This window comes from Coptis chinensis, chromosome 2, assembly GCF_015680905.1.
Source record: "Coptis chinensis isolate HL-2020 chromosome 2, ASM1568090v1, whole genome shotgun sequence".
NCBI classification, from domain to species: Eukaryota; Viridiplantae; Streptophyta; class Magnoliopsida; order Ranunculales; family Ranunculaceae; genus Coptis; species Coptis chinensis.
Genome location: NC_141457.1, coordinates 7,288,957 through 7,407,597, shown reverse-complemented (window position 1 = coordinate 7,407,597; position 118,641 = coordinate 7,288,957). Strand labels below are relative to the sequence as shown.

Below are 118,641 nucleotides of genomic sequence, written 5' to 3'. Positions count from 1 at the left end.
TCTATTTGTGTAAAAAAACGAAAAAAACAAAAACAAAAAACGTGCCGCTTGAAGTGTTGCGCCCCATCAGCAATCTGCAAACGAAACGCCAAATTTATGAATACAGATTGATTTGTAACTGGATCACCATCTGGATAACGTCATAATCTGGATCACCATCAGTTAAACACAAGTACCTCTAGAGCAAACCTCACTACATAATCAACAAAGAGAGCATCACCAAAATCATGAGCAATTCTATTGTTTATAAAATATAAAATTTCAACTCCCAATAAAAGTTCATCAACTCCAATAATAAAATGAACCTACAACTTTCAATAGGCTTGACCAAAAGTCTTAATTTGTCAAAAAATTGTAGACTATGTGTTAATGTATAAAACTCACCTATAAACAGATCGGGTTTGATAGAGAAATGACTGCACTCTCCTTTTAGAGAAGAGCTGTCTATGTATCGAGTATTTCTACCATACCCGAATCAAGCCAATCGTAGTTCCAAGATGACCCCCCCCCCCCCTTAAGCATAGAATTATCCCCTTCTTTGTGACCTTGTCATTTCCTTTTCTGTGTGAAGTCGTTACAAAGTAATGACTTGTTGAGGTCCTGCTCTCCCTTCCATTAATGACGTGTTAATTAACTTGGCTCTTGGATAGATGTCTGTTACAATATGCTTGAGCCCTTGTGTTGTTAATGAATGTTTTAATTGTGCTGAGATCGTATGTATGTCTTGGTGTGTCAAGTCATGTGTTTAACCTATCGCTTTTGGAGTGGACTTCGGTTATAGATCGTATATTAGATCTATGATCAAACTCTAGACATTGGACACGTGGACCTTAGTGATTGGTTAAGAGCGTAGTAGGGTACTAACACAACCTATTTTCTTTAGATCACTGTTTTTGGAACAGTGGTGTAAAGAAAGATAATAAATTAGACCATGTGGAGAACTAGTGTCAGGTCTTTAGACTTACTTAGTTTGTAGTAGAGATTGTTACGAACTATCCCATTTTGTAAGTTGGATGTTGTTTGTTGTTTGGAGCTTTGTTGCGAGCTAATATATTAGTTTGTGCTCCTAGATCGTAGTGCGTAGATTGGATTTGACTGATAATTAGCATTTGAGTGGTAATTACAGTTGAATTGAACTTAGCCCTTGTATAGGTGCTAAGTTGACTTGTGGTCATTTTGGGGGATTTTTTATTGGATTTGACTAATAATTAGCCTTTAATTAAGTGGTAATTACAGTTGAATCGAACTTAATTACCCTGGCATAGGCGTTAAGTTGATTTGTCGTCCTTTTGGGAGACCTTTGATTGGATTTGACTGATAATTAGTATTTGAGTGGTAATTACAGCTGAATCGAACTTAACTCTTGCATAGGCGTTAAGTTGATTTGTACGCCTTTTGGGGGCGTTATTGTTGATAGCTCGCCTTGTGCTTTAATTGTGCTGAGATCGTATGTATGTCTTGGTGTGTCAGGTCATGTGCTTGACCTATCGCTCTTGGAGTAAACTTGGGTTATAGATCGTATGTTAGATCCATAATCAAACTATGGACGTTGGGCACGTGGACCTTAGTGATTGGTTGAGAGCGTAGGGTACTAACATAGCCCCCTTTATTTAGATCACCATTTTTAGAACAGTGGTGTAAAGAAAGATAATAAATGAGACCATGTGGAAAACTAGTGTCATGTCTTTAGACTTACTTGGTTTGTAGTAGAGATTGTTACAAGCTATCCCGTTTTGTAAGTTGGATGTTGTTTGTTGCTTGGAGCTTTGTTGCGAGCTAATATGTTAGCTTGTGCTCCTATATCGTAGTGCGTAGATTGGATTTGACTAACAATTAGCCTTTGAGTGGTAATTACAGTTGAATCGAATTTAGCCCTTGTATAGGTGCTAAGTTGATTTGTGGTCCTTTTGGGGGACCTTTGATTGGATTTTACTGATAATTAGCCTTTGAGTGATAATTACAGTTGAATCAAACTTAACTCTTGCATAGGCATTAAGTCGATTTGTACGCTTTTTAGGGGCGTTATTGTTGATAGCCCGCCTTTTGGAGGCGTCACTATGGTTGATTTGTGTTGTTGAGCTTCCTTGATTGCGAGCTGACATTGTAGTTCGTAGATCGAACTTGATCCTTAACAAGGGATCAAGCTGATTGGTTGATATTAAGCCTTGGATGTGCATCAACATGGTTATTAATTGATTTTGAGCTTTGTGAGTGCATCAATATGATTGACATATATGGAAAACTTGGAGATCGTCTTCACCATTTTGTATGATATGGTGAACTACTATGCTTAAGTAGTACCGAATTTGTAGACACCTTCGTGGCCCTCAGTCGGAGTGTTGTTGATCTACACTAACTCGCATCTACCAACAAAGAATTAGTACAAATCAAATGTAATAATTTTGGAGGTGTATAAAGTATATATTGAGCCCAAATTATAACTTGACTAGATATGAAAAGACGACTTTAATTAACCCCAGCTCAGAGATGTTATAGCTAACTCCAGTTTGGAGTGTAATCGACTTACAGTAAGTCGAGCTTAGTATAAGAGTTGGTTATCCCTCCTGAAATTAACTTGGAGTAACAATGTCCGTTCAAGCTCTAGTGAACTGATCACCTATTAAAAATTGACCTACAACTTAGAAGGAATTAGCATAAAACAATTTTAGTATTTGAGACATTATGCTCAAATCATAGCTGACAATTGTTGTAGCCCCCAGCTTGGATTGTAATTTGAGTAACCTATACAGGCACTTGATGGCCACAATTTTCGATCAATCAAGTTTGACTACTGTAATAAATTATGCAGGCCGATCACTCGGAATTGTGAAAGCGACCTACAATGGGTAGAGAACTAAACGACCTGTGAAAGATTTAGATGTAAACTTAGTGGCCACATGAATTGATTAGCTGGTACAGCGATAGCAGTCACGAACTTGCATGCTCATTCCTGCACAAAAAATCGTAGACTCCCAACTGGTGTGAGTCATTTGTTGATGTCATACAAGATTGGTAATTGGTAATGGTATACATGTGGATATCTAAAAGGAATACCAGATGTAAATAAGAGAAAATAAGCTTTAGTTTGCCATGGTCGCCAATATGTCTAGACCAGTTACAAATTGGTCCGCCTTGATTCTCAGTTAATATGCTTCAATTCGCCATGGTTTTAGGCATGCAATTGAAAAAGGTTGTAGGTTGATCCATATCCCGATAGATCTGCAAATTAACTTTAAAATTTTAACAGCGTTAACGACATGAGGCAATGAACGTATGTAGCCAAAGCCTCAAGTCGGAATTTGAACGACAATTTTGGTGATCAATCCTTGAAAAGATCATTAGTAAAAAGGCTATATAGCACCACTAACACAATAGTACTGGTTCAATATGAATTGAATGAATCAAGGAAGTCTATCGAAATTATTAGAATGGAAGTTTTATAACATGGACAGCAAGTACGTTCGTAACGCATATGCACTTGCGAGTCATATGTAATGGAACCCAAAAATTAAATATAAAGAGATTGAAACTTGATGGCTACTAACGTATAGTTTCAATCAAGCTTAAGTATGTGAGAGATCACAAATACAACATTGTAACAGCTAATGTTTATGCTAGATGGATTCATCATTGGTACTAGCTATCAAGTCGTTGAGTGGTAATAAAATAAGAGTATGTATGTGCACATGCTCATCTACGACCTGGAAAATTTGAGATAGCAAGAGCTCTACTAACAAGGGCAACTAGCTATAATCAGGTCGGTCCCCATGTGATAGCAATATGAAATCAATAACACTTCAAAAGTCATGAAAAATTTGTGAGTGTTTCCTTCAAACCAAGACAATAACATGTGAAGGTCGTACTTTTATTGATCTTAGAAAAACACAAGTGATGTTCTAAGCAATTGGGCCTTTGTACGTCAGTTGTGAAATTTATAGCAAAAATAAACAAGCTTGATTTGCGCATCGATTGTTTTCAATTTAGATAACTTGGTGAATTATATAGTGTTTGATAAACAAACCACAAACAATTTATGCAAATGCAATCTTGTAAACTGCCGACTTAGAAGTAATAAATCTTCTAGAGTTAAACTTTATGGAAAATTAATAAATGAGTGGAATCAAATTTGTCTTGATATAGTAACGTGTGACCTTAACCTTCTAAAGTCGTAAGCCTAAAGAAAGACAATATACGCAAGTATGAGAAGAACTTGAGTGAAAAACTTATCTTATGACAAAGCTGATCAAGCGACTTTTCGTTAGTGTCTTCTCGTACTCCTAATTTTGTTTGAACCATGTTCAGTTCAGTCATCGCCTAAATCCACGCTTCGAGGGATTGGAAATCAAATGTTTTCTTGAATGATATTGTTGGAAAAATAAAAATGTGGATTTCCAAAAAAAAAAAAATTTTGATCCCCACAGACGGCGCCAATGTTAAGGTGTAAAACTCTCACCTATAACCAAATCGGGTTTGATAGAGAAATGGCTGCACTCTCCCTTTGGAGAATAGTTGCCCACATATCTAGTCTTTCTACCAGACCCGAATCAAGCCAATCGTAGCTCTATAGGATTGAAGACTAAGAATATCACATGGAGAAGCTGGAGCCCTCACCCCTTTGAAGCATATAATTCTCCCCTTCTTATAAGTGTGACATTGTCCTTTCCTTTTCTGCGTGAAGTCGTTACAAAGTAATGACTTGTTGAGCTCCTGCTCTCCCCTCCATTAATGATGTGTTAATTAACTTAGCTCTTGGATAGATGTCTGTTACAATATGCTCGACTCCTTGTGTTGTTAATGAATGCTTAATTTAATTGTGCTGAGATCGTATGTATATGTCTTGGTGTGTCAAGTCATTTGCTTGACCTATCACTCTTGGAGTAAACTTGGGTTATAGATCGTATGTTAGATCCATGATCAAACTTTGGACGCTGGACACGTGAGCCTTAGTGATTGGTTGAGAGCGTAGGGTACTAACACTATGCGTACTGACTCAAGCAACAAAATAGCAGCCAAAATAGAACACCTCGACCACCGAATTGGCCCCAAACACAAATGCATCATTTGTGACATTCATTTGAGAGATGTCAATACAATCACATGCATGGTTGCTCAATGATGATTCTTATATTCGTTGCACTCTCGCAAGACCTTACATACGACATCAAACTAAACAAAATATCATTCATACGCTCTTTAACATCCGCGACAAAAAACTCAACAAAACCACTTCCAACAGCCACTACCACACTTCTATACTCTTCAGTTTCAATAGAAAACCCTCCAATCAACTTTAACACTTCAACATTCATCAAAAGACTACCAACGACTTCTGCAATTCCCATACCAGTTGCCTCAAGCTCACTGACAACTTTGGATAATCAAAATTATTTTTAACATCTTTGACATCAACAACATCAATATTTGTCACTTCGGACCACATCGCCACAAGACGGTCTTTATTGTTTTCCACAATGCACATGAACAATTCGAACTGAAGCTCATTGAACTTACAATCTACCAATTATTAAGTATTGATGGATCATAAGTTCAATGATCCAATTAGTACAAAAACATATATGGATACAAACTTTGAAATACTCTTCAACTGTTGAAGTGTTATAAGATGATGGGCATATATCTCCTTTATCAATCCCATACAATAAAATTACAAAATAAAAATATAAATCCAAAACTATCCAAAATATGAATTTTCCACGCAAACCAGGAAAAGTTATTAGTCTTGTCATTTGTTCATAACAAACCTATGTTCATATATAAAACAACCAAACAAAACGTGAAAAAAAAATATGAAATAGGATATAAAAATGATTTGTAGTCGCAATTGATGGGTTTCATTATAATAGTGAAAAGAAACCCTAGTTAGTCAATCGTCAGTAGTCTCATTTAAATGAGGAGTCATCTCACTGTGGTTGACAAAACTCGCCTTCTCGAGGATCGACTAATGAGGAGTCATCTCACTGTGGTTGACAAAACTCACCTTCTCGAGGATCGACTAACACTACACCATAACAGAAGATTTGTAACGGATATATATCCGTTACTAAAAATATTAGTAACGGTTATCTTGCGTTGACACAAAAGCATGACAAATATCAGTAACGAATATTAATAACGGTTATATCCATTACAAAATTTACTAACGGTTATTAAGTGTTACTGAAATTAATTTCAGTAACGGATATCAAACGTTATAATATATTAGTAACACTTACTAATTTGTTTGCAACTAAATTATCAATTTCTAATGGATGCATATCCGTTACTAATATTTTGTTGTATTAAAAAAAATAATTGGATTTTGTGGGCTTTTGTTTTGGTCGGGCCACCCACAATGCAACTGTACCTATTCACTCCATTACATATTTACCAAATTATTCTATTCATCCATTCTAACAAAAATCTGCCACCACACCACTTCAACGTAACACAATCCACACTCAGAACTATACACAACTAAAAAAATAATAATTTTATTAATCTTATAATTATAGAAGAACACAAAGTACAAAGTTTTTTTCAGGTATACATATACTCTAAACTTGAAATTTTCCACCCAAATTACATCATAAATTACCCAAGAATTAAGTAAGAAAGAGCCAATGCTTCAAAGGTCGGTTCAGCTTTATCAACACGCTCTATCAAAAGTTCAAAATATCTGCAAATATCAATAAAGAAATATATTTTCATCTTCACAGAGTACAAGACCAGTATATCACCCATACAAAAATATACTAATTATTAACATACCATTAGTAATGTCTTCATTTCGCATCCATTACTTTGTTTGCCTTCAATGAATTAGTTAACTTGTTTTAACCACTTGGCTTCCACTTCCCATTGATCATACTAGAGCATTTTGAATTAAAATTCAGACAACAAAAACAAAGGCAAGATCGGAAGACGTACTCCCATAAGTGTCAAATTTAAGATTTCCACTACAATATAACTTTCTACCACTTTGATAATAGAAACATATTCTACAAACAATTCTAATCAAAATAGAAATATAAAACTCGTAATTCAAATAAACCCAAAAATATAAATAGCCTAAACACTCTAAAATGCTAATTAAACTCAATTCCTAAAAATCCCAAAAAAACAATAAAAATAATAGAAACTAATTTGGGGATGATTAACTCTAGGAAGCATCAAGATAGAATTTTGAAGTACAATTTCATTTAACACTTGTTTGGTAGCACATATCTTGGAGATTGATCGCGGCAGAAGTAAACTTTGTAGCAAAAATAGGCTCCATATGACGCTATAGTTATCCAAAAACGATATGCCACACAACACTCCAGCTGTCATGGCATCTGGATAAAATACCAGGGTATGACCTCGACTCCTTGAGACATGGTTTGACAGTACAACATGGGTAAACCATTTAACTCATATGTTTAGCGATGATACAAAAATCTCTGCATTGTCTATAAATAAGACGCATAAATGTAATAAAAATGATTCAACATAACATCCTCATTTCTCTTGGTTCTTATGCACACACCTAACACACAATAATAAAGCATTTTTCCAGAAGTTTGAGTCAGCTAGATGAAAATTGCTCATCCTATATTAAATGAGTACATGTTTAATCCCGATTGGGCCCGTCTAGAAGAAAACAATTTGGAAATGCAAATAAGAGAATTGGATCCTTACACGAAAGTAAGTATGCAAGGCCGAACTAAAAGAGAAGGGCCGGTTATCAGTATTTGTTACTATCAGCACTGTTGAAAGGCTGCTAGTATTCAGTATAACCTAAAAAGAGTATAAAGAAGTGAGAACGCAGTTTGGTCAAGTGTGAATATAAGTTTAAAAGCCACATTGGATAATAAATTGAAGTAGTAGAAAGGTATTGACCTTGTATAAAGCTTTGAAGTCAAGTCCCACATAGAACGAACGTCAGGGATCATACTTCACTTCGAGAGTTATAATAGGATTTCCTTCTACACTTTTAGAATCTGCAATGGACGGTTCATATTTCTTGCAAATCCATGTTTTGGCGAAAAGAAATATGCATCTCTAAGGAATCGATAAAAAAATGGGAATGAAATTGAAATAGACTTACATTTGTTAATATTGCTTATGCACATACACAACACATACTAATGCCAACAGAGCTTTTATACAAATGAAACTTTTGTAAGCCTCATTAGAATAAGGACTGGGGACCTAGGGGGGGCTAACCAGGGCTATAGGCCTCCCCCGACTTTCTATAATAATAAAAATATCAGTATACACTACTACAGTTAACAAATATACATAATACTATTTTATGCTATTTTTGCTATGTGAGATTGATTTCTTCCTTCCAGAAACATTTCCTAAAGTAGCAGCCTCCCCTCACCCAAATCCTGGTTCCGCCCCTGAGGTCAACTGATGTAGAGACCCTTATCCATCTAACCCTATATTAGTTATTGGAAATTCTTTCTTAATCCAGAAATAAATCTTTCAAGACCCTTACTTCGTTTTGTAACCAGTGGGTGACACATTAAAAGAAGATATGGAAACGGGTAAAACAAGAAAATAAACTGTACCTGTTTTATTGCGCCAGGTCCAAACTGTGGGAAACAATGTATTATCATTCAAATATAGTTAGTATGATAAGTGGAGCTTATAGAAAATTTTGACAAGAAGATCATCTGATTAAAACATAAAAAGATATATAATAAACATATAGCCAAGATTCAAAACAATCATGATACTTAAGTAGGATGAGGAAAATATCTACACCGTCCAATATTAACAAATTTTCAAAGTCATTTAGTTTCACAAGTGACAAGTGAGACAAATAAAAAATAAATGAAAAGGCTACTGAGGTTAGATTTAACATCATACGACTACAAGTGTCCCCTAAACAAAACAATGTAAATAAAACAAACTTCGAAAAAGACAGGACAAGGAGAAGAACAGTGTGAACTAATGGAAGTGGTTAACCCGATGGTTTCTTCCCCACAAATATTGCATCCGGATCTAACAAAAAGCGTGTCCTTTCCATTTGCAACTTTCCATGATGTAACACGATGCCAAACAGATAGATCTCGCCTCAATTTGAATTTGAACCATTTTGATCTTTAAAGATGATAGATTTCAAGTTCTAAGCTATATCTACATTTGCATAGTTCATTTTAGATGTCCCCGATCAAGTCAACATAAAAAGGAAAATAATGTGAGTAAGTTTTTAGATGTCAACTCAGAGCACTCACCGTATTTGCTAAGCAAACAGTGGTAATGAGTACTAGATATTTATTGAAAAGGTGTGGCTTGATACAAACCCTCACCACCTTAGGTGAGATTCATTTCACTGCATTGTGACACAAAAACATTGACCCCATCCCTCACCCAAGACATTAGTTGGGTTAATTGCATTTCTTCAGTTTGGGATTTAATGGATCGATAAGTATAGTGCAAAACACTTAATTCAATGCAATATAAAGACAAATGTCAAAACTCAACACCAAAGATCTTTTTTTTTTTTTTTTTTTTTTTAATAAATAAAAAAATACCCATATATAATCAGCCTCCCCACATATATAAGCATTAAAATACCCAAAGATCAATAAGTTAATAATTACCTTCCATCAACAAAGCTCAAAACCACCTTGGGCAATTTCCCATTCCCTTCCGTGACTTTAACGCCTAAGCTAGTTTCTGAACTTAAGCTTGCAAATGCCATACCACTAAATATGTACAACAAAATAATAATAATAAATATAATTTGATTGGTGCCCAAGAAGAGAAATGGAATTCCTCCAAAACTATATTGGCTGCAACACTCATGTTTAAATTTAAATAGGGTCTAAAGTGTCCAAGCTTAGATTTACCTCATACTTACCTGACCATGGAAAACAAAAGTGGCAAGATACTTGAATGAAGTTGGGGCTGATTCCTACTAAGCACACCCCCCCCCCCCTCTCCCTTTCCTCATTATTGTTATTTTTTCTACTAATACCCCAAAACAAATTTATCAACTAACCGCGTGTAGTGGGGTGTAAGCTATTGTTCATTATTCCGAACTTACCAAAATATTTGAACAGGTGACCTTAGTCCAAGGACACCTAGCATCTTCATTATCTAATAAACATGAATGGAAGAATAAACCACAAGTCACCTCATGGAAAACTAATCCTACCATTAAAACCAGAAAATCAAACATTGAAAAGCACAATAACAATTATCAATTTCTCTATTAAATTTTTTTATACATTATCATGTATCAAAAACATTGGATAAAGCCCACTTTTATTTTGTAATTTGTTTGTTCTTGTTTAAGCCCGGGTTAGTAATTTATAATTACTTGTTGCGTGTTACTTATTAGCTATGATGAGTTGATGACCATATAATATGGAAACTAAGACACGTAAAACAATGATAACACAATATCGAGATTGCATTCTAGTTTAGGTCACTGTGTTTTTGTTGATAATTTTTTCAATTCTAAAATCGCAAAAACTGCATGACCCCGAGCTAAATTCAGTGAAATTAACCTCAAAATTAAACTAATTTCTCTCCCAAAAGCATCAAATTCACAAAAAAACATCAAAGATCATAGTATAAACTAACTAAGCTTCAATCTTTCAATAAGTAATCAAACAAACTAATCAATATAGGTAACAAGTAAGTAAAAAAAGTAACAAAATTTCGAGGTTAACAATGTCACAGTTTATAATAAATAACCGAAATTTAAGTTAAACAACCACAACAAATAACTAATGAAAATGAACAGATAACACACTTTTACGATTAGTGAAAACCCAATTTTCAAAAAATTGAAAACCCAAATTACTTGTTACCTTACTTAAAGTAAGCTTTCTTCTCTAGATCGGGAGATTTTGCGTTGGAATAATGAAGAAAGGTTTGTCCTTTGGGTACCAAAGCAACTAACTTGAAAACCCTTAGAAGATCGACCAATAAACAAATTATCATCAGTAATGAATTAAAATTGAGAAAGATAGAGACGAAAAGGAAGAAGAAATACCTTATCTGGCTCTTGGTAGAGGCGGCAGCAAGAACCAGCAGCGCCAACACTTCACCCCTTCTCCCCCTTTTGCTCACTCTTTTCATACTCTGACTCATGGCTATGTTGACCACTTCACCTGATAAGCGCGAGGTGAAATAATCCCCGCTTAAACTTTAGCCTTTTTCTTTTGTTTTTTTTTTTGGTTAATTGGTCTCACTTTCTCTATTTCATTTTAGCATTGGTCACAGTTGACTATCCGTTAGTTAATATCTGGATAAACGTCACAAAATAATCCCGGTAATTCAGTAACGGTTAAATAACTTTGTAACGGAATACTAACCGTTATTAATTTACTAACGGATGTATATGTGTTACAAACGTGAAATTGCAATTGTTAGAAAATCCTTGTTATGGTGTAGTGTAATGAGGAGTCATCTCACTGTGGTATCGAGGATCGACTGCCTATTGCTATTCTTTTATGTGTTAATATGCTTTTAGTTGACTTAGCTAGAATTGTCGTGTCTTAATAACCTGATATTTTTGGAAGGAGCACTTTGGATGTTATTCTAAAAGTAGCAACTAAACTAGTTAGGAATTCCAAGTTTGGGCGAAGTCGCATCTCGTTTAGGGATGTAAATGGGGCGGGTTTCCCATCCCCATCCCCGACTTCAATTTCATTCTCCATACCTGCCTTATCCCCACTTGAATGGCAGTCGAGGGGTAGGGTTGTCAATGGGTCGGGTAAGAATTGATACCTGATCCAATCCGAACCAATCAAAACGGGTCTGGGATAGGTATAGTTACCATTTTGGACCGGTTTTAGGTCCTCAAAATAGAACCGGACTCTTATTGGATTGGTTATGGATTAAGTGTACGTGTATCGAACCGTTATGGTCCCGATCCGGTTGAAATTTTGGACCTTATTGTTCCAAAATCCTAATTTTCCTCCTCCATATAAAGATTCAGCAAATGAATAAGAGATGCATGCTTCCCAGTAACAATTTTTTTTTTGTTCGTAATAAGCTTTTTTAATAGGTTTTTGTGATGTGCACCGTTAGAAAAAATAATAAACAAGAGTTGATATAACTCAAGGTTGTAAGCTCTTGTAATGACTTATCTTTTTTAAATAATGTGTATGTATTTTGGATTAATGTATATTATTTATATTTTGCAAAAATAAAATTATATATATTTAATGTTTGTATAACGAAAATTAAGATCCAATTACAAAAAGACCCAGTCCACCCGGTCAAAATTAAGGTTGTTGGTTCGGAATGGATCAGATCTAGAATCAAGAAAAAGTTTTCGGTTCGGATCTGGTTCTCTAACTCAAGAATCTAATCGGGTCTAGTCCGGTTCTGGATTTGTATTGTTGAGAAATATAATGGTTTTAGATTCTCTTATATCCTGACCGATCCAATCCATTGTCAGCTCTAGCCGGGGGGATTCCCCACACCCGCCCACTAGGGTACCGGGTTCCCCATATCCTCCCCACCCCCATTAACCAACCAAATAATAAAATTTATTATATTTGTTCTCATCTAACTAAACTATTTTTCATCAATATATTAAAGAATTTATTGAATTTTGCATCATCCTAGTAGAAAGATTAATATGGTTTCAAGAACAAGGCATTGAGATTAATTTATACTCTTACAACATTTTTATAAATATACATAATATATATACTAAATACTTAATCGGGGAGGGTAGGGGACCTCAGGCCAATCCCCGTCCCTGCCCATATACGATTGGGAGTAGGGGTGATAAAAGGGTCGGGCCAGACTAGCATGGCTCTCAAACCATAAAAGCTCTCATGATTGAGGGACATGTTAGCTCACCCCTATTTTGTATTGAGGGCTAGGTCTAGTAGGGTCAAACATGAAAACTCAAGCCCTTAACTCGCCCCTCGACCCTCATTTTTTAGGGCCAAATGAGGGCCAGGTCGGGACCGATCTAATTATACTTTACTAGTTTACATTTTTTTTTTTGTGATTTTTTTATTTATTTTTATCATACTTTGATTATGTATATCAATTTTAACTAAGTATATAAAACTAATTCCTATGTCGTTAAAAATATATATATATAGATGGTGGAAGAGATGATATTCTTAAAACATCTACATTTTTGGATTTGCTTTTATGTATGACTTATATACCTATCATTCAATCAATTGCAAAAACTATATATGTTATGTTATGTTCTAATCTATCCTATATTGAAAACTAATTTAGTGATTTTTTTTTTATACAACTTAGATTATTAGAGTATAATACATAAGTATAATGTAAAATAATAAGAAAACGTATGAGGGTCAAGTGAGGGCTTAATGAGGGCCGGCCCTCAAATTTGTGAAGGCTAACTTTTGAGGGATTGAACATGCAATTTTGAGGGACGGGTCGGGTCGGGGCAGGTTGAGGCCCTGAGGGCCAAATACCCCTACCCAAAACTGTAATACTAAACCCCGTAGAGACAAAGCGTTTTGGTAAATTATGTGTTTAATAATCATGAAATAATTATATTTTTGTACTTTTGCAGATTTTCGCAATTAACATGAATATGATGATAAAACCTGCATCAAAGTACGGGAATACTGTGCATACTTGAAGTCTTCCCACTCAGCCCCAGTGAAGCCCAACAACTGCCTGACTAGAGCCGAAGATTCCAAAGGGACAAAACCAGTGCAGAACGGGTCCACATGTAAAGAAGTAGCAAACTTCTGAAGCTCACATCTTTCAAACCTAGACGCCGATTTCGACAAGTGAACTGCCAAAATAACCAGGGCGACGAGCTCTACGCAAAATTATAAAAACACCAAAATTCGAATCACCACTAGACACAACACGTGGACCCACAAGAAATGATGAGTCATCATGCATAGAGAAGTGGCAAGTGATTGACACTTGTGTGACACCTTGCAAATAAGAAAAGACAAACTTTGTTAATAAAAAGTTTGGATTTTTGCAAATAAGGAAAAGACAAAACTTATAAATGTTAAGCCTTCACGTGAGATTCCAAAAGGGGATATATATTTTGGATGAAAGAAGGGGGGAAGCTGGACTTCTTGCATTTTCCAGTTTTGTATTTACATTTCATACGTAGTATTTTCCTTTCTTTGAAGTTTGTATTAGGTTGTACAGGAAGTCTTGAACTTCAAATAAAATATATTTTCTTCAAGTTAAATTCCAGTTATTCATTTACTTATTTTTACTTTTCATTTCATACATGCAAGACAATCAATCCATCCAAGGACCATGAGCTAAAACCCTCCTAATGGGAGGGTTAATGATGCTTATGTGAGGATCAGGTTACATTTTAGTGTTCCAGAATCACTACTTAGGAAATAAGTTTAGATTATACATCCGGTCCCAAAATGAGGGAGTCTGACCAAGTTTGGAGTGTTGACACTCCAAAACAGTCTCATGCGAGACCTAGTTTACACTAGGTCTAGTCTTGTGCGAGACCCTATGGTGGCTGTTAGCCCTTTGGTTTGTCCAGCTGGTGTAAAATCAAACCAGGAGCTGAAGTGATATTCCAGAGATGGAATGTTAATTCAACTCCTCATGCTAGTGAGATAAACTCATAGATGAGTGCATCTCACTAGGGATCGTTACTTGATGTCGTTTTAGATTTGTCTATGAACTTGAGACAGATTATAGCAGTAGTAATAAGGTACTATAACTTTTGTAACTGACCTTGCATGATTATGATTAACCCTGTTCTTGTATCTCTCTCTCTATTTAGTTTACTTAGAAAGCAATCGTTGTAATTTACGTTAACTTGCATTCCAAGTTTTAATTGAGCAACATAAGAAATAACCTAAAATCCTACTCACTAATTCTCTTGAAGCTATAATTTCAGTTGCGAACCTTGCCTAGTCCAAAGGTTTGGACGATCTCTTACTCGATCTATGCTACCAACCCACGTGAGTAAGGTAACTTGACTAATCGGACGTTTACGGACTTTGGACTCAAAAGAACAAAGCCCTAAAGCATTGTTTATCAAATGGCGCCGCTGTAGGTCTAAAGACTCCGGACATTAAACATAACAACTGGAATACATCTTTGGACAACCCCCCTCTCCTACCCCCTTATCTTTTCGATTTTCATTTATTTTTGTGATACTAACGTTTCTTTTACCTGCTTGTACCAACTTTTATTTTTCTACTTACAGGTATCTGTGAACTAGATCGGGATTATCATCCTTAGCACATTCTAAGAATACTGTAAGAAGTTGAAGTCTCAAGATCGATCAACCAATCTCCCAAAAACTTTCCGGGGTAGCGCGCGAGACTTTCCTGGAGTATCAGCACTCTATTTTTCAGGCCCAATCCAGTTCTATTCTCAGTATTGTTTTGGAATCTCTGGACCTGGTCAACTAACTTCCAATTAATTCATGAGCTCAAGAGTTAATTTGGTCATTTAATTCTAATAGGTGAAGTTGCGGGATGCCAGGTTTCGCATTCTTAAATGTACATAACAGTAACTTTCTGGGACCCACGATTAGACAACTTAATTTTTATATTCTGTGAGAATCTAACCAAAAAGCCTCAAAATGTGTAATATATGAGTAATGACACAGATGAGTAGTTTTTCCGAATATAGAAGTTCACGCGTCTACTTACTTGATCACTACCTGAATCCTAGGTGAGAATTTAAGACTTATTTGGATCGATATAGCCAAAAATTCATACATGTACAATTTTTACCGCTAGTCACCCCACTGAACCTTTCATTAACCCTTCCATTTTCACCAAAAAAATATTTACCCATCTATTAACCACAAATAAATAAGCCCACTGAGATGATGAGTATGAGAAATTGGATGAAGTGTGGGAAAATAAAGAGAAAAACTTGTCACAAATCAAAATCAGTTACCTACTTCAGAAGAAAAGAAAAAGAAAAATAGAAATATGTTTTCAAAAATCAAAAGAAAAGTCAAGGTTAGAATTTCCCCAAAATCAAATCAAAAGGGAATACAAAAGTCTAAAAAAGCTAAGTATGGAAACTCATGTTAGAAGTAGGAAAGAAAATAAGGATTTCTCTAGTGAAAATATCTCGAATACCTTATTCTCTCATACTTATTATTTTTAAATTTTCCATTCCATTTTGTTCTACACTACCACCTAAGTCCCATAATACTCTAGCTCAATTAGGAGTAGGATGGTGTGATAATAAGTAGTAGATGTGAATTCTCGACCTCAGCTCCTCTTATTGTCAGTGAGTATGTGAGGAAACGTGTTCCTACTGCACATTGGAGTTAGCAAAACTTGAGTGAAAAAAAAATATGAGAGAATTTGTGTTTCGACACATACCTGTGAGAACTTACTTAAGGACGTTATCCGAAGGATCCAAAAACGGCCCTGCTCGTATATTTCATTGTAAAGATCACTGCATGCATGTTCATATGTAGATGTTTTGATTATTGTATGTATATTAACTTGAATTTCAAAAGAATTAATCCTTGTTTCCCTCGCTAGTGAGATGTATAGATATATGAGAGTAATTACGGGAACAAGCCTTTGTTACTGAGTCGTTGTAGTATAGATGAAGTTTGTGAGTATCTTCTCGGGAAAACTCTCATAAGGCTATAACTCGTCCACTAGGGAATTTCTAGTGGTTTAAGGTCTTGTTGCATACGATCAATGCAACTGCACTCTGCGAAATGAAACTTAGTTTAGGACAACACATTTTTGGGCACTTATCGTTTTTATGTCTCTTATTTGCTTGAGGACAAGCAAAGTGTTGTTTGGGGGTAGTGTGATAAACACCCAAAACTGTAATACTAAACCCGTAGAGATATAGCGTTTTGGTAAATTATGTGTTTAATAATCATGAAATAATTATATTTTCGTATTTTTGCAGATTTTCACAATTAACGTGAATATAATGATAAAACCTGTATCAAAGAACGGGAATATTGTGCATACTTGAAGTCTTCCCACTCAGCCTCAGTGAAGCCCAACAGCTGCCTGACTAGAGCCAAAGATTCCAAATGGACAAAACCAGTGCAGAACAGGTCAACGTGTAAAGAAGTAGCAAACTTTCGAAGCTCACATCTTTCAAACCTAGACGCTGATTTCGGCAAGTGAACTTTCAAAACAACCAGGGTGACGAGCTCTACGCAAAGACAGAAAGTTGTAAAAATGCCAAAATTTGGGCTGCCACTAGACACAGTACGTCCCACTTTGCGGGTCTACAAAAAATGATGAGTCATCATGCATAAACAAGTGGCAAGTAATGGACACTTGTGTGACACCTTGCAAATAAGAAAAGACAAAACCATAAATACATGACTAGACTGGTGAAAAAAGAAAAAGACAAACTTTGTTAATAAAAAGTTTGGATTTTTGCAATTAAGGAAAAGACAAAACTTATAAATGTTAAGTCTTCACGTGAGATTCTAAGAGGGGATATATATTTTGGATGAAAGAAGCGGGGAAGCTGGACTTCTTGCATTTTCCAGTTTTGTATTTACATTTCATACGTAGTATTTTCCTTTCTTTGAAGCTTGTATTAGGTTGGTACAGGAGATCTTGAACTTCAAATAAAATCTATTTTCTTCAAGTTAAATTCCAGATCTTCATTTACTTCTTTTTACTTTTCATTTCATACATGCAAGACAATCAATCCATCCAAGGACCATGAGCTAAAACCCTCCCCTGGGAGGTTAATGATGCTCATGTGAGGATCATGTTATATTTTAGTGTTCCAGAATTACTACTTAGGAAATAGGTTTAGATTATTCATTCGGTCCCAAAATGACAGAGTTTGACCAAGTTTGGAGTGCTGACTAGCTAGAGGTGCGCACATGTCGGTTCGGGTCGGGTTTGACCAGAAACCGACCACCGAACCGACCTGGTCGGTTCCACAGTCAAGCAAACCGAATCCGAACCGAGAAGAATTGAAACCGATCCAAAACCGATTCGAAATTTCGGTTCGGATCGGCCGGTTTCTCAAATCCATGTCAATTTCAAATAGAAACATCAAAACAAAAAAAGAAATTCAAAAAACAAATGATGTTTATTGCCCATCTTCTTTCTTCTTTGATTTTAACACTTCAATGTTTATGGTTCCAATTTAGAAAGAGAGAGAGATTTGAATGGAGAAATTATTAGGTGATAACAAACGAGTAGAAACCAATTAGGGGAAGCAGTTTTTTTTTTTTTTTTTTTTTTGATTTTGGTAGAGTAGTTAGGAGGGAGGAGAGTTAGGACGGTTGAGAATGAGATTTGAAAAGGTAAGGATTCCAATTATATTTTATTCCAAGATCTAACGGTTAAAGGGTATTCTTAACATCTAATATAATGGTCGAAAACCGTAAGTATTTATAAACCCTAACTAAAGCAGTTCGGATCGGATATTGCGGGTTTAAATTATTGAAAACCGAAATCTGAACCGACCCAATCAGTTACTAAACTTTTCAAACCGAACCAAACTGGTTTTATGAAAAACTAAACCAAAACCGCTCGGTTTGGTTCAGGTCGGTCGGTTCAGTCGGTTTTGGCGGTTTTATGCACACCCCTAGTGTTAACACTCCATAACAGTCTCGTGTGAAACCCATTTTACACTAGGTCTAGTCTCGTGCGAGACCCTATGGTGGTTGTTAACTCTCTGGTTTGTCCAGCTGGTGTAAAATTAAACCAGGAGTTGAAGTGATATTCCAGATATGGAATGTTAATTCAACTCCTCATGCTAGTGAGATAAACTCAGAGATGAGTGCATCTCACTAGGGATTGTTACTCGATGTTGCTTTGGGTTTGTCTATGAACTTGAGATGGATTAGAGCTGTAGCGATAAGGTACTCTAACTTTTGTAACTGACCTTATATGATTACGATTAACCCTCTTTCTGTATCTCTCTCTCTATTTAGTTTACTTAGAAAGCAGTCGTTATAATTTTACATTAACTTGCATTCCAAGTTTTAATTGAGCAACATAAGAAATAAGCTAAAATCCTACTCACTAATTCCCTTGAAGTTGTAATTTCAGTTGTGAACCTTGCCTAGTCCTAAGGTTTGGACGATCCCTTACTCGATCTATGCTGCCAACCCATGTGAGTAAGGTAACTTGACTAATCGGACGTTTACGGACTTTGGACTCAAAATAACAAAACCTTAAAGGATTGTTTATCAACTACTATATTTTGAAATACTTTGTTACAAACCAAGTTGTTTACGTGTAAAGAGACTGGTAATTGGTGTGAGACTTTTTTATTTGATATGGATTTGTTGTACAATTTGGTTTTTTCTAGTGTTCTTATCTTATATCTCTACTACTTATAAGTGGCGTGACCTAGCTAGCCATATGAGTATGTTATGTTATGTATGTTCTAACACATCCTATTTCTGCGACACGTGTTCTCTTTGCTACATCTGTGCGTTAGCCGTATCTGTTCTAACATTTTGTTTTTTTGTCCAATCTAAAATTTTGTTTTCATTCGGGGCCACAAGCCATAAAAGCGTGTCTGTCCAATAATCAAAAACTTATAATTTGTAAGGTCCCATGCATGTATAAATTCATGCGTAGCACGTGCACCATTCTAGTATGTTTGATGATTCTGTTTGTATATATTAAAAATTAATTAAAAAAAAATGTAAGAGCATCTCTAGGAGGTAGTATCACCTCCAAATTTCTCCAAATTTGCTTCCAAGTCTCGGAATTTTGCGGAAAACCAACTCTAGGTGAAAGCAAATTCGGTTGTATCACCTGTCTAGCCGCATCCGTGGAAGCAAATTTGGGATTTCGGATGCGGATGTAGCGTGACAGTGGTAATGTCACGTGCCACTACTAATGTCGCCCCAAAATTTTTGTTGACTTTGACCAGCACACCGCGTCATTACTAATGTCGCGCGACATTCCTACTACCGTACGACACTATCACTGTCGCGTGCTCCAACAGGAAAAAAAGAGGCAAAAAAATGTTGGAATTCTACATCCATATATCTACACTCATTTCCTTATTTATTTTACGTACACTCAACCCAAACATTCTAATCAAACAACTTAACCATTTCACATCAATCATCAACAAACAATACACACACAATGCTAAAAAATGGATCACGAAGTGTATGAGATTTTCTTCTTCAGTCTTTATCTTTGTCTTCTTCTTCATCTTCTCCGGTGGAAGACTCGGTAGATAGTCTTGATGAGAAATTTGTTAATTTCATTCCCCTTATGAAGCACAATTTGGATATACTTGCACAAACACAAGTATATTATCCGAAGACACCATATGGTGGTTCAAATAAGGGTCGAAAAGTGAAACATATAAACTATGCTTTGACTTTAGAAATCTAAGGCCAACTACTTCGTCGATTGTCCTATTTTTCCGAAAGAGGATTTCAAACGGCGCTTTCGTATGAAAACATCTTTATTCCTTCCCATCTTCAACGATATTCAGACTCATTTTAAGTATTTTCAGCCTAAATTTAACAATGCTGGTAAACCTGTAATAGATCATTTGATCAAGGTGGCTGCATATTTGTGTATTCTTGGTTATGGTACAGTGGTTGATCAAATTTACGATCAATTATACATTTATGAGAAATCTAGAAACTAGGCGTTGAGGCATTTTCTGTGATGCAATTATCAAATTGTACGATTCAATCTACTTGCGAAAGCCAAATATTGCAGATACATAACGCTTGCTTGCACATTCTGCCAAACGTGGATGGGCGAGTATATTGGGAAGCATTGATTGCATGCATTGGAAATGACATAATTGTCCAACTGGATGGCAAGGTGCTTACAGTGGTCGTTATGGAAAACCATATGTTATTCTCGAAGCTGTTGCAACCGAAGACATGTGGATATGACATTCTTTCTTTGGGATGTCAGGGTCACACAATGACATCAACGTGTTGGACAACTCGCCAATATTTGAGCACGTGATCAATGGTACTTCCCCACCTGTTTATTTTGATGTAAATCATCATAACTTCAATATGAGTTATTATTTAGCTGATGGTATCTATCATGACTATGTGACATTTATACAAACAATTTCAAAACCTAATGTTCTAAAGACAAAATGGTTGGCAACGATGCATGAAGTTGTAAGAAAATATATTGAAAAAGTTTTTGGGGTTTTGCAATCTAAATTTGGGATTTTGGTAAAAAATTGCAAATTATGATATGTGGAGACAATTGGTACTGTACGTTATCAGAGCATGTATCATATTGTACAATATGATAATTGGAGCTGAGAATAAAAATTATGAAATGAGGAGGTACATTTCTTATCTATAAGGGCAACCACATATCCCACCTACTCGAGAACACTACATTGAGGAGACTTTACGAGTTCAATCAGAGACTATGCATGATAGACTTAAAAACAACTTTGTTGAGCATCTATGGAGCATTAGAGGTGACTGACGTTGATTGTTGTAATTTAATTTAATTTCGTAGATGCATGTTTCTTCTTAATCATCAATAAACAATATTCTTAATCATCAATAAACAATATAGTAGATGCATGTTTCTTCTTAATCATCAATAAACAATATTCTTAATCATCAATAAACAATATATATATATATATATATATATATATATATATATATATATATATATATATATATATATATATATATATATATAAAATTCATTAATATTGTTTATTGATGATTAAGAATATCTAAATTTAAACTAACATATATTTATAGAAAATAAGAGTTCATTCATATTAAAAATATATATTTCGTTACATAGTCATAGAAAATAAAATGATTAACCACTCTTAATCTTTTCCATTACAACACCCAACCACTCACATTTTCCACGCATTAAGCATTTCAATAGATCAAGATATTTTCCTTTAAGGTTTGCGCACTTTTTCAGTTCTCTAACACCATCATAACCATTTGGGCATGATATATGTGCATAGGGGCAATACCTATGCCAATGATCATCCTTGTCACAACACGTGTATATCAACAAACTGTCTCCATATATATACTCTATACTAGGGCATATATCATACATGCATTTCAAAATTTTGACTTCTTTACCATATTCGTTACAGCTTCTATATATGAGCATATAACCTTGACAATGTGATGCTTTAGGACACCTTACATTCAAATACTTGCATGATAAAGCAAAGTGTTTCCTTGAGGTGCAAATTTGGCACCTCTCTTGATCGAGTGTATCAAAATAACATGATTATTAAGTTGATTGCCAACGTTGGTATGTTGGCTAGTTTTTTGCAATAATGATGAAGAAGAAGTAATGGTAAAATGAAATGGTTGTAGAGATAGTTTTGGAGTGTGGGGTGAAAATGAAGCAATTTGTGAAATTTGCGTCTTTTTTCTCGATAGCACGCGACATTGGTAATGGCGCACGACGGTACCAATGGCGCGCGACAGTGGTACTGATGCACGACATTACCAATGACGCGCATGGTATACCCTACTATCAAATTTGTGTCCAATATTTGCGACCACCTAGAGTTGGTAAAAAAAATTTGAGGATACTTTATTCAAATTTGCAGGTGATATTACCACCACCTAGTAGGGGTGGGCAATGGGCCAGGTCGGGATAGCCCGACCCTAAATATTTAAAGCCCTTCAAATATTAAGGTCGGGTCGGCCCGGCCCTAAAGTCAGCATTGGGTTGGGTCGGGCCGGGTTATAAGTTTAAATCTCAAGTCTTGACCCTACCCTAAGCCCTCTTTAAAGACTTTAGGGCCGCGCCTATATATTTTATTTTTTTTACTATATCAGTTTAGCCTAGTGCTCATTGTTCTTCATGGTTGCTAGGTTGACAAGTTTTTGTTATATATGACAAGTTATTGGAAGTATTTTTGGGTGTAAGTGATAAATTATAAATGACAATGCTATTTTAATTGAAAATATTTAGTAAAGAGTTGGACAATTATGGTATGTGTTTTTATAGTGAAAGTGTGAAACTATAACTAGGACTTAGTTAGGGTCGGGCTAATGAGGGTTGAATTAGGGTCGGGCCTATGTTTTAGAACCTTAGCCCTAATCTTGCCCTATAAGGCATTAGGGCCGGGCCAGTCCTACCCTAAACTCTGTGAGGGCTTTAGTTGTAAAGGCTTTATAGGACTTAGGATCGAGTCGGTCAGGGTCGGGTTAGGGTTGTTAGGGCAAATTCCACCCCTACCACCTATAGATGCTCTAATGCCCCTAAAATTGCCACCATAAATACAAAATTATACTATTCATATTTAAGTGGCTGAAGAACAATCAATCTGGCTTGAAAGAGGGGGGATATCTTGCACAAAAACTAAGTTGGTTGATTTCTGTATGTCTGTCCTCACCTATCCCTCTCTTTCTAGCTCCCTCTCCCTCCTTCCTCCCCTCTCCTTGTCCACTAAACCCTAACTCTCTCTCTCTCCACCCACAAACCCATCTCTTTTTCTTTCTTCTCCACCCTCCGTTCACGCCTCTACTGGTTAGCAGTTATCTAGTCCAATGAAAATGTCAATAGATCATAGATCTTGCTATAGTACCCTTCACTACTAACAATGATACAATGGCACGCGTTTAGAGATTGGAGGTCCCAATTAAAATTCTGCAAGTGTTTAGAGCGATGCAAAGCAAGTATGTTTTGTTAGCCTTTAGGTGGAACATTTTAATCTTGGCTTAGGTTGGGCCAAAAAACATAGACATTGATCGTTCTTGTTATGTGGTGGTCAAAATACATGACGAAAGTTTCCTGGCAGAATTCTGAATTGGTGCCACGTAAGAATATATCAAAACAAATTAGGCAAGCCATGGTGGGGTAGACTTTAAAGAGTTGCATAGGTACAACATTATTAATTTTTATTAACTTATATATGAACCCTTTCCCAAGCGCCAATCTTCTTTCTCCCTTCCTTCCCCTCGAACTTATTATTATTTGCCAGAAAAACAAACGCCTTCTTCACAAAAAATAATAAATAGGGTTTTCCTGTTTTCTCTCATTTTTTTTTATTTGCAATGGCTGACGGAAACAATGCTGCTGCTGATTCTCATCCTAACAATTCTCCTCTCTCTGTTGAAACTCCTTTTCATCATCAGGTTATTCCCAAGGGTAAGTTTAATATTTCATTTTCATTTAAAAAGCTATCAATTTTATTGTATTTTGATTCGACCAATTATTGAATAACTCGAATTTTATGTTTTTTATTTTTATTCAAGACCTAGATTGTTGATTTCGGGGTTTTTATTCATTTTTTGGTTTAAAGGTTGTTCCTTTATTGGGTTTGGAGGTAATACTAGTGTGTGTTTATTCAATATGCGATATTAAGCTGGGTGGTGTTGAATTTCTGTGTTCCTGTTAATGTTGTAGTCATCATTTGACCTATAGGGTTTTGTCTGGTGTAAGAAAAATTAATCCCCTCTCATTTTTGAGAAATTGCCTGTGTTGTAAATTTTTTTATGTTATAAATATCAGCCATTACAATTAAATTTAATTGGAATGGCATCATTTTTAACAGATTTTTCAGCATTGGGAGTGTGGGGCCACCTGCCTTGGTCATTTAGTTTCCATTTTTGAGCTATAAAGTATTTACCTAGCCTAAGCTACTTGATTGCAGGGCAAACCTGGACTTGCATTTTTTTTTTATTGAAAAAGGGTTTTGAGGGGTTTCTGGTGTTGTCATCTCATGTTATAAATCTCACTGGAAAATAATTCACAGGGTTACTGATACCAAAGTCAGTCAAAACATTACTTCCATTTCAACATTATAAATAAGTTTGCATCATTTTTACCATTGTTTTTTTGGTAGTGGAGTGGGAGCATTTGCGATTACCAAGATAACGAAGCCCAAAAACTCCTTATGTAACAAATTTATGCTAAACTTGCTGGCATACCAAGCACATCAATTTTGACCAATATATATTTTTGCTAAATTTTCTGTTCTTTCATCTCACACTTGTGTATATAAGTACACTGGTCTTTTATTTGCTGTTTAAAATATATATTAGGATATTTGGAGGGGAGCTCAAATTGACCAATCTAGATTGTGGTAAGCTGACTCATGGGAATATTCCCTTTTTGTGTCCATTGTCAATGACGAAAATTGTGTTTACTTTTTCAAGGCGAGATGGATCAGTATCTGTTTGTTCTCAAGTCTTGAGAAATCTATGAAACATTTAAGTTTTTGCATTTACCAAATCATTACTAGAGTTTAGAACCTTTTTTTTACAAGTTGGAATTTATAGAATGATGAGCCATAGTAACAATCAGTAACTTGGTCATGCTACTGTTTACTTCGTATTATCGAGTCACAAACTGAAGAAGTTGTCTTAGTTTCTTCACCTCAGTCTGCATCTTGTGTGTGGTAGTCTCTATGTATCATGTAACTTCAACACTTCATAGTCTTAAAAGATCCGTGATGGACACACAGATACTTGCGTCGAATACACAGACAAACACTGAATCAGTAGGTAACATTTTTGTCGTCGTAAAAGGAGAAGTAAATGAAAATGAAGTAGAAAGAAGTGAGAAACAAGGAGAGAGGAGAGGAAAATCTAATTCGTTTAGCTAGTGACGATGGTAAAGAGAAGAAGGAAGTTGAAGGGTTGGAAAATCTTTCTATCCGTCCAAATCATGGGTTTACCAATGGATATGAGCACAGTTTGGTTTAGTGTAAAGGTAGTCTTTGATTGGCTGGTCTTGAGAACAAATCAAGTCACTTGTTTAAAACTTTTAAATTGCAGAATATGAGTTGAGGTCAGCTGTACGAGCACAGAGTATTAGCCAATTCTGAGTCCAAGGGCATTCAAGATGCCATGTCGGACACGCGTAGGCACTACACACTTTCATGTGTCTGTGTCATTTAGTAGCATTCATCTTAGTTCTCTTAAATGGGAAGCAAGTTTAGACAATGTTCTGTTAAACTGAGGACCGTTCTGTGAACTGTATGTTTGTGCATTCTTGGTTTGAATGGGTCCTAACTCCTAACTGTCCTAGTCTGGAATCTGGTTGAACGAGGTGATTTTGGTTTGATGTCTGAATGAGTTCAGATTTTCGTAGTGATTTATAATTGAAATAATCCACATCTGATTAGGCTCTATTCACTATGTAAACTTTATATCTCGTGGTGTGTAATTATTAAATCTGTTGTAATTCATCTCCTGTGTCAGTACTTTAGACTGTCCTGGCCCTGGCATTTCTACACAATGTAATTTGGAAGGAACAATAAAAGTTTCTTGCTGTGTTGCATGGGTACGGCCAAAATGTCAGTGTGTCGTGTCGACACAGACACTGGTACGACACAGATTCGGCATCAGAGTGAGTAAACCAAAAAAAAAAAAAGATTTTCAGAGAAAGAGAGCCAAAGAATCATCTGATTTCAGTAGTTTAAACTCGAAGTTGGTTCAATTTTTGAAGAGAGAGAGCGGGGGCATGAACCAGATCTATGGTTTCAAGGAAGAAGACAGTCGGGAATAGAAGAGAGAGAGACCGGGGGGGGGGGGCATGGACCTATTGGGTGTTTATAATCAATGTTTGTTTGGGCTGGAAGGTCCAAGGCCCTTTGCATTTACTTTCTATTATTTTTAGTTTCAATGGGCTTACTGATCAAAGCCAAACATGTTATAAGAAGCTTTCTAAGTCCTACCAGGCCTTTAAAAACCCAAAAAACCATAGATTCTTAGAATGTAAAACAAACTTAAGATAAATAAATAGCAGCCGTGTCCCCGTGTCTAGATTTTCAGACTTGCCGTGTCCAAATTGCCGTACCCGTGTCCAAATCTGGCACTTGTACCCGAACCCATGCAACACAGGTTTCTTGGTAACCCCTCCAGTATTTCTTGGTCTTCCTAATTTACCAAATGGCAACAAATGTCCTAAGCATCAAGCAACTTGACCTAGGGTTATCCTCTTGTATCTTAGTCACAGGTATCCACATGTTAATTTTATGAGGGATTTGTCTCAGGATGACTAGTAGGCATGCAATGTGATTGAGAATCACTGTTTTGTGATAAATTCATTTTTTATCATTTGTCGTGTCTAATCCAAGAACCTGCCTTTTTATAAATCCTTGAGACAAGTTAGGCTCCTTGATACACTTTTTTTTTTTTTAAAACGAGAAGGAAGCTATGGTTTCATGAGCTTTGGAGTAATGCTCTTGCATGTGAAGCTAGTCTAGACGTTTCTCATAGTGTCGCTATAATCTTTTTAGTTATTTCTTCCTTGGTGGCATCTAATTTATGCTGTTTTCTGTGAATTCCGCAGACATGCAAGGATCCGATATTTCAATTCCTCTTTCACCGCAGTGGCTTCTGCCAAAGCCAGGGGAGAATAAGCATGGCATGGTAGCAGAATTGAATTATTATATATTGTTCCTTAATCATTTGCTGCCTTTCTAAGCATCGCGTTCATCATTGCTTATCCATTAATAATTCACTAATGATGAATTTGTCAGGACACTGGGTTGCATATATATTGTTTTCTTAGGTCCGATGCTTGTTCTTGTATGTCTTCTTGGGCTTTAATTAACATTTTGAGATTTTGCTTTTTATATCCTTGTGCTTTTCAGGAATCCCATCTTAGCCCATATCCTGGTTCTGCAAGCCGCTCAGGTATCTTGAAGCCATCAAGAAGCAGTGAGGATGCCCATGATACTGAAAAGAAAAAAGATGTTTTCAGGCCATCTTTGCATGATTTTGAGTCTGGTCGACGTGACCGATGGCGCGACGAAGAAAGAGATACCAATTCTGCTATTCGCCGAGATCGCCGAAAGGATGGTGAGAAGGAGCTTGTGGACACTCGTAAGATGGACCGGTGGGTGGAAACCCCAAGTAAACACTCTGGAGAGCCACGCCGTGCTCCATCTGACAGGTGGAATGATATAAGCAACAGAGATGGCAATTATGATCAGCGTCGTGATAGCAAATGGAGTTCCCGCTGGGGGCCAGATGACAAGGAGTCGGATGGTTGGCGTGAGAAGTTGCAAGATTCTGGCAGAGACAGTGAGGTGCCCCGGGATAAGCTTCTGTCTCATGCCACTAATCATGGAAAGGAGGATAAGGAGGGGGATCACTATCGACCATGGCGATCTAACTCTTCCCAAAGTCGAGGTAGAGGGGAGCCTCCTCATCACCAAACCCTAGCACAGAACAGACAAGCCCCGGCGTTTAACTATGGCAGGGGACGAGGTGAAAATAACTCTCCTAACTTTTCTGTTGGGCGTGGAAGAGTCAGTTCTGGCAGTGCTTTAAACAGCTCTTCTACTTATACTCAATCCTTAGGTGCTGTACCGGACAAGGGTGAAAATTTCCATAATGACCAGTCTCCTTTAAAGTATAGTAGGATCAAATTGCTTGACATATACAGAATGGCTGGTGTGGAATCTTATGAAAGGCCTTTAGATGGGTTTTTAGAAATACCACCTTCCCTAACGCAGGATGAACCATTGGAGCCTCTAGCACTCTCTGCACCATCCCCTGAAGAATTGGTAATTTAGTGCTTTGTTACTTTAATAGTGATGTCCTGTGATCTGCATTTGAACTAACAGTATTACCTTTTGAGTAGGTTGTTCTGAAGGGTATTGAGAAGGGTGATATAGTAAGTAGTGGCATGCCTCAGGGTCCTAAAGAAGGTTCCGTTGGAAGGAACTCTTCAGATGTAGTACAATCGGGGCGGGCCAAGATTGGTACATTACCTTTCACCTATATATTTATTGGATGCACATACTATTAAAGTGGGCAAGGTTTGGCATGAAAAAATGTTAGGTCTATTACTAATGTTAACCGTACATTTGTTTGGGCAGGTAGTAAAGAGGATTTACCGTCTGCTAGTGATGACTATAAGGAAGAAAGTGCTGATAATTTAAGTAATGACCGTCTTAATTATTCTGATAGTCAATTTGGAAAGTATCGGCACTCATATGGTACCGATATGAAGACTGAAGCAGTTCATAACCATCAGACACACCATGATGGCAAGTTCAGCGTGGAAGGTACCGCACAATTATTTCAGTTTCTTGTGTTGAACACCAGTATTATATAGATTTTGTGCATGCATTACAAAGGTGTTACCAATTGGGACAAATGAAATAGTTGCATAAACAGATATCTGAATTGCATCACATTGTTTTTTTTTTTTTTTTTAAGAGTAATAAGTTTTTGACCAAAATATTATTAATTGTACGGTTATGTTCATCTTGGTACAGTGTTAAATGGTGCATGTATACACTAGGAAAACTGAGACTTTCTTGTTGTGTTATTACTATATGCTGTGTCTTCCTGTCTAATTCTTTAACATGTTGATAATGTCAAGCAAATAAGCATTTTCATGTTAGTGTTCTTTTAAATGTCACTATTAGCATTTTTTCTGGCCCAGTCAGTCACTCCACTTGTTCTTTGTGCAGCTTTGAGGTCAAGTCCAGCTTCCCATAATAGGAGTAGTGAGGTGACAGTCAGCACTGATGCGAGCGTTCGGGGTAGTCCTGCTCATCCGAGCGGTCCCTGGAGATCTGAGTCATTTGGTGACCAATCACATGTTTCCTCCCATGATTGGAGAGATCTACCCTCTCCACAGAGGTCAAGGACCTCCGATATGGGATGGTCCCATTTACAAAAGGACCAAGATACAGTGGTAGATTATGGCCGAGAATCCACTACTATTCAAAGGCAACTGTCAGAGGTATTGGACATGGAACAAGAAGCCAGAAAAGTTTCACAGCAGACTTCTCCAGAGGACTTGTCTCTTTATTACAAAGATCCACAAGGTGAAATTCAAGGCCCTTTCTCAGGAAGTGATCTTATTGGATGGTTTGAGGCGGGATATTTTGGCATAGATTTGAAAGTTCGAGTGGTAGGTGCTTCACCCAACAGTCCTTTCTCATCACTTGGGGATGTCATGCCACACTTACGAGCTAAAGCAAAAGCACCCCCTGGATTTGGCACACCAAAGAGCGAAGTTGCTGAGTCCTTAAACAGACCAAGCTTCAGTAATCTTGGAAAGCTTCATGCAAATTCAAGTGAGATTAATATTATAAAGACTGAGCCTAGGAATAGAAACGAGACAATGACTGAAGCTGAGAACAGGTTCTTGGAGTCATTGATGTCTGGTAGTATGAGCAGTTCCTCTTTAGAAAAATTTGCTGCTTCTGAAGGTTGGTTGCTTCCTGGTTAAGTTCTGATTTGGCTAATACTTTAGCTTGCATACTCTACTTTCATTTTAGTCTCTCGTTTGTGTAAGAGTTAGCAAGTAATCGTAACTCATAATATCCGCAACTTACTTTGTCTCTTTTTCACTCTTCAGGTTTTCAAGGATATATGACGAATAATCCTCTAGGTATGCCTTCCATGGGTTTAGAGAGTGGGAAGGACTTAAATTATTTGTTGGCTCAGAGAATGTCATTGGAAAGGCAAAGATCCATTCCAAATCCTCATTCATATTGGCCTGGACGAGATATGGGACCTGCAAAGGCAGAATTTGTACCCGAGTCTCCTATACCACATTCAAATCTTCTTCCATCAATGGTAGACAGTTCTCGTCAGGTTCCTTATACTCCGAGTGGGGACTTGGTATCTTTACTACAAGGTGTAGCTGACAAATCTGGTTCCTCTGCTATCAATAACGGAGCTTCTAGTTGGACAAATTTTCCTGTTCAAGGTGGCTTGGACATGCGTCAGGATAAGATGGACATCCATCATAATCAGTTTTTCCCTCATGCTTCGTATGGGGTTCAACACCAGAGGTTGCAACCGCAGAATCAACAACCACTATCAAATATTCTGGCCCAAACTGTAGATAACTCCTCTGGCACTGTAGCACCAGATAAGCTACTCTCTTCTGGTATCTCTCAAGATCCGCAGATGTTGAGTTTACTGCAGCAGCAATATATGTTGTCCCAACTTCAGTTGCAGTCCCAGACACCTGCTCCCTCGCAGTTGTCCGTGTTTGATAAGTTGTTGTTGCTTAAGCAGCAACAGAAACAGGAGCAGCAGCAACAGATGTTACTTCAACACCACCTACTTTCTCAGGTTCTCTCTGAACAACATGCTCAACAGCGTATCAATGAGCCATATGGACATCTACAGGGTGCTGCAGTGCCAGCAGGAAATGGGCCTGTTGATCATCTTGGGCTTAGGGCCCCATATGAAGCATTTCAGAGCAATTCACAGGCCCCACTTTCTAATTTGCAGGGTGGGCTTCCGGCTGCCGTATCAGCGTTTCCTTCACAAGTTTCACAGGATGTTGGTCCCCGTGCTAATTCTGAGGCTTCTTCACTACATTTGCCACATCAGTTTTTTCGTAACACTTCTCATAATGTTATGGATGTTACTAGAAAGGAACAAATTGACGAAATTCAGCGAGTTGAATCATTTCCAGTGCCAGGAATGGCAGGTGACACACCATTACCAGAAGCGACGAATAAGTCTTTGAATAACAATTCTGTGCTGCAAATACATGGCACTGCAAACAGCAGCTGTGCGGTAGCTGAAGAACAGACAAATCAAAATATTATAATCAGTGATGCCTCTGAAACTATTACTAGTTTTATGCCTTTAAAGCATGCTTCTATTCCTATATCAAGGACTGCTATCAAAGAAATATCTACTGCTGAAGATATCAATGATGTGGGTTCCTTGAATATTTGTGAAGAGATACAAGCTGAGGAACAAGTTCACTTCGACCCACCCTTGGTGAAAGAAACCGAAAGTGTTGAAGTTCGTGAAGGAAAGAAAAGTGCAGAGAAGAAGTCAAGAAAGCAAAAGAATTCCAAAGCACAATCCTCTTCAGACAAGGCGAAAGGACTATCATTAGAAAAGAAATCGGAAATCGAGGGGACAGTTTCTAAAGACTCAAAATATATTGTGAGTACAGATGCAGAGAAAACACCCTATGGGACATCTTCAGTCAATACAGATTCTAGGATATATAGTGCAGAAGCTTTAAGTTCTCAACAAGTCCAAAGCTTGCCAATCAGAAGCACGTCAGTTAGTATCCTAGAAACTGTTGAAGGAAAGGATTATTCAAAAGAAAGTGATTTTACTGCACTGCAAAACACACAGACTCAGTCAGGTCATCGAGCCTGGAAACCTGCTCCTGGTGTTAAACCAAAATCATTGTTGGAAATTCAACAGGAAGAAGAATGGGTGGCACACAAGGAAATTTCTTTTTCTGATAATGCAACATCTATTAACCCGGTGAATTCCTCAATGGCTTGGACTGGGGTTGTTGCTAATGCAGAACCCAAAGCTATAAGAGATAGTCATCAAGAAGCATCACAGTTAAATTCAGTAAAATCTGATAATATATCCACTCCAAAGAGCAAGAAGAGTCAGTTGCATGATTTATTGGCAGAAGAAGTTCTGGCAAAGTGTGATGATAGAGTTTTTGAGGGTCCTGACAATGTTTCTAGTCTTCCGTCTGCATCAGTTTTGCCTAAGCAAACAGGTTTCATTGTTGACGACGACGACTTTATTCAGGCTAAAGACTCAAAAAGGAATCGCAAAAAGTCTGGAAAGGTTAAGGGTGTGGGTGTTAAAGCTTCTACTCCTGTTATTTCAGCTGATGCAACCGTTGCATCAAGTCCTATTGAGAAAGGAAAAAGCCATCGCCAGATACAGCAGGAAAAAGAAGTATTACCTGCTCTACCATCAGGTCCTTCTTTAGGAGATTTTGTTCTTTGGAAGGGGGAATCTACAAACTCCTCTCCTGGTCCAGCATGGTCTACTGAGTCGGGAAAGCTGTCTAAGCCCGCATCATTAAGGGATATCCAGAAGGAACAGGGAAAGAAAGCTCCTTCTGTTCCACATCCAGCTCCTACTCCAGCACCTCAGAAGTCCCAGCCTACACGTGGTGCTCGTGGAAGTGGTCCTTCATGGACGCCATCTGGATCGTCTCCCACTAAGGCCCCATCTCCTATCCAGATCAATTCTCTTACTTCTACTCAGACAAAATCTAAAGCAGAAGATGATTTGTTCTGGGGACCACTGGACCAGTCAAAGCCAGAACCAAAGCAGTATGTTCAGTATACTGATATAGTTTTCTTTTCTTTTCTTTCTTTTGCTATCTTCAAAATTCCATGGAATCCTCATTAGAACATCATTAGTCTATACCTCCTTACGTCTCCCCCAAAAGCAAAATGCCACCGTGTTATTTATATAGTTTATGAAGGTGTCCAATGGCCCACTGGTCAAGCAAGCCTTGGGCCCGATTCTCTCCTTCGCCAGAAAAGGGAATTTAAGTGGTTACCGAATAAAGTTGTAACTATGAAAAAAAGATGCTTAGACCATTGTTTATAATAATCATACATATAACTCACATAAGTATACAAGAGAGAGTGTAAACCAGCTGTCTCCTTTTAGGATTAGATACGAGATCGCTCAAACCCCTTGACCCCTTTATGTCTTCTAAATGTTCTAAAAATATGTAAGAATATGATAAAATTAATGATAAATATCGTTGTGGGCACTGATATGGCTTGTGCGGGTTGCAGTAGTGTGCTACTTCTTGCGGGTTGGAGGCCTGCGTACCCACTAAATATTCGAAAAATGTGTATGAAAATAGGATTCACTTTAAAAGAAATGGTGCAAGTAGTGAAATCGAGAGAAGCAAAAGAGTATTCATTTAACTGTTGACTTTTGTGTTCAGTTCTGTGGCTAATAATTTTTGAGCTTTTGTTGTTGCTAAAATGAAAAGAGGATAGCTCAGCTAGCATATACGCACTAAAATACGTAGCAAACCGAAAAATGTTTACCACGGCTGTAAGAATAGGTTTATATGAAGAAAAATGCCTAATTTGCTTTCTGTATACTCAAAAAAGACCTGAAAATGTAATTATATTATATGTGATTTTAAAGAGTGTTTTATTGTCATTGTCACCGTGCAAGAAGGAACAGTAGAAAACTTCTTGGCGACTAAAGTGGTTGAGCGATCTTGGAAAATCCACTTCAGAGGAAACCCGAATGACATGTAGCAAATTATGTATAAGAATGTACTCTGCCGGAACAAGTTATTCTCTTTCAATTATTACATGTGACGGCCTATGTTCTTAGTGATAGTTATTACATTGTAGTAGGATCCTCTGCCAACCAAGTTATTCTCTCACATTGTAGTAAGATCTGATGTCTTTGGTGTTTTGGTTGAAAAAAATACTGGGCTAAACAAGCTATCTCATCTTGTACATGGTCAATTAGCATTAGATATTAAGATCAACTCATTGGGGTTTGCACTGTCAAGGCTGCTTTAACTTGCTAACTGTAGAATTGCTTGAGATGAACCCATTAATGTTTGGTTCCTCCAATTCAAGTATGTGCATTATTTGTGGTCTACTGGATTGCTGTTTGATTGTGCTTGAATGTTATGTACACTGTACATATGTAAGGAGATATAAAGATAAGGTATTTTGATTTGAATCCGTCTTCTGCATGTTATTGTGTCTCGGTTATGTTATTGTGTCTAATAGGTAATATAACTGCATGCACACTATTTTCTCAAGTTTAGTTCTTTCAAGCAGGTCAGGTTTTCCATCCCTTGCAAACCCTAGCAGTTTGGGATACAAAAGCACCCCTGCAAAGGCAACTCTTGGAGGATCATCTGGCCGGCAGAAGCTAACAGGCAGCAAACCTGTTGACTATTCTCTTTCTTCTTCACCTGCAGCTGGGCAGTCATCTTCCAAAGGGAGAAGAGATGCAATAACAAGACATTCAGGTAATCTTATTGTAATAAAATGAGTCCTTTCCGTGGAGTTTTTGTTAATGTCTTGGATTTTCTTCATTTCAACAGAGGCCATGGATTTCAGAGATTGGTGCGAGAGTGAAACAGTCAGGCTGACCGGGTCAAAGGGTATGTAATTACTTTTCTCTATTTTGGTCCGTATTTCATGGTTTCACTTTAGTTTATGATAGATAAAAAATTTCTTTGGTATGAAGAAAACAAGTAGTACCTACAGCATAGCTCCAACAAGGGGGTATATAGGCATCCATAATGAAATTGAGATATGCCAAGGGGTATGCCAAGGGTGGTACCTTGACAAGAATACCTAGAGCAAGAGAGATGTTTAATGTAGGTGCAAGAAGTGGTTATATCCTACTTATAACACTTGAAAGTTGCCCGAACAATTTATCTAAATCCTCATCTATACACATGAAAGCACAAGGTTTAAGTTTCTGAACGTTGCATCTCCTTGACCCTTATCACGAACGAAGTGAGTCTTGGGCCAGGGATGCTTGAACGCATTGTCCGGCTGTCCGCTTCATCACAAACATTTTTTTTTTTCTCTCCACTGAACACTAAAACACCCCTCCAAACACCACCACAAATTCTGTTTTCTCTTTCGTCGTCTGGCTCCCACCGTTTAACTGTATACTAGTTTTATGTTACTACATGCATCCTTCTTGGAGTTGGTTTGCACTGAAGAGCCACTGTAACTTTAGGCACCAGTTTTCGAATCTGATTGGGTGCAATACATACTCACTATTCCGATGGAGCAACATTACATTGCATTAAAGATATTAAACGTGAGACCCATTTATAGAAATTTATAGAAAATATTCTGTCCAACTCTATGGAGATTGGGAACGTAAGGGTGCAAAGCAAAGCTTTTCAGTAATCCATACATTGAGTCATTAATCAACCAAAAGAGATCAGAATCATAATTCAGAAGCCTTTTGTATCAAGAGAAAAAAGAACAACTACAACAAGAACGACACGTACGGTTTCAACTTTTCTTGTCTTCTTTTATGATTTGGTTTATGTTTTGATGAAGACCAACTGCTCTCTATTCGTAGTGACAAGGACTTCTAGCCAACTTTTCCCGTGTTAATGATATTTCACCTAACCCAGCAAAAGGTAAAGAAAAACAAGTTCATGATCCACGTTCCATGTTGAAGTTAGGTGCTCTTTTGGAATACACCCTACACATCAGACAAAAAAAGCTGGTAGGGGTGGATTACTAAATAGAAGATCTAATTTGTGGCAGATAATGTGTTTTGACTGATCCTAGATCATCTAATCCTTGTTTGTGATTTGAATACATATTTATAAATAGTAGGAAATCCAGAAAGCAATAGGGTTTATCTGTGACCCCAGCCACTGAATCTGCTCACATTTATTACGAATTAATTTACGTTATATTTGAAATAAGTACGCAACATTTATTTTTTATGCTGGGGAGCTATTATTCTCAATTATTTTACTGTTTTATATACTGAAAATAATAACTTAATTAGTCACTACCCTAGAGAAACGTATTTTCAGGTAGAATACAATAAGAAGAAACTTCCTAACAAAAGAGTGAAAGTAACTGTCACGCCCTGATTTTTCGTAGGATCTGAATCAGCAATAAATAGAATTTACTCTATATCCATGTATCCTGATCCTACAATTCTCGAGGCGTGAGACGAGATCGTACCTTTTGAAAGTCAAGCATTTAATTACAAATAAGCTACAGAAATTTAATTTAATAAGCTACAGAATAATCTTCTTCAGAAAAATAAACGTTTTTTCGGACCATTTCGAGGTCCATATTTTCAAGAAAAAGAGTTTTAGTTTATTTGTTAAATCTGAAAATAGGTTTATTTTTCTGGTTTTCTACATCAAAAAGAGAAGGAAAAAAAGGAAGAAGCAGAGAAGAAAAAAAGAAGTCAACTGTTTTAACACTAGCCCTTTATCGTTACAATTGCTTTGATAACATCAAAATAGCGAGTTAGAGTTTATTTATAGCCGATTTGGATCCTAGGAAAAATCGGGGCGTGACAGTGACCACTGTTTTGTCACCTATTGAGTCATTTAGGCATGCGACTTGGATGTTTTAAAACAAATTAATGTAAATCTTACTGGCGGAAGCTTCAGTTTAATTGAATCTACACTTTAATTGAAACACAATTAAAAAACGACCTAAAATCACTCTTTTATTGAATCTCTCAATCACAAATAACACACATAAACACAACTCCCCAAACCCTAACTACAAGCCCGTTATTTAAAGTAAACCTAGAAAGCATAAACCAATAGGAACACGACATGTGTCCAACTAACTAATGGACTTGAACCATGGGCTTGGACTCAACTAATGTTCTACATCACAAATGTTCCTGTTTTTTGAGTTATTGTTCCAATGGATCCTGTAAATGACTAAATGTAAGGGATAAATGTTGGTACGGTTATGGCGAGACTACCATAAAACTGTTATTTTGCCTATTCCAAAACTGAACCTGCTTTTGAAATTCTAGGTGCCTTCTACCCCGCATCCTGACACACTTTTTTACATTCTATTTGATTATTTTGCTAGTTTAATAGCCTACATTAAGCTTTCGGCTTTTACCAACTGCACCATATTTAAAAAAATTAAATAAAAATCAATAATTGCAGTACACGAACAATGCCTTTAAGAACAGAAGTGTTGCAATATGAACCTCCATAATGGAGGGATTGGAGGATGGTAGTATTTCCCTGTTAAACGAACAGGATGGGTTCATACTACCCATTGTTAGAGATCAACATTCGACCCAGTTTTATGTAGCTGATCTTTTGGCTAACTTATCCAAAATGTACGCATCGACATTTCCAGCAACTGGTATTACTTAAAGTTAAGTGCTACTGAAATCTAGGTTGTGGTTGAAGAGGGCTGTCTAGTTCTTGGGGATAGAGTTTATACTCTGGTTAGTTTCTACTTGTTTCCACTGTGAATTGTTGAACATTGTGACTTTTATGTGAGGATATGATGCTTTGTTTTTCCTCTCGGTTTGATGTTGTTAATTGTAACAGAGGAGATGAACTTACAAGTTATTTTAGGACTAATGCAGGTAGAGGTCTGTCTAACCCTTAACTTTATTTAAGATAAAAAAGAAATAGCAATGCTCGAGGACGAAAAAAACTTGCTACAAGTGGATGGGGATGTACACAATTGAAATAAAAAAATACTAGATTTGGTGAACTTACTGCATGACTTCTGTATTTGCTGTTGTGTTAATTTATAATCTATTTATTTTTTCTTTGCTGGAGTCACTGTTGCATCCCTTACATGTGCGCACCATTTGTGGGATTATTCTGCAGTACTTATTTATGGTCCACCTATTGGTTCCTCGAATGTTCTTCTGGCAACCTGAATAGAGTTTTTATGCATTAAGTTACTTGTTTGTTGTCATTTACGGGTTTATTTTCTTTTTTCCAGATACAAGTTTTCTGGAATTTTGTTTAAAGCAGTCAACTTCAGAGGCCGAGACTCTTCTCATAGAGAATCTTGGGTTGTTTGACCCGAATCACAAGTTTATTGACGAGTTTCTGAACTATAAAGAGCTATTGTCTGCTGATGTACTTGAGATTGCCTTTCAAGCTCGAAATGACCGTAAGGCAGCTGGATTTGGTGTTACAGCTGGAAATCCTGGCAATAGGCACATTCCAGAACTTGATCCAGATATCTCAGTGGGCTCTAGTGAGTCCACGAAAGGAGGGAAGAAGAAGGGAAAGAAAGGGAAGAAGGTCAGTCCGTCAGTTTTGGGATTTAATGTTGTCAGCAACCGCATCATGATGGGTGAGATTCAGACAGTTGAGGAGTAGGAGTGGCTCCGAGGCAATTGTATATATGTTGTCTGAAGAACCATCTGTAAATGTTATTTAGAACATTTGATTTTGTTTTTTTTCTTTCTATAGAGCAGTATCAGAGAACTGAATTTTCAGTTCAAGCGGTTTTGAGGATTATATTTAAACAGCGAAGGCCATGTGATTGGTCATCCATGAAAAAGAAACAATTGGTTAATCTTGAAGAAAGGTAAAACCTTGCCGTTATACCCGCATGTTGTTTTCATACTTGGCCTTCCCTTGTTTCCATACCTCAAAGCATTAATATGTGCTCGTCGGAGATGTGCTACTCTATTTGTAGTTTCCATTATGATTCGGATCAGCGAAGCCTGTTGATCAGGACGGTCCTCCAATGCAAAAAATGTGTTAAAAGGTTTGTGTACAATTGAGCCAATTGGTGTTCGAAACTATTAGGCATTGCATTCGCAAATCTAATGAAAAACTTGCAAGTGTTTGCTTTGGTTACTGCAATACAGTAGTCTGTACTCTGTATTGTTCTACAGCCATTAGGAAGCTCCACTCTAATCCCAGAAAGAAACTGTAGAGGTGATTAGTTCGTACGGAATCATTCACCAGTTGGTCTGTGATTACTGCATTGAAACCCCGATCAAAGGATTGCTGCATAGAAACTGTTCGGCTAATGCTCCCTGTTTCTTGCATTGCAGTTGATGCCACTTTGCTATTGTAAAGTTCCCTCAGTTTTGAAACTATCTTCTGCCTCCCTGAGCCGCAGGGTAGTGAAAAAACTCCATTTCATTAATCAGACTGTAAGAGCTTCCTATTTTCTCTTGGTTAGGGGTCTGGTTCTGTTTCTTCGCTTTAACTTTCTTTCTTGATCCATTGCTTTTATCATCTATACTTGACTTTGCTGTTGTCTCTCCTTCCATCACCACCGCCTTTTGATATCATCGCAATTTCTGGATGGTTGCTTCTAAAGTGATTCTGCACAAACTCATATCTCCAGAAATTTCTGGTACGTACACGACCACATTTGTATGTCCACCCCGGCCCTTACGACATTTTTCATATTTCTGGCTGGTCTTGATCTTTACCTTTCTTTCTTTTTGAGCTTTGACTTGGTTAAGAGCTTGTTTATCATACCAAGCGTAGTTACACCTCCGATCATCTGATGCCTTGGAATCATTTTCTTGAATGTTGTTGGTGTATATGGTGCCCTCATTCTTGCTGCTTTTCTCTTCTTAAATCTGTTCTCGTACTTAATTTGTTGACGTAGCGAACCAGGAGTAAACTTTTCCACTTCATTCCTAATTTCGACTGTATGTACAATGTACTTGCGGGTTGTGGGACTTGTGTAGTTTTCTGCTCCCTCCTTCTTAGGAGCATCGCTGGTCTCAGACTCTCAGATCTTGCATTCTGGTTTGTCATCTCTGTCTCCACATTTCTTTCATTTCCAGAAGAAGCATATGCTTGTTTTGTTTCTTTTCCTGCCTTGCTAGATTCTGTGGGTCCCGTTGAGAAACAATGCAGAAACTAGACAGAGAGAGGCAGCTAGGGGTTTGTAATTGTACATACCCCTCAAGGCCCTCACCCTTTTTAATCAAATCTATAATAGATGGCTTCAGGAGACTCCCATCTGGTAATCTAGTTGGGTCTTCATTCCCTCGTACAAAACTTGTAATTTGCTTCCTAGTACGACAACATGATTTGCATCCATATCAGCGGCAAAATTTGCTTCACCATATACTCGTGATAGGCACAATAACTCAATCGTCTTCGACAACTCTTCCATGTTCCATCTTTGTTGCATGTCCCATGGAAGTTGGAAGTTTCCAGATGGCCTCGACCAATAACTTTGTCTATCCTTTGCTCAAAGCCTTCTCAATGCCCTCTAAAATGCCCAACAGTTCAGCTAATACGCTTGTGTTAACTGTTAAGTGTTAACTACAAACTTTCAGAGACGATCTCTCAAGTGTTAACTACAAACTCCCAAATAGTAGAAAAATAAACATGTAGGAAAGGTTAGTTGTTGGAAATGAGGATGTGGATGACGATCTCTCAGAGAGTAAATCTGAGTTGTTTGGGGATACGTATATAGGGGCTCCAACGCTTGTATTGCCTAAGAGCACATCAAAGTATGCAGCGTCTTTTGAGAATCAATGGACTACTGTGAAGCAAAAAAAAAGCAAAAGGATCCAAGAGCGTTCTTCAGGAGAAATAGAGCCTACACTTGCAATGATGAAGAAGGTTAAATCATTAACCAAGAACAAAAAGATGAGACATCTTGAGAACTACACAAAAGAGTTTTGGGATGACACTTTGGGACTCACTTATCTGTGTTGTCCTTGCGAAGATTTCTTTTGTAACTATGAGAAAGCGCAGACTCATCTTAGGAAAGATCATCTTAAGATTGTAAAGGAAATCATGACTAGGAAGTAGGATTCCTAACTCTACTTTCTTACGGAACGATTGTAGCATGTCTAGTGATCTCAGGTATGTTAGGCTTATAGTTTGTCGATTTGCGTCTTTGTGTGTCTCCTTTTAATGATCTAACTCTTCAGGAGGCTTGTAAGGTTTACCCTTTTGCAATATAAATCGGTGGGGGTCTGCCTTAACCCCATAACTTTTTCAAAAAAAAAAAACTACAAACTTTCTGCACAAAACTTGAAGGAACTCACCATCTGCATTTCTGAATGCAGATCTGTTTATTACTCTTGTTTCTATATACAGTACTTGTTTCCCTACTTGTATCTACCCTTCTCCATCCCCTGAGTTCTCAGTTTAATGCACCCAAATCTGTTTGGTTATCTTACACTTGTCGTTCTTCTTCTCACTTCTGAGACTGGCCAAACATAGAATATTACATCAGGTGGATAGTCACAGAGATCCAGGGACCCATACAGTGTCCGTTGACTGTTGCAAACTCATATATACCAATAATGTAAGTTAATGGATTGGATGTGTACATTCTTCAATTCAATTGTTCCGGAATGGTATAGACGCATATACATGTTCCCTAATCCAAGTATTCTAAGATTATGATCATATATTTGTTTGTAAAATTGCGAGGAAAGTGAAACTGCAAATCTCGATCCTTTATTTAACATTCAACGCATAATGGATAAAGTAAAATAACGCTGTACGCCGTTTATTACAACTGGGAGTTTTAAGCGGTTCCATTTCCACTAGTTATTGTAAACAGATACATTGGGCCTAGGCTCAAAGTCCTTAACAAAGGACTTCTCTTCTTTCAGTTCAGTGCCATCATGGTAAACAGACACATTTGGTCTTGGCTCAAAATCCTTGACAAAGGATTTATCTTCTTTGTTTCCGGCATCCTTATAATACCCAGTGATACTAGGTCTTGGCTCGAAATCCTTAACAAATGATTTCACTTCTTTGTTTTCGGCATCGTTATAATACCCAGTGGCACTGGGTCTTGGCTCGAAATCCTTAACAAAGGATTTCACTTCTTTGTTTTCGGCATCATTATAATACCCTGTGGCACTGGGTCTTGGCTCGAAATCCTTAACAAAGGATTTCACTTCTTTGTTTTCGGCATCGTTATAATACCCAGTGGCACTGGGTCTTGTCTCGAAATCCTTAACAAAGGCTTTCACTTCTTTGTTTTCGGCATCATTGTCGTATACAGATGTTTTGTCTTCCTTTTTCTTGGCATCACCATGACAATTTGCTTTAGTTTCATGTTTGGAAAGAGCCTCCTGGTTGGAGTTCACAAGACCTCCAATAGCATCTGGCATGGGCTGGTCCTTCATCACTTCTTTCCAATATTCTTCTGGAGCTTTTCTTGCATTGATAGTGCTAGCAAACTGCATCAGTATGAGATAAACTTCACATAAACAAACTAACAGAATTACTACACAACAGTTGGTCGATTTTATGTAACTATTTCAGGCGAAAAGCCTAGTTCATTTAAAATGTAGCTTAATATCAGTTTTTCCTACAAAAACAAGCTGATGATTCTATGGCTGCATCACTGTTAGATGTATGTACGTCCGCAAGAAAAGTGCTTCTTTGAAGCTGGTTTCCTGCTTCAAAAAATTTGCAGCCCTTTTCACTACTCACCAGGCCAGCATGACTTCGAGGCACACTTAGAAATAGTTGTGCGCTGAGATGGCTGATGGCTCAACGGGGCGTTTTTTTTCAAATTTTTTTTTCCGGCATTAGACTGTAATCAGACTTCAGAGTGTACGTACTCCTAGCCAATTTGAATAAATCACATATAAAAAGCAAGGCATCCTCATTGATTAAATTTGAATTTTCTGTAGATACAATGTGAGTATTTGTCGATATTTAGAAGAGTTGTTCTGTAACGCCACTCAGATTCCCAACATATGTGAGTATTAGCTTTGATAAAGTACATAAAAAAAGTCTAGCTACTTCACAGTTCTGCTCTTTCAGCATGAAACATATCCGCCAATAGAAGACTTTAGGTGCATTTGTTGATGGCACCAAATCAAGAGGACGCATGTTTCTTTGCTGAAAGACCAAGCAAGATTCAAATTGTATTTTACCAAATATCTAAGATGTCGATTACATATAGGCGGTCTTTGCTCTTAGCAAAACAGTCTAACGATCATAAACAACAGCTAAACCATATAATAAATGAAAATGTGGGCAAATAATTTATGATGCATGCAAACTACATAGGGGGGAGGGATCGACATTGCTACTTCAGGTTCCATTACCAGAATAAGCAAGAAGAGAGTGAAGAAAGAATTGAGAGAGTCCATTGTCTTCGCCATTTCAAAAGATGATTGTGTACTCAGATCACTGAAAGGCTTTAGTCCTTCACTCTTATTTATAGCTCGATCAACAATTATGAATGCAAGTGGCTTACACACGAGATTCGCAGGAATTGCACGTTGTTGTCATTTCATGTTTTGTTTTTTTCGATAAATAGTCTTTTCGTGTTTAGTTTACAAGAATATAATCCTTTCGGATAAGCAATAATGTCAGGGACCGGGCTTCTGAGCCCCATTGTCGGTTCCTTATTACAATATAATTGCTCCTGCAGGGTTCAATTATTTGATTGATATTTTCTAGTAGGACATTCAACTAATCTTATTTCCAGAACAAAAAAAATCTATTTAGACTTTCTTAATAATTCCGGAGACTACATATCTTACATGGTTATCCAAATTATATTGTTCTTTTCAATAATAAAAATAAAATAAAAATAGAAACACAAAAATAACTAATAACTTATCCAATTAAATAATTAACACTCGAAATAATAACAAATAAATAACAAAAATCTTATCTATATTTTTTAACAAATAAATTAAACAAAAAAAAAATTAAAAGAAGATTAAAAAAAAAGTAAAAAGTAAAAAATAAAATCCAACGTCCTAAAAAAAGTTGGGCGCCCAAAAAATTCACCTTTGTTATTCTCAATCTCCTCACTCTCTTTCTTGTTACAAAATTTCATTTTTTTTTTATCATTTTAGTTTATATTAATTTTGAATGGAGAAAAAAAAAAATACATGTGATTATCTATCTATTGACTTAAACAAATGTTTGGATGATTATGTCAAAAAAAAAAAAAATTGAGTCAAGGTTTATTTTTATTTGTTTTCTTTCTTTCTTTGGTTGAATTGTTTGCAGAAATATAAGCAAGTTTTTTATTTATTTGTTATTTTGATTTTAGTCATTTAATTAGGTATGTTATTTGGTATTAATTTATTTCTATGTTTGCTTTTTGAATTTTGGAAAGATAATAGAGTTTTGATGCCACGTAGGAAATGGAGTCCCAAGGGAGTTATTAAGGGAGCCTGAGTAAAACTACTCTTTCCCGAATAGGGTGGCCCGTTAATTTCTTTTTTGGCTAAGAGATGTATCTTACTACTTTAAAGAGAATAATTCGGTGAATAGTGATGTTTTCCAATTATACCCCTATATGGTTTTAATTATTACGATCACGGTCAAAAAGGCATTATGTAATAACATATATAGTTGATGGAGGGGTAAAACCGTCCATTTGTACAATGAAAATCAGACGTTTCTCTCCTGATTTATCACAATACTCTCTATTTTACAAACAATTGCGAGATTGCCACTGACCGAAAGTTGGATTTTTGTGCTGCCCCGCCCAAACTAACTGATCGCACACGTGGCATAGACTGGTGCCAATTTAACTAGTTATATACAATCTTAATTTGATAATGTTCTCTTAGAACAAATGAACAATAGATAAATAGTTAAATACCACTCTTAGGTTTTAGTAAAGCGATAGGCGCACCAAACCTTTTTAAACATACATAAAAGAAAACCATTAATACACAATTTTTTATTGTGTTGTTAGAAAGGTAATCTTACATACACCAATCTCGTATTTGCATATACATGACATATTCCATATCATGAAAACATTCAAATTTAATTTGTGTTGTTTGGACTTTGGACCAGCATGTTCTTCTCATGGATTGATCCTGCATGCTAAATCATAATCGTGGTCACGCAAGGCTTGCGAAAGGCACTGGCAGTACAAGATAAAATTGGAAGAAGAAGAAGAAGAAGTCAACGCCGTAAAAAAAAACAACAACAACACATATATGAATATTGTCCTTAAGAGAAGATTCTGCCCCCTTGACCTATATATGCAAAAGGCTTCTTAGATGTCTTCTCTCACATGATTGAATGATAATAGTAGTCTAAAGTGCACTCAAATAGCCTATTCGATCTCTAGAACAACAAGTATAATTCTCGATCTCTGGCGGCTAAGGCTGCCTGAAGAAGAAAATATAGGTTTAGGTATTGGAAAAAGGTGCATTGGATTTGGACGAATATCACAAAATACAAACTTTTTGGTTTCTAAAAAAAAATTGGAAACTTCAACAAGCAAAGAATTTCCAAAAGCAAATATGAAACTCCAAAAAAATGTGTTCAGCAAGCAAAATTCGGTTAAAGGAATTTGGCTAAGTACCACTAATTTACAAAACAATGTAGCCCAAGCTCAAGCTAAGCTCCACCCAAACCTGACATGACGCGACGCGGCGCAATCGGTTCAGTGCGGTGATGGCTGGCACGAGCGTGTTTGCATGTGGACTTTGAGTGGGTTCTCTCTTCAAGCCCAAAAACATTTGTACCCTAAGGGCACACCCATTGACTACGAATAGTGTAGAACTGTAGATAGTGTTTGGTAGCCAATGTGGGACCCACACAAAACAAAAGGAGAGAAATGACACCCATGTTCATCTTCTCAACCAAGCTTTCTTAAGTAGTTTGAAATGCTACAAAGAGAATTACAATAATTCACTACTATTTCAAAATACTTATAGTCCACCACTATTTTGGAATAATATATTACAAAAGGTTAACGAAATGCTAGAAAGAATCGAAATTGTAATGCATAAGATACTGGTGTTTTATAAGTTTGAATCAATTGCATCGTAGGGCAACAAATCTTATCTAACGTGAAAGTGGTAGAATAAATTCTTTGAACCAACATTTTCTTTTAGCGAAATAGTGGATGTGCACCCGCATTGCTCTTTCATTATTTTCGTAAAATAGAAGATATGTGTTATTTCTTTAGTGGTGACAAGTAATTGCATATGCATTATCATTTTGAAAATTGCTTCAGAAAAAACCTAAATAGTTACCTAAAAACAATGGACATTTTTTTAGTTAATATCAAAAGATTCGATGAGGTTGTACAACATGAGGCTCATCAATTGAGGGTACAAGGCTTTTAAGCGAGTATGCGGACCTTTGAACACAAGGGTGACTTAACTTTTTGATACATGGCATGCGAGGCTTCAAAACTAACACGGGGATCAACTGAGCAAATAAGGCTTTAACATTACGGAGATGTGAAACTTTGAACACACACGTTAATTTTTCGGTATAAAGCATGCGAGATGAGGCTTCAAAACACTGGGATAATATAATTACAACAAAGTTAATAGGTTTAAAACAAATGGTACTTTTAATCTCTCAATTGATAGCATATATATATACAGTGCTTTAAAAATGGGGAAGAGTTAACATTTACTACACAGTTAATTTGTTAAAAGATGGGGATAATGATCTACAAACACTAGGATTGCAATTTTCCAGTCAACAATATGCAAGACGTAAAAATACAACAGAAATACATAGTTAACATAATAACATTAACACTTAATAGGCAAAATGTACAACATACCATACATTTTTTTGCATATTAGGTATTATACTTTTTTTTTTGCACTGCAGTATATTATATAATTAGGTTTATTGCACTTTGAGACTATGACTCAATTCTAGTTAGTGCAGATGTGGCCACTGGAATACACAACGTACTGTGTACATCCGTTCATTTCATTAGGTGGCACAAATAGTGCACGTGAGAAGCACGTGATGTTGGTTTTTATTTCTTTCTTTTTTCTAAAAAATAAAAATTAAATACCAAAATTCAAATCTAGCACTCAAAACCAAAAATCCCAACTTCTTCTCTACAAAACCAAAAACCAATTCAACAATTTCTCAGGTGATAAAAAAACACCAACTTTATGGAATGAGACTTGGTTAGCAAATTGGTGGGTGTCGAAATGGGGTTGGAATTATTATTTAAAAGTTCTTTATACAATTTCTTGATTTATGAAAGCTTCTGAAGATGAGAAACTGCGGCGCAATTAGCAGATTTGATGTTTTGAGGAATGAATGGAGAATGGGAAGTTTGTAATTGAAGATAAGAAGATTCGAAAGAGGAAATTAGGTTTGGGTAATTGGGATTTGTTTGGTTTGGTGAGTGGGATTGGGTTTAAGTACTGCAACTCGTTAGTTGTTAGTGATAATTTCTTCTTCTGAAAGAGAAAGTGTTTGGAACTTGTTGTTTTCAAGTGATGACTCTTCTTCATCAGCAAAGAATTTAATTGTTTCGGCTTTGAATACTATGCCAAAAGTTTGAGATATTTATGAAATTTGGGAAAAATGGGGTCACGTGCCTCATGCGTTATTTTTAGTTGTTGTGGCATACCAAACAGTGACGTGACGCCACATTAGCAAGCAAAAATGACATGTCAACATTTTTTTACCAGAATATGGCCCATGGTCGTTACCTGAAAGAAAATTCATTATACAATGTACTGCAGTGTAAAAAAAATAAAAATTGGGTATCTAAATTGCAAAATAATATATAATATGTTGTACATTTTGTAACATTAAATGTTGTCATTATGTATTTTTCTTACCAAGCAAAACATGATGAAGTCACAGGTAATTGCTAGTGTCTATCACATAAAAGTCCACTTCTTGCTTTTAACTTCTTTAACTAAAACAACTTGTATGCCACTAAAAGACAATGTCATATAATGGTATCATACCCATAACACAAGTTAATTAGATAGCTTACTCCCCCTATTTAAGCTATGATAATCAAAATACTAAAATTAAGTGGATTCTAATTTCGTACAACCAATATGTTAGAATTACTCACTAAATAAGTTTGTGAACTCCAGTAACGATTACATAAAATCAAGTATTGAACATTTAATAAATCCAAACGATGAAGCAAAAACATTGTAACGCCCGTATTTAAAATACGTATTTATTAATTAATTAATTAATTTATTTATTTAAAATTTGATTGGATTATATTTGGGATATGTGGGCCTGATTTCTGGGCCTGAGTCTGTGTTGGGCTTGGGTTTCAAACCCAGGTATATATTCATATTTTTCTAGAGAATAGGATTGTGATATAAAAAAAAATAATAAAAATGGAGACGGAGATAAAAGCTCGCTTGCTAGAAGGTTGGAGTGCGACGATTCGGACTATGAGGGATTTGTGGAGTTTATAATACAGGTGAGTAGTTAGTTTTTCTACTTCACCGTTATACGTAAAACAGCTTTCTTTCTTGTCAATGTTTTCACTCAATTTTTCTTGCTTCATTATTCGGCCCCGTCCCATCGCGTGTTGTTAAAACTCTATTGAAATCTGTTGTGTTGTTAAAACTTGAAACTCTGAAATTTGAGATTGGAACTGTCGAACCTGGTTTGGGCCCGTTAATGGCGTCTCGAGCCCAAGATAAAGAAAACAACCTGCCGTTTGGTTGACCTCATCTTTTGTTGTGGTTTTGAATGGGTTGTTTGATGTCGGGGGTTATATGTTTGATGTTGGTTATTGGTGTTTAGGTGGGTGCTGTTGCAGGTGGAAGAAGGTGTTAATGGCGCCAATGGAGAATTTTGGGAAAACTTGGTTGGGCTGTTTTTGGTTTAATTTGAGTTGTGGGGCTTGCATCTAGACTAAAATCGATGGGTTTATGGTTGATTGTAGTGTGTGGGTGAGTACTTATGTATGGGGATATGGAAGTTTGGAGGAGACGCGATCTAGTTTGAAGGAGGCGTGATCCAGTTTGAAGGAGGGGATGTGAGGTGAGGTATCGAGTTGGAGCTTTCATTAAAGTTATAGGGTTTTTGATTTGGAGCAAAATCGCTGGAAGGAGGAGATGAGGGGTGGTGGCCGGCGCGAGCTGGTGCGGTGGAGGAAGAAGCCTGATGGAGAAGATGACATGTTGGTCGGTTGGGCTTGGGATTTGGGATTTGGGCTTTGGGCCAAAGCCTTTAGATTTAGTTGTTAGGCCAGTTTATTTTGTTTTGTTTGGGCCCGGTTTAGTTTAAGTTGTTTGGGCCAACAATTCATTTGTTTTGGTTGGGCCGGTTTTGATTTCCGTTTTGGGCCTAAACACTAGTTAGTTGTTGGGCCGGATTAATCTTAAGTTTTGGACCAGTTTTAGTTTAAGTTTGGGCCGGTTTCAGTTTAAATTCTTTGGGCCGAACCCATATGTGTTTTGAGCCAGTTTCTAATTTGGTTTTAGGTTGGTCCATATAAATTAAAATAGATCCAATGGGGTCTTTAAATATTTAGATTTTTGGGCTTTGATTATGGACTGTTTAATTGTGCTACGTTTTATGTTGTAAATTGTACAGACAAATCAAATGTTAAAATGGTGCGGAAGCCTGCATGATTGGTTAGTCATTATCTAAGAAATATTTGACGTTGAGGTTGTATATTTTTGACACGTGACGAGATAGAAACTTTAGGAGATATAATATTCCTAAAACGCTATAAAAATATTATGCGATATGTTTGAAGCAATTGTGATATTATATAATATGTTGGGATATATATATATTAAATACAATAGTTTTGGAGAAATATGTATAAACGCTCAATTATTTTATCTGTGAGATGCTACTAGGAGGTAGTAGAGTATTTGTGGATATTTCCCACGGGATTGTGGCGTAATGCAATAATATATTGACACGTGAAAGAATGAAAGTGGTTAGGAGATATATTGAGATATTTCTAAATATTGTGGCTTAGTGCAATAAGGTATTTGACCTGCACGTGATATAGTGGAATGATTATGAGATATAAGTGTATAACACATGAATAAATTATGTAACGAAAATCCTAGAACCTAGCTACCACAACTCATGTGATTTGCCTTTGAGATGGGCGTATGTGATATGATTGGCCCTTCAGGCATTTCAGTGAATCTGAATGGCCCTTCTGGCGTAAGTAATGTGATTGGCCCTTCTGGCGTAGCCGAATGGTGGCTTGATTATTCCGTTCGCAAAATTAGAACGAGATGTGCGATATTTTATGCCGTATAATGGCAGTACTTACATAATGGCTTTCGTGTGAGGGTTACCTGGTGTACGACATCCCGCTCAGGGTAGTTACGCACGGAGTGGTTCATTATGTGAGGGGAGGCATGTGGATGTACATGTTCGGCGTTGGGAAGTGATTGTGGTAGCCAGGAAAACTAGGTAAGACATAGATACGACGTGATTTTAGGGACACGCAAAGAAAGCCTTAATTAATATAATTATGGTAATATATTGGTTAATGATATATCTTTAGATAGATGATGGTATATGGTTTTGCAGAAGGTTGGGTCAACCTAATTATTTGTGCAGAGACGACCCACTCTGTAATTGAGCATGAAATGCGGTAAGTATAGAATATGCTTGGTGGTTATTAGTTTAGTTAGAACCTAAGGCGCCTCGTGGAGGAACTAAATGCCTTTTTATTATGCGTATGGTTTGTTGTGTGGTTAGTGGGAAGTTAAGGCGCCTTAGTGGAAGAACTACCTGCCTTACTTATTGTAGTTAAGAATGTTGTATTAGTTGTTGGAAGTTAAGGCGCCTCGGTGGAGGAACTAACTGTCTTATGGATTGTGTATGTATATATATAAATATATGTTGTATTTTAGAGCTACTCACACCAGCATTTTTATAATGCTGGCCCGATTTGCATATTTGCTTATCGGGTGTGTTCACTAAATAAACATAATTGATAAGTCTTGACAGATTTAGTGTTGAAGAAGGTTGGTTGCTGCTTGTGGTTTGCGTTAGCGTTGCATTTCAAGATAGGTTTTGTTTTCCCTTGAGGTGATATAGATTTTCAGTTGAGACAATGTTATTTGTATTTTCATTTGTAATTTTAAATAAAGAGTTATTGAAAAGAGATTTGTAACCTAATCTTATTTGTGAATTTTTGTAATGAAGAAGACTTTTGTTTAATTGAAATTTTTATTGGTTTTTAATTATCCACATATTTAAACTGTTTATGGGTTTTTGGAAGTTGAGAGTGCATCACACCTCGAAAATCGAAGAGTCAGGAACAAATATTGTTTTTCTGAATTTTGTCGAAATTCGGGGTGTGACAAACATAGTATAATGCCATGTCAAAATTTACAAAATTGAAAAGTATCATACTTAAATATTGAGATTAATACCTATAATCCCATATAAAGTTACCAACATACCCTTAAATAAACTATCTCTACCAATGATACAACTAGCCCTAATTTTGGAAATTTGTTTAATTTGGGTGGGTGTTCGATTGAATTATTAGAGCAATGATTCTTAGTATGGCCTTATCTATTTTATAAGCAGGTGTGTGAGTCAGTTTCATGACCACTAACATCACATATAGAAGAGTTCTAAGAGTATAACACCCAGAGAAAATAAAGGCACAAGAATATAACCCAAAAAGGAGTAAGAGAGAGACAAGTGGACCTTGTATGGTATTGGGCCAAAGAGATGGGCCCAATATCATAGAGGTCCAAAGACTTTGACCTAAAAAAGAGAAAGGAAAGAGGAAAAAGGAGGAGAGAGAAGGAGGCGCCAGTGAAGGAGGAGAGAGGAGAACTATGAGACAGCTTGATTTTCCGAGAAGTCTCGGGGGTATGTAAGCAGCCCCAAAGGGGTTCAGCTGAGAGGTTCAAAGGGGAGGATGTCTCATCTTCGCGAAGGGACCGAGGAGAGAGGAGATGTGAGGTTAATGGGTATGAATAGGCTTGATTGAGGGAAGAGATGTGAGATTAAAGGGTATGAATTGGGTTCACACATAAGGGTTGGTTAAAAAAAGTCAATAAGGAAACTATATTGTGTTAGTGTTTTTGGAGTAAAGAGACTGCACCAGTGAATTATAATTTTGAGATTATTACACGCTAGTCGCACAATTTAGTTTAGTACATCGAAGACCAAACATTATTTTATTTTATTTTTAAAGTAAAAACTTGATATATTATACTACAATGTGATACCAACACAAAACCCATCATTTATTCTCTCTTCAAATCTTGTATCTCTTACCCTAGCCTTGGTGCTTTAGAGTGGTTAATGCACAAATGTAAATTCATATATATATATGAAAACATTTTTTTTTATAGTATGAAAAGACATAATAACCTAAAAATACAACGTATTTTGCAAATTTTTACATTAAATACACTGTATTGTTTTTCTTGCCTAAAAATACAAGATACTTTCAATTTTTTGCAATTGGTACCATCCGTTAAGTTTGAATCGATAGAAAATGATTTGGCCGTTTAAAATAGTCACGTGATTTGCACGCACCACTTTTTTTCAATTGTTTGCAATGAGCACCTGTTGAGAAATGAGTTAAAATGACATAGTGGAAATATGTCATGATGATACACACAAAGTATCATCCTGTTGGGCATCGTGTTATGTCTTGGTTTGCACCATTGTTACTGGAATTTATGGTCAAGATGATACATGCATACAATATAATATCGTGTATGTTAGGATGATACATATAATATATCATCGACCCGTAAGTCAGTTTTGTAACCCACTATATAAGTGATTATGAGAGAGAGTGAAATAGTTTTTTCTTTGTGAGAGAGTGAGATAACTTTTTTCTAGGATTTCTAAAGAGTGACAAAAAACTAAAGACATCAAGACTAAATAAAGAGTAGTTCAACTATTTAAATTTCCCATTCAAAACAATGTAATTCAATACATGCATTCATATTAAAAAAAAAAAAAACCAAAATTGTACTGACATGGTTAAAAGCAAAATAGTACTGGCTATATATTTGAGACATCCACTATAAATGGGGTTGTAGGGTCGGTGATGATTTTTGGTAAATTGGGATTTGACTAGAAAAAGGATGCTTATGGACGTGTAGTTCATCTCACTTCAATTAATACAAATTAATTCAATATTAGTGCAAACACTTTCATCTCATCTCATCACATCTCTTATCTCTATCTTGTTTTAGACCATTAATATAAGAGCAATGCTCTCATACCATAAAGAAAATAAAAATAAGATAGTAATCTTATTATTGCAGCATAGATGATTACGTCAATCCCTTAAGTAGGTCTAAATAGATAAATCAAGGGTTTGGCCCTTTTGGTCCAAAAACGAATCAAAACCGAACTGAAATTGTCTTGAAATTACTTAATGGTGAAATTGCTCTTAGTTTTAGGGGTAAAAAAGTAAATTATATGTTTTTCTCCTCCAATTTGATCTCAACCCACTACTTTTGAAACAAATTAATGATAAACCCCAACTAATATAACAAACTCAATATTTACAATGCCACTATATAATTGGGTGTTTTCTCTTTCTTTGCAAATCACTTTAATTTCTTAATGATCTATTTGTAAAAACTCCAAAACATCATATTTCTTCAAATGGGTTCTTCAAATTCTCTTCAAATCTTCAAATTTTAATATATTTTGAATCGGTTAACATTAACAATATAGTAGAAGGCGATGAAAAATATCAATACTTCAAGAAAATGAAAGAACCCATGACATGTCTTTATTCCTCATATGGTTACAAATTACCACCCCATTAATAAATTTGAACTTTCTTTGAGGGTATGTATGAGTTTGACACATTTTTTAATTAAATTCGACCCTTTATAACTTTATGTCTTGAAAGATGTTTATTTGTTAGTATAATGATTGGAAAAATGTTGATATGTTAATATGTACGTTAGTTTGAAATTTACAAAGAAGTTATGAAAACCTAATTAAGCCAAAATAGTAAGGGGCAAAACCTAAAAACTAATTAATAAATTGAACGGCAATTTTGCTATTAAGTAAAATTTAAACCTAACCCCGGTTTGGTTCTTGGTTTCTTTTGAACTGGAAAGGCCAAATCCTAATAAATGAAAAAAAAAAGAAAAAAAAAAACCTACTGGTTAGCAGTAATCTAGTAGAAGTAGTATGGCTGCCGCTCTCGATCTCTTGCAATAGTGAGAGTAGAGAAACCCTCTCTTGCGGGGAAAAGCAGTATCTTGCCTTATCAAATCTCCTTCTCCTCTCACCCTCCCTGGTAGCTTATCTCTCTTCCCACCCCAGCCGCCATGAAGAAAAAGAAGAAAAAAAAAATCACTCCTTTAAGTGTTCTTGCAACACATAGGATGATCGACATCACAGGTCGTACATGTCTTTGGATCTGGCTATGGGGGTTTTGGTTCTCTCCTTTGGAGAAGCCTTCTTTCCCAATTTTGCAGATTGTTTCTACTTTGAAGACCTTAAATAAGTTAGATCTAGGTCTCAGGTTATATTTTTCAGGAGTTTACTGCTTCAAGCTGGTTCCTTTGGATCTTATAGCTCACTATCAGTGGCAAAGCCATGGGTTCAACCCTCTCTGTCAATGTCTGTTTCGCTGGTTTGGCTCTATATCTTACTTGGCTGAGACCAAGGCTCTCTCCCTTTATCTATTCCCTCTCTGGATTGCTGGTTTGGGTAGTGATTTGGTCAGGCCACCGCCCCTCTGTAGGGCTATTGGTGGGGCATTCTTTTATGAGATTGCTAATCTGCCGCTTGTGTCGTGGAGTGTAATACTGTGCGATTTGAAGGCTCTTGAGTCTTTGCTTTGGGAGATCCAACATGGTTTTTGGTTGAGTATGGTTGTAGCTGATTTGGAGAAAGTGGTAATGGGGTTTCCAATGTGGAGTTGCTGCCGGTGTTGGGCGTTCGATTTAGGTGGAGTTCGGTTCAAGATTTAAAACAAATTTCAGTACTTATTGTGGTTTTCTTGTATTGTTTTCATCTATTTTTTCTTGTGTTGTTGTATGTAATCCATCTTTTGATTAATATAATCAGTCTGTTCATCGAAAAAAAAAAAAAAAAAAGTAGAAGTAGTATGCACCTCAGTCCTCAAAGGCCTGGTCCGTAAATTAGTCAATGGGCATTTTTTTTTGCTTGTATGTGGTCGGTTCAAAGTGGACACTTAAGTTGGGCTGGATTGGGATAATGGGCTTTTGTTTTTAGTGATTCTCCGTCTGTATAATTTCATTATTAAATGTAAAAATAGGCTTCGCCTGGATTTTGATATTTGAAACTGAAAAATGGCAGCAGTGTTAATTTCCACTTCTCTCTCCTCAAAGACCACTATTCATCATCATCATCATAGGTATTATTTCTCTCTCTCTCTCTCTCTTATTACTCTCATTTCGTAATGTCATTCTAATATATCTTTTTCTGTTTCAGTAGTTCAGGTAGATTACATGTTTCTGGCACGCAAAATCCACGTGGTAAGTTTAAAAATCAATTTCAACGTGTTTTGTTTAAACACAAGTAGTGAAATGTTGTTTGGTTTTCAGGACTATCATTTGTAAGTAATAATGTTAATAACAATACTGGATTACCCTTCAAATTCGACGACCAAATTCATCATCGTCCAATTCATACCAGGTACTGAATCTTTGTTATGTACTCATTCTATCCATGCTATTAGTAAGCATTGCATGATATACGTCAGTTTTTGCCATGTAATATCCTAAAATTTCTGATTGTTTTCCTTTTATACAGTTATGGTCCAATTGAAGCGAAGAAAGGGAATCCACCGGTGATGCCAGCTGTAATGACTCCAGGAGGACCTCTAGATCTTTCATCTGTCTTGTTCAGGAATCGTATTATCTTCATTGGCCAGCCAATCAACTCACAAGTGGCTCAACGAGTTATATCACAGCTTGTGACTCTAGCGACTATTGATGAGGATGCAGATATTCTGGTATGCTACTACCATCATACTCAGTCATAGAGCTCCACCCTTATGGATGTATGTTCTTCCTTGTCAGATCTACCTTAATTGCCCTGGTGGAAGCACCTACTCGGTCTTGGCAATTTATGACTGTATGTCTTGGGTAAGATCAATTGTTAACCACGATGATTTCTTTTGCGTATGTTATCCTTACATTAGTTTAATACGTCAATCTAAACCCACATGGTTATACTGCATTTATGTCCTAGTTATCTTCTTATTTTAGTAAGCAAGGAATCTTTCTTCCAAGATTGCCTCTTTCCGCATTTCTCTGTTCTTTCTTAAGCTTATGATAGTACATCTTCATGTACTTTAAGTTCTAAAGTAATACTTTTCGAATTGAAACAAGCCATTGTGCTTACTTTAGTAGTTAGTTTTGAAAATGGAAGTACAAAGCGGACAAAGTGTCATGTGGAAATTTTGCATTGTGTGTGCTATTATTTGAAACTTGCTAGAATTCATGCCTCAAAGCGAGTTAAATTTAGTACTGTGCTTATTATTCTATCAATTGAGACGATTAGTTGAGTTAGATATTGTCAAGACTGTCTGTTAAGGGATTTGCTGAGGATTTTCCCTCTAATATTTAGAGCAACAAGGAAGTAATAGTGATTACCTTAATATTTAGATTGAGAAGTAAACATGTGCATTATATATGTATTTTGAAATTGAAAGTAAACATGTGGCTAATTTGAATCCATAAGCTTTGATTATTTCAGTGGGAATGGTCATATAGGTTTTCTGTAACTGCTATGGTCTGTTGAGTGTGCCTTTCATGGACAAATTTTTTATTTATCTACGTATTTTTCTTGGTTGAAGGAATATATAACTTCTCTCTTGATTTATGGATTTTGGGGGGATGAGTTAAGAGGTTAGTAATTGGGTGGATGAGGCTGATTTTGAACCCAGTCCATGGTAGCAGTACTCACTTATTTTACGAATTGAGCAGCTGGACACCTTCGTGCTATCCTCTACATCTAGTTTTGAGCCTAAGCATAGAATTACTATAGTTACAATCTTGTTTTACCTTTTGATAGGAAAGACCAAAGGATTCTATTACATTAATAAAAGGCTCAAAACAGAGGGAGACTCTAAATGGGTAGGGTACTAGGGTAGACCCATCTTTGAATCAAAAGCATATTGTGAGAAAAGACCCGTCTTAAAAAGAACATGAACCACTAGACAGAGGTTATTTTGCTCATATTTTCCAAACTCAAGGATGTCCATTGTGCCACGCACAAAGTCTTGTGGAAATAAACTCTTATGGAAATAATTTCTTCCAACTATATGGCAAGTGAAAAATAAAATTAATATTTGTTCCTCACCAATGATTTTCCATCTGGCAGTCTATGTTATGTGCCATGTCATACTACGTGGAGAATCAATTCCTAAGATGAGTGTCTCAGAAAAAGTCATGTCAAACTCTCGTAATTCATTTACCTTTTTAAAATTAAATTAATATTGAGAAAACAATGTTGCTCATGATGAAAGTGTTGACTTGGTGATTTGACCTCTGTGGGTACTAAGTAGTAATAACTCGCACCTACATTCAACCCTATGTCCCTATGTCAAGTGGTTGGCAAACCCAACTAGAGAAATTCATTGGTTTTACTCGTACGGTTGTACCCTATGTCACGTTGACTTTTGTGAGAATAGAAATTTAAACTATTAGAGGTAAGAGACTTACCAAAGAAATGTTGCTTGAATGAAAGACACCTTTAGCACGATGGGCCTCTCATGAGTCAGGTCTTGCCCCTTGATTTTCTTTTTGCTTTTGATGTGCTTTTCTATGCTCTTACTTATGTTAATTGTCGAAGAAAAAAAAATCGATAACAATACTCTAAAAAATGTATGTAGTTCTTTAAAGAGAATCGTGAAGATTTCAAGCGGTGTAACACCCCACCACTTACCATATGTTGATATTGTCTCCACTTACGCCACCCAAAAGCACAGGTCCAAAGCCTGCCCATCTATGTGTGTGGGGTGGTTTTAATTCAAAAGGCCTCAACATTAGTAAGTGAGAAACAATTCACTATATCTAGGATCCAAAACGGCTTCCTATCAGAATGGGGGACTAAACCAACTGAAGGTATTACAATCCCACCACTTTAGGAGAGAGCCGTCCTTGGCTCTAATACAACTTGTAATGACCCTACTACCACATGTCGATATTGTCCCCCACTCACGTCAACGAAGGGCTCAGGTCCAAAGTTTGCCCATTCATGGGTGTGAGGTTTTAACCCAAAAGGCCTTGACATTAGTAAGTCGTAGTCAATCCAATATAACCAATATCCAAGATGATTTCCTAACTGATGTGGGACTAAACCCAATCTAGGATATCACAAGCAGACTTATTTTTGTATTGCAAGTAGATAAGGGTTCATGGAAGTATGCACTGCTCAGTTACTGAAGGTGCAGTTCCCATTCTTAGTAGCTTAGGCTTTATACATCTTGGCTTGTGATGTGTGAGAAACTCTCATTGACAATATCATTTATATGATTAGGATAGTTATAATGGAAATTGTAACCCTTAGTTGCTTTAATTTTTACGTTAATGTTTGTTCTTGAACTTTGAGTTTGTGTAGAGTACGTATAGTATACCTACATTAATGTTGGGAGTTATCCATAATCTTGCTAACCTATTAACACATATGATGGGTTGGTGACTTGGTGGTTGTAGCCTTGTACTTAAGTACGTCTTCTCATGCTAGTGCCTAAAGTCTGTGGTAAACTGGTAATTACCAATGAACCTTGGTAGTGCATTCATATTCTTTGAACCTATCCCTTACTTTCTGTACTCGATTTTGTTCTTCATGAAACTATATTAGTTGGAATCTGAGGTCGGGGGGATTGTGAAGCACCTACTGGCTTTACAGTGATATCTGTACATTTGTCAAACATACACTACAAAATTGTCTGTTATATGGAGAGAAGAGTATGCATTTGTTTATAATGTGGAAGTAGCAATCTTTTATGCCACAAAAATGGTTGGCGTTGAGCTTCAAATTGATGCTTCTTTTTATATTGTATCTTGAATTAGTTTTCATCATTTGGCTCATTGGCTCTTTGAATGTTCAGATAAAGCCTAAAGTTGGCACAGTCTGTTTTGGAGTAGCTGCAAGCCAAGGAGCACTCCTCCTTGCAGGAGGAGAAAAGGGAATGCGCTATGCTATGCCGAATGCACGCATTATGATACATCAACCTCAGAGTGGCTGTGGGGTATGCATTGACTTTTTATGTGCAATTTGATGTGTAAGAGTGTGTTTCTTGCTTAGTGTTGTACGTAGAATCTTAGGTATTAAGAATACCTTGTTTGCGGGAGGATGGGAACAACTTTATTGCCTTCTGGAAGGTATTTGGAAAGTATCGTTGTTGCATTTTAACAAGTGAGCCTAAACCTTTTATCTCATTATTTTAAATGGTTAAACAAAGTAAAGCCCTACAAGGCCACAAGTAGTCTAAGACTCAGATATATATTCCTTCTGTTCTGATGAGTTTGTCCCATCGAATCTTTCTTGTGAGATCCCTTTCTGTATTTGCTAAATATACTGAAAAAGGAGGGAGGAAGTCGCCTACTTTCTTCCTTGTGGCTTTACTTCGTAGAAAGTGCAACTAGAATTATAATGAAAAGCTACTGTCAGTTAATGCTGCATGCTCAGTTGCAGCCACCATACGAACTTCTTCTACTAAGGACACAGATTTGAATTTAGAGGGGGTTACACTTCTGCACGTTTTTGTACAACTAAGTAAACAGGATGGAAATTAGTTTGTATACACGAAATCCAAATGGAGAAACATAGGAATACTCCTGGTTCTGCTCTTTTTTTTTTTTTTTATGATAATGTCTTGTCCCTAGTACAAAATATGGTGCTTATTTTCATTCGCGTGTTATTGACACAGGAATGTTCTTTTGACAGAGTCAATTTGATGTATTAAAAGAAAATATATATTTTGGTATTATATGAGTTTGATTGTTCCTACAGCAAATTTGTGTTAGAAACCTGCCATCACTAGCTCAGTATTACTCTATCACTAACATGCTTATGTGCTTAAAAAAGTTGGCCACCGTGTGCATGGTAAAGATTGGACATATTTGTGTCTCAGAAAAGAGACCAAATTTTTATTTTTGGAACTGGCTCATCTTTGGTAGCTTTTTTTGATACGTGGTTATATGTGGACATGCATCTCCATATATACTTTATTCTTGTTGAAGCCATAGGTAAGTTGAAAATTGGTGTGCGTGTGGGCAAGCGCGCAGGGCTGAGGTTAAAACATAAAATAAACGGAGTTGTGTCTGAAAGTCTTGGTATATATACTAAAGAATTATTAATGGTGATGTGGAATGTCATTTGAACTGGTTGGACTCCATGTAAGGATTTAAATGTAATATGTACTATGCTTAGATCTGTTTTAGTGAAAAATCCTGGAAGATGGTCATTTGGAATGTCATTATAAATTTATTACTTGCTGGCCTCCATGTAAGGATCTTAATGCACTTTGTAGGGTCACGTGGAGGATGTGAGGCGCCAAGTCAATGAAGCTGTTCAGGCTCGTCATGTAAGATTTCTTCCTTCTGAAATATAGCCACAGGTCTGGAAAGTCGTTAATATTGGCTATTGTTGTCCTACCTAGACTAGATTTTACCTAATATTGATTTTCACTCGTCGATTAGCTTGAACCACCTTCAAAATCAGTTACAGATGTCTTATTGATTGAACTGAGAGTGAAACTGGAAACAAGAGCACTATTACAGTGGACCAAGGTTTTCACTTTGTGCTGCAGCACAAAAAGCTTTGTGGCATGATTTATCAAAAAAGAGAACAAGAAAAGAAAGAAAGAAAGTTTTTCTGCACATATCGGATGTCCACTTTTTGAGTGTCTAAGCTGTGTATTCTCAAATTTTCTTTGCTATTGAATGCAGAAAATCGACAAAATGTATGCTGCATTTACTGGTCAACCTTTTGAGGAAATACAGAACTACACTGAAAGGGACCGCTTCTTCTCTACTTCTGAGGTAATACTGTTCATTATTCCTTAAAGAAAAATTTTAGATATTTTTTCGTATACAAGCCTGGCAGTGTATTGTATTAACAGCACAAGATTTTCTTGTTGGTGGGGTTCCTTGCTCAGCCATGCATGATTGCATCCCTTTGATTTAGTTTTCTCTAATAGTCGTAGTTTTTTTTTCTAGTATCGATATTGTATATGTCTTTCCCTTTGTTGTATCTGAGTGGGATATCTCATCCTACAAAGTTTGACTTTATGATTATATATATATATACACACACACATCGCATTTTACCGATAAAAAAAGAAGATTTTCTTGTTGGTGCACACTTGAGCTGGGACTTGCCACTTGGGAGAGGTCATAGTGAAAACAAAGTTTCTCCCAGATGATTAAGTATAGAGATTTCCCAATGATCTCCCACCAAATACGGTTGGCAGTTTGTGCAAATCATTACGAGGTTAGGAGAGTAAATATAAAAGATCCTCATAATTTACACAGTTTATTCAATGTAAGCTAGGTTGGCGTTTAGTAAAGGATGTTTGCAGCAAAGGGAAACAGAGAACATCAAATTCAAGAATCCTAGTTTTTGACCATTTAATCACACACACAGACAACATTAAGTCGCTGTTGTCTCTCATAACCTGGAAGGTGGTCTTAACATTATCTAACTTTGAGAGTGCCGTATAACTTACAACCTTTTTCTAGTATGTTGTATGATTTCCACTAGATTGATCTGCCACTATATCAGGCATTGGAGTTCGGTCTAATTGATGGTGTATTGGAAACGGAATACTGAGTCCAGAGGCTTCCTGAGATGGCTGTGTAGTTTCGATACTGTGATGCGACAAGATTGCAGCTGGTGTTGTACAGATTATGCTCGGCATCCCCACCTTAAAATGTTGAAACAAAGCCGCAATCGATGTTTACTAACTGTGTACTGCACTGTACCTATATTCAATTAAATTACATGGCTGGATTGGGTTCATATTGGTGTGTTATGCCAATTGTTTGTGAAACAAGTGTGGATATCTGGAGATATATGCAGTACTTGGATTCAGGCGCCCATTTGTGAGAGCTTTAGAACTGTATTGTTAGGCAAAGCCACCCATTGTTGACTGATGTTTTAGAATTTGTAAGGTTCCCAATGTTCTGTTAGTTCCCCATTGATGTGTGTTAAATTTTACTGCTTTCCAGCAAAAATTAAAATAAAATTTACTGCTCTTTTAGCTGCACCTGCGTACAGATTATTCTAAGCTCTGATCCTCTTGTTGAATATCTTATTTGCTTGTATGTTATGATAAACTGCTTTTTGGGCACAAAAGAGAAAGTTCCTCGCTTTTCTCACTTATGCCAGTTCTACTCCAATAACTATAGGCCTCATCTTTGCCAAAAAAAAATGAGGAAAACTATAGGCTACATCAATAATCTGGTTTTGTTAAGAAGCTTGATCTATTGGTGGGTTATGTGAGATTGGTGATGTCTGAAACCGCTAGATGCAAAATTGCTAACGGAACCAAAATGGTGTTTGCAACAGCAAGAGTTTATGGGCTACATGAGGTAGACTTTAATCATATCTACTAGCACATCTAATACGGAAGTCTGCCAGACAAAGTGCTTACAATCCCTGATACGACAACTAGAGAAATGTCGATATCCATTTCCAACTGCCGCTTTGCGACCGAACCCGCCAATCAGTTGCTTGGTTTTCTACAAAATGCATGGATTATAACAAATCAACAATTTCAAATGCTCGCGCCAGCAATATCATCGAAGGTTATACTTGAATTACTACAGGAAAAAAAAACTTAGATCATAAGACTCCCTTAATTTCTACAGTGACTGAGTGACACACATCAAAAGAAGAAAAAAGCGGCCAATACCTTCTCAGAGTTGTGATGAGGATTCAAAAAGTAACAGCCAAAAGAAATCAAAACTGCACTTTAATTGCTGAAATAAAAAATACAGATGCGAAAGTTGCTTTCATTGAGAGTTGAACTCAAGACCTCCCGCTTACTAAACGGGTGCTCTAACCAACTGAGCTATGAAAGCCGGTGTTTGGCAAAACACGATTATTTATTTACTTTAATAATTAAACATAACTGAGCCAAATTGCTTTTCATCTCTCAATTTGTTCGGGACATTATTTACTAACTTGTAGATTGTTTTATAACTATTTGTATGCATGAAAGGGATTTTTCCAGTACAAATTCGTGATTGTTTATGCATGTTCACAATGTATATGGCAGATTTTGAAAAGTGAGATTAATTGAACCAGCATACATGCCAAGGAGCAGAGTGAGTGAAGTGACTGAATGAGTAATGTTCTACGAGCAGCTACTGAACTAAACGTTCCAAGTACATCCAGAGAATTCAAATCTCTACATATTAGCCACAGTTGAGTTGGGCGCTGGCCTTTTAGATAGAGAACTAAAATGTTTAGAATCCCATTGATTACCACGTATAAATTGGCAGGTCATGAAATTGCCCAAAGAAATAACTGAAACTTCTGAATGAATTATGTAGAGAGTGAACCCAGGGTGTTATAAAAATCTCTAAGTTAACTGCTAGAGAACTATCAGAATTATCGAATCAAATGGAACTTTAAGCGAAGAGAATTATCAAGTGGACTGCTAGAATAGGTGAGTTTGGCATTTGTACGTGAATATAACCCTAACCTGTACCCTTACAAAAATAGCAGTATCATCCCCAGTAAACACTTCCATTGAGTCAACATTAAAATGTAGCAAAAAGTAACAACACTTCACAATTTGAAACAACTTTGGTGATCCATACACAGGATTGATACTTGCACAGTAAACACTTCCACTGAGTCAACATTAAAATGTAGCAAAAAGTAACAACACTTCACAATTTGAAACAACTTTGGTGATCCATACACAGGATTGATACTTGTTCGTATCCCACCAGTTGTATATACTCTCAAAAACTATATCAAGGCTCACGTTGAAAGGATCTGAGTTTCAGTAAATAGAGTGATGTGTCACTTCTCTGGGTTACCCTCTATTTGAGCTCTGGAGCATGCCTGTACAAGATATCAAATCTTAGGTCAATTAACTCGTCTCCAGTACCACTATTCAGAATTTCGAAGTCAAAAGGTGACCACGACACTGAAATAGAGACTAAGCTCTGAGCAGCCATTTAGGCATGCAATAATAGTCATATAACCAATTAACGAATTGAAATAACACACAGCTAAATCTAGAGAGACATACTTACGGCATGATGTGCATCACCCGCCCACCTAGGCAATTACAGAAACTGAAAAGGAAGATCTAAGAAGTCAGCAGATTACGAACGATGCAAGGAAGTATAGTTTTTTACTTCCAAGGTAACATAGCTAGACTACAAAAGCAAGATGGACAATCCATGACCTGATTGTAAAGGTTTCAAGTCACAATAAAAGAGGACAATGTCTTGGTTGATTCAAGATAAGTTTGGTTTGCTTTATTCAAGGCTTGGGTACTCAAGAAAAATTACAGTTCACTTTTAGGGCACAGGGAAAATGAATTATCAAGGCTGTCATATAACCAAAGAATTTCACGTTTGAAGCACTTGATCACAATTTCTTTGGTTTTGCTCTTGCTCATTCTGGAAGATCATGGGTGTTTCTGGGTACCAAATGTGGTTCTTGATAGGTACTATTGCAGTATAGAGATGAGGACATTCGTCGTGCTGGGAATTATGAAATACCTGTAATGCTCAGATCGGTATAACAACGAGGCCTGTAAGGCATATATGAAGCTAGAGTGGATCAGGTTTGATTGTCGATCTGTACTTACAAGGAGCTCAGGGAGGTGACATATGTGGAAAATAATGTAGCAACTTGGGAGTAGTTGTATATGATCCTTTTATCGTCGTTTTCTGATTTATTTACTTTTGTAGGAAAATAATTTTTTACATGAAGAACTTGAGAACCCTCCAAATTGACTGCAATTTTGAAGAAAAAAGTTGCGGACAAATATCACAAATAATTGGTGTCGGCTGAACAAATCACGTTCCCCCATTCAGTTCTATTTAAAGTGATTAATTTAAGATCTCCCGTTTCTGCAAATATGCTATAAAAAATCATGTTCCCCCATTCAGTCCTATCCAAAGTCATTGATTTAAGAACTCGAGTTTCTTCAGTTATGCTCTCACAAGCTCAATCTACGTCCGTTTTGCTCTTCTTCTCACTCACTTTAGAGCCAGCAACCTGCACTTACTTTAAAGCTAATGAGCTATGCTACACGAGGCAGAATCATCCTAATCCATTTCCCTTAGTTTACTGCCTCTTTGACCTACTACTCCACAATACTACATAAATGATATACTCATCCAAAAAAATTCCATTCCAAGTCTTATCATTTGTGCATTTATCATCTGAGTATGACAAAACTTTATTTGTCCATTTACCATTTTCTTATCAGTTGTGCATTTACCATCTCAATTGGCTTCCAACTTTGAAAAATGCATCAGTCACCAAGCACTCTTGGAGTGCACATCCACTTCATCCATAAAACCTTAATCCTATGAGAAACATCCTCCAAAATCCTCCCATCCTTGCTAATACACAACAAAGACACTTTAAAGTAGAGACCTTCTCGACCACAACTTCCGTAAAATTGCACTACATATACTCTGCACTCTCTAGCTCTTTTGGATCCCTTGGACTTTACAGTAGCTACTAAGGTGAATGCTCATTTGGTCACACCCACTTATAGATGCCATTTGCAAATTCACCAAGGTCCCCCACATTGAATGCCTGTATTCCCTTTATCTATCACTGAATGGAGAATTTCTCCCCAAGGATTGAGCCTTTGGCATACAAACTATTAGCATCAGCATATTGTTCTTTACCCCTATGTGCCCCACACTAGTCATATTTCCATCATACCTTATACATTTAATTAATTATTTCAATATAACTCCAAGCTACTTAAATAGCGTGTTTGTATAAACGAAACACAACAATGTTCATCGTCTAACCATGATATCATACCATCTTCACCTCCGTGATATTACTGTTCTTATCCGCTTAATGAAATGTAAAACTGGTTCTGGTTCCAGCGAGACGAAAACATAAAATATCAACCTTTTTGTTTAGTGCAAGGTCACAACTACAAGAAACAAGAAGAAATTCCACGACTATAGGAGCTAAAAATACAATTTATTTCAGACCGTTCAACCTGCATTTCCTTTATAAGTTTAAAGCCAAGGACATTAGTAGGTAAGATCTAATGAGCTTATGCTACATGAGGGGAACTCATCCTAATCAATTCCCCTTATTTTATGAGTTTAAGACTTATTTGAACTACTCCAGTACTTTATCACTTGTGCATTTATCATCGAAATTTCTATTTGGCTCCTTAAAAACATGCTCCCTAACGTTATCTTATGACACTTACTTTCAATTTCAATAACGCATCAAACGTTAGTTCTATGAGAAGCATCCTCCACAACCCTTCCATCCTTAAGGATAATACGACGAAGATACTAACGGCGGTTGTTTCTAGTAATTTCTCATCCATGAATTGTTATCTAGATAACATCTCTTTGCAACTCTCAAAAATTGCAGTACATATTCTCTGCTTTCTCTAGCTCTTTGTATCGACTCTAAAGTAGCTTCTAAGGTTAGGCTAGCATTCATCAATGCTTTGGTCTCACCAACTTATAATATATCATTTGCGATTTCACCGATGTCCCCCACACGGAATGTGTATAATTCATTCATCTATCAAGACGAAGAATTAAAGTAACAATCTTTTCGTTTAATGCAAGGTATCAATTACAAGAAACAATAATTTCACATACGGGAACGAAAACATTATAACAAACCTAATGAAGAAAAGGGTATCCATGTAATCAGCTAATTTCACATGCCAAACCTAAAATCTTGATATAATTAAAAGAAAAGAATACCTATTATTATTATTGTTGTGCAGCGTCTTCAGCAAACCTAGCATCAAAAGGAGCAGAAGCAGAATGTGGGGCAGCAGAGCCTTGTTGCAATTCAATAACAAGCCATCTAACAGCTTTGCTCATTTGTTCTAACCGAACAGCACTAATAGGTGAAAGCCCAACACTATTAGTAGTAGTAGTAGTAGTATTAGCACCTGTTGCTTCATCAACAAGACATTCAGAACTGATTCTTTGTTTAACAGATTCAATAAACTCTTCTGCTTGATCACATGCTACTCTAAAGAGTTCCCATTTCTGTTTGAAATTCTCCAAGGCTGTATCTGTTAATGTTGTTTTTTGTGCATTACTTGTTTCTTTAGCTTCAAGCACACCTGCTGCTGCTCCTATGAATTCTTGGTATGCATTGTTTAGTGCATCTACTGTGCCATCCATTGCCCCACAACAAAAAAATATCTCTCAAACCCTTCTTCATATAACTAAATGTTTCGCCATTGTACAGTGTCGGTATATTTACCAGGCATTTCAATGCTTTTGTCGGCATATCATACTAGTCTCTACCCGGGTATTTCGGAAGTCTCCTCAACTCTCGAGTAGGCAAATTGCAATCTCTCTTTTGTTATTATTTAGTTATTCCTCCTTTTCTTTTGTTATTATTTAGTCATTCCTCCTTTATGTCTTGCAATTGAAATCAAACACTGATGTTCTCTTCCAATCGAAATCAAACACCAATTCCTCAATGTCCAACTTCACACCAACTCCACACTCTTTCCTCAATGTATCTATATATATTCTTGAGAGGTATAAGGTTTTTTTGAAGAAGTACCAAGAGTGGGTTGCTGTGTGTAGTGTGTACCGTCGGCTTTTTGTTTACAAATCCGTGCTTCGCACTTTGTTAAGAGGTATAAGGATTTTTTTTGAAGCAGTATCAAGAGTGGGTTGCTGTGATAAGGTTAGAATTTTACCTTTTTTTGTTTTTTTTTTAATTATTATTATAATTCTGAAGTATTTACGTTTAAGTGTGTAGTGTGTACCGATGGCTTTTGTGAAATTATCTGCCCGTAGTATGAGTACTTAGTGTTCTTATATTCTGGAAGATCACAACCTTTTCTTTGTGAAAATTTTGAATGCCATGATTGAAAAGTTTGAAACAAATCATCAGATAAACATAATTAGAATACAATTAGAAACGCAGTCAGGTTGTCAGATAAACATAATTTAGATATTTATCGATAATTAAATTTTGTAGACGAAAACAAAATATATTAGAACAACATCAATGATCATCCATACAATATACAAGACCTAGATGGACACAAAAAAAAACATTACGGCATTTCCTCTTCATGGTCGTATAGAAAAGTATCAACAGATGTATCTCACAAAATATTCTGTTTCTTGGATCACAAGAATCTAGCAACAGCTGAACAAGGTAAGCCAACTTAAAAGCTAGCTCTATTTGTATGTTTATTTTTCTGATTTTCAACTTTTAGGATCTTCGTGAACTCTTAAGTTAGATCTTCAATTTATAGTTTTCAAGTGCTGGGTTTTCTTTGTAAGCGAGAAACTCGAAGGTGTTAAAGTAATCTCCAGTTTTTAATACTGAATCAAGATCAGTACTAAAACATTGTTTGCTAAAAAATAAAGGTAATAAACACATCATTATACGTGTTGATGACACTTCAAATTCAGGTGACAAAGGATTAGACTAGAGAGTGAATCTGCCTTGCATGAATTAATCAAGTCTGTGGGTGAATATGCTCTGTTGAACCGTATACAACCACATATGCTTGAAGATCACGGTCCACCTTAAAGTGTGCATGGAAAAATCGTTTTACCTGTCCATCACCATAATCACACATCACAAGACCTCCTACATTGTACATATCGCTACAACTAACGCTAAGGCCAACAGCTTTAGTTACCTTGAATTTTTTAGCCACTCCAAGATAAACCACTGCAACTGAATTGAAAAGTTGAATATTTTTCAATCTGATTTGACAGAGGTATATTGCTTGAACACACTAGGCCCAGACTTCTTTGCATGCATTCATCTCTATAAATTCTAAAGAGACTCTTAAGTTTTTATAAGCATGAGGGAGTGAGGGATGTAAAATTGATTGGAGTTTCTCTTAGCCTGTTCTGTTGGTACCTGCTGTTTGTTGGTACCTACTGTCTTGGCGTAAGAGAAGAGGGATTTGAATTTAGACTCTCTCAAGTCATTGGAGCAGATTGATATGACGTCCTGTACGATAAATTTACAACCCCAAGATATGAGACACTTAGGATTGGAAGGGCATCCCTGTCCACATGTCAAAGATCGGTCTGACAAAGACCGAGCTTCGTATGTTTCCTTATATTGTTAGGAGTCAGCGTTTGTTAACACCTACATTGAGAGCTCAAGTTCTAAACTCAACATTATAATGTACTTTGTTTTCTCTTTAAAAGTAGAAGGCTTTTATAGCCAATAAGTAATTCTACCATACAACTGATAAAGAGCACTTCATTTCACAAGCATTTATATACATATATCCAATGGCTTTAGTCTTAACACCGTAAGCCACAGAGGCCCAAGAGCATTCCCTGTGGTTCCAAGAACAGTTGATTCAGAGGAAAGAGAGGTGATAATCTATGTTATTCATTTGTGTCAAGTTTTTAGTGCTTGGCATTATGATTGTTTTGGGGTAAACATTTGTGGTTTGAAACATCGGTTCCACTTGGTATGAAAGCAAACCGAGCAAAATGTTTGCTTAAGAATAGATAAGTCACGATGTGGTTAGCGGGCTTTGACTATGTCTTGATAGGTGGTTTCACAACCATAATGATTCACTATCAAAGATGATGCTAACCCAACTGCAAAAGTTATGTACTAGCACGCGTCTTCATTTTAACTTCATCAATCCTAATATTGCACAATAATAATTGAAAACCGCACGTAAATTTGCTTTTACAAATAGGGCCATCGAATGAACAATCAAAAAGTGCCCTAAAGTTTCTAAATGGAGACAGATTGTTTTGACTGAAATAGGTAAAAGTCTAAGTTGAAACGTATTGGAACATTCTACCTTCCATTTTCCAAATGAGTTCTTGGAACCACCCAACATATTGTAGTTTTCATCTTTACCTGTATTAATCCATGACACTAGCTACTAAGTTTTTTCTATTTTAATATTTTCTCTTGAATCTTTTCTTTTACTGTTTTAGATGAATATAAGTCTACTTTTGTGAGTAGGTAACACTTTGTGTTCGCTTGTTATGAGTATTGAGTATCTCAAATCTATGCCCAAAGATTCCCCTTTTAGGCCCTGAAATTTATCTTCATACCATGAGTAGATTATACCATCATAATGGAACTTGAACAAATCAAGAATCTGGAAATGCATCCGGTATCCGTCTTTAGAGATCATGCTTGATCACATTTCTGTTTGTGTTGGCTATCAACAAATCTGAGGCGTTATTGTTATATTCTCCACAATTTATGATCCCCATAATAGTAATATAGGATTCATTTCCTTATATATATTTGTTCTCAGATAGTTGTAACATGTTGTAGTTGTTCTTGGTATATCAACTCAATATAGTTTTTAGATGTGTATTGTCATTAAGTGGAATGTGGTTATCATAATTGAATTGATTTCATTATAGGTTGCAAGTTTAAGTTTAATATATAGTAGCATAAAGTTTTTTACAAGCTTATTCATTTTATTTAAATGGAACTATTTATGCTTTAGTGATTTGTGCGCATGCACTAACAAGAACAGCTCTCTTTTGGTTTTTTCCTGACAGAGCTTTTCTGGACAATTGGAGAAGGACATATTGTCTTCAGGTAAAAATGTAAAATGCTTCTACAGTCTTCCTTCTAATTTATGATGTCTACCTTTTGTGTTTCATATGTTGGTAGTAACTTCTGTTTTCTAATTTAAATAGCTTATCAGGCGGACACAAGTAATATAGATTTTTTATAATTGTGGATCTTATGTCTTTAGGTTAGGGCTTAATAAGTTAAAGCAAGAGCATTAATACATGAAAATATGGTTGATCATATGCATCTTAGCCCCTGCTTGAATTGGTACCCTGTAATCCTGGAAAGCAAATCAATGGAAGGAATCTTTTATTTGCAAGCGCTTGGCGAGTGTAATGGGATTTCAGTTCCAGCAAATCATTCTTCTGTATCTCATTTTAAGCTTGGAAATAAATAAATTATTTTCTGTATGGTGCTGAAAATGATTTGCCTTGCTGAACTCAAATCATAGCCCAATAACTGGGGTAATTCTACTTGGAACTCTATCATTATTACGCATACGTGTGGAAAATACGCATACGTATCATAGTTTTAACTTTATGAGCATACATGTGAAAAATACGTCAATATTAGATAATTTGATACTTTGGCAATGGTTTTAATCTTATAGTTAAGGGTAATTCTACTTGGAACTCTATCAGTATGAATGCATGGAGCTCCAACTTAAGTTTTAAGCCATGACTAAGCCGAATTATGAACTAGAGTTGAACAAGTTCAAGTGCATTATATCTAGAATAATAGTACAATTTTCCCATTATTCGCTCTGAAGTCTTTAAGCACCATAATAATCTTTTGAGAGAAACATTATATATACCATGTTTAACGATATTGTTCTTAGTTTTACGTAGATAACTATGGCTTTAACTTTATGCGCATACATGTGGAAAATACATCAATATTAGATAATTTGATACTTTGGCAATGGTTTTAATCTTATAGTTAATGCATGAAACTGTCCATCATTGTCTTTATATTCTTTTCCGTCCTGAATTTACTTTAACCTTCTGGCTTCTTCGCTCTGAAGTCTTTAAGCACCATAATAATCTTTTGAAAGAAACATTATATATACCATGTTTAACGATATTGTTCTTAGTTTTACGTAGATAACTATGGCTTTAACTTTATGCGCATACGTGTGGAAAATACATCAATATTAGATAATTTGATACTTTGGCAATGATTTTAATCTTATAGTTAATGCATGAAACTGTCCGTCATTGTCTTTATATTCTTTTCCGTCCTGAATTTACTTTAACCTTCTGGCTTCTAAACTATCTGAACCAATCTTTTAAATTGCATAACCAGGGGGTTATTCTGTGTTCAGTGTACTTAAGTACGAAACTCTGAATAAAACTTTATTTGCTAACAAAACTTTGTTTGCTATTGTTAATGAAACCTTATATTAGAGTTTGCCTCTTTGGATTCATACGTAGCCATTTCTTTACAGGTAATGTTAAAATTTTAAATTACATGATTTAATTCATAATTTTTTTGTGTGTGCATGTAATTATATATCTGAGTACTTCTTTTATTTATATTAGATTTTTTTGTGAGTGCATGATCAATTTTTTTTTTGTTAACTACTCTATATATCTGAGTACTTCTTTTGTGTGTTCAATCTAACTACTCTATTTTAAGTGTCCCTTACAATTAGAATTCTGCATTTTTTTTATATTTATTATAAGAAATCCCTATGGCAAAGGAGAAGAATAAACAAGTTCGTAAATCAAGGCTAAGATGCAATCTTCTCCCACAAAGAGAGTTGGTTATAAATGATTCGCGTGCTACCAGAATTTCAAATATTCGAAAAGTTCAGTCTATGCACAGAGAAGAAACCGTGAATAGGCAAAAAAGCATCACTACTGATGTTGATTTTCAGAACATCAATAACAATTCAACAAATTTTAATTTGTCAGATTTTGATTTCATTGACAGCATTCCACTTCACAAAAGTACTCGCGATATTGGTAAGTATTAAATTAAACACGTAGAATATTTCGATTAATAACTTATATTCTTTTCTTATCTTTTTTTTCTTTATATAGAACTATGGGACTTTGGTGAACCCAACAAAATTTGTTCTTTCTGTGGAGCTATACTCTGGAATGAAGAAAGGAACAACAAGAAACAAAAGGGACAACTTCCTACATTCTCCATTTGTTGTCAAGTGGGAAAGATACAACTTCCACTATTGAAGAATCCTCCACAATTCTTAAAGGATCTGCTTGAATCAAGGGGACCAAGAAGCACTCATTTTATTGAAAACATAAGATCATATAATTCGATCTTTGCTTTCACATCAATGGGTGGAAAAATAGACTATGCAATTAACAATGGTGGTGGTCCATATGTCTTCAGAATTCATGGACAAAATTACCATAAAATCGGATCGTTACTTCCAACAGGAGATAAACCAAAGTTTGCGCAGCTTTATATATATGACACAGAGAACGAGGTGTCCAATAGGTTAAGTGCTCTGCCCAATCAAGCACTCGAACAAGCATTAGATGGTAGTATAGTTGAAGGATTGATAACAATGCTGAATGCGGAAAATGAAATTGCAAAGGCCTTCCGAATGGCACGAGATAGGTTCAATGAAGAGGACTACATACCTGTACGCATTAGACTTATCGGCACACGCTCAAAAGATGCAAGACAGTACAACCTGCCTACATTTACTGAAGTAGCAGCACTGATGCTTGGAAATGGAGTTGAATTTCATCATCGAGATATAGTTGTTGAACACCAAGAAGAAGGCCTCAAACGAATTACTGAACATTATCCTAGCTTTATGGCAATGCAATATCCTCTTTTATTTCCATACGGTGAGGACGGCTACACATTCGATATTTTGTATCGAGGAGAAGAAGAAATATCAGAAAATCACCGCCACACAGTTAGCATGCGAGAATATTATGCCTTTAGACTTCAACATAGAGAAAATGAGGGCCAGACTTTAGTCAGAGGTGGTAAAGTAAAATTGCAATTTCTGGTCGATATATACACATGTGTAGAAGAAGAAAGACTTGATTGGTTCCGAAACAACCAGTCCACAATTAGAGCAGAACTATATAAGAATATAGTTGACTCGATTACCGGAGGAGACACAGATGCAAGATTAGTCGGAAAGCGTTTAGTTTTGCCTTCTTCATTTACTGGTGGGCCACGGTACATGGTGAAGAATTATCAGGATGCCATTGCTATATGCAGATGGGCGGGACCTCCAGATCTATTCATCACATTCACTTGCAATCCAAAGTGGAATGAAATTAAACTTGCAATGAAAAGAGTTGAAGGTCTAAAATCCGAATACTGCCCTGAAGTTGTTGTTAGAGCGTTTAAGATAAAAGTGGATCAGATTATGAAGGACCTCAAAGAAGAAGAACACTTTGGCAAAGTTATGGCAGGTAATTTTAAATATTTTACATCTTAATTTTATTTGTGTGATGCCTAAACTATGTGACTCTTGGCTTGAAAACATCTTACTCCTTTTTTCCCCCGTAAATTATTCATTTTTATTTTATTTTATTTTTTGCTGGTTTTACTTTTATATAGGAATAATTAGTCGGTTTACAATATAATGTCTAATGTCTCACTTAGAACCTTCAAGCCAAGTGTAATAACTAATAAATAAGCCAAAAAACGAATGATATTCCAATGGTTGCTCGGGGTTATGCAGAACTTTATATATTATACTCCTTTCTTAGACGTAACGACTTTATACAAACAAATTTGTAAATTTTCATGTGATATAGTGGTATCAAGCACTCATATTTATTTACTTTTAAATTTGAATTTTGCAGCAATCTATGTTATTGAATTCCAAAAACGAGGTCTACCACACGCTCACATACTACTTTGGTTGCACCCTGATGACAAACCTTCTACACCAACTGACATTGATAAGATTATATCAGCTGAACTTCCAGACAAAAATGATGACCCATTGTTATATGAAATTGTCGTAGACAACATGATTCACGGTCCATGTGGAGAGCTAGACAAGAATTCACCTTGCATGAACGAACGAAAATGTACCAGACTTTATCCAAAAGAATTCTGCGAGGAAACTACATTCGATGACAAGGGATTTGCAAAGTACATGAGAAGACCAGGTAGAACGGCTACAAAAAAACGGAAGAAGAAGACTTTCACCGTTGATAACAGATGGGTTGTTCCTTATAATCCAGCTCTTTCAAAGAAATATGGAGCACACATCAACGTGGAGTTCTGTAATAGAAGTCGAATGGTCAAGTATCTCTTCAAATACTTGAGCAAAGGTCAAGATAGATCCACTGCTGTTGTTGAGACTGATACCAATGTTGAAAACACAGAAATCGAAGAAACAATAATACAAGTTGATGAAATTCAAAGATTCTTAGACTGTCGGTATGTATCTGCACATGAAGCTTGCTGGAGATTATTTGGATACGATATCCAATATCGATACCCACCTGTTGAGAGACTACCATTTCATCTTGAAGGCGAACATACGGTGTTCTATCATGACGATGACAACACAGATGAAGTCATCACCCGTGAAAGTGCAAAGAAAACCAAATTTACAGAGTGGATGCGCTATAACCAATTACATGAAGATGGTAGACACCTGAGGTATGTTGATTTCCCATTAAAATTTGTTTGGGTTGATTCTTTTAAATGTTGGCAAGTAAGACAGAAAGGAGTAAAAATCGGAAGGATCTTTTATGCACATCCGACGCCGCTTAACGGTTTTATTTTGGCGAATGGTATTAAATGTTCAAAAAGGTGCAACGCCATATAAAGATCTCGAACTGTCAACGGCAAGGTGTATGAGGATTTCAAATCAACGTGTTTTGCACTTGGACTCATTGCAAAATGACGACGAATGGAACGATGCAATCGTTGAAGCAAGTCAATGGGCTGGTAGTGCTTCCTTGAGGCGCTTATTTTTGCAACACTATTAGTTTTCTCGCGGAGGTGAGTGAACCTTTGGTTCTATGGAACAAACATTGGGAGTTGTTCTACATCGACATCTTGGACAAAGAAAGAACTTCGAGCAAATGACGGTGATCTGATTTTAACACCAAAGAGCTTAGAAACCATCGCCGATCGAGATTGACATGATTACTTAAACAAGTCAACTCATCAACCGAAGGATTTTAAGATACCGTTCAAAGATATGAGGTCAGAACCTAGAGACCCAGATAGACTCATCACGGAAGAACAAGACTATAGTCACAATGAAATGCACCGACAATTTCATGAAATGCAAAACTGCTTGAATCATGACCAGAGGACTATATATGATGAAATTATAAATGCAGTCAATACAAACTCAGGTGGGGTTTATTTTGTCTATGGAGGAGGAGGGACTGGCAAGACATTCCTCTACAATACCATACTGACCCAACTGCAGTCACAAGGGAAAATAGCCATTGCAGTTGCTTCTTCGGGAATAGCAGCTCTACTTTTTCCAGGTGGAAAGACAGCGCATTCAAGATTTAAAATCCCAATAGAAATTGATGAGTACTCAACCTGCAATATAAGTCAAAACACCATGCTGGCCAGACTTATTCAACGAGCTGATCTTATAGTATGGGACGAAGCTCCTATGACCCACAGGCATGATTTTGAGGCAGTATACAAGACGCTGAAAGATCTAATGGGCAAAGAAAATGAAAACAAGATCTTTGGAGGTAAAATTATTCTGCTAGGGGGAGATTTCAGGCAGATTTTACCTGTCATTCCAAGAGGTACAAGGGAAATAATAATTTCTTCATCGATAAACATATCACATATTTGGTAGCATTGCAAAGTCTTCAAGCTAACTAGAAACATGCGCTTAAAGAATGTACATTCTTCATTGGCATCAGATTTCAGCAAGTGGGTATTAGACCTCGGAGAAGGAAACTTACCTGGCATTTCCATATTCGAAGGTAAAGAAAAAAATTGGATCCAAATTCCTAATGATCTTCTTATTCCTACCGGGCGATGACAAAGATAAGTGATATCGTGTCAAGTATTTACAAAGATTTACCATCAAAATACATGGATGACAACTACTTCAGAGATAGATGTATTTTGTCGCCTACAAACGAGTCTGTAGATGATATCAACTCCCACATCCTGTCTTCTTTCGAGGGACAAATGCGTGAGTACTTCAGCGCCGATTCAATAAGCTCCATATCTGAAAATATTGAAGAACAGTATGCAGTATACCCAGTTGAATTTCTTAACACAATTAAAGGATCTGGTCTTCCAAACCACAAGCTGGAGTTGAAACTTGGCACACCAATCATGCTCATTAGAAACATAAACCAAAGCCTTGGTCTTTGTAATGGAACCAGACTTATTGTTATTCAACTAGCTCCAAAGGTCATTAGAGCAAAAATTATAACAGGGTGCAACATTGGCGGGGAAACTGATATACCAAGGATAGAGACAACTTATAAGTGCACTAACTGGCCTTTCAGTTTGAAGAGAATACAGTTTCCAATAAAGATTTGTTTCGCAATGACAATAAATAAAAGTCAAGGACAGACATTGAAGCATGTGGGGGTATACTTGCCTAAGCCAGTTTTCAGTCATGGACAACTATACGTTGCAGTATCACGAACAACTACAAGATCAGGACTGAAATTCCTAATCAAGAAAAATGGTGATGAACCAGAAGGATACACTCAGAACATTGTCTACAAAGAAGCATTCAACAATTTACAATGAGGTAAAAAAAATATTAGTTTAATATCAAATTTTCATTTTTTTTAACTTCGTATAGAGCGAATTACTTATTAACTGATTAATTTTTTTATCCTATTGCAGTGTAGAGGACCATCAGCTACTATGGAGACATTATTCACATTCGCCATTTTTTTTATATTCTCTTTTGTTCTTTATTGGAATATACACACCCATTTTCTATATATGCCAAGTGTTTGAAATCACTACAGTTTACTACTTCGTTGGACATACATTTGTTTTCCTTTTATATTTATTTTTTAGTTAATTATATTAACTTTGAAAAGATAATCTCCTACTTATCTGTTCTCGGTCGATCTACTTGCAGCATTTAGACATGACAACTCATTACAATTTGATAAAGCAAGCCACCAAGTCAGTTAGGAACTTGAAGCTCAGAGTAAGAATTGATAGAAGCTGGGACCACTATCTGGTTGGAAATGAAACATTGTTAAGTAAGGATATGATCCTTATTGACGAAAAAGTAAGTACCACACTTATTCAACATCTTTTTTTTTTTTTATCACTTTAAGATTTATATCCATTATTTTTTTCATTCATACAGGGTGACCAAATTAATGCGTCTATACCTATGGAGATCTATTCACAGTTTAAGGAAAAAGTTCAAGATGGTTCAGTGGTACATTTGGAAAAATTCATTGTTAAAAACGTTAGGTCTTACTGTCCCGTGAACAATAAAAACAAGATAACATTTGAGAAGTATACTACCATGAGGAATATTTCAGATGAAACATCAATTCCACGACAACTATTCAGCTTTGTCGATTTCAAGAAATTAGCCCCACGTGATAAGCAAAACGAATTTCTTCTTCGGGTAATTCTAACATTTTTTTCAAATTACATTAGTTCGTTTATTGGTAAAATTTTCATAGGCTTACCAATAAAGTTTACCTTATTCAGATGTCATTGGTTTCTACAACAACATCGGTGAATTGCAAAAAAATGTTCACACAAGAATGGGACAGTCAGATAAAAAATCAATCTACATTGATAATGAGAGGTATGCTTTTTCTTATTAATGATACTCTACTATTTAATAAACCAACTAATCACCAATGGTATATTTTTAACTCTGTTTCCTTATTTGTTGTTAGAATGGAATGCTTGAAAATTACTTTCTGGGGAGATCGGATTAAACAAATACGACAAGTCCTAACAAAAAATGGCCCAAGAGATATTATAACTGTGACTTTAACAACAGTCAGATTGTTCTCAGGTACATCTATCTAAATATGTACATTCAATAAATTTGAGTGATATGTGCTAATGTACAAAGTTATTGGGATCCAGGTAAATATGTACTACAAGCAACACCGGCGACAAATGTGTATATAAACACGAAAATGAGATGATGCTCATACTTTAAAAAATAGGTAACAATTACTTATTTCATAGGAAAAAATCATGTACATACTTTAAAGTTGATGACATATCTCTCATGTAAAATGCAGTTCAAACAATCCACGGGTGGAGTTGCCAATTTCCAGAAAAAGGCCATCTACCTATGCAACAGAGGCAATTCAAGTGAAAAATTTAGAAGAAATTGATACATTGCTAATGAGTACTTCATCAGTGGTAACTTCCTGCCTTTATCCAAGTTCATGTGTAATTCTTCTTTTCAATTATTGTTTGACTGTTTAACAAAATTTGAAATTATCAATGTATAGGGGAAAAGGTACAAATTTAAAGCAAAAATATCAGATATTGACAACAAATACAACTGGCATTACAATTGTTGTGAAAGCGACCGCTTGTAAGAAAGGTAGAACTAAAATATCCGAATGGTGGTGTGACTATTGTTCCATTTCAATGAAAGAACCAACAAAAGGTATTGAAACAAATATTATTAAATAAATTACAAATATTATCATAGAGACTAAAGTAATTACATTCTATGCAGGTACAAAGTCCAATTTGAAATAGAAGATTCAACATGCAAAAAGTTGATAACAACGTTTGATGATGAGGCCGAATATTTGTTGCAACATCCTTTGGATGAACTGTTGAAAATTGAGAAACAGGTATTAATTAGCTTTAACTCTTTAAAATTACATTTATTTACAAAAAATCTCGCACGATGATATTAAAATAGTCTATGCAGGAAAATGGCTTCGACTTGGTTTCTGAAATATTAGAAGAACCAATTGGCAAGGAATATGAATTTGAAGTCAGAATAACAAAGTACAACTGCGAAAATGGAAAAGATAGCTCATTAACCGTCTCAAAAATAGACAAAATTGAAAAGGTAAGTACAAATTTTATTGTTGCTTATAATGTATTGTTAAAATTTTACTGTTGCAGTTTATTGCCTAAGCAAGCTATGGAACTTTAGCTTCCTTTCATACCACCAGTAATAGTCATAGCTAATGTTTCGCTCTACTACTAACCTATCTTAAAAACAGGGCATCAAAATCATCAAACAAGAAGATGAAGAACCAAATGCCAAAAAACAATGTGTAGAAATTCAGGTATCATACTCATTCTCTAATACTTGGAAATAAAATATTGAAATAATAACTAATTATGAGATTTAAAATTATTCTTACTGCAGGATTGATTGAATTCATAAGGCTTCTCATCAATAGAATCATGACGTAAACGAAGGAGTGCGAGACGACATACGAAAATACACTCAAGTTATATGTTGAAGTTGCTTTAATTATATATTTTTCTTATTTAAAGGGATATTATACATACATTAAACTCATTATTTGCTCATTGTCTTCCACTTAATTGAAAGTTCTTTACGATCTAATAGTGGTACTGCTGAAGGTTTGCTTATTTAAACATCTTTCAAAATTTATATGTTAGGCTTAGAAATATCTATTTGATTAGTTTAATGGGGATAGTGTGCTTACAGTCTTTAGTTTATCTATGCAAAGACGCAAGAGTAGGTACTATGGTACTTTTGTGATAGGGAGATTTGGCGAGTCTATGGAATTCCACTTGAATTGAGGGGGTTGTAGTTGGCAGAGTTGGAAGTGAAGGGATGGTTGTTGAAATGGTTGCTGGGATGGTGGGCAATGAAATGGATGATATGGGTGTTGAAAGCGGTGGATAAAGCCGGGCATAAGACACCTTCTCCTATTCAGATGGCAGCTATACCACTTGGGTTGCAGCAGAGAGATGTGATTGGGATTGCGGAAACTGGGTCAGGTAAAACTGCTACTTTTGTACTTCCTATGTTGACTTATATATCTAGATTGCCACCTATGAGTGAGGAAAATGAGGCTGAGGGGTCCTTATGCTGTTGTTATGGTTCCTACTAGAGAAATTCTAAAACAAAGTTTGGTATTAAGGAACATACCTCTGAAAGTGTTAAAGACACAGATTTTTGTTTTTTATGCCGTATGGATGTAATGGATGAAATCACCCTTCTGAGGTCATTGGACCCTGAATATTAGTTCTCCAACTAAAAATGCTTTCATCTGCCTGACTGTTATGGGGCAGATTAAGCATTCGAATCACAGACTGCTTTCACCTTCACATATCATTGATTTATCACCTAGATACCATGCTAGATAGTTTCCAACTCCAATTGCTGAGTTACGTCGACTTTACTCTATATGTGTTTGTCAGAGCTGGGAGAAAACAATGGACTGCAATAATCCTGGGCAGGGACTCATGCCTGCAAGCTTCAAGGTTCGTACTGTTCCACTTGATGGTGATGAGTTTGCAACGGAAAAAGTTTTGGATCCTGACTTTGGAGAAGCAGCAATTGGTCGTGTTACTCTAGTTGATTCTGGTAAACTATGTTTCAGCAATTCTTCTCGAGTAAGGTTTTAAAGATAGTAACATATACTAAATAACAATCTACGTAACATTAGGATTATGGTGGATTATTCTGCTATATCAGATCTTTCTGTTCAGGAGAGAATTGACTGTTCTCTGCCTGACACTCCATGCATTGAGCTTCCTGGGGCTCCCTCTATATCAGCCATTGCCTCTAAAAATTCTAAAGATTAGGATTGATAGCCTTTGAAGAATGCACTATAGTTAGTCGTTGACATTGTTAAAGGGGTTACTGGATATTCCCAACGGTTGCAGTAATATCCCAAAAGATCATTTTGCCTATGTGTTAGCAACAACTAAGAGGATCCATCACTTAATGTCTCACCTATTAATTTATGTTAAGAGTGTATCTTTTACTATGTCTAGACCAATAAGTTTTCTACCCTTACCAATTGAAAAGAAGAAGAGTCGTAAAACCTTCCTCTTCCGACACATGAATCTACTTAGGTGCTGTGAACAGCATCTGTCATGTATCTTACAGTTCTAATCATCTTATGGTCTTTAAAATCATAATTGTTTAGCTTCTTGGTTAGAATATAATGTAGACATGACTCTCATTATGCTATGTGTAGCAAATGTGTGAGGGTGGTTACGTGTTGGTACTGACTGTTTCTAACAAAAAGTAGCATGAGAGAGACCTCAGTAGGAAAATTGTTAGTTCATCCAGGCCTGAACATTTTCCTATTTTGAACACGTACATCTCTGAAGTCTCAATTGATGTGTAATTTATCTGTTTGACTGTTTGAGATAAGCTTCACAATAAAGACAGAAGCACTTCGAGTATTTTAAAATATTCTGCTTTGATGGTTTCTGCAAATTAGTTCAGTTGGAACAAGAAAAGTAATCTCTAGTTTTTAATACTGAATCAAGATCAGTACTAAAACATTGTTTGCTAAAAAATAAAGGTAATAAACACATCATTACACGTGTTGATGACACTTCAAATTCAGATGACAAAGGAGTAGACTAGAGAGTGAATCTGCCTTGCATGAATTAATCAAGTCTGTGGGTGAATATGCTCTGTTGAACCGTATACAACCACATATGCTTGAAGATCACGGTCCACCTTAAAGTGTGCATGGAAAAATTGTTTTACCTGTCCATCAATTATAAATAATGATTGTTCATACCTATCCATGTATGAACAATAGCTATGAACATTGATTGTTCATACCCCCAATTATGAACATTAGCTATGAACAATGAGTGTTCATACCTATTTGAGCTATGAACAAGCATTGCTCATACCTATTCATGTATGAACATTGATCCAGTTATGAACATTGATTGTTCATACCCACAATAGGTATGAACATTAATTGTTCATACATATCCATGTTGAACATCAGCTATGAACATTAATTGTGGCTATGAAAACATAAATCCAAAACAGATATGAACAATAATTGTTCATACTCCAAATTATGAACATTAGCTATGAACAATAGGTATGAACAAAACAGATATGAACAATAAATGTTCACACCCAAAACAGATATGAACATTGATTGTTCATACCTTCTTTAGGTATAAAAAAAAATATGAACCCAAAATAGATATGAACATTGATTGTTCATACCCAAAATATATATGAACAATAAAGGTTCATATCCAAAACGGACATGAACATTGATTGTTCATACCCAAAACATATATGAACATTGATTGTTTATACCGTGGGTTCATACCCAAAAAAACATGAACTCGAAACAGATATGAACATTGATTGTTCATACCCAAAATAAACATGAACAATAAATGTTCATACCCAAAATATATATGAACATTGATTTGTTCATATATGTTTTTAAAAAAAACATGAACCCAAAACAGATATGAACATTGATTGTTCATACCCAAAACATATATGAACAATAAATGTTCATACCCAAAACGGACATGAACATTGATTGTTCATACCCAAAACATATATGAACATTGATTGTTCATACCGTGGGTTCATACCCAAAAAAACATGAACTCAAAACAGATATGAACATTGATTGTTCATACCCAAAACAAACATGAACAATAAATGTTCATACCCAAAATATATATGAACATTGATTTGTTCATATATGTTTTTTTTAAAAACATGAACCCAAAACAGATATGAACATTGATTGTTCATATCCAAAACATATATGAACAATAAATGTTCATACCAAAAACATATATGAACATTGATTGTTCATACCCAAAACAGATATGAAAAATACATGTTCATATCAACAAAAACACATGAACCCAAAGCAGATATGAACAATAAATGTTTATACCAAAAACAGATATGAACAATACGTGTTCATACTTAAAGTAGGTATGAACAATACGTGTTCAACAGTAAAAAATGAACAATCATTGTTTGATTAACATTAAAATTTTAGAGGATCTTGGTGGAATCAAACCACCATTACTTTTGGATAACTCCAAAGTGCTCGCCCATTTGAGCTAAAGATCCACCAGGGTTTAATTATTAAAAAAAAATAGATAAAATGATAATGGTGTGATACTTCATCTTCAATGTCTTTGATTTGTTGGATAATGGTTGCCATCTTTGTTCAACTTCTTTAAAATAACTGAAGCTTCGCACAACTTCGTCTATTTCTCAACTTTGATTTTAGGTTTTCTTTTTCTCATAATTTTGTTTGATTAAAACAGGAAAGGGGTTTTGGGTTTTCTCTCTCGTAATTTCGTTGATTAAAACAGGGAAGGGATTCAATTTGTAGTTTGATGAGGTGCGTCATGAATCAAAAAGTCAGGTCAGTTGGAGAAGAAAGGGGTTTTAGGTTTTCTCAATCGTAATTTTGTTTATTAACAGGAAAGAGTAAAAGTGGTATTTAAGAAATATAAAATAAACCGGGCCAACTTATTTTGTCCTTGAGAATTATTAAAATCAAGAAATTAGGTCCGTGAGTTATTTCATTGATGAAAATAGTTTTGTACAATTTCCAAGCAAAAAAGAGCTGACCTGAAGAAGAAGAGGAAAAAATCCGTTGTTGCCGAGTTTAATGAGTCTGTATCATTAGATGAAGAGTATTATTATTCACAAATGAGGAGTAGTGAATCAGATGGTGATGAAGAAGACATATCAAATGAAACTGAACATAAAAGTAAGATTTTCAATATATTTTAATTTTGTATTATGATAAAAATTCCTAAAAAATTTTATATGTTTGTGTTTAACACAGGAAATTGTCATGAAGCCTGGAATTTTGGAGAGCCAAAGTTTATGTGTTCGTTTTGTGGAGCAATACTTTGGTATGAAGAAAGGGTTGGTAGAATAAAGCAGACCAAGAAACCAAAGTTTGGAATATGCTGCCTCCATGGAAAAGTTCACTTCCTCTTTTTTAGTCGATGCACCTCCATTCCTAAACCAGCTACTAGATTTTGAAGGTGGTTCAATGTCTACAAATTACAGAGAAAACATGAGGGCGTATAACACGATGTTTGCTTTCACATCAACTGGGGGAGTGGTTGATAAAAAAATAAACAATGGTAGGGGACCCTATGTTTTTAAGATCAGCGGACAAAATCACCACAACATTGGTTCCCTACTACCAATTCCAGGTACACCTCCTAAATTTGGGCAGTTATACATATATGATACAGCCAATGAAGTACAATATCCTCTTCAAAATATTTTAAAATATTAGATTTTTAGATATTAAGATATTAGATTTTTTTTTTATTGGCTAGGATATTAGATTTTTCCCGTAAATATGATTTTCTTCAATGAAAAATGGAGCAAATAATTAGTCATTTGAATTTTTGTAATAATTATGTTTTTACATGTTTTTTATGAGTTAATTTGGTTTTTTTCCTTTGTTCCAGGCCAGACTCCTAAATTTGGGCAGTTATACATATATGATACAGGCAATGAAGTGCAAAACAGATTGAACTCTTTTAGTAAGAAAATTGAAAAGAAGAAACCGTTAGATCCAAACATTATAGCAGGACTTATTAGCATGTTAAATGAAAACAACAGAATAGCTGAGACTTACAAAATGGCGAGAGATCGTTTTGAAGAATCTGAAACCGCTGATGTTAGTATAAGACTCATTAGCACAAGAGGAACTGATGGAAGGCTCTACAACTTACCAACTTCTAATGAGGTAGCTGCTCTCATTGTTGGTAATGGAGATGAATCTCAAGGTCACCGTGACATTATTGTTGACAAGAAAGGATACGGCTTAAAGAGAATTGATGAAACTTTTCCAAGTTTTATGTCAATGCAATACCCTCTCTTATTTCCTGACGGAGCTGATGGATATGTGCCTGAAACCAAGTACAGAAATGGTAGTAAAGTGGGTAAAAGACAACATGTTACCACGAGAGAGTACTATGCATTTAGAATGCAAATGAGAGTAAATGAAGGGCTAACAATAGTCAAAAGTAAACGATTGAAGCTACAGTTTTGGGTAGATGCATATACTGCTGTTGAGGAGATGAGGCTTTCATGGGTTAGAAATAACCAACATACTATTCGTGCAGAATTGTACCAAGGTTTGGTTGATGCTTTGTTGTTTCGGGGACACTAAACTCAAGATCCGCCTGGTAGACGATTAGTTTTACCATCGCCTTTTACAGTAATTAAGTCTATTGAAATCCCCAAAACTCACTTACAAGTTTTAAAAATAAATTTATAATGACAAATGATTAGTTTTACTATCGTCTTTTACAGGTGGTCCAAGATATATGGTACAAAATTATCAGGATGCCATAGCCATTTCCAGATGGGCCGAACTCCCCGACATTTTCACCACATTTACTTGCAACCCCAAGTGGTCTGAAATTCAAATGGCATTGGACAAGGTTTCTAAGGGACTAAAACCTGAAGATGCCCCTGATATTGTTGCTCGGGTATTTGAAATAAAACGCACGAAGTTAATGATCGATTTAAAACGGCGTAAACATTTTGGTAAAGCTTGGGCAGGTCGTCGCTTTTATATTTAAATGTTTTCACATAAGTTTTAAATGTCAATGACCCTACTTTTGAAAAAAGTTAAACAATAAATATGTCCTAACTCAAACACATAAAAAAACACAAATAACCATGGCCTTAGCATTCATGTAGTGCCACACACATTTCTTTTTTACTTTTTACCTGTTGCACATGTTCTTTGAAATGTTTGTTGCCATAATTTAGTATATGTTATAGTGGATTTAGTATGTGTTTACCTGGTCACGGAATGGGAATGCCTTCTTTTTACCAAGAACCTTAATAAAGGCAATGGCCAAATCCTGTAATGTGTTTCCACAGTTAAATGTGTTAGAAATTTAAGAATTAAATAAAAATAAAATAAAAAGTAGCTATAGCTGTAAATTTGAATTGTACATTATACTTGAGATAAAAATTTTAATCTTTTAACCTTAACATGGAAGTTGTGTTATTTGAACCCCTGAATTCGGGACTGGAATTGGACGACCAGCCTTTCAACTGTGGAAAGAACCATTCCTCAAGTGGGTTGTAGTTCAAAGGGCCATAAATGTAGACCCGCCTCTTATTGAAGTCCAGTTCACATCTCGATCAGTAGTAAGTTTTCTGTCTCGAGCTTTCCTTTGTGCCTACTCTTTAGATCTACTGCATCAACCTATAATACAGTTCACACAAGTTAGAAGTAGATCTAAGGATCAGAAAAAAAAAAAAAAGACAAAATTTAATAATAGCTCTTTTTAAAAATTCAACTAAACAAAACTGAAATGGAAGTCAGACCGAGGGGTAGACAAATTAAACCTTTAGCGGTTTATCCATACATGTCATTTCTTTTCAAGACCATGATCTAATGGTCAACCAAACAATATATGTTATTTGTAAAAGTACCATGATGATTAGGAGTTGAGACACATCTTGACGAGATCATTGGAACCGGATAATTTTCATATATTTAATTTTATCACCTACTCGCCATACTCTTCAACCAATGATCGCATCTTATGAGAAATGGTGCAGCAAACCCAAAGGTATCCAAGAAATACTCCACACATTTTGTGCTGTGAAAATCCCAGATCGATATTTAGATCCATACAAAACGACTAGAAGAGGTGCGTAGTAGAGCGTGGAATCATGGGAACCGCTTCATTTTATTATGCAGATGATGATTGAATCTAAAAAAACAAAATAGCATCATAGACCACTATTACAAATTTACAATAAAAACAAAAGATGCACAATTGGGGAATCTTACATTAGAAAGAATGGTTAACTTTTCCCAACGGCAATCTTAAAAGGATTAGCTCCAACGGAGAAAAACTTTGGTTCTCGCTTAAATAATAGTCTTATCCTAATTCTATGTCAACCAAAGTGCTTTATGTGAAAGTGTCGAAACAAGTAAAACTATATCCACGCTTCTACAGAATAAAATGAAACAAGTAAATAGTCCTACCCTTATTTTATGCCCAACAATTGTCGAAATTAGGTAGTGGAAAAAAAACATTTAGCAAATTGGAACGTGAATATAATGAAATCAGGAAATCAACAAGGGATTTTATGTTATTATGCAGTTGCACAACAACCCTACATCATAATACATGAAAACTCCAGTAAACTTGATATAGAAAATGATATCAAAGAGTGTCTTCATGCATCTGATACATGGGACGCACAATTCTGACTGGTACATACCTCAAGTAAATAGTATCCTTATTTTTGGCTTTTAGCTTTTTCCCCCAATTTCATTTATAGGTCTTATTATTTCCACATAAAAAATGTTAATGTAAACAGTAAACCATATCTTTACATGCATTTTAGGTCAAGGAACAATTCCTGTGATCAACATATTTCATAGAGCAATACCCATCTTAGTCCCTTTTTTAAGTTTTTTATTAAAGAATGGTAAAAGCCAGCTGTCAAATAGACAAATTGTATTTGCAAGATGCAAAGTATGTGGGTGGATTCACCCTACAAGTTTATCACTTCATATTATAATCAATTCCCAAAATCAGATTATCCATTATACAAACTATATTGTTGGATAGATGTCTTAAGCAACAAATGCACTTGAACTGAACTTATCTACTGCCAAAAAATTGAATATAACCTTGAATGATTTAGATCGACGAATAGATGGATCAATCTGCAAAGCTACTGTGTATGAATTTTCAGCTGCATTGGCTTCCTCCAAGGCCAAGAAAGCATCACCTTCGCATAGATAGGCCTGCAATAGTTAAAACAAACAGTATATAAATCTCGAGGACATGCTCCATGAGCTACATATTCATTTAGGCAAATACAACAAAAACGGGTTGGACAGGACTGGTTGGGCCCTAAGAGCAATTAAAAGTATCGATATTGTTCATTTTGCTACAGGGTAAAAGGAGTTTCTGAACTACTCAAGAAATAGATGAGAAAGTATCTGATGAATGTGTGTAGGAATACTAGCAAAAGCCTATGGCAGGGGAGTTTAGGAAGCATCCAATTGGTTCGGGATGCCAATGCTCATGCGACGTATAGGTTGCTATTGCATCTAAAAACTTTTTTGTGTTAACTGTTTAGACATTATTGAGAAGATAGATGACCTATAGAATCCAGGTTTCTATTGCACCTTGGCTGATTACAGCCACATGTTAACTATTTACAAAGCCAGACGGTGATCTAAGAGTTGTCCATTTTGCCTAGGACTTACTTTGCAGTATCATACTCAAAATAGATGCTATGCTAAAATCCATACTTTCCTATAGTTTCCAAAAAAAAAACTTGTTTGCATAATTTGGCAGTTAATGCCCTGTTGGATTTAATGATCTTTTCTTATATGAAAAGCTTACCTTAAATTCTTTTATTGTCTTTTCTTTGTTTTTGCAAAGAATATACACAATAGAGTTTCGAAGAGAGGATTACCTCATGCTCATATATTGCTTTTCTTGGATAATAGTTCCAAGCCCAAAACTCCTGCTTTCTCGGATAAATAAGTTAATATCACCGAGCTTCCCGACCCGGAAAGATAAAGTTACAGTATCAAAGAAGTTACACGCTTTATGATACACGGACCGTGGAGATAAAAATCCAAGCTCGCCCATGTTGGAAAATAAATGTTCTAAACACTATCCGAAGGCTTTTAACAATCATACTACAATTGATCACAATGACTTCACCGCTTATATGAGAAGAAACAATGGTCGAAAATGTAACGGTTAAAGTGTTTGATAAGACTGAGGAACTGGACAATAGGTGGGTAATACCACATAATGTCGATTTGTGTGTTAAATTTCAAGCACACATAAATGTTGAGCATTGTAATAAGGCAAGGTCGATAAAGTATCTTTTCAAATATATTAACAAGGGCAAAGATAGAGCCACTGCTTTTATTGTTGAGAATGTCGCAACAGATGTAGACACGGGGAAGCAAATCATTCGAGATGTGGACGAAGTTGGACGTTTTCTTGATTGTCGTTATCTTTCTGCTTCTGAAGCATGTTGGAGATTATTAAACTTTGAAATTCAATACAGAGACCCAAGCGTAGAGAGGTTGCCATTTCATCTTGAAGGAGAACAAATTGTCTACTACGGTGACAATGATTTACCAGAAGAAGTCATCAAACGCGAGAAAGCTTCAAAAACCAAATTTACAGAATGGTTTAAAGCCAATGCCATGTATCCATCTGCTAGAGAACTTACTTATATGGAATTTCCCACTAAATGGGTTTGGCAAGTCAATGACAGAGTGTGGACTCCTAGACGGGGAAAGGGTAAAAGAAAGATCGGCCGTGTTTACTATGCTCACCCTACATCAGGGGAGAGATTTTACTTACGGATGTTGCTTAATATTGTCAAAGGTCCTAGAAGTTTTGAAGAAATCAGAACAGTCAATGGAACTATTTATCCTACTTTCAAAGCAAATGTGAGGTAACTTATGAAATTTTGTTTTCTTATATCATTATAATTGTTGGATCTTGGGAAGTTAAACAACATAATCATGTCAACACATAGTTATTTCTAGATGAATATAATTTAAATATCATTTTTACCATGCTATATTGTTGAATTACTGTTTACCAAAATATAATTTAACTGTTTACCACACACACAATCGACAGACTCATTGTACTAATATAAGCTTTTACATCTTCTAAATACTCAAAAGGGAGACAACACAATTGCATCGCCTTTAGGTGGTTCGACTTTGAAAGCCACATTACCGAGATGAACCCCATAGCTGGGTATTAATTGAGGAGTCTAAGCCACTGCTCATTATCAAATGAATATCCTAATTAATGGAAGGAGTTCCATTGAAGTCTACGCTGACATTTTGAAGAGTCACCACATGTAATTACTTAAAATATAGATTACAGGCATAGAAGATGTATACAAGCTTTTATGGTGTCAACTGTTTACATAAACTTAGTATCTAGGCCTGAATTAATTAGAGTCTTCTGTCTTCACAATGAGAAATATATAAAAAGAATGTAAAGAAGAAAAAATAAAAGACTCACCGGAACATATGAAGGTTGCAACTTGGATGTAGTCAAATACCTCCTAAAGTAAGGAAAAGTGGAGGTGAAAGCCATTTCAGTCGGTACTCTCCAGGTTGCCTCCATTCCTGTCTCATGTAAACCATGGTCTTATAGGCTATTCAAAAGTACTAGAGAGAATGTTTTGCACATTACATACATAAAGTTCTTATTTCAATATAGACAAAACAACATTCATATATAATGCAGAAATAATTGCATGTATGAGAAGTAGCAGGATTCTAAATCAATGACCGCCAGCTTGCATCTTGGGATTCATGCACTCACAATGAACATGATATACGTAGAAAAAACCAAAGCAAGTATGGCCTGACGCATATGTGGAAGTAAGTTAGTAGTGTTCATCCATACCCCAGTTTGAGTCGTTGATTGGCCCCGCCGCCAAGATGAAGGCCTACCCCGTCCCGCTTTTTGTAAAAAGATTTAGCAAGCTTTTGGATTATGTGTGTTTGCATTGGTGGGGGTGATGTCTGTGGGTTTCTAGAACTTACCCTACCTTTAACCCAAACCTCAGGCAGGTTAAGGTTGAACTGAGAAAGGCAGTCCATCCGCTCATTAGGTCATCACTCATCACTAAGTATCCTGTTGCTTCCTTTGGCAACAACACATTTCTTTTAGCGGTCGAGTCATGACAACAAAGTAAAATAAAGTAAAAGGAATAGATATGACAACAAAACATGGTAAATCATGTTTAGCTGAATTTAGTAACAGAAAATAGGATTTCTTGCAAGCAAAAAAAATTCAAGTAGAACAGGTCACAAATGTAAGTCTATTTATAGGCGGAAACTAACAAATGTGTGTATTAATGGGGAAAAAAGGAAATAGTTTTTCATTACTTATTGCTTCATTAGCAATAACCCGAGCACATGATGTCTTCCCTAAGGAAATAGTGTTTACAAAACATTTGCTAAGAGACTTTCGTGCCAATATTTCGTCTCAAGAGTGTGTATAGGTTGGTTGATACGGTGGAAGCACTTTTGGAGGAGCATACTTAATCCGACAATAAAGAAAAGGGACTCTCCTAAAACTTTTACAAATAAACTTAGGAAACACATACACACTACTATTGTCTATTTTGAAAAACTCCCCGGTTAATATATGCTGAATTTTAATTTTAAACTATACATATTTAATTGTTCAATTAAATTTACCTGCCAGGCACTAGGTTTGCTCGATGATGACAAAGAGTGGGATGATGCACTAAAAGAAGCTAGCGGATGGTTATGTCCTAAAGCGTTGCGAGAGCTGTTTGTGACACCAATGTTGATGTGCGAGATATCATTTCCTGAAAAACTATGGGAAAAACATCACCAGGCATTAGGAGATGACTTGTTATTTCAGTATAGAAGAATCAATGGAAATCAGACATTGGTTTTATCAGAGGAGAAAATAAAGAACTACACTCTATGCGAGATTGAAAAAATCATGCTCAGAAGAGGTAAAACTTTGGCAAAGGTCAATGACTTCCCATTTCCAAATATGAAAGACCAGATGCCAACTGGTAATAGACTGATCGCAGGAGAACTTGAGTATGATTGTCGTTCACTACGTGATGAATACATTAGAATGCATGAAGTCCTTAATAATGAACAAAGTGAAGTATTCCAAATATCACCCAAGCAAGATATTCACAGAATGGAGGTGTATTTTTGTTTACGGCAGTGGAGGAACCGGAAAGACGTATCTGTACAAAAATATCATCTCAAAGCTAAGATCTGAAGGTAAAATTGTTCTTGCAGTTGCCTCTTCTGGAATAGCATCACTACTCCTACCAAGTGGGCTTAACAAAGACATTCTAGGTTCAATATTGAAATTCCTACCGTTGAAGAGTCGACATGCAAAATCTCAAAACATGAAGAACCTGGCTAAGCTAATACAAAAAGCAGATCTTATTTTATGGGATGAAGCTCCAATGACTCATAGGCACGGATTCAAGTCGCCGACAGAACTTTAAAAGACATAATGGATGAAAATAACAAATATTTTGGCGGCAAAACATTTTTAATGGGTGGAGACTTCAGACAGATTTTGCCAGTTATTCCAAGGGGTCAACGAGGTGACATTGTTGACGCTTCAATAAACAGGTACCACTTTGAATATATCAAACAATCTTAATTTTATCAAATAATTCGTTTAGTAACCTTGAGCAATTTTTAATTTTGCCATCTTTAATTCTATTTGACAGGTCTAAAATCTGGGGAAAATGTAAAGTTTTTCATCTGACTCAAAACATGAGATTAAAAAGTGACAATGTGAATCCAGAAATAGCTAGTTCTATAGAAGATTTCAGCAAATGGGTTCTAGATCTAGGAGACGGAAAGTTGCCAGCAATTTCTATGGAGAACGATATTGAACCAACATGGATACAGATTCCAGATGATCTTCTTATTCCTGAATCAGAAGACTCAATTAAAGATATTGTTTCAAATATTTATCCAGATTTTGCAAACAATCACGGTTCAGAAAAATTACCTCAAGGAAAGAAGCATCTTGGCCCCAAGAATGAAAACAGTTGATGAAATCAACTCATACATTATTTCATCACTTCCGTGAGATTTACAGAGTTACTTGAGTGCGCATACACACTTTGTCCTATAGAAGGTTACCACCTTAAAAAAAAAGTAGTTATATAAATAACTGTTTTTTCTTTTACAAAATTTAACTTTTATTATCTTATTACTTCATTGTTTTACAGAAAGTCTGCTGAACAGGACGTTCTCTTTCCTACTGAATTTTTGAATACTCTTCAGTTTTCTGGATTACCAAACCATAACATTGAGCTGAAAGTTGGTGTTCCTATAATGTTAATGCGGAATTTGAATCAAAGTGCGGGACTTTGCAATGGAACTAGGCTGATTGTGACAAGGATGGGATCCAAAGTTATTGAAGCAAAAATTATAACGGGTACGAAAATACGTGATCCAATTAATATTCTTTTATTCAATTATATTTAGAACTTTACAATCATATAAGCAAATTCATAATTACAGGTACAAACATAGGTGAACCTGTCTAGATTCCAAGAATTGTCCTATCTCCAACTGACACAAAGTGGCCGTTTGTCTTCAAGAGGAAACAATTCCCCATCAAAGTGTGTTACGCAATGACAGTAAACAAGAGTCAAGGACAAACTTTCAACCATGTTGGTGTTTATTTACCACGTCCAATTTTCACACATGGGCAGTTATATGTTGCTGTTTCGAGAACGACATCTAGACAGGGGCTAAAATTTCTAATCAAAAGGGAAGATGATGAGCCAAAAGGATATACACAGAACATTGTGTATAAAGAAGTTTTTCAAGCAATCTGAGGAAGGTACTGTATTTCAAACAAAAAATACTTTATGGTGTTTTTAACTTTTTAATAACTTATCCTTACTATGCTTTTGGTTTTCTTTAATGCGGAGAACCTTATAGGGGGATATTAGGTAGTTGATTTACTCCAAGAAAGTTCACTACAACTTCTATGTTGCTTTAAATGGTGTAGCCTTTTTACTTGGTTGCTATTTAAGGTGTGGTTAAGAAAATAATGTTTTTCAACTGTTTGGCTTGACTTGGAGAGGTAACATTCGACCAACAACCAACATAATTCACTTTTAGCATCAAGTTGTGATATTAACAATGAAGCCTAAGCTCCAAGCTCGGAAGTAATTGATCCCAATTATACGGATATAATTTCACTTACATTCAGTTCAAAGAAAAGGAGCATTTCAGTTACACCCATTAGAGCAAAAGTTGGAGAGAATTCAATGCAATGATCGAAAACTTGGTGACTCGGCAAATTATAAAAATCAAAGGCAAATTAGACAGATACAAGATGGGATGAGTAGAACTTTGTCAATAATCTAATTGAAATTCTTAGCCGAATTAAATCTCGGATCCCATAGCCTTACAAAGAAGACATGAGGATATGGAACTGTACACCTAAAGGAAAAATCACGCGTTTAAACACACATGAAGCAACCCGAAGCAAGAGCTAAGAAAATCTAAGGTGCATCCTAGAACAGCTGCCATAGCTTGAATTTTTTCCCCCCAAATGTACTACTGATGATGACCGGATAATTTGAAGGGAAACTAGAATTGCCTCTTTATATCAAGATTGCAAGCAACATTGAAAAAACACCAGGAGCACATCTTCTTTACATTCTGCTGTTCACCAAAAATCTGGATCACCAAATATGTTCGGAACAAGGCTATCTATATAAGGTCGCATGATGTAATTGGTCCTTGGATCAAGCTACAACTATCTCAATTTCTATAGCTGGACATCAAACACATAGTACACATAGAGTTAACACGCATTTGAAACCAGTCTCCATGAAATTCGTTACCATATTGCTTGCGCCATTCTCCTGTGCAAAGGTCTTCCAGAACTCAAACTTCCCATTCATAACATATGCGTCCGTAGTTTGGTACAACAACAGATACGCAACCAACTATTTCATGTAACAAAGCTGCTCGGCAGATATAGAGTGGGAGTTTTGACAAGTAAAACTTCTCCTCAACACTGTCTAAAGATACCACATATAACACTACTCCACCGTACATGGTATACAACCCACTCAAAATGAAATAAAACATGCCTTTAACGGAAATGGACATATAATTAAGAGGGCCATTTTATTATTTGCTGAAAGGTGTATTTATCCAAATACATTTACTAGAGCCAAGAGCAAACACTTCACATCCGAAAGCAATCCAAATAAATTGATAGCAAATGACACCACTTTGTACTCCCCCCCGGTGCCCCAGATGGAATCAATCTTGGTAGCATTGTCCACAAACTTCGCGGCTTAAATTACTTAACATGCACTAATCTTAGTTTCACGTATTCATATCGGGACAAGCATATCGAAAGCACCCAAACGGAGGGTATAACATGTGAGTTAGGAATAAGCCCAAGGGATATCAACGACCAAGAGCCAAAATTTAACATTCCTTTTTATTCCTCACACCTCGATACCAACTTATCAATCACACCGCGAAAGCTCGTTTCCTCTCCCTAATCCCGCACTTCCATCACCATTACATTGTTATCACACCGCCACCAAACTGCTTGCTATCAAAGAATAATTTAAAATAATCCAAACCGCTTCAAGGGTTGATTCTTCTTACAAATGGACCTCGAAATCAGACTTATGGCGAAGATGTCAAATATTATTGTTGCTCTTGGTCCAGATCCATGTGAGGATCTTCCCCGAATCAATTCGAGAACTGTCAAGTCCTAAGCCCACCTCCGTGGTGTGATGGTTAAGATCGTTATACAACTTCGTGGCTTGACTTTTGAAATTGGAGGAAGGGATGATCAAATTTGAATGATGAGGTGTTTGGGTAGGACCGCACCGTTAGATGCATTATTTAAGTGGGTTTTGATAGAAAACTTTAGGAACTCGAAAGTGGCTCAAAGATAATATCTTGTCCAATTCGGGGACACATCAAAGTAAATCTGCCTCAAGACTGCAATCAGCATGAAGAAAAAGTAGAGTCAAATAACAATGCAGTTCAAGCAATAGCCATCGCAATAGCCATGCAGTTCAAGCTCCCTGCCATTCACTTAGTTACTACACCCAAAACTTTGTAGCCAATTCGAATGCCTCTGCTCCACCAGGTATGTCAGGAAGCTCAAGGACTGACAGATCAACATCACTTGCTCCCGAGACAAATCTCCTTATGTATCCACACTTAGAGACCAATGGAAACTGAAATTGGATTCACCAATGAATCAACTTCAGTTAGACCCAATTACTCAGTTCCACTTGAAAAATGTGAATTTATATTTCTTAGCCAGAGAACCCGTTGAAGTCCGCCCATGTCTTGCTCCATTGAAAGTAGAGACATGTAAAATTCTTGATATGGAGAAAGAAGTAGTTGAGAAATTAACAAAACAAGTTGTAAAGAACTTTATTTCACCCCATACCCTATTTAGTCCACTCACTCTCCATCACACGTTAGCATTCCCAGCTCTATCATATGTTACTGTAATCCTTATTGTATCCGAAGCAACTCTTGGTGACACTTTGCGCAGTTGTTGGAATGTCGTCTACGGATGCTTGTCGAAGGGTGTTTCCTGCTATGTTCACCGAGTGCTTGGACCTGTAAGGTTCTCCGTTACTGCTATTGTCATTGCAGTGACATTGAGCACGTTTGTTATCGTACTGCCTCAGTCCACACACACTATAAGTAAGCGAATTGCACCCTTTTGTTCTCAGGTACTTACACTTCAAATATTTATTTTTTGTAGATTATTACTGTGATTGTTGATATGCCAAATAGTTTTTCGCTATAAACATGTTACTTTTTCCTTAGTTGCTATACTCTAGATATCCAAATCATATCCCTATCTGCGCTTGCATATGGTGAATTCTACGATCAGTATAGATAACTACAAGGAACAGTCCCACCATGCTTTAACTTCTAATTGTCAAACAAAAAAAAAATTATAGATATGTTCAAAATTAGAGTCATACTAATACTGGAATTCTAATGAAATAAGAAAACCTTTTCTTATCTTTCCACCAACCTATACATATACAAAACATACGATCATATCTCCCCACTCCCAACGCATATAAAAAACACAGGTAAACTTTTGGTTCTCAAATATTTTTTCTGTGTTGAATCAAATATTACATATCTAATTGAATTCCTCTAAAATTTTTCATTGCATAGAATAGAAGATATTGAATTAAGGCTACAGAAAGAGTAACACAAACGGTTAAGGTAAACAAAATTTTCTTTTTACATATACTTCAATTTTATTTATTAGTATTAATAAACATGATTTCTTTAATCAATGAATTCAACATCAAAAATATATGTTATTGCCTTCTATTAGTTTGTGTTCAAGTATTACTAGAGTTATTGTTGTTAGTTAAGGTAAAAAAAAACATGCACATAAACTGAAACCTAGGATACAAATGCAAATTTATACAAATAAACTGTTAAGCTAAAAGTTGTGTACCTTAAACGGAGCATGCTAAGTGAGGAAAATATCATTTAGTAGTGTTGAAGACAAAACTGGATCAAGATGCTCAGATGCGATTATGGATCGCAATTCATCAAAAGATTCATATGAACTTTGCATCCAACTCCAGTTACTATTCCCATCATGTAGTTAAGAACCAAGGTTGCAATAACCATCATGCAGCTCTCTGCAACAGCAACACAGCTAAACATAATAAGAACAGCGTAAACAAAGTGAGAGAATCCAGGGTGAAATTTCACCATATAATACGTTATTTTCCCTAAAACAACCGAAATCATAACCAGAAAAGGAAAGGACAAAAGGAAGTTGGATATGGTGCATGCACCAACTCCATAGTATCCACTGAACCTTTCATGACTAAAGACTTCTATGAAACAAAAACCTTAAGATAAATACAGCTTCGCAAAAATGCAACCTCACTTCTTAACTGTGCCCATACCGTTATGTCACTATTTATTTGACAGAATTTTGGTTATGAAACTTTAGGTAGACTGCAATACTGCGTAGCTTAATGTATCTTGGATGTGTAGTTTACTTCGCTTATCAATGATTGAGTCTGTTTCTTGCTTAATGCTTTGTACAAATTTATATGTTTTGCTGCTATTGTCATTGTTTTGGATGTATAGAATTTGTCTTAAAGCTATTTCGCTACGATAGACTGTTGTTGTGTTTGTTGTGTCAGATAAATGCATTAGGCAAACTTAGGGTGAGATGCTTCTATAGTTGGATGCCTAATAGGACATAAATCATCTTAGTAAATTTTGCTTAATTGAACACAAACTGGGAAACTATGTCAATGTAGGATTTATTCAGTAACTAAAAGTAATTTAGTGGAGCCAGGATTACTGTAGTAAATTTTAATTTTTCTCATTCATAAGAAGGGTCTCATTCTTGACACAATCTCAAAAGGAGAGGTCAGAAACCATATGAAAATTAATATACTGAAAAATGGGATAAAGAAAGTGAAGAGTGAAGTAAAGATGCCATTAACAGAAGTATTTTCAAAACAAATAAGTCGATCGACAATAACCGGTCTCTCCTCAAGAAGTATCTTGAAGGATTTGTCTCAGCTCAGGAGATTGAAGCTTCCAATCCAATTTTCTACAATACGAAAGCAGATTTAGGAGGCAACAAAACCTATTAAGTCTAAAAATCAAGTATTAAAAATCGCTTGCCTTGAGCTTTGAAAATGTCAAATGTGTTGACAAATTACTAGGGCTATTAATGTTACCTTCTTCATTAAACCAAAAAACTTCGTCACCAATTGGTTGACAATTTGTAATTGTTCCCGTTCAAACTATAAAACATTTTGTTGTCGTTACTATCACATTCCAAATCATTAACTAATGTAATTTTTAAAATGCAGCTCATGGAGTATGAAACCAAATATAGTATTTCACTCAAGACAGCGTTGAAGGAAATTCTCATCAAGGAAAAAATTGAGGGAGAACCAGTTTACATATCAAAGATTCAAAACAACCAATACGCTGCAGATGTCATAATAGATTTGCCGATAATGAGAGAAATCTTCAAAAATCCAAAATATCCTATAAGCCAATCATTTCCAGGGACGTATCAAACTAAAAAAGTGGACTCAGAAAATGCGGCTGCAGGAAACGCTATCCGCTTTCTACAGCAGATATACAAATTTGAGGTTTTAGATGTCAACCACAAAGAAGTCATTACTAAACGTGAAGAGCTACATGAAGCAACTCATAGAGAAAAACAACTTCATCAATATATTGAAAACTTGAGAAAAGAAAATGCCTATTTGAAGTCAATAAATGAAGCATTGCTTATAGGAGGACCAAATTGGGAAATGGACTACCTAAGCATCCCAAATAATTCATCAGAATTGGATGAGGATTAGCGTAGTGTTAGATCAATCAAATTTATTTTTTAGTTGTTTTCCAAATTGAATTCTATATTGGATGAGGATTAGCACAGTGTTAGATACATCAGATTTATGTTTTTGTTTTTTTCGATTTGAATTATCTATAGTTCATCATAACTTAATGAAATATTTATTTTTCTCTACATTTGCATCAGATTTAGTCCCAAACATATTTCTTGCTTCAGCTTAGCGCCTTAGCTCCACGCGTTAATTTGCCAAAATGTACTTTGTCCACCGTCCACCAATAAAAGGAAAATAAACTTTTTCATCCATTCCCTGGTGAAAACGGGGGCAATGCGTATGTACTATGACTATTATTTTGCAAATTTACATAGTCATGTGGTGAGGTTTATGGTCCAAACTCATTGTTTCTTCGGTCATTACTTTCATCTCCTATTTATGGTCCAAACTCATTGATTAAAACTTTTGAGACACACTGAAGCCTTTCTCCTTCATACTTATATCAAAATTTAAGAGATATACAAAACTAAAAAACTAGGAAAAGTGAACTTCCAATCACTTAGTAATACATAATCTATTAACCTAAAAAAAAAACAATTTAACTGCACATATCGAAAAACCAGGTAGCCTATTTTCTTCCTCTTCACCATTATTTACAATTATTTATTGACTTCATTTTATTATGTATATTGCAGATAATGGCGTATGAAAATTACAGCTTATGTAAAAAAAAAATGTTAAAGGAAATTCTAGAAGAAGGACTTAACATTCAACAAGAACCGGTCTACAACATTGAATTAGAGAGCGGACGATTCAAAAGCACTGTGACATTAAAGGTACCAAAAGACTTATTCTTTAACAGTGAAGACGTCATAGTTAGAGAAATTGATGGAAGCCCAACATATTCTATTCCAAAAGCAGAGGATTCCGCAGCTTTTAACGCAATACAATTTATAAAGGATGAACGTGATATGGAAATTGAAGACTTCAATTTCAAAGAACTTATGAAGAAAAGAATAGAAGTTGAAGAGAAACAGAATCAACTCGACATCCTCAAAAATATTATGCTAGATTGTTTCGTTGATGATAAACACAACAAAGATAAAATATATTCTCTCGAAGAAAAAATTAAATGAATGAAGGACATGGAGAGTTCCATAATAAAGAAAAGAAAACCATAAGGATTAGTATTTTGATACCAAAATTTTAGTATGTTGATCACATATAATTTTTTTAATGGCCGAGGTTTAACGCTTCTTATTTATGAAAGTTTGTCACTATTAAGTCCTTTAATTTTTAGTTTAAATTTATAATATTAGCACGCTCACTTTTCCAATTCGACTAATTCAAAAAATATAAGTTATTTGTCAACTTTGGAATAGGTATTCGTAGATATGGAACTGTACACCTAAAGGAAAAATCATAGTGTTAAACACACATGAAGCAACCAGAAGCAAGAGCTAAGAAAATCTAAGGTGCATCCTAGAACGGTGCCATAGCTTGAATTTTTTTTTCCCCAAATGTACTGACTTGATGACCAGATAATTTGAAGGGAAACTAGAATTGCCTCTTTATATCAAGATTTGCAAGCAACATTGAAAAAACACCGGGAAGCACATCTTCTTTACATTCTCATTGCTCACCAAAAATCTGGATCACCAAATATGTTCGGAACAAGGCTATCTATATAAGGTCGCATGATGTAATTGGTCCTTGGATCAAGCTACAACTATCTCAATTTCTACAACTGGACATCAAACACATAGTACACATAGAGTTAACACGCATTTGAAACCAGTCTCCATGAAATTCGTTACCATATTGCTTGCACCATTCTCCTATGCAAAGGTCTTCCAAAACTCAAACTTCCCATTCATAACATATGCGTCCGTAGTTTGGTACAACAACAGATACGCAACCAACTATTTCATGTAACAAAGTCGCTCGGCAGATATAGAGTAGGAGTTTTGACAAGTAAAACTTCTCCTCAACACTGTCTAAAGATACCACATATAACACTACTCCACCGTACATGGTATACAACCCACTCAAAATGAAATAAAACATGCCTTTAACGGAAATGGACATATAATTAAGAGGGCATTTTATTATTTGCTTGAAAGGTGTATTTATCCAAATCACATTTACTAGAGCCAAGAGCAAACACTTCACATCCGAAAGCAATCCAAATCAAATTGATAGCAAATGACACCACTTTGTACTCCCCAGTGCCCCAGTGGAATCAATCTTGGTAGCATTGTCCACAAACTCGCGGCTTAAATTACGAACACGCACTAATCTTAGTTTCACGTATTCATATCAGGACAAGCATATCGAGCACCCAAACGGAGGGTATAACATGTGAGTCGAATAAGCCCAAGGGATATCAATGACCCGAGCCAAAATTTAACCTTCCCTTTTTATTCCTCAAACCTCGATACCAACTTATCAATCACACTTTGAAGCTCTGTTTCCTCCCTAATTCCGCGACTTCCATCACCATTACATTGTTCTTGTCACCGCCACCAAACCGCTTGCTATCAAAGAATAATTTAAAATAATCCAAACCGCTTCGCGGGTTGATTCTTCTTAAAATGGACCTCGGAAATCAGACTTATGGCGAAGATGTCAGATATTATTGTTGCTCTTGGTCCAGATCCATGTGAGGATCTTCCTGAATCAATTCTGAGAACTGTCAAGTCCTAAGCCCACCTCCGGTGGTGTGATGGTTAAGATCGTATACAACTTCGTGCTTGACTTTTGAAATTGGAGGAAGGGATGATCAAATTTGAATGATGAGGTGTTGCTGGTAGGACCAGACCGTTAGATGCATTATTTAAGTGGGTTTTGATAGAAAACTTTAGGAACTCGAGTGGCTCAAAGATAATCTTGTCCAATTCTGGGGACACATCAAAGTAAATTTGCCTCAAGACTGCAATCAACATGAAGAAAAAGTAGAGTCAAATAACAATGCAGTTCAAGCAATAGCCATCGCAATAGCCATGCAGTTCAAGCTCCCTGCCATTCACTTAGTTACTACACCCAAAACTTTGCAGCCAATTCGAATGCCTCTGCTCCACCAGGTATGTCGAAGCTCAAGGACCCACGACGGATCAACATCACTTGCTCCCGAGACAAATCTCCTTATGTATCCACACTTAGAGACCAATGGAAACTGAAATTGGATTCACCAATGAATCAACTTCAGTTAGACCCAATTACTCAGTTCCACTTGAAAAATGTGAATTTATATTTCTTAGCCAGAGAACCCGTTGAAGTCCGCCCATGTCTTGCTCCATTGAAAGTAGAGACATGTAAAATTCTTGATATGGAGAAAGAAGTAGTTGAGAAATTAACAAAACAGGTTGTAAAGAACTTTATTTCACCCCATACCCTATTTAGTCCACTCACTCTCCATCACACGTTAGCATTCCCAGCTCTATCATATGTTAATGTAACCCTTATTGTATCCGAAGCAACTCTTGGTGACACTTTGCGCAGTTGTTGGAATGTTGTCTTTGGTACTGTCGAAGGGGTGCTTCCTGCAATGTTCAGTCAGAGTGCTTGGACCTGTAAGGTTCTCCGTTACTGCTATTGTCATTGCAGTGACATTGAGCACGTTTGTTATCATCTTGCCTCGATCCACACACACTATAGGTAGCGAATTGCACCCTTTTGTTCTCAGGTACTTACACTTCAAATATTTATTTTTTGTAGATTATTACTGTGATTGTTGATATGCCAAATAGTTTTTCGCTATAAACATGTTACTTTTTCCTTAGTTGCTATACTCTAGATATCCAAATCATATCCCTATCTGCGCTTGCATATGGTGAGTACTTGCTCCCATACTGAATCTCTTTACTTCTATTTCCCTTTTTTGGTTAGTTGTTGTTATTGACAAACTATCTAATTTGCAGACCGTAATACTTGGTAAGAAAGACCACTCTTTCGGCGTTTCTTAAGGTGGATGGCACAGCCCAATCATAATTCATAACAGGCTGTCTGATTTTCTTGAGATATCTTTGCTTGACTGCTATGACTAATGTATCGTTCTGACTGTCATAGAGGAATAGATGTGTGTGTTAGACTCCAAATTTGGTTTAAATATCCCTTTGTCCTCAGTTCTCACCGTCATAGAAGCTCTCAAGTTGGAAATTAATTTATTACTTTCTGACAATGTAGGATTCTATATGTTTACATGTTGAAATATTATAAATCAAATATAAATAATTTTCATTTTGGCCGCTACATATATGGTTAAACTAAGTTGAAACTAATCTCTAACTAAATCTTACAATTTTAATAGGACTCTATTACTGCTTACAACTTAAGTATGAATACGGCTTATAACCAACAGAATCTCTAACTAAATCTTATCATCTAACTAAATCTTACAATTTTAATAGGACTCTATTACTGTTAATGTTGTTTTTAGTAGGACTCTATTAATATTAATGTTTATCTGTTTTTCTACTCAATCGGTTCAACAAATCAACTTAATACTAAACCTATATAAATCCATCACGATTATATAACATAAAGCACTAAAAAAAAAGGAGCCTACCCTACAAATTCAAAGGTAAATTCTGAACTATTCAAAAGTACCCTACAAATATTGTTTTGCCTTTTTTGTGTTTGCCATGACCCCAATTATTCTTGCGTCTTATCAGTCCTATTTCATGTAAATCCTGCTCGATTGAATGCTTGAATTTCAAATAGTAGCAGTACTTACAAGTTTATTTAGCAACACTAAGTTCGTATATCTTATAATGATTGTTTATATTTTTCCAAAATTTGATTGTCTAAGCAATTAGTTACATTCTAGAATCAGTAAAAGTGGATGACGGTGGATTGATACCAGTGAAAGTGCAAAGTCATCATAAATTATTTTCATAATTATTGATTTTGGTTCCTTTATTTTGTTTAGATATCGAGTTGCAGAAGAGGCGAGCACGTTAGCAGAATATTGCAAAAGGTATGATAATGGGTTCTTTTGATCCTGTAACTGATTTATGATTTATGATTTATGATTTATGATAAAGGTATATATTTGTGTGTTATCGATGGTGTTTGGTTTTACATATTTGTTGTTTTAAAATAAGTTTTTCCCTGTTCTATTTGTGTTATTTTATTTACTCTACTGGCCAATCTCACATATACAAGTAATTGAAAATAATACATCACTTATAAGATCTTATCTTAGATAGAAATTTCCTATTCAACTATCCTTTTTATTGCTTTGTTATTAACACACATAACTCTATGAATGATACGTGCTTTAGTAGTCATGGATGAGATACACACTTTGCTTACCATAATAATACACCATTTAATGTTTTACTTGGATTTGGTTTCAAATATGTAGAAGTCATCATTGTACTTGGATTTGGTTTCAAATATGGAGGGCTTTTTTGTTTATTTATTTATTTCAAAGACACCATATATTATCAAATAGTGTTGATTAACAATAGGTTCATGCCTTCATGGTTTATCAGATTGTTAGCTTTAAATATTAGGTTCATTTTTTCCACTTTGAAACATCTGATTTGTTACACAAATGTGTCTCAAGAGCCAATATTAATTATGCATGTACAACAGTCAGCTCTGTACAAGCAAGTTTACCCTTTCGACATGATCGTCTCAAATCTGCATATATGATTGTTTGTCGATGTACATGTAAAGATTCTTGCACAATAGTTCTAATTATTTCTAAGTTAATCACTCCAGTATGCAAGGGTAATGGATGTACATGTTAGTATATTCTTCAAGCGTAATGCAAGCATCAATTACAGTTAATCACTCCACCTGTGAAAGAATTTTGTGTGTTTACTATGCTAGAAAATTTTGGTTGAAGTTAAACATTATTGAAGAATATTTATTGTTTTGTGTAGCACCTTTCAAGTAAGGTTCTACTGTTTATTTTCCACTGACATTTTTTATGTTGTTATTGTTTATTATATTAAAATATGTAGAATCTTTAAATATATCTGTCCACACAATGCACATAATGTTAATTGGTGTGTGTGTGTGTGTGTGTCATTGGTGGCTTTATATTTTTCACTAAGTTTGGTTTAAGTATTTACACTTTATAAGACGACAGCCTAAGAATGGAAGCATCTGATGTATATTGGTTGTGGAGATTTAAGACTAAATGATAAACAAAAACAATATGATTAACCACCATTATGTAGCTAGTGTAGATCAGCTATGTAGTTTCTGAATTTTTGCATGATTAGCCACTATTTGGTACGAATAATACTTTACCGTTCTATCTATGTGGGAGCATTGACTATGTTAATTTTTTCTTGGCTGGTAACTTGGCACTTTAAAGTACTTTGAGTTAAATTGGTCGTGTTAACGGTATGTAGTTGATAATATATTTTTTGTTATACTTTTCATATTTGTTTCGGCTATGTTATATTTGTTTAATATGCTCAATTTTGGGTTTCACCACTTTGTTATTTGGCCAAGGTATATAAGAATATGAGTATATTATCTAATCGGATCTATGATTATTTATTGGTATAACGTGACTAAATAATGATACATATATATATCCATGTATACATCTCAATAACCTGAGCTATATTTGAAAAAACACATGGATGAAAGGACTAATGTAGAAGCCCTTTTTATGCTATAGAGATTAGACGATATGGCGAGGAAGTGCAAGACTTTGGACGAGCTTAACCTTTACTCACCATCTTGCAAAATAATAACATGAGTAAGCAGAATGTGGATAGCAAGGTATAAAGAAAAAGTTTTTGGAATTGAGATGATATTGATTGATGAAAAGGTAAAAGTTATTTGATCTAATTTTACTATTAGAGTCAAGTCATGATATGTTTTCAATATATTATTGTTTGCAATTTATTGTCATTCTTGAACATAAACAGTTTACTATCTCTCTTAAATTTTATCCATAAATATTCAATTAATAGCATGTTTTTCCCCCTATATTTTCTAACATATTTGTATTAAAACCGTGTCATTACAGGAAAATCAAATTCACGCTAAAAATCGACAAGGAAATCCAAAACTCCTTTGAAAAAATAATAAAATAACAAGGAGAAATTTATTGTTTTGAAAATTTTGAGGTTAAGGCAGACAAAATTTCAATATGAGCCGATGAGGGCCAACTTCACCATTTCCTTTAAAAAAGATACACGGTTGTAATCTGTTTCAAAGGAAGATGGAAAAAATTAGGACAATACAAGTTTTCATTTGTTGATTTTGAAGAATTCATGCAAAAAAAAAGAAGACTACGTCAATGCATTCAACACAGTTGGTATGTTCTTGATTGAATAATGTTATTTTCCAAAAAAAAAATTCTGTACTAATATTAATTTGAAAAATCCAGATTTTATCGGACTTTTGACAAAAGTTTCAGCACAAAGCCCCTATGGTTTCAGGGAAGTCACACTAATGAATGAAAGGTAACACACAATGTTTTTTAATTTAAAAAATAATTTTTAAACATAATTACTTTAATTTTTTGCAGTGACTAAGAATTCTAATTACTAATTATTTTTACAGGAACTATGAAATCAGGATTGCTTTATGGGGTGAAGACTCCAAAAGATTTGCAAACCTAAAGAATTCGGATGTAATTGTCATTGTTATTTTATCATCACTATATATGAAAAGAATCGGAAGTATGCAAATATTTTTATATCCAATTTGATCTATTTAAATGATTTATTACTAACTATTATCTAATCTTATTATTTCTTTATATATGTGTTCGTAGGGCTTTTTAAAGCAACAGTCACATCTGCAACTCAAATATACTTGAATTTGGATATACCTCAATCAAATGAGATGAAAAAAAAAGTAAAATAGTATAAAAAGCTGACTTAAGATTTATGAATGCATACTATATTACCGTACTAATTTTTTCTCATCATCATGCATATATAGTTTGAGTTTGAAAAGAGAAATTAAGGTTTAGAACCTGAAGTTATGAGTTATTGCTTATGAAGTTAAATGCTTTTAAAATGGCCTGTATATTCATATACCAATAGCTCGAATAGATAATAAGTTGTTTTTTTCTTACTTCTTTTAGTAATATTTATGCAAACCAACTGTTTTGATGCAACTTTGATACCGGTAACTTTAAAGTACAGTTTGAGGTAGACAAAGAGGGTGAACCTACTACAATTTCTGAACTACTTAGTAAAGACAGGGTAACCATATCTGACCTAATTCAATTAGGCAGAAATAGATGCAACCAGGTTAGTCTGAAATAAAGATTCTGGAAGAGATTTAAAAAAAAATAGTATTTTATGTTTTTTATACTGATACATAAATCATTTTATTTGTAGCATAAGTCATTTACTTGCAAAGCAAAATTTATAAAGCTTTTTGGAAATCGTTGGAATTACAAATCTTGCCAATTCTGTACTGTCAAACATGTGGAAAACGGGGATGAGCCATACTGCAAGGATTGTAAAACTACTTACAATAAACTATCTGAGAGGTAAACAAATTGAAATTTTAAAATCAAATTACGTTTATATGTTACTAATCTGATCAGTTATGTTCTCTTTATACACAGGTACTATCTTAAACTTTTTGTGCAAGATGAAACAAATCAAACCGCATTTGTTGTTTTTGGAAATAAAGCAGAAGACATAGTGCAGCAACCATTTGACAAAATTAAAAAGATGAGTTTAAAGGCAAGTATATGTACAATTTTTTATTGATACCAAGTAAATTTTTTTTAGAAATTTATATTAATGCATTTTTATTTCTACAATCCAGGGCAATAGTTGGGATGAAATTAGAGAAGAATTAGAGAAAAACACTGGAAAGACATACATCTTCAAAGTTGTGATAAACGAGTACAGTATGCATGAAATCTATCTAACATTCAGTGTAAACAATATCTTGGAAGAAAAAATGGATAAGGAAAGCATAGAAGAAACTGACACAACAAACATTCAAATCATCGAGCAGGTATTTATCTTTTAAACTAACTTCCTTTACAATCATTGGTCAAATATTTTCATATTTAAATTTGTACATGCCAAAAATACAGGATAATGGAGCAAATAAAAAGAAAAATAAAAACAAGAATCCTACAGATGAGGTCTCTCCAACCAAAAATAATCGGAAAACTCCAGAATCAAAGGTATTGTGTTCAAAATATTATTTAAACAATTTGATGTAACTTTTAAATTACAAAATAACTTACTTTGAAAAACTTTTCATTCAATATGCAGAACAATGATTTGGAATAGATGCCGACAATTTAGTTTGATGCAAAGATGATTAAGTAGCCAATATGTTATTCGAATAACGACCAACAATTCAGTTGGAAGATATTAGATTGTTTTTAAATATGTATGACTTTCTTCAATGAACAATGGAGAAAATAAGTTGACATTTGAATTTTCTTAATAATTCTGTTTTTACATGTCCTTTACGAGTTAATTTGGTTTTTCTTCATTATGTGAATGCTATTACAATTTCAAACTTATTTATGTAAATACTATTACGATTTCAAATATTTAATAGTTGGAATAAATGAAAAAACAAAAAAAAAATGATAAATCAAATCGGAGAATACTCTAACAGTGAAAAAAGAAAGAAAAGGGGTTAGTTAGAATTACCTTATCCATCAGTACATTGCCTATGTTTCATCTTCTAGCTTTCTAAGCTATTCTAGATTTCCTTTTTAGAATTTCGCCATTTTCTTCTGCTTGGATCCTAACTTGCATTCATGGTGACGAAAAAAGAAGCCATCATACAAATTAGTGACAGCCACCACAACATTTCCCTTGATTGCGTTTTTTAGCATTAACAGGTACCTGCACAATGTCCACATTATTAGATACAAACACAACACACACACACAGAACACAATTATGGTGGGATCCAATCATGTGGCCCTCATCCACCAATTGGAACATTATGGAGTGCACCACCTTTAGTCCAGTATCTCCTACATGTCTTACAAAAGTGGCGTGGCTGAGTGAGATTGTAGTTGTTGTAGTAGCAAAACTTGGTGTTGGCTGAATAACATCTTAGACACCTCAAATTTTCTGCAGAAGTCGTTGCAGTAGTAATAGTGGTGTTATTGGTATTGGTAGGTGTAGATGAACAAGTAGATGGTGATGGTGTAGAAGAAGATATTCCTCCCAAAACTGCACAATGGAAAGACAGCTTTCTCTTTCCATTTTGTAACATTTGAGGACTGTACAGTTAACGGTTACACATACCTCAAAAGTCTCGAATCATTATAAACACATGGGCAATAGGACGTGATCCAAGCGTGTGGGACGATGCAGAGAAGTTCATCCCAGAAAGGTTTATCGGTAGTGATATAGAGTACAAGGGACATGACTTCCAATTTCTGCCTTTTGGTCAAGGAAGCAGAGGGTGCCCTAGAATGCACCTGGGTCTGAAAGTAGCGAAATTGGTTGTGGCACATGTACTGAACTGAACATAGATGAACAGTTTGGACTTACAATACCCAGGACCAAACATCTATCTTTTTTATTTGAGGTTTTTTAATAATTCTACCTATCTTTGTTGCCACGACTTTGTTGGTTCAGCTTTTCCACGTACAAAGTTAGAAGTACCTTATCCATCAATACATTGCTTGCATCCTCTGGCTTTCAAAGCTATTCTAGATTTCCTTTTTAGAATTTCTCCATTTTCTTCTACTTGGATCCAATGTATTGTTTTCTCATCAAGAGCTGATCAGCAGTCCTCATAGAAATATGGCAAGTGCGTCAACTTTAACTTGCATTCATGGCAAACAGCTAACATTCATGGTTTTCAATAAATTACCACGCAGGCCCCTATACAAACAACAAGAACTTAAGAAGTCAGATTACGCATAATGCCCATTCTGAGTAAGGCAAATTTGAGTAGCAAAAATGCTTACAGGTATTGTAACACGTCATTCCAATATATTAGCCTCGGAATTTCACCAGTTAGCTGGCTCATAGCAAGGTCATTGCAACAGATAGAAAAGCAAATATAAGAAATTGCAAACATCTCCGGTAATATGGTACCTCTGCCTACATCCATGACCTTTAAAAGTTTAAAGTGTTTAAGGTAGGAGAGACATAATATCATCGTATTTAAGGACATACTTGAATCAGTTACAAACCTAAAGATTTTTTCTTTTCTTTTATTTACACCAACTAAAATTTAGAAATCAATAAAATGGTGCAACTAAAAACTAATGAAATGGTAAAGCACAAACCTGGCGCAATGTAGCATTGGCATTTTTATCGCTGATTTTTCCCTCACCAGCGAGCGGCATCCATAATTACATCCCATAGAATCGTATAAACCTCAACATCGAGGCAGACTTAAGCGTCCTTAACACGTTCTTCCATATGTCAATGACTTCAGATATTTCAGTCTCCTCTGCTATCTGGGTGGTCAATGCAGATTTCAATTCCTTGAGTTTGATCTCAAATATTTTCTTCTCATTGTATTTGACCAACCCAGTCAGGCCTTCCTTGCTAAATAGAAATAGACATAACGCAACATAAAGCACAATTAAAACTCACTATATACAATACCATTACGACATCACATGAATAATTTACTCCATAAACTTATTAATTTTCATCTCATTGGCTATTCCCTAATTTCATCATTTTAGGCATATACACTCACTGCTCTAAGTTCAACATGTTGCTTTCCCTCATTCTGTGGGTGAAGAACGATGGTAGCACATGCCTTTTCCTGAGATGAACGATCGTTGCACATATGAGAAACTGATATTGAGTTCAACGAAGGCTTCTTCTCAGTCAGATCACCCAAGTCATCTTGGTCTTCTGAGATGAGTTCCCAATCTTCTTTCAGTGAAATTATCTATGTGCTGCCTTCTTGGCGCTTAACCATTTCAAAGGTGGTTGGTAAGATTACATAATCGTTTACTGGGTCATAGAAAGGATCTGGATCACCAGCCCTAAGCCGATCTTTGAAGTATCCGAAATACATGTCTATCGCAGATTATCCCTCGGTGATCCCCATGGACTCGACTCTAGCCACTTTGCATTAAGCCCATCTGCTTTTTGCAATAAGGGAAACTAACTTTCGAGAAAACTATATTATCATTTATAATGTTCAAGCCGCTAACTGACATATTATCATTTATGAAAGAAGACAATTATATCCACCTAAACGTAGCAAATAATTCATTTTTCATTAAAACATGTAGATGTCATCTAAGAAGGTTTACTTGGAAAAGAATATAGCATACCTTTCTTTGATTCCACTGGAACAGTCCCATCACCATCAACATATATGTAATTAGCCTGAGTATAAACAAAAATTTGTTAATGTCCACATTGGTATAATACAAGTGAAATTTCATCTAAATGATAATTAGAAGAACTGAAGAAGTTTTAAAAACCATAAAGAAGACAATGACAATGAGTTCATCCCAAATATATAATCGAGGGCAATGCAGGATTAAGAAAGAAGAATAGAATGAGAAATTTTACTCAGAGTGCAAAAGTAAAAGGGCTGTGAAAATAGCAAGCTTCTTTCTTTCATTCTCTTCAAAAAGCTCCAATGACTGCAAGAATCATCGCATAACATTTTCGAGATTCTTTATGAGTAAAGGCCTCCTGCGCAAGATCTTCTGTAGGTAAAGAACATAAGGCAAAATAGCTTCACGTGTTGGCTCACAATCTATGACAGAATAGGTATGTCGCTCCCCCTCATCAGATTTTGTAGTGCCAGGCTCTGTTTGGCCTCCTATGAAAACCACCTGCAGTTTCAAAACAATTAGATCCTAATACCACAATAACAATAAGAAACCATCAGCCCTTGAATAAAATGGCAAGATGAGAGAACAACATGTCCCCTGTGCTAATATAAGATAAAATAAATACTTAAGAGTCTTTTCTACTCTGTAAATAAACCACTTACTTGACCTAGCAAGTAGGTAGGATTACATAATCAAGACTACAAAGAGATTTTATATAAAAGGACAAGAAAAGAGACTTGACTGTTTTTGTAGATATCTCAAAGAGGTGACATATCTACAGTGCTCATATAGAGAGCTCTTACACCTGATTTTCTTAATTACTTTTTCTATTTATAAACTTTATGTTTTCCAGAAATAATCAGTGCCTGACCTTATGATTTTCTACTAAGGGATACAATTTCCAAGAAAATGATAACACAAAAGGATGGACACTGAGCTAATATGGATGCCGTTTACCATGACATTATTCTCATTACTGTCTTTATCGCTTGGTTGTTTCTTTCAAGGACTACTGAGATTCTTGAGGTCTTCCTCCTTGGCATACCAACTAGGTATCAGCCTTGATACATATGGATATAGGTATTTGTGCAATTCACGATTGTGCCTTCCGCTACTCCGGTTACCAACGAGATATCTGCAGAGAGACGAGGGAGATTTAAAGTTTTGTTTATCAAAGATTCTAAGACAAAACATGTGTGCAAGTCAATGCTATGTACAATCCTGAGAAATGTGTATTTGTTATTAGATATCTCTTCTCTTTAAATAGATTCCGACTTCAATATTTTTTGTAAAATAAGGTTAACCTTTGAGAAGCTTCCTTTCATCAGACAACTGAGATATAATGTAAATAACAGCTGCCGCCACTGATATAGTGCTCCTCCTGTAAACAATAAAAGAAAAGCAGTCGACTTTACATTTGAGGCAAAACATTGGTTAAAAACCACACCAAGAACAGTTCAATAAAACGAGGCAAATAAGCAGATAAATGAAACCTGCAAGGTGTAATAGATTTATTCCAGACGAACATCACATGTGAACCTAATATGTTGTGATTGGATGATTACTATTTGTCTCGAATTTCTACGAGAATGTAGACAAGTGTAGAAACGCCTAATATGTTGTGATTGGATGATTACTATTTATTCCGCCTACTTTTGTGATCCTGATTCTCTTATTAATATATTCTATTTACCAGTTATAAATAAAATAAAATAAGAAAAACCAGTGCTACCTTATATCAAGCTCCTCTGATTTCTGAACTGCTTCTTGAGCAGCTTTAACATATTGATTTGCCATGCCAAAATAGGAACAGAAACGCCTCTGGAGATGAAGTGGGATTAGTTCTAAAGACTGTCATTACAAACTTAAATTTCCATATTACAATAGAAAGCAAAGCATAAAAACAGGTATAATACAAACTAATAACTACAGAATAAACTGGAGAAAATCTCTTAATCTCACCAGAAAATCTCCAGCATGTATAGCTCCCATCTCGACTGATTGACTCATCTCTACCTTCAGTTGTTTCACAATATATTCTTTTGCCCGACTGACTTCTTTTTTTTTTTACTCCATTGGCAACCCATGAACATTTCTTAGTCCAGGATTTCCCTCCAAAATTAAACAAGCAAAAAATAAGTGAGAAAGTTTAACAAGAGTCACATTACTGTAAGTCCCCAGCCACTACAAATCTGACCCTTCGAAGCTGCGTGGGAAAAAGAGGTCGCAATTCAAATTTGAATTGAATTTGAGATACAAGACCCGCAATTTGTTCGGCCCAGGCCCAACAGTAATAGTATACTTATGGGTTTCTAAACCAAATAGCTTCTACCTAATTAAAAAAATATATATCTAATTTAAAATAAGGTGATTTAGCTTTAGGCATAGTTCGGGATTTCGAAATTCCAATAAATCCAAATTCGACCCTATCACATTCGGAATTTCAAATTATTTCGAAATTTCAGAAATTTCGACTCTATATTCGGAATTCCGATTTTTTGAAAAACCAAAATTCCGGGTGGAATTCCGGAGTTTCGTTCGGAATCATGAACTATGGCTTTAGGTCGTCCCAATAATATGGGTATTTGCATTGGACCCAAGGTTTTATGTTTCTTAGCTTTAGATAACCCTATCATTAGTTAACGATTCATTTACCAAGTTTGACCGTTTATTGTAGTGTGTCTGGTGTTATGCCTTTTCAAAATGCAACAATTACCCTTCACACGTTTTGCACGTGCCCACACTATAAAACTCAAAAACCAAATTTCAAAATACCCGACATGTGTCATAATCCATGCTCCTAATAGAGTGGAGGCTGCAAAAAAGGAGAACATCACTGTTCCAAAATATCAAAATTCAATAGATATACAAAACTAAAACCTCTGAAAAGTGAACTTCCAATCACTTAGTAAAACATAATCTATTAACCTAAAAAAGCAATTTAACTACACATATCCAAAACCGGGTAGCCTATTTTCTTCAACTTCTCTATTATTTACAATTATTTATTGATTTCATTTTATTATGTATATCGCAGCATATAATGGCGTATGAAAATTACAGCTTATGTAAAAAAAAAAAAAAATGCTAAAGGAAATTCTAGAAGCGGGACTTAACATTCAACAAGATCCAAATTACAACCACGTAATTAGAGAGCGGACGATTCAAAAGCACTGTGACATTAAAGCTACCAAAAGACTTATTCTTTAACAAAGAAGACGTCATAGTTAAAGAAATTGATGGAAGCCCAACATATTACATTTAAAAAGCAGAGGATTCAAAGACTTTTCACATAATACGCTTTATAAAGGATGAACGTGATATGGAAATTGAAGACTTCAATTTCAAAGAACTTATGAAGAAAAGAATAGAAATTAAAGAGAAATAGAATCAACTCGATATCCTCAAAAATATTATGCTAGATTGTTTGGTTGATGATAAACATAACAAAGAAAAAATATATTATCTCGAAGAAAAAATTAAAGAAATGAACGGCATGTAGAGTTCCATAATAAATAAAAGAAAACCATGAGGATTAGTACTTTAATACCAAAACTTTATTATGTTGGTCACATAGTATTTTTTTTATATCCGAGGTTTAACGCTTCTTATTTATGAAAGTTTGTAACTATTGAGTCCGTTAATTTTTAGTTTAAATTTATAATATTAGCACACTTGCTTTTCAAATTCGACTACTTCAAGTTATATTGTGTTCTATATCGAAAAAAATATAAGTCATTTGTCACCTTTGGAGCAGGTATTCGTATCATAGCATTATTTCGTTTGTTAACCTTCTAAAAGAAGTGAGTAATTGTAAATAAGTGGATGCACTAAACATTCAACAATGTAAATACTGGACAGTGTCTTCCAAATATTAATAAGATAGTGAGTTCCTCCTTCAGTATTCTAATGCCAAATACCGGATGATCTTTAAAAAAAACACACCATTAGTAGTCTTGAAAATAATTAAGCGATCGAGAACATTTTTAGATGTCTAGATTAAATGGTGAAACCTCATGTTATCCCTCAACAATCTCTCTCCTCATAATCAGAGACGCACCACACATCACAGTGTGGAAATCCTCACACACTCTGAGTTTCTTTACAATCTTAATGGGGATTCCAACAGTCGTAGTAAATAGTCCAAACGATGTCTGTAAAAGATCCTCCAGTGCTTCCTTGATCTCTTTTGACTTTGGGTGCGTAATGTCACCAGCAAATAAATCATATATAATCCCATCCTCTGCTTCCATCAAGCTGCAGCCAGGATTCTTTCTAACTCCTTTTTCTCTAATCAAGATTTCCATGGATCCGACAAGCACCAAAGAGTGCTCCACACACGCCTCAATAGGCATCGTCACTGCAAGGTTTAAGGCTTCTTCCAAGTGTCCACCACGACCAAGAAGATCTACCATTACTACGTCAAAAAAAAACACCAAGTAAATTAATATCTAGATTTTGGGCATATTCACATTTTGGGCACTACCTAGCAACATGTCTCATTCGGACAGTCACGACCCAGGTGGCCAGTCTTCCTGCAATTGTTGTATGCCTTATCATTTGTGAAGTAAACACCTATATGGCCAGTCTTATAGCAGTTGTTGCAAACACTGAGGTCACAAGGTGGTAGAGAAGGCGCCCCATGTGGCAAGGCTCACGACAATTCCAGCACAATGACTTGGTGGAACACTTTCACCGCAATGTGCCGATAACAATGCCAAGGAAAGATAACATATCCATATTAAATTTTTTGGATGTAGATGGAAGAGTAAAACACAGGGTAGGAAATCAAATTTAAATTTTGTGGGATTAAGGTTTCTTCTGATATTTTACATGAGTACAGAACAACATGTAGCTTTAGATATATAATTTCAATATCAAAACAATGTTTATTTTCCAAATAAGCTAAAAAGCATCCTTATTACAATAGTTTTGACCAAAACTGAAAGATACTTAATAAACTTGGATTAGGTTTTGACACACTTAAGTTGTGACAGGAACTACTCTGTTCTGTACTCACTGAGTAATCATCAAAATGTCTATTGCAAGCATTAGGGCTCATCTTTGCTAATAACATGTGGCAGAGACAGTTTTGCTTTAGTTCTGCATAATAATGTGGTAAATATCTTTGATCTGCCCTTTCAACATGATCTTTGGTTAAATAGCCATTCCTGCTCTTTGTACTCCCTCTACATTGCCCAAAATCCATTTCCACAACCTTGACATTGTCTTCAATGTGTCTATCCATGTACATGCAGAAAAATCATATTGCTGATTAAAGAGTGAAGAATTTGTATTTCTTTTATTTATAATAGAGATTCTCCCATCATAATAGTGGATATGCTCTTAAGTAGTGCAAACTATTTTTAGTAGGATGCATGTGGTAATTTTATTTATATAGAAATAATTTCATATCTGTGTTATAATTTCATATATGAGAAACGACAAAAATAAGTTCATATCTGTGTTATAATTACAAACCAAATACAAAAGCTTCACTTTCGTTTCCAACAGCACAGTCCATATCCACATCTGTATTTAATTTAAGAGATTTGGATGTGAAATCAAGTGGTATGTTGAAATAACCAACCTCAAACATGAAAAATAAAATATTCGATTAAAAAAATAATCTTCTACTTACTACAATGTGAACATAACATTTTTTCTTGGCTATCTTATACAAAAACACATAAAAGGATCACTATAGAGATGAGAACATAGCAATATTTAGGAAGGATTGAAGTGTCATTCAAACCTATGCTGGAATAAATAATTAAAAAGCTAAATCTGGATCAACCTGTTTACGAAAGTTCAATACATAACAAAATGTACAATGCAAGCGTCGGGGTGAGAAATGATGTAGTTGGTGTGGAAGGTGCGTCTGAAATCATAAGTTTTAAAGGATGACCATCAAAATTCATTAAACAGACTGAAAACAATGCAGCAAGACGGGCAATTGAATTTACACAAAAAGTTAATGAATTCGAAGTTGTTGACTACAACTTCAAGGAGTAGAAAATCAAGCGAAAATTCTTCAAAGAACAACAAGAAATAATATAACTCATCGAGAAATCAATGAATATCAAACAACAAATAGAGTAAAGTTTTTTTCTTTAATATGATTTTTCATATGTTATATATCACTAACTTTTTAAAGTTTAGTTTGGAAGAATTGAAGCACGTCACAGAATATCCAGTACATATAAGCAGCTTCTAACGCAATACAGTTTATAAAGGATGAACGTGATATGGAAATTGAAGACTTCAATTTCAAATAACTTATGAAGAAAAGAATAGAAGTTGAAGAGAAGCAGAATCAACTCGACATCATCAAAAATATTATGCTAGATTATTTGGTTGATGATAAACACAACAAAGAAAAAATTAGAGGAATAAAGGACATGGAGAGTTCCATAATAAAGAAAAGAAAACCATGAAGATTAGTACTTTAATACCAAAATTTTAGTATATTAATCACATATTATTATTTTTTATGGCCAAGGTTTAACGCTTTTTATTTATGAAAGTTTGTCACTATTAAGTCTTTTAATTTTTAGTTTATAATATTTTTTCAATATCGAAAAAAATATAAGTTATTTGTCACCTTTGGAGAAGTTATTCGTATCATAGCATTGTTTCGTTTGTTGACCTTCAAAAAGAAGTGAGTAAATGTAATCATTACCTATCCTCCCTTAGCAACATTTTAGCTTGAGTTGGTGGGATTCCGAAAGTAAATCCCTTCAAAAATAGAAGTATTCTGCTTCATGGTATTCTTTAGTAAAAGGTGAAAGAATAGTTCGCTCTATGCTCATCGGGCAACTGCCTATGTTTAGACCTTTCTTTGTCTCTTTCACAACTATGGGACTTCCTAAAGAAAACACAAATCGCAGTTTATCAACCACTCACAAGACCACCAAGATCTTCTGCCGCAATAAAAGAATGCTAGACTCAGGCGAACATACATAGTTATAAACTTCGAAATTTTTAAAATGTCTTTAATTTCACCCTTACGCTAGCAAAGCTTCTGTAGAAATTTGGCTCAAACTTAAAAGTTTTGACAACAAAGGATT

At 35.6% G+C, this 118,641-nt stretch overlaps 9 protein-coding genes, 4 long non-coding RNA genes, 1 other non-coding gene and 1 pseudogene across 19 annotated transcripts; 7 read left to right on the top strand and 8 right to left on the bottom strand.

Moving 5' to 3' along the window:
• Positions 1 to 9,628: 9,628 nt before the first annotated feature.
• LOC147514649 (uncharacterized) lies at positions 9,629 to 11,170 on the bottom strand. 2 transcript variants are annotated; one of them, XR_015213249.1, is made up of 3 exons: positions 10,997 to 11,170; positions 10,812 to 10,912; positions 9,629 to 9,698 (listed from the first exon to the last, which is right to left on the bottom strand). It is a non-coding gene; the product is annotated as an uncharacterized LOC147514649 (long non-coding RNA). The 2 variants fall into 2 exon arrangements; XR_015213248.1 differs by lacking the exon at positions 9,629 to 9,698 and adding an exon at positions 9,986 to 10,092 and having other exon boundaries at positions 10,997 to 11,169.
• A 12,648-nt stretch (positions 11,171 to 23,818) lies between these two features.
• On the top strand, positions 23,819 to 38,687 carry LOC147514648 (GYF domain-containing protein). The gene is made up of 10 exons (XM_086584482.1): positions 23,819 to 24,026; positions 27,177 to 27,256; positions 27,481 to 28,398; positions 28,476 to 28,596; positions 28,714 to 28,902; positions 29,314 to 30,060; positions 30,210 to 32,919; positions 34,417 to 34,610; positions 34,686 to 34,745; positions 38,074 to 38,687. Exons 1-10 carry the CDS (start codon positions 23,933 to 23,935, stop codon positions 38,457 to 38,459), a joined length of 5,499 nt encoding a protein of 1,832 aa, XP_086440608.1. The 5' UTR covers positions 23,819 to 23,932; the 3' UTR covers positions 38,460 to 38,687.
• Positions 38,688 to 41,512: 2,825 nt separating this feature from the next.
• LOC147514647 (uncharacterized) lies at positions 41,513 to 43,302 on the bottom strand. Its single transcript, XM_086584479.1, has 2 exons — positions 43,148 to 43,302; positions 41,513 to 42,268 (listed from the first exon to the last, which is right to left on the bottom strand). The coding sequence occupies exons 1-2, from the start codon at positions 43,202 to 43,204 to the stop codon at positions 41,624 to 41,626; spliced, it is 702 nt and encodes a 233-aa protein (XP_086440605.1). The 5' UTR covers positions 43,205 to 43,302; the 3' UTR covers positions 41,513 to 41,623.
• An 11,718-nt stretch (positions 43,303 to 55,020) lies between these two features.
• CLPP6 (CLP protease proteolytic subunit 6) lies at positions 55,021 to 62,001 on the top strand. Of its 3 annotated transcripts, none has more exons than XM_086584452.1 (9): positions 55,021 to 55,134; positions 55,212 to 55,255; positions 55,325 to 55,415; positions 55,533 to 55,734; positions 55,802 to 55,867; positions 58,840 to 58,980; positions 60,265 to 60,318; positions 60,683 to 60,775; positions 61,518 to 62,001. In XM_086584452.1, exons 1-9 carry the CDS (start codon positions 55,070 to 55,072, stop codon positions 61,563 to 61,565), a joined length of 804 nt encoding a protein of 267 aa, XP_086440578.1. In that variant the 5' UTR covers positions 55,021 to 55,069; the 3' UTR covers positions 61,566 to 62,001. The 3 variants fall into 3 exon arrangements, with proteins under 3 accessions (XP_086440578.1, XP_086440588.1, XP_086440583.1); XM_086584462.1 differs by having other exon boundaries at positions 55,022 to 55,126; positions 55,222 to 55,255; XM_086584457.1 differs by having other exon boundaries at positions 55,034 to 55,134; positions 55,215 to 55,255.
• On the bottom strand, positions 61,733 to 62,741 carry LOC147514645 (uncharacterized). Its single transcript, XR_015209076.1, has 2 exons — positions 62,650 to 62,741; positions 61,733 to 62,557 (listed from the first exon to the last, which is right to left on the bottom strand). It is a non-coding gene; the product is annotated as an uncharacterized LOC147514645 (long non-coding RNA).
• A 3-nt stretch (positions 62,742 to 62,744) lies between these two features.
• TRNAT-AGU (transfer RNA threonine (anticodon AGU)) lies at positions 62,745 to 62,818 on the bottom strand. Its single transcript has one exon. It is a non-coding gene; the product is annotated as a tRNA-Thr (tRNA).
• A 654-nt stretch (positions 62,819 to 63,472) lies between these two features.
• On the bottom strand, positions 63,473 to 67,147 carry MED32 (mediator of RNA polymerase II transcription subunit-like protein). 3 transcript variants are annotated; one of them, XR_015209065.1, is made up of 3 exons: positions 66,689 to 67,147; positions 64,003 to 64,048; positions 63,473 to 63,812 (listed from the first exon to the last, which is right to left on the bottom strand). XR_015209065.1 is itself a non-coding variant. In XM_086584438.1 (2 exons), exon 1 carries the CDS (start codon positions 67,118 to 67,120, stop codon positions 66,698 to 66,700), a length of 423 nt encoding a protein of 140 aa, XP_086440564.1. In that variant the 5' UTR covers positions 67,121 to 67,146; the 3' UTR covers positions 63,473 to 63,812; positions 66,689 to 66,697. The 3 variants fall into 3 exon arrangements, 1 of the variants encoding a protein (XP_086440564.1); XR_015209063.1 differs by having other exon boundaries at positions 64,007 to 64,048; XM_086584438.1 differs by lacking the exon at positions 64,003 to 64,048 and having other exon boundaries at positions 66,689 to 67,146.
• Positions 67,148 to 73,658: 6,511 nt separating this feature from the next.
• Positions 73,659 to 75,270, top strand: LOC147514642 (uncharacterized). The gene is made up of 2 exons (XM_086592646.1): positions 73,659 to 73,894; positions 74,291 to 75,270. Exons 1-2 carry the CDS (start codon positions 73,660 to 73,662, stop codon positions 75,268 to 75,270), a joined length of 1,215 nt encoding a protein of 404 aa, XP_086448772.1. The 5' UTR covers position 73,659.
• A 1,205-nt stretch (positions 75,271 to 76,475) lies between these two features.
• On the top strand, positions 76,476 to 78,016 carry LOC147514641 (uncharacterized). Its single transcript, XR_015213247.1, has 3 exons — positions 76,476 to 77,193; positions 77,292 to 77,691; positions 77,773 to 78,016. It is a non-coding gene; the product is annotated as an uncharacterized LOC147514641 (long non-coding RNA).
• Positions 78,017 to 79,107: 1,091 nt separating this feature from the next.
• LOC147514640 (uncharacterized) lies at positions 79,108 to 79,951 on the top strand. Its single transcript, XR_015213246.1, has 4 exons — positions 79,108 to 79,249; positions 79,330 to 79,473; positions 79,631 to 79,696; positions 79,780 to 79,951. It is a non-coding gene; the product is annotated as an uncharacterized LOC147514640 (long non-coding RNA).
• Positions 79,952 to 89,131: 9,180 nt separating this feature from the next.
• LOC147514639 (uncharacterized) lies at positions 89,132 to 92,207 on the top strand. Its single transcript, XM_086592645.1, has 2 exons — positions 89,132 to 89,857; positions 91,647 to 92,207. Exons 1-2 carry the CDS (start codon positions 89,132 to 89,134, stop codon positions 92,205 to 92,207), a joined length of 1,287 nt encoding a protein of 428 aa, XP_086448771.1.
• Positions 92,208 to 92,492: 285 nt separating this feature from the next.
• LOC147514638 (uncharacterized) lies at positions 92,493 to 93,004 on the top strand. Its single transcript, XM_086592644.1, has 2 exons — positions 92,493 to 92,572; positions 92,674 to 93,004. The coding sequence occupies exons 1-2, from the start codon at positions 92,493 to 92,495 to the stop codon at positions 93,002 to 93,004; spliced, it is 411 nt and encodes a 136-aa protein (XP_086448770.1).
• A 17,610-nt stretch (positions 93,005 to 110,614) lies between these two features.
• Positions 110,615 to 112,614, bottom strand: LOC147514637 (uncharacterized). Its single transcript, XM_086592643.1, has 5 exons — positions 112,549 to 112,614; positions 111,899 to 112,072; positions 111,560 to 111,614; positions 110,965 to 111,131; positions 110,615 to 110,809 (listed from the first exon to the last, which is right to left on the bottom strand). Exons 1-5 carry the CDS (start codon positions 112,612 to 112,614, stop codon positions 110,615 to 110,617), a joined length of 657 nt encoding a protein of 218 aa, XP_086448769.1.
• Positions 112,615 to 115,590: 2,976 nt separating this feature from the next.
• Positions 115,591 to 115,986, bottom strand: LOC147514636 (pentatricopeptide repeat-containing protein At5g48910-like). The gene has a single exon (XM_086592642.1). It carries the CDS (start codon positions 115,984 to 115,986, stop codon positions 115,591 to 115,593), a length of 396 nt encoding a protein of 131 aa, XP_086448768.1.
• A 2,303-nt stretch (positions 115,987 to 118,289) lies between these two features.
• On the bottom strand, positions 118,290 to 118,392 carry LOC147514635 (U5 spliceosomal RNA; annotated as a pseudogene).
• Between the last annotated feature and the right edge of the window lie 249 nt (positions 118,393 to 118,641).

Coding starts and splice junctions, on each gene's coding strand:
- LOC147514648 (XM_086584482.1), top strand. CDS start 23,933: ATGGCTGACGGAAACAATGCTGCTGCTGATTCTCATCCTAACAATTCT. Junction 28,399..28,475: donor CACCATCCCCTGAAGAATTG/GTAATTTAGTGC, acceptor CCTTTTGAGTAG/GTTGTTCTGAAGGGTATTGA. Junction 34,611..34,685: donor TGCAATAACAAGACATTCAG/GTAATCTTATTG, acceptor TCATTTCAACAG/AGGCCATGGATTTCAGAGAT.
- LOC147514647 (XM_086584479.1), bottom strand. CDS start 43,204: ATGGCGAAGACAATGGACTCTCTCAATTCTTTCTTCACTCTCTTCTTG. Junction 42,269..43,147: donor CTCTCTTCTTGCTTATTCTG/GTAATGGAACCT, acceptor ATACTGATGCAG/TTTGCTAGCACTATCAATGC.
- CLPP6 (XM_086584452.1), top strand. CDS start 55,070: ATGGCAGCAGTGTTAATTTCCACTTCTCTCTCCTCAAAGACCACTATT. Junction 55,256..55,324: donor TGGCACGCAAAATCCACGTG/GTAAGTTTAAAA, acceptor TTTGGTTTTCAG/GACTATCATTTGTAAGTAAT. Junction 58,981..60,264: donor AACCTCAGAGTGGCTGTGGG/GTATGCATTGAC, acceptor TGCACTTTGTAG/GGTCACGTGGAGGATGTGAG.
- MED32 (XM_086584438.1), bottom strand. CDS start 67,120: ATGGATGGCACAGTAGATGCACTAAACAATGCATACCAAGAATTCATA.
- LOC147514642 (XM_086592646.1), top strand. CDS start 73,660: ATGGTGAAGAATTATCAGGATGCCATTGCTATATGCAGATGGGCGGGA. Junction 73,895..74,290: donor CTTTGGCAAAGTTATGGCAG/GTAATTTTAAAT, acceptor TGAATTTTGCAG/CAATCTATGTTATTGAATTC.
- LOC147514639 (XM_086592645.1), top strand. CDS start 89,132: ATGGTCGAAAATGTAACGGTTAAAGTGTTTGATAAGACTGAGGAACTG. Junction 89,858..91,646: donor ATCCTACTTTCAAAGCAAAT/GTGAGGTAACTT, acceptor TTTACCTGCCAG/GCACTAGGTTTGCTCGATGA.
- LOC147514638 (XM_086592644.1), top strand. CDS start 92,493: ATGGGTGGAGACTTCAGACAGATTTTGCCAGTTATTCCAAGGGGTCAA. Junction 92,573..92,673: donor GTTGACGCTTCAATAAACAG/GTACCACTTTGA, acceptor TCTATTTGACAG/GTCTAAAATCTGGGGAAAAT.
- LOC147514637 (XM_086592643.1), bottom strand. CDS start 112,614: ATGCCAAGGAGGAAGACCTCAAGAATCTCAGTAGTCCTTGAAAGAAAC. Junction 112,073..112,548: donor ACAACCAAGCGATAAAGACA/GTAATGAGAATA, acceptor TTGAAACTGCAG/GTGGTTTTCATAGGAGGCCA. Junction 111,132..111,559: donor TCCAGTGGAATCAAAGAAAG/GTATGCTATATT, acceptor AACTCATCTCAG/AAGACCAAGATGACTTGGGT.
- LOC147514636 (XM_086592642.1), bottom strand. CDS start 115,986: ATGGTAGATCTTCTTGGTCGTGGTGGACACTTGGAAGAAGCCTTAAAC.